The 144,179-nt window shown below is 41.2% G+C and overlaps 1 protein-coding gene across 2 annotated transcripts; it reads right to left on the reverse strand.

Moving 5' to 3' along the window:
• Nucleotides 1-11,463: 11,463 nt before the first annotated feature.
• LOC124614128 (RING finger protein 10) lies at nucleotides 11,464-112,831 on the reverse strand. 2 transcript variants are annotated; one of them, XM_047142919.1, is made up of 13 exons: nucleotides 112,462-112,831; nucleotides 91,371-91,470; nucleotides 82,914-83,086; nucleotides 69,018-69,317; nucleotides 55,513-55,697; nucleotides 44,041-44,236; nucleotides 37,392-37,637; nucleotides 34,643-34,823; nucleotides 26,818-27,069; nucleotides 20,167-20,341; nucleotides 15,673-15,808; nucleotides 15,277-15,502; nucleotides 11,464-12,413 (listed from the first exon to the last, which is right to left on the reverse strand). In XM_047142919.1, the coding sequence occupies exons 1-13, from the start codon at nucleotides 112,486-112,488 to the stop codon at nucleotides 12,325-12,327; spliced, it is 2,286 nt and encodes a 761-aa protein (XP_046998875.1). In that variant the 5' UTR covers nucleotides 112,489-112,831; the 3' UTR covers nucleotides 11,464-12,324. The 2 variants fall into 2 exon arrangements, with proteins under 2 accessions (XP_046998875.1, XP_046998876.1); XM_047142920.1 differs by lacking the exon at nucleotides 91,371-91,470 and having other exon boundaries at nucleotides 112,462-112,830.
• Between the last annotated feature and the right edge of the window lie 31,348 nt (nucleotides 112,832-144,179).

A 144,179-nucleotide genomic window follows, 5' to 3' on the forward strand; every position in this document is an offset into this window, starting at 1 on the left:
AGCTGCTCGCATGTCTTGTTGAGTGGTTGGTGGATGCTGATGTGATGCAACCCCTCTGCATAGTGCAGCCCATAAGTGCTCTATGGGATTCAGATCGGGAGAGCGAGCAGTCCACACCATGAGTACAGTATCTTCCCTTTCCGAGAAAACATCAAGCACTCCTGCTCTATGAGGTCGAGCATTATCATCCAGTAATAAGAAGTCTAGATGCATAGCACCTTGCAACAACTGTACAAGAGGTCCCAAGACCTTGTCACAATACCTGACAGCAGTTAAACCTTGCCGATTCACCTGTACAGTTTCATGAAGAGGAGTTCTAGTGATCAACGTAATCCGTGCCCACACCATTAGCGATCCTCCTCGATATCGGTCTCTTTCCATAATGTTCAGGTCTCGAAATCATGTTCCACATTCCCTTCAGATGTGAATCCACTGAGAATCACTTTCTAGACCAATTCAGGACTCATCTACGAAAATAACATTGGCCCGTTGTTTGGTTGTGCAGGTGGCGTGTTGATGATTCCACTCTAGAGGTTCCCTTCTTTGAAGACACATCTGAGGCACTCTACAGCAGGTGTCCGACAAAGGCCACTGTGTCGAAGTCTCCTCTACACCATTTACCTTGATACAACATGTTCAATGGGTGCTCCAAGGTCAGATGCCAGTTGCTGTGCAGTACTGAGGTGGTACCATCGTGTCCTTACAGTCATATGACAGTCCTCTCTTTCTTATACCACACATGGTTGGCCCTCCCCTGCTCTTTGTGATACAGTTTCGGTCTCTGTAAACTGTTGCCACATCTGAGAAACAACAGAACAATTCACGTTAAGCCATCGGGCCACATGAATTTGTGACTGTCCTGCTTCCATTTCTCCTATGGCTCTCTGCCACAGAGTGTCTGGTAGGTGTCTTCTTTATGCCATACTGCACTGTCTGTGACTTTGTACATAGTGAGTGTGGGTGTTGGACTACCCGGCAAATGCTACTCCGTTTGATAGGTGCCCTGATGTCACCATTGACGTGGTTTTACTTTGCCCAAAATGCCATCTTCTGGGCAGAACATGATCGTATAGACATATGTTGACAGTTTGCATGATTATATCATGAATTAAGACACAGTATGGAGAAATAAGTGGTTTGTTGTTTTAATTTTGGACACCAGTGTACATAAGGAACAGCAGAGAGCCTATAATACTACCTTAGGGGACACCAGAAATCACTTCTGTTTTACTCAATGACTTTCCATCAATTACTGTGAAACATGACCTCTTTGACAAGAAATAATAAATCCAGTTACAGAATTGAGATGATATTCCATAAGCACACAATTTCACTACAAGCCGCATGTGCGGTACAGTGTCAAAAGCTTTCTGGAAATCTAGAAATACGGAATCAATTTGAAATCCCTTGTCAATAGCACTCAACACTTCATGTGAGTAAAGTGCTAGCTGTGTTTCACAAGAGCGATGTTTTATAAATCTGTGTAGACCGCGCGCCAATAGACTGTTCTCTTCGAGGTAATTCATAATGTTCGGACACAAAATATGTTCCAAAATCCCACTGCATATCGACGTTAATGATATGGGCCTGTAATGTAGAGGATTACTCCTACTACTTTTCTTGAATATCGGTATGACCTGTGCAACTCTGAAGTCTTTGGGTACGGATCACTGAGTGAGCAATTGTATATGATTATTAAGTATGGAGCTATTGCATCAGCATATTCTGAACTGAATCTAATTGGTATAGAATCTGAACCAGAAGACTTGCTTTTATTAAGTGCTTTAAGTTGTTCCACTCCTTCGAGGATATGCATTTCTAAGTTATACATGTTGGCAGCTGTTCTTGATTCGAATTCTGGAATATTTACTTTCTCTTCTTTGATGAAGGCATTTCGGAGGGCTGTGTTTAGTAACTCTGATTTCGCAGCATTGTCATTGATAGTATTTCCATTGCTATTTCGCAGAGAAGGCATCGACTGTGTCTTGCCTCTAGCATACTTTACATACTACCAGAATCTCTCTTGATTTTTTTGCCAGGATTGATTGTGGGAACTATAAGCCTCTTGCATTGAAGTTCACGCTAAATTTCAAGCTTCTATAAAAGATCGCCAATCTTTGAGATTTTGTGTTCATTTAAATTTGACATGCTTTTTTTGTTGTTTCTGTAACAGTGCTCTGATCCGTTTTGTGTACCAAGGGGGATCAGCTCCATCATTTGTTAATTTATTTGGTATAAATCTCTCAATTGTTGTCAATACTGTTTCTTTGAATTCAAGCCACTTCTGATCTACACTTACATTGTTAATTTCGAGGCTGTGGAGGTTGTCTCCCAGGAAGGTGTCAAGTGAATGTTTATCTGCGTCTTTGAATGGTATAGCTTTTGTTTATTTTTGAAGTTACAATATTCAATGTCACTACGACAACCCTGTGTTTACTGACCCCTTTATCCATTTTGATGCTCGTTATTAGATCAGGATTATTTGCTGCTAAGAGGTCAAGTGTGTTTTCACAACCATTTACAATTTGCTTGGGCTCGTGAACAAACTGCTCAAAATAATTTTCAGAGATTGTGTTTAGCACAATTTCAGATGATGTTTAATGCATACCTCTGGATTTAAACAAGTACTTTTGCCAAAATATCGAGAGTAAATTTAAGTCACCACCAACTATGAGTGTATGAGTCAGCTATATGCTTGAAATTAAACTCAAGTTTTCTTTGAACCTTTCAGCAAATTGTGTCATCTTGAGTTGGGAAGTTGGTAAAAATATCCAATTATTACGAGGGCAGTTCAATAAGTAATGCAACACATTTTTTTTCTCGGCCAGTTTTGGTTGAAAAAACCGGAAATTTCTTGTGGAATATTTTCAAACATTCCCGCTTCGTCTCGTATAGTTTCATTGACTTCCGACAGGTGGCAGCGCTGTACGGAGGTGTTAAAATGGCGTCTGTAACGGATGTGCGTTGCAAACAACGGACAGTGATCGAGTTTCTTTTGGCGGAAAACCAGGGCATCTCAGATATTAATAGGCGCTTGCAGAATGTCTACGGTGATCTGGCAGTGGACAAAAGCACGGTGAGTCGTTGGGCAAAGCGTGTGTCATCATCACCGCAAGGTCAAGCAAGACTGTCTGATCTTCCGCGTGCGGGCCGGCCGTGCACAGCTGTGACTCCTGCAATGGCGGAGCGTGCGAACACACTCGTTCGAGATGATCGACGGATCACCATCAAACAACTCAGTGCTCAACTTGACATCTCTGTTGGTAGTGCTGTCACAATTGTTCACCAGTTGGGATATTCAAAAGTTTGTTCCCTCTGGGTCCCTTGTTGTCTAACCGAACACCATAAAGAGCAAAGGAGAACCATCTGTGCGGAATTGCTTGCTCGTCATGTGGCTGAGGGTGACAATTTCTTGTCAAAGATTGTTACAGGCGATGAAACATGGGTTCATCACTTCGAACCTGAAACAAAACGGCAATCAATGGAGTGGCGCCACACCCACTCCCCTACCAAGAAAAAGTTTAAAGCCATACCCTCAGCCGGTAAAGTCATGGTTACAGTCTTCTGGGACGCTGAAGGGGTTATTCTGTTCGATGTCCTTCCCCGTGGTCAAACGATCAACTCTGAAGTGTACTGTGCTACTCTTCAGAAATTGAAGAAACGACTTCAGTGTGTTCGTAGGCACAAAAATCTGAACGAACTTCTCCTTCTTCATGACAACGCAAGACCTCACACAAGTCTTCGCACCCCAGAGGAGCTCACAGAACTTCAGTGGACTGTTCTTCCTCATGTGCCCTACAGCCCCGATCTCGCACCGTCGGATTTCCATATGTTTGGCCCAATGAAGGACGCAATCCGTGGGAGGCACTACGCGGATGATGAAGAAGTTATTGATGCAGTACGACGTTGGCTCCGACATCGACCAGTGGAATGGTACCGTGCAGGCATACAGGCCCTCATTTCAAGGTGGCGTAAGGCCGTAGCATTGAATGGAGATTACGCTGAAAAGTAGTGTTGTGTAGCTAAAAGATTGGGGAATAACCTGGTGTATTTCAATGCTGAATAAAACAACCCCTGTTTCAGAAAAAAAAAATGTGTTGCATTACTTATTGAACTGCCCTCGTATTTTATTTCAGTTGCCAAGAGTGACCTTTGTCCACACCAACTCATAGAAACTATCTATTTCAACAGCGACAAACACACCACTGCCTACTTTGTTTAGCCTATCCTTTCTGAACACTGTTAGGTTCTTCACAAAAATTTCAGCTGAACTTATCTCCAGCTTTCAGTGCCTTTAATGATTTGAGAGTCAGTGCTTCCTATTAGTGATTGGAGCTCTGGTACTTCCCCAAAACTGCTATGACAATTTACAACTGTTATACTGATGGTGGTTCTATGTTCTTTCTGTGTTCAACCTGCACCCTTTGAGACTGAAGCCCTTTCTATATTTCCCCAAGACCCCCTACAACCTGTCCCATCCATATCCACACAGCCCCTGCTACCTGTGTAGCTTGTAGTGGGCTCCTGAACAATTCAGCGAACCCTAAACCTAGCCTGCAAACAGACTTGCCATTCCTTATCCCTTATCCTTCCACCATCCCTGAGAATCAGTTAAAAAGGAATCCCCACCCCCCTCTTCACCCAGTATCATTCTGAAATGGAACAAGTGAACCATATCCTTTGCCAGGGATTTGATTATCTGTCTGTCATGATGTCCAGAAATGAGGGACATCCTAGCAAATATCCTTCCTGTCCCTCCTGAAGGGTAGGGTGATTCACGTAAGTTAAAACAGCGTGTTTGCACATATTTGCCTCAGAACATTGACTGACTTCCTTATAGCAGCAGTAATTTTATTTTTTAAATCCTCCAGCACTTTTAAGATTATAGCAGTACACCTTTCCCTTAAGACAGCTCCACAAAAAGAAATCTGGGGAAGCCAATTCTGGTGAGTGTAGGAGTCAAAGATTTTTAGAGGTTAATCAAGCATTGAATAACATGTTGAAGTATCGTCATTATTTCATAGGAGATGTGACATGTTGCACAGACTTGCTGAAACCAGCAATAACTTTCTTTCTTTTCAAACATGGTTACAAGTTGATTTATGATGCCTGTATAAACAACCATAGTAGCAGTTGTGTTAAAAAAATATTGGTCCGACAGTTCACTGTCTAGATACGGCACACCACACTCCAATTTTTTTGTGGGTGACGTTGAGTCTCGTGCAGTGTGTGAGAAATTTTAGCAACCCACACGCAAGTGTTCTGGCTGTTAAAGTATTCATTTAAATGGGACCATGCTTCATCACTGAAAAACATATTGTTCAGTGTATTATTCACATTATTAAGAGTGAATCTCTCAGACCACTGACATCAGGTGACACACTTTTGTGAATCCAAAGGATGCAGTTCTTGTACGACTCAAACTCCATATGCCTGCAACCTCAGATGTTTAGTGGCCCTGTGGCAGGTTGAATAAGATGCTCCAAGCTGTTGAGACAACACATGAAGTGATTTAGCAGGAGATCAAAGCAGAAATTGCTGAACATTCTCTGTAAATTATGGTGTAATGTTTCAGGCCAATGGCTTTGAGACCTTTCAGTAACATTTCCTGTTGCAAAAAAATGTTTCACAATGTCATACTGCTGGCCGGAGGGTCCGAGTGGTTCTAGGCGCTACAGTCTGGAACCGCACGACCGCTACGGTCGCAGGTGCGAATCCTGCCTCGGGCATGGATGTTTGTGATGTCCTTAGGTTAGTTAGGTTTAAGTAGTTCTAAGTTCTAGGGGACTGATGACCTCAGCAGTTGAGTCCCATAGTGCTCACAGCCATTTTTTGTCATACTGATGTTTCCCCTGGAATAGGAACATCAGGGAAATCCTCGTAGGAAAACTCAACAGACTGCTTGCAAGATTTTACCACGAAGCTAGCTTCCAATAATGCAACCCTCTGCTCTTGCTTAAGCATCGTGGGGGACTGAGTAGCCACCAGCACCTGGTGCATTACTATACCTGGATATGAATAACAGTGTGATTGACACCTACCATAGAACAACCAGTCAGAGAATGAGCTTGATCACGCCTTCTGCTCTGTTCAGCCTTGTCATATTGCTCCTAGCCCATGCACCAGTTGTCACAGTTGCAGACAATGCTTGCAACTAGTAACGTAACAATCATGATCTGATTTCATTGTCTCTCTGTGTGGCGTGTATATTATATGCAGCAGAATGTCTTAAAACTAGAAGCGAAAATGTGCAGGAGAGTGATAATCCTATTCTCCCCATACCATCTTTCCAACAGTTTTCCCTTCCTCTGTTTCATCACCCCTCCCAATCCTTGCCTTCACATCACCATCATGCTGTTATGCATCATCACCAGCTCTGATTCCTGTATATCATATGCATTGTCCGTGCATCTGCCCCCTCCCACATTCCTAGCAAGTAAGTCTGCTGCCTCACTCCCGAGCTGCTAGATACCCATCCCCAATGCCTCTTTCTGCCTCATGCCCTCTTCACCCCTCAACCCACCCCACACAACACAATCACTACCTATCCTAGTTCAACTGCCGAAATGCAATCGTGGCATTGTGTGTCCACCTGGCACAGCATAGGGCCAAAGGATTGCGCGCGCATGCCTGCCCTTGTGCATGCATGTGCGCTCTCGGGTGGAAGGGGTTTGTGCACATTTGCTTGGGTGTGCATTTGTACCCTAGCTAGATCAAAGAATTTATTCCAAAAGCTAGCAAGTTTTCTCTCTCTCTTGTGTGTGCCTGTTGACAACTCAACGGTTCTGCTATTTGGCAAGAGGCCTCCTTTACTCCTAAATCATTCAATAAATAGTTCTCTTTAGACTGATGCAGTGGTCTGCCTGCCTGTGTTAGCAAGAACTTACTGTGACACAAAGTTCTGCATTTACAGTAAATATTTTTCATGCTCTAAACTAGCACTTTGGTAAAGAGATGTCAATTTGTCCTGGTTCAAGCTGCTCCAAGTGTAGCATGCAGTAGTCTTATGACAAATATATTTGTTGCTTTATTTGACAATAGGACAAGTTCCAGAATAGGTCTGAACCAAAACGAACCTTCGCGGTACATTGCAACTTTGCCATATGAGTATTCTGATGATATACAGGGTGATTCAAAAAGAATACCACAACTTTAAAAATGTGTATTTAATGAAAGAAACATAATATAACCTTCTGTTATACATCATTACAAAGCGTATTTAAAAAGGTTTTTTTCACTCAAAAACAAGTTCAGAGATGTTCAATATGGCCCCCTCCAGACACTCGAGCAATATCAACCCGATACTCCAACTCGTTCCACACTCTCTGTAGCATATCAGGCGTAACAGTTTGGATAGCTGCTGTTATTTCTCATTTCAGATCATCAATGGTGGCTGGGAGATGTGGCCGAAACACCATATCCTTAACATACCCCCATAAGAAAAAATCGCAGGGGGTAAGATCAGGGCTTCTTGGAGGCCAGTGATGAAGTGCTCTGTCACAGGCTGCGAACAAATGCTTGCTGGATGCGTGCATTTCGAACGAAGTATGGTGTTAAACCTCCTGATAGGTGGTGTATTAAACGTTGGTACAAACACGCTGAACAACTGTCGTCGATTCACTTCTGCCGTACTCAATAACACAAAAAGCTTTCTGTTGAGCGGTCGCCATCTTAGCACCAACTGACGCTGACGCCTAGTCAACAGCGCTTCAAGCGAACAAATGTACAACTAAATGAAACTTTATAGCTCCCTTAATTCGCCGACAGATAGTGCTTAGCTCTGCCTTTTGTCGTTGCAGAGTTTTAAATTCCTAAAGTTGTGGTATTCTTTTTGAATCACCCTGTATAGTTAAATGGGAAAGTACTGATCCAGGGCCATGTTTCATTTTAGCATCCAGTTTCTACCTATCGGGAAGATTTAAAAGTTGACCATATTTATCTCATAACAAGTATCATTCACCACTACTCAAACCATTTATACTATTAATAAAATTCCTTCACACTGTCTGTCTCTTTGAAGAGTTCTCTAGTGCATTCTTCGCAGGATTTCTGTATACTGATCACAGTGATCTATGCAAATATTGTTATTTTCGTTTTACACAAAATCTTTTTAACAGTGCAGTAATTTAACAATGTAAAATCCAGGACTTATTTCACTGCTTACTGAACCTACAGAATGTCCTCGTCCATCCCTACTCAACCCCTGCTTGTAACACCTTGCCTCCTGGCCCATATCCCTGTAACAGACCCAGACGCTAGATGCAAGACCTGTCCCATACATCCCCCTCCTACCACCAGCTACTCCAGTCCAATCGCAAGCATCACCTATCCTATCAAAGGCAGGCTATCTGTGAAAGCAAGTCATGTGATCTACAAGCTAAGTTGCAACCACCGTGCCATGTTCTAGTGGGCACGACAACCAACAAGCTTTCTATCCACATGAGTGGCCACTGACAATCTCTGGCCAAGAAACAGCTGAACCACCCTTGTTGCTGACACTGAGCACACTGCCCAACACAACATCCTTCATTTCAATGTCTGCTCCACTGCCTATGCCATCTGGATCTTTCCTGCAAACACCATCCATCCTGAATTGCACAGATGAGAACTCACAGCAAAAGTGAGTGACTGTGTCTGTGTGTGTGTGTGTGTGTGTGTGTGTGTGTGTGTGTGTGTGTGTGTTCGTTTTTTTTTTTTCCCCGAATTTTGAAGACCTTTTGGCCAAAAGCTTACTTGTTTAGCAGTCTTTTATTGTGCCTATCTGCGACTCAACATCTCCATTATATGCTTAATTCAGCAATTTGATTCTTTCACACAACAATGTTCTTTAATTCTGAGAATGTGAAATAGTTCTCATTTCAAATCTCCATCTAATTCCACGAGTAGCAGCGCAGACTCCTGTAATAATGGTATATCTGATATTATGACAATTTATGCCAGACTGGAACTTGAACCTGAATTTCCTGCTCTTTTTGGGCAGTAATCTTCAATTAAGCTATCTGAGCACATCTACAAGCCAGATGCTTAGTTTCATTGTTACTTATCTTTCCATCTGTCCACTTCTGAACACAACCACCACACTTTTGGCTACAGGGTATGTGGGAACCAGGGTATGTATAACACCTGTTAACAGCTCCCTGTCAAATGTGCTCAAGTAGCCAATTTTTCCGATTTATTTTAAAACCAATGAGCAACTGGATTTCCCTTTTCAAGCAATCTCTCCAAGCTGAACCTTCATGAGCTTTAGTAAGCCTAAAGCTGTCCTCTCATGGGATGTGAAAAAGCACTTGGATGAGGGGCTGGTGACACTGAAGTGTGGAATTCCACCTTACACTGAACTGCTGAGTGTGCAACGGAGTATTTTGCATTTTTGGGAGGAATATGACCAATAAGATGTGGCATTTTACATCATAGGCAGAACTTATAAGCGGCCATATTTCATTGAGTGAAACTAAGTATCTGGCGGGTTTTCTTTATAGTACACTACGTGGTACGAATGTGAACTGTTTCAAAACACCAGCAAACTGATGATCTCTAAAAAATGCATAATTTTACCTATGATTTGTTGTTATAAAATGACAGGAAACGACATTGGTAGATGAAGGCTTCCTGTATTTGAAGTTTTTAAGTGTTATATCTTGTGTGCTATGAAAGTATACCATTTCAATGCTACGGCACAATGATGATCAATAGTGTATCATTTGGATAAAATTCCTCATTGTTAAATATCACTGACTTTGTGGATACAGTGAATACCTTACAATGGAGACCTGGCTGCCATGTTGAAGCCATTACTCAATTGATAAGAGTTGTGATTTGTAGGTTTTGCATCACTACTTGCAATTTTCTTTCATATTTTGTTTTCTGAAAGAGTCTGGATCTTCCTTATTAATTTATAGCATTATTACCTGCAATAGTGGATGTTATTTATTATCATTTACACATTTGCCGCAGTTTTTGTTGCCAAGACCGACAATTGGAACGTTTCTCCCATTGCCAGAATCTTATGTAGCCACCAGTCTGTCAGAAAGTAAACAAAAGTAACAGACTGGAAGTTTTTGCTCGTATGAAACTTTATGTAAAATTTACACACACACACACACACACACACACACACACACACACACACACACACACACCAATCTCTTGGTTCATGGACTGCCTCATGTTTATATTTTGTTGATAAATATTTTCTTCTGTGAAAGTTAGCAGCTTTGGAAAATCTCCTCTTCCATTCAAATGAAATTACAAAATGAATATCTTGAAATCTATGTGATGAAGTTTGGGACGCCGAAGAGATGGTAGCCAACGAACTATCCAGAGTATGGATATTATGCTTGCAGAAACTGACAATTGACACTAACTATATTCAACTTAAATCTGAAAAATAGGGTGAAGATTCAGTTTGAGTTAATGTATAATTTTTACTAGTATGTGCACGAGATCATTGTACGATGCTGTTGATTGTCCACAAGCCATTGACAAGTTCAGAATACTTTTCACGATTTCCTCCTCTTTTCTTCGACAATTGCTAACACCGTGATGCATGTCCATTTTCATAAAGAAACTGTGATTTATGTGCCAGGTGCCACAGAGTGCTGCTGGAGAGCACCGAGGTCACAAATACTGATGAGCAGAATGTCCGGCGTATTTCGCAATGAAAAATACGTCCCTTGTGAGGACAGCTTGAATTTTGGAGTATTTTCACTACAGTCTGGCATAGCCTGACATTGCCAGTAACAGGATAATAATGTTGCCATGAAACTTCAGTCAACTTCCATTTTATATTAGGTATATTGTATGGAAAATTTCAGTTGCAGTGCTTATGGTGTTGATGAATTTTGTGCATTGCACATTTCAATGTGGAGAGAAGACAAAGAATCTTATACTTAGGCACAATGTCAATGTTCCTGTAATTTTCAGTCGTCTGTCACCTATGCTGGTAAAATCATGGGCGTAAAATTTGTGAGGAAAATTGTCATTATATAACATGGGTACATCTGTTAAAAGAGTCTTCATACTGCACTCAGAGTAATTGCTGTGCTGATATTACTGATAGCTAAAGTCATGTTTGTTTCCCTCTTGGGGAGGGGGAACATGGATTAAGACTGTCCACACAGTGACTTTTACACAGATTTTGTGCATTTCATTGGGCACTGTATAACTTTATATTCACTCAAAACTGGGAATTATTCTGCAGTTGCTATGAGGTAGACTACCGTAAATTATGAATAACAATCTGTATGAGACTGTTGAAATTAATTTACAAAATACCAAGACCTTAACATTTTTTTAAGTTCCTCACAAATCAGTAGTCCTACCATATGTGAATTGTGTGGGGTTTCAGGATACTGTAATTTGTATTAGTGGGTGCCATTGACATATTATTATATTGGAATTTAAAATACTCTACTGACCTACAGTACCATACTGCAACTTCTTTCGAAAATAAGGTACAAACAGTCAGTTTTATCAAATTTTATTCAAATTAAATTTATAATATTTTAAACATAATAAACCTTGAAAACATGGCAATTTCAACAAATATCTGATTCATGTGCCTTGTCACAAAATTGAACACTGAACTGTAGGAACAAATATCACAGAAGCCAGGCCCGAGGCCACCCAGCCAAAGATCCCACACAGCAGTGCCAAGACATTGGCAAAGGCATTATAGCACATAATATTTAGGAAAAATTATAGAATAACCTTTTATGTTTGTCAAATAGTACATTCTGCCATACTGATTTAAAAGTACACAGCTATATTCAAACAGGAGTCTTATCAATCTTTATCACAACCAGTGTTGCCTCCCTTACTGTTTGGTGGTCTACCAAACAATGATAATTTAAGAAAATTAACAAAAAATCTACTGCTTGTGCGGTATCAACAGTATAGCATCCAAACATTACATAAACCATATTTATACAAGTACTTCAGCAAAGGATATACCTTTTCATTAACTTTGTGAGTACTATACATTTTTGTGTTGTACCTTCCACAGCATTACACAAATTTTGTAACCTGAATGTTACTTTAACTGATAAATAACCTATAGAAACAAATACCCAGTAACTAAAACCTGACTTAAGACAAATGCCACAAAACCATCAGAAAACAAGGATTCTTCAAGGGGCTACAGTGCAGTAACTATTCTTTATTGAAAATGTAAAATAAGATTAATTACAATGTTAAAATGAAGCTAAATTATTTATATTAAATTTAAGAGTTTGTGAAATTTTCTTCATTGCAAAAAACTATTAGAATTTAAAGACACAGTATTTCAAAGCAGAATGAGACAAAAATTGAAACTGCAATGTGAAGCTACTTGCTAGAACATGCCATGCCAGTAGCAAAAAGAACTTTTTGTTTCATCTTTTTCTTCTTTTTGCCTGAAGAAGGTTGAATGTTGCCTGGAAAAGTACAATTTAGAATTAAAACCCATCATCAGAAATGTGAAATACAGCAATGACTCATACCTGCCTCTGAATTTTTGACATGAAAAGTAAATGATTTTAGAGGGATAAGGAACCAATGGACTGAGTAGTGTGGAGGAAAAAGATGGGTGGAGATGTGTGTGACCAAATAAATGTTATTTTCACAAAATTTGGTAATTGCCTCGAGTGAATTTTTCTCTTGATACAACTTATCCTTGAACATACATGTATGTCCCAATGACATGATCCCCCCCCCCCTTCCCACCCACCATTGTATGAAATCAGTCCCGGTTCTGAAAATGTATTTCTGTCTTCTGTGACATATGTAGCCAATCTGCTGTGGCATAGCAAGAAACATTTACTTTAAATTAGTTTAAGTTTTTACGTTCTGTCCTTTAAAGGTGTGCCAATATTTCCAATCTTGTCTTGATTATGCTTGTGTTCTGATCATTGGCTAAATAGTGGAAACATTTTCTATACAAAATTCAAATGGAGACACACAGCAGTTTGATCTCTGAATAGCTCATTCTCCCACTGAACCTTACTTTCTACTGTTCACTATATTTATTCAGTGAGATTCAGTTTTAAAGATTTAACTCACCCTATGGAATACAAGTCTATGAAGTCTACTTAGGAAGAATTTTGGAGTACTTGGATAGTAGATTATTTTACTGCATAATTGATCATTATGTTGAAAGAAATGGATCATTAATAAATATGATAAGAGCAGTGGTTTGACAGATTCTAGACTCAGTAGCTTACACGACACCAACAAATTGGGCAAGCCTTCAGAAAAAATAGTGACCGAAAAAAGAACTGACAAATCAAGCACTTCATATTAGGATCATATGGAAAGACCTCCTGCATTTGCACACACCCCTCATCTCTGTCTACTGTGACGGGGGAATATTTTTTAAGCACTCAGCACTATGAATAACGCTGCAAGCTTAGTGGTATGTTTTCAGGTGTACAGCCAAGACATTGAATCCAGTTTACTGCACAATACTCTGATAACTGACACAGTCACCATCTTCATGTTCAGTGAGCTATAGTTGTGTGAACTTGCTGCCTGGACCCCAGACTAAGTATTGTTAGTAATTCACATAAACTGTTTGGAGTACCCAAAGATGACTGGGCTGGTCGTGGAAATATCACACAGAAAAATAAAAAAAACAACAGAACACCAGAAAGCACACCATAATCAATGTTGCTGAGAAAACCCACGCAATCCCATCACAGGAAGATCACTACTTGTCTGTGGCTGCAAAATTGTATAAAATACTGGACCTGACAGGATGAAAGGTATTCCACTGTCTTGTTTCTGTAGATGATCATGTCTGTTGTTGCACTGTCTTACATATATTGGTAGTCGCCAAGTGAGATTCATCAGAATTTAAACCTTGCCTTTACACAATTGTTACATTTTGGAAATGTCTGGGCCAGTTTTCATGTATATTGAGGACCATTCTGGAAAGACGTTTCCTGAACAACAACAGCTACTGCTTCTTGGGTGGTCTACTTACTCACCTGATCTTTTGCCTATCAAGAAAGTGTGGTTCATAATCAGTAACTGGAATGCGGAAATACACTCATGGCCACAATGATTTGATTTGGGCATGCACTCAATCAGAAAGGTGTAGAGTCAATGGTGGGGCTGCAAACTACTACATTATGTCGTCAATGTATTAATGAACCTAAGTGCAATCCTGTTACCTCTTATGTTTAACATTCTGCCAAACAAATCTGTACTGGATTACTTCTATTCACCTCCGAGTCTAATTTTAAATGCCCGGGATCATTACAAGATGATAAAAAGTAAAGCTGCCATTAACCAAACGACGGTGCTTTATTACAGTCCGATCCGATCCAAGAATGAAGGCAGTTCGCACATGTTGACACACGGATGAAGCTTGCATTGTTGAAGATCCCAAGCAACAGTTATGGTACGCATATGCGCCTGCTTTCCACTTTAAGAAAGTGTATATCTTGAAAATTATGTCTCGGAATGTGTCACTTATCCACCACGTTCAGTGATGACAACTTCAAACAAATGGAATAAAAATTCACTAAACAATGCACTACAATCATGTTTAATACTTACACTAGCTACAGCATTCAGAGCAGAGCACTCAGAACACTACTGAACACTCATTGGCTGTCTGAGACATTGTTCGTGATTCTAACTACAGGGGTCGTCCTATTGGAGGTGGTAGGCCACTGCCTTCTTCTGATCAAACTTACTGACCAGTCAGTTACAAGGGGACTTCCAGTTAAACGTGCATTCCGAACCATGGTGCAATTCAGCTTTTTTCACATTCACAAACATTTCCAGAGACAAATGGAGTGATAAGTGACATAACAACCTCAGGACTGATGGGTTCAAGTCAAAGATCTTTGGATCTGTAGCCTGGCACTTTACAAATGAGATAGAGCTAGCACAAAATGAGAAGAGGGATAACTGTGTAAACTGAAGACAGTTATTGTTTTTAAATTTAACTGATAACAGCACTGTTCTCAATCACTTGACATGCAATCAGCACATAAATGGATTTAACCTTCACACTTGAATAAACCACTCAATTTGGTGCTTCAACCCTACTGCAGTTTATCCTTTAAGCATATCTGTGCTATACATTACAGTGATATACACTTAAGTTTCTAGACAGTCAGGTGAAATATAAATAAAATGACTTCAAAGTTTCATTTTCATAATAAGGTAACTGCAAACACAGAGTTTCTGTACCACCAAAAGCATATGACTGATATTAAAAGTGTACGGACAAAGCAATTTTTTAACAATTCATAGAAACGGTCCATTTTAAGCACATTAAACTATTACCTTCATTGTTCTGATGTGCAGTAGCTGCTTTCTCTAAAGCCAATGCAATGGCATCACTGAAGCTCTGCTGAAATGTAGGTACAGGCACATAACCTTCAAGCTCTGTCTCACTGTCAGAAGAATGACGAGCACCAGTGTGCTGGGTGGGTGCTCTTGGGGAAACTGAGGATGCTACACTGACCCTAGGCCATACTGATGGTGGTCGGCTCTTACCCTCACGAAGCATCTATACAAAAATAGTACAAAATGTTTAATTACAACAGAAGTATCAACAAGTTTTACCTACACTGCAATACTTTTGCGAGGTTAATGATGTTAGTAAACAAACTAGGACTAACTCTGCTGGTGATAAAATTACCAACATTCAATTAAAACCATTTATAATGTGTTACCCACCTGGGCAAATGATGGGCCTGTACTGTCTACATTTTCAAGGCTCAAAGTCTCAACTACAGATGGTAAGTTATCTTCTTGGGATAAAGAAGGACTACTGGCCAAGCTCGACTCTGCAGGTGATATAGGGCTGTCTACTCTGGAACAAAAGACAGCTCATGAATTTAACAAATAAGTGAATTCAAAAGACAGACACTAAATACATCGCAAGTTCTCAATGCTTTTCAACAGTGTGGAGGCATGTCCATAAAGCAACCTACCTTATACAATGGGAAAATATTCTAGCAAAGCTGTGATTTGACCCTCAACCATTTCAGAATTGTTTACATTCTCCATACCATGTTTGAAATGCAGGGTAAAATGCAACTGAGCTAGAAACTACAGACTGCATGGAATACGAAAAAATGTGATATGTTTGTTTCCTTTTGTCATATGTAATGAATGTGGTGGGACTAGACTATCATTACGTCCACAATGTAAAAAGCTTTGTGGGGCAAACAATAGTAGGTATTGGATTGACAGTGCAGTATGAGAGAATTAAGCATGTGGCTTGTGACGGTGAATCAACATCGGAGTACTGAAAGCAGATAGGTTACAGTGCAGCAAATTACAGTTGTGTTTCTGGCATTACTGATTGTTTACTCTTGCTTTTGGGTTTTTATGAATGTAAATTCTTTGATTCAATATTCTTGTTATCAGTGAATTTATGAACACTAACAATTAATGAAGTAATTTAGTACTCTACAAGGTTTTTTAAATGGGAATTAACTGCAGTAGAGGAATAGTAACTTCAAATAACATTACAAACCAACACTGGCAGAATGTTAGCAGCATGCAAGCCACCAAAAACATTGCAACTTAAATACATCAGGTTCAAGGAATAATATATTTTTTAAACATACATTTTTTGAAGGTTCTTTTCATGATTGTGTTCAAAAACTCCTGAGAAACCAACAATGTCTAAATATCTGTAGTCCTGTGCACATTCATTGTGTAGTTTCCTTAAGAACACTGCATTTGAGCTTAACACATTCACTGTTTACAGCTTTTATTTGATAGAAACAAAATGTAACCAGTCAATAAACCTTGGTAGTCAAATGTGGAGCTCTTGAAAAAAAAAAAGTACGTAAACAAAGAAATGCAGTATTGCAGGGATTTCAACATTACTGGTTTACCAGGAGAAATGCACCTGACCCCAACAACAGAAATGTCACCTGATAATGGAGCAAAGCCTCCAAACTGCACTGTACATAAAGAACTTAAGCTGAATGTCTGGCTTCAAGTAGTCTGGGATCCGGATGGCCACATGCACTACCAAGAGGGAAAACTGTCATTCACCCAATGGCTGTAGCACACTGTACTGCATACGCATCAGCAATATGAACAGTAGCTGGCACCACAGTGACATAATTCCCAGTTGCAGCTTAGTTACTTCAATGACTGCTCCAACCGAGATGCCCTTTATTTATTTATTTACATGTCAAGTCCCACAGGACTAAACTGAGGAGCAAATCTCCAAGGTCATGGAACGTGTCAGTACATGAAATTACAACAGAAAAGTAATAACAGATAGAAATAGAATATTTATGAGCCTAAAAAAGTCAAACCATTAAGTTTAAGTACACACAATCGACAATACAATAAGAATTAGCTTAATTTTTCAAGGAACTCGTCAACACAATAGAAAGAGTGACCCATGAGGAAACTTCAGTTTCGATTTGAAAGTGTGTGGAGTACTGCTAAGATTTTTTAATTCTTGTGGTAGCTTACTGAAAATGGATGCAGCAGTATACTGCACACCTTTCTGCACAAGAGTTAAGGAAGTCCGACTCAACTGCAGGTTTGATTTCTGCCGAGTATTAACTGAGTGAAAGCTGCTTATTCTTGGGAATAAGCTAATATTGTGAACAAGAAATGACAGTAAGGTGTGTGTGTGTGTGTGTGTGTGTGTGTGTGTGTGTGTGTGTGTGTGTGTGAGAGAGAGAGAGAGAGAGAGAGAGAGAGAGAGAGAGAGAGAGAGAGAGAGAGAGAAGAGAAAGGGGGGGGAGCAATGTCAAAATACCCATCGCTGTTTGCCACTTCAGTGGTGTCAAGCAAGAGGGCGGAGTGGAGGTCTGTTGCGTTTTCTGATGAAAGCCAGTTCTGATTACGTGCCAACGGCCATGCGTTGGTTATGAGAAGGCCAGGTAAGCGCCTGCAACCAACCTGTTGGCAACCTGGACACACTGGACCTACACCTGGAGTCATGGTCGGGGTGCGAGTTCGTTACAACAGCAGGAGTACTCTCATGATTATCCCGCACACCCCGACTCCAAATTTGTTCATCAGTCTGGTGATTTGACCCGTTGTGCTGTCATTCATGTAAAGCATTCTAGGAATGTTTTCCAACAGGATAAAACTCTCCTACATACCACTGTTGTAACCCAACATGCTCGATGGAGTGTCGACATGTTGCCTTGGCCTGCTCGATCACCAGATCTGTCTCCAATCAAGCACGTATAGAAAAACGTCACGTGCCAACTCCTGTGTCATCCTAACTCCACATTAACCGTTCTGACCAAGTGAAACAGGCGTGGAATTACATCCCACACACTGACACCCAGTACCTGTACGACACAATGCTTGCTTGCGTTCAACATTCTGGTAGTTACACCAGTTGTTTGTACCAGCATTCCACATTCGCAATGGCTCTTCTTACACTTACATTAGCCTGTGAACCTGCAATGTTAATCGTTTAAATATGTTACCTAGACAAATGTATTTCCAAAATTTCATTACTCTACATTAATTACTACTTCTTGTTGGGATTTTTTTTTCCTGTCAGTGTATATAGCTAGTTCGTCTACAGATTTTGATAAATGAGTTTAAGAGTATCGAAATACGTAACATGTATGACAGTATCATTTGACTGCATGGACTTGGAAACTTAAATTAATTAAACTGCCAGGTGACGATGGACCTTAGCATATTACATAAATTTCAACTTGATGCCACTTTTTCCTGGGAAAAGTTACCTTAACAGACATACAACAAATGGAATAAAAAAAATAGATAAAGTTAAGAAATAAAACTTGTTATAAAATACCAACAAACAATCGTTGGATTTTTTCCTTTACTTGTACTGTGAAATCTTGCTTCTTGCTCTAGCTCAACAGAAAGTTCCCATAGGTTCTGATGAGTCAGTCTACGAATATAAAAATATGTGACGTAAATGGTCCTATCTTTTGATTGCACTGATTTAGGACCTTAAATTTTTCATGCCACCCAGGGACTGTAAACCTTCATATGTAACAAATTTCACAATTATACTTATTTCCTTTTCTTAGAAAAAGGGGCATTAACATTCAGGCAGATAGATGGATAGTGAAGCAATCCTATAATAAGATGAAATTTTCACTCTGCAGCAGAGTGTGCACTGTTACGAATCTTCCTGGAAGACTGAAACTGTGTGGACCGAGACCTGAACTCGGGACCTTTGCCTTTCACGAGCAAGTGCTCTACCATCTGAGCTTACCAAGCATGACTCACAACCCGTCCTCACAGCCTTAATTGTGCCAGTACCTTGTCTCCTACCTTCCAAACTTCACAGAAGCTCTCCTGTGAAGGTAAGAGACGAGGTATTGGCAGAATCAAGGCTGTGAGGAAGGGTCATGAGTCGTGTTTGGGTAGCTCAGATGGTAGAGCGCTTGCCCGCAAAAGGCCAAGGTCCTGAGTTCGAGTCTCAGGCCCACACACAGTTTTAATCTGCCAGGAAGTTTTGATCCTATAATAGTTCAGTTTTTCACTAATTGAGGTATGGAATCCTAAAAAATAAATAAAAAATTATGTTTAAAATTGTTGGCAACTATGGTTCATAGAAAGTGCTGCAACTGGAATCATCATCATTTGTTCATTTGTTGCCTTATTTGAAATCTACAACCCCCCCCCCCCCCCCTCTCTCTCTCTCTGCTGGAGACATCCCATTGCAAGAAAAATACAAATGAGTACTTTAAGCTTCTTGTCTGCGTTATACGAAACGCACGGTTACTGGGTACAGGAATATTTTAAATTGCAGCAGCTTGTCTGACAATATTATTTAATATCTAATTGTGAACAGGAGTTTCATTTAGTAGTGTTTTCTCTGTCTGCCTCCTACTCTTTCCACTGAAGTTGTCATTGCGCATGATGTACACCAACCACATTGTTTTTGTACTTTTCTGTTCCTTACTGCCTTGAGGACACATTTAAGACTATTAAATCCATATCACCGTTTGCAAGTTATTCCGTCAACTCCTCTGATGCAGTTGAAATGGTATAATAAGGCACACATACATACTGTACAAATGTTGTACTATACAAACATACAAACGCACGCACGCACACACACTGCATCTCAAATGCTGAAGGAAAATACTAGGTACTAAAGCACTGTTGACAGTTTCATATTTTCGGATTTCACTGTGGCTAGTAACAGTTCCAACTAAGCTATACGTGTGACGGTACACAAATTTCACATACCTAATACCATCAACATCGGTGCCACATTGAGGAAATTGATGCTGGGACTCTATACGAATATTTGGAGTAGGATACCTGCCCCAGCGTTTGTTCTCTTCCTCTGTAATACGTTTTTCACGTTTACGCTCATCTTGTGCTTTACGCCGACGCCTTTTACGCCTCACCTCCAACTGATCTGTAACGTACAATTTCCAGTTCAAGATATCTGAATAACAAAAGGCAATACTAAAATAATCAAACATGGAAAATGTTTACACAAGGCCTAAAAAAATCTAACAGATATACTTTTCCATTGTGACCAGGAGAGCACTGAAAATGGTATTTATATTGTGTAAATGAACTCAGATAATCAACAAACATGAAATTAAATCAATACATGTAATGAGAAACTTTCTACAATGTTGTCACCACAGTGAAGTCCACTTTGGAAGACAGGGCTGTCAATGGAGTTCAACCCTTAATATTTCAGCACTTTTATTACTGACACCAACATATAGCCAGAAAGAAGGGATCTCCTGGACAGTGTGTTCAGTTATTTAGAGAAACACTGAACATCCCACAACATGACTACTTACATCAATCGAACATTCCAACCTGTGGCAGAACACACACGTATAAGACTGTTGTAAATGGCAAGCTTTCGGAGCCAGTGGCAACTTCTTCAGGAAGAAGGGTTGAAGGGGGTAGGAAGAATGGTGAAGGGTGAAGAAAAAGGACTGGAGAGTTCTACGAAAAGGGAAAGTCACCCAGAACTGCGGGTCAGGGGAGACTTACCATACAAGATGAGAAGGAAAGAATATCTATCCAATTAAATATTTTGGCAATAATTAATGGTGCTGCCTACTGAGCTATTCCTTACTGCTGTATCTATAGCCTTTGAGAACTTTAAATGTATCTCGCCATTCTTTAGTACTTCTGTATCTCAATTCTTTGCATATCGATCTTCCTGACTAATCTCAAACTTCAGCCTACTCTTCATCACAACTACTTTGTTATCTGAGTCTATATCTGCTCCTGGGTATGCTTTACAATCCAGTATACGATTTTGGAATCTCTTGTCTGACCATGATGTAATCTAACTGAAATCTTCCCATATCACCCAGCCTTTTCCAACTATACCTTCTGCTCTTTTGATTCTTGAACAGAGTATTCACTATTACTAACTAAATTTATTGCAGAACTCAATTAGTCTTTCCCCCCTCTCATTCCCTGTCCCAAGCCCATATTCTGTAACCTTTTCTTCCATTCCTTCTCCTACAACGCATTCCAGTCCCCCATCACTATTAGAGTTTTATCTCCCTTTTAGTATTGTACAGCTCTTTCAATATCCTTGTACTCTACTCCTCTCCTCTCCCCCCCCCCCCCCCCCTTCCCTCTTCAGCTTGTGACATCGGCAGGCATACCTGGACTATCGTTGTCCGTGTTGGTATGCTGTTTATTCTGGTAAGAACAATCCTATCACTGAACTGTTCACAGTAAGACACACATTACCCTACCCTCCTACTCATAACAGATCTTACACCCATTATACCATTTTCTGCTGCTGGTGATATTATACTATACTCATCTGGCCTGGAATCCTTGTCTTCTTTCCATTTCGTTTCACTGATTCCTACTACATCTAGATTGAGTCTTTGCGTTTCCCTTTTACATTTTCTAGCTTTTCTACCACATTCAAGCTTCTGACATTCCACACCTTGACTCTTAGAATGTTATCCTTTTCTTGGTTATTGAATCTTTTTCTCATGGTCACTTCCCCTCCAGCATTCCCCTCCCGGAGATCCGAATGGGGGATTATCCTGGAATCTTTTGCCAATGGAGAGATCACGATGACAATTTTCAGTTACAGACCACATGTCCTGTGGATACACGTCATGCGTTTCTGATTTAGTGGTTTCCACTGCCTTCTGCATCCTCATGCCATTGATCACTGCTGATTCTTCCGCCTTTAGGGCAGTTTCCTACCCCAAGGACAAGAAAGAAACCTGAACCTCTGTCCGCCCCTCTGCAAGACTGTTGGCAGTACGAGGGTGGCTTCTTATGCCGGAAGTCTTTGGCCACCAATGCTGACTATTAATCAAAATTTAAGCAGAGGTGAGCTTCGAGCCTGGGACACCTTTATTACTAATCAAAGACGCTACCCTTAGAACAGGGAGGCAGGATTGTTTCTATGGAGGTTTTATTCATTGGACATTGATTATATTTTCAGTTCAGTGTTGTTCCATGTTTTTCAATTTGTTGTGTTAAAGTTATAGTTGATCAAGCAAGTGTTTCAATCTGACCAGTCATTGGTATTTATATGCAAATAAATGATAGGCGACACACATTAATTGCTTTTTGTTTGTTACTAGTATCAATGTTAACTGGCTTGCAGCAGAGTCTGAAAACCAGTGCTAATGATTTGAGCTGCATTCTTTTAACTAGCTCAAGCAAAGCCTAGCGACAGAAAATGATCTTTTTGTTTTACAGGCATATTCAGTGTTAACTTTCATAGATTTCTGTGCTGTTTTTTGCCAATCTTAGTGCTATTTCATTACTGGACTTATTTTTGGCCAGTTTCACAATTTTCTAGCAGACTCTACATTCTTCTTTGCCAGACAATGTCTAACTTTTTTTTTTACTACATTCATTTTATTTTGCCAAGTTAGGTGCGATATTTTTGCCAATTTAGGTATTTTTATTGGCAAATTTGGTATTTGTTACTAATATCTCCTTTTGATATCACATCTTTGTTCATTATGCAGGAAATGAACTATCATTGTGAGGTTATAGACAAAACTCAACCTTGAAGGGGGGTGGGGAACACAGCAAAGTGCACTTTCACTATTCGACAATAATCAGTTGCAAAAATTGGTAAACTGTCGTCCTCTTAGATTTATAACATTTTTTATACAGACAAAGTGGACATATAATACACAAAATAAGAGACATTAGGTTAGAGTCATTATTAGATTAATTTTTGTTGTTTATGTTTTTGTTTATAGAAGCATACTTACTTTTTGGTGTACACACTCAAATGTTTAAATATGCTCGAGTGTAGTGGCCAGCGTGGGAAACATGCTATCGCATAAGGTAACAGGGCTACACCCTGACAAGTTTTGTAAATTTTTATATATTGTGATTCGCTGGTAGATGGCAGCATGTTTGAGTCATTCAGCCCAGCACACAACAGACTTAAACCTCCTAACTGAAAGATGCTGCAGTATAATAAATACTACGGCTGCAGAGTGCAGCAGGTAAACGGTATGTCTTTTACATGATCTGGATAAACAACACTTGGCTGTTGGAGAAAAATACAGAGGGGCTGGTTACCACAGCAGAAACAAGAAGATACCGTACCCACAAAGTCCTCCATAATTCTGTAAAACCTGATCCACAGGACAGCTACAAAATAATCACATACGCCTTGAAAAAGAGAAAAATGATTGTGGACATGAAAACGCATGCTCATTCAAACCATTTCTTATTAGCTACTCATTATTGGAGGTTTTGCAACTAAATGAACTTCAAAAATTAATGTGTTAATGCCCTCGGTGACTTTCACAAACTGTGTGTCCACAGAACGCAGTTTGGGGAGTTCTATCAGAATATAACATTGAAAGCTTTGATATATGTATTTCAAGCTAAAAAACAAGAATTTCTCACAGTACAAATAAGTTGTGGCAGCACAGTAAATTACACTAAGGTATCTATCCATAAATGTATATATTTCTATATGTAAACAAATTTAAAACAACTAACACTGACAAAACATAATTACTGAGAAGACTAATAGACTCCACAAAAAACTAAAGACAGCATCAGAAAGCTGACAAAATTTTGATCCAATCTGATGTGTTGTACCTATGTTTAATGTAAGACTAACAGTCATTTCAACATATGGACAACACGTATTTGCGAATTTTGTGCAACAGCAGGGAAATGCTTAAACAAGTCGTGACCATCTTGTCTAGGGTCAGTCGTCCCAGATAGCTAGTAGGGGGCAGACACACATGAGAGCGATGCAAGAATTTTGTGTTTCAGAATTTTAAAGTTTTCTAAATACAAATTCATATACTTTAAACATCTGCATGCATTGACTACGAGAACTTAGGATAATTTCACAGAAGTTATCACGCATGAATTTTTTTACTAATTTACACTTAATGCACACTAATTTTCAGTAATTTACCAGAAACGCTCATTAGTTGGTGGTGCTTACTGCTCTGGTCTAAATTTAACGAGCTTTAGTTCTGTTGTGATCTATATTAAATCAAAACCTGGGTGTGTGGTGAACATTATTTTATCACCACAAGCATTTTATTAAATTACTGGACAATAGTGTGAATAATTATCAGGGTAATGTGACAAATGCGTTGGCTATCTCCTAGACAGTAAACATAGCCAAGTAACTTAAAAACAAGCACATAATATTAGTATAGGAACAGTTTAACCAGTATTTATTCATTCATTTTATTATTACAAATTATTATTTCACACTGGATGGCCACCAACTTCCTTCAGCCTTCTTCTTAAAATTTACATTCAGAACACTAGCCAACATTTCAGCACAGATAACGAGCTACAGGCCAGTGTAGAGAATTGGCAGGCAACTGTCTTCTACAATGAGGATATTGGAAAGTTCGGACAATGCTTTGACAAATGCCTTTAAAGTCGGAGCGGTGGCTGTGCAGATAAGTAACTGGAAGTTGTAACTAACTGTTGCAAATAAAACATTTTTGTTTTTCACAGTGGTTTCCATTTTTCAGCCGATCAGAACTTTTTTTTTTTCCAAATACCCCTTTTATCTTTAGTTCATAACACATATGCATTATAAAGTTCCAAAGCGTGAAATGCCATCAATAATAAACTTCTGCATTAACAACAAAAAGGTAACCAGATGAACGATTAGCATTATAATGCCTGTGTGCAAGGCAAAACAACCTTAATGAAAGGCGGTAAACAACAATTAAATTTGAACATATATAAATGCGTGCACTGGTTGTGACAATGACAGACCATATATTAATGGATTACTTATGAAAGCCTTTACAAATTACAAAATATCACCATAAGCTGTAGTTCATGAAATCAGCCAATGTTGAATTTCAAAAACCAATTCTGTCATTTGACAACAATCCAGACAAACTTTATGTGAAAACCTGCCCCACACTGTGTGCACAACCCACACATTAATTCCAATTAATCTGACAAGTAATTATTAGTGCCTTTTGGAAAGGGAAGGAAATTATCTGCTTTTTCTTAATGGTATCTATGAGAAAGTACATATACTTCCTTTCATTCTGGTCATTTTAAATACTCTACCCACAAAAGGTCTTGTATTGGTATATATGAGCCACAAAAGGTCAACGGAAACTGGTGGCTGAGGATACAGATTTGTCACTTCCAGAGTCTTAATTGGCATATTAAATTTTCATACTACACTTCTGATCACTACTGAAAATCTACTTAATGATACAAGGGCAGGATATTATAACCATCCAAATCCAAATTTATGTTAAAAACTAACTGGACAGATTGGTCTGCGTGTTTTTCCCAGTACTTTTACTTTAAGAAACAGTAAGATTGTAGCACGTATATCCTAGTGACTACAACACCTCATTGTTCACTTATTTCCTTCTTAAAGCAGCAATGTACTTGTACTCAATGAAGCTGACAAACTCAGTAGTATGGCTGTCATAAATACACCGTTACTTTAAGCTGCTCGTATAAGAAAGTAAAAAACCCACTTATGTCTCAGTGTCATACTGGTAATTAGGTAGTTTAAGACTGAACTCAAAGTCTGACTAAAGATGTAACCATTCAGATATTTAATGAAATGACAACTTCACTTTACTGGCATCATACATGTGTGTGTCTATATGTGTGTGAAAATTTGTACTAAGTCCGGAAATCAAACCCGCGTCTTCTCCTTACTAGACAAGTGCGTTAGCCACTAAGCCACCTTGGCATAGCATGTCATAAAACTGTACAGATTACCCTGGGAAGCCTCCCTCCTCGATCCAAATTCTCACTGGCGCCCCAGTCTACTTTATATTCCCCCTAACACATGAACAGAATTGCCACGGCTCTCCATGTTCTGGAATAGCACCTAAGCATCATTTCATTTGTACAAGTACCTGCACCTGAGTTTCAGGCTAGAACTCCCATTTACACTGGATTCTGAGGTGCTATTCCAGAACACAGAGCTTCGGAAATTCTGTTTGTGGGAATTTAAAGTAGACTGGGGTGGCAGCGAGAATTCAGGTCGAAGAGGGAGGTGTGCCAGGGCAATCCATGCAGTTGTGTAAACTACTGTGCTGAGGTGGCTTAGTGGCTAACTAACGCACCTGCCTAATAAGCAGGCAACCTGGGCTTGATTACTGGCCTTGGCACAGATTTTCACTCACGACTTTAGTCTATAAATTCTGTTATTTGTCTAATGTAATTTATGAGAGTCAAAACAAACTCAAATCTTGGTTATGTTCACAGTATGTCACTACTTTACACAGAGAGAAAATTTTGTCAGAGAGAGAGAGAGAGAGAGAGAGAGAGAGAGAGAGAGAGAGATTGAATTTTAAGATAAAAAAGTCAGAAGAATGGAAGAAAAAGATTACTTCATATAAATATCATTATCAGTATTATTGTGCTAAGCACCAATACATCACTTACCATGGAAGAATTCCAAGGTGCGCCTTGGTATGGTAGGAGCCAAGATGTGGAGTTCTACAACATCAAACTGTGATGTGATTGGAAGATGCTGCAGGTAGCGAAGTCGGTGACGTAATTCTTCAGTTACCGATCCAGGTTCTTTCTCAATTATGCGACCGCGCACTGTTGGAGGGCAGTTCTCTAGCGAACCAAATATATGTTCCAGCATTCGCACATTCAATGCATGCATGTAGATGTGCTGTCCATCTGCAGCTGTAACATGAAATATTAAAATGCTGTTACCATAATTATGCTCACAGGAACTGAAGATAATTGATCAATACATCACAATGAAGTTATAATAACAGTAAAATACTTTGTTTTATCTTTCATCTCAACCCAAACAATTGCTGACTGTCAACAAAGGAAACAAACATCTGCTAAAACACAAGACTTTTTGCTATCCACAAGAACCTGCACAATTGTGGATAACTGACGACAGCAACAGAAGCCACAGTCCTAGACAGCGATCTGTTTTCTTGTCAAACCTCGCGGACCAAACATACCCTCTGCAGTTAACAACCGTAATTGTAAATCGCAGCTTGTTCCAACTAAGGCTGACAACCTTCGAAAGTCAAAAATGGAAAGGTCTTTTAGGAAAAAAATTCCACCATCCTGCTCAAAAAGGCAGGAAAAGGCTACATCGGATTCGGTGGGTAGTCAACTAGAAGACAGCAACGAATCGGAGCGTTTGCAACCATCAAAATGCACACTAAAACGCAAAAAGAAGATTAAACATGAGCGGATAAATTAGTTAGCAACACACAACATAAACTCACTACTTCAGACCCGACAACTCAAGGAGCTCATAGATGAGCTAACTAAACAAAAAATTTTAATAACAGGGATCCAAGAAATGAGAAACACCACAGAGGACCCATTCGAATCACAAGGATACAAAATTTATAATGGGAAACCAGGACCGAGGGCAATGAAACAAGGTCCCCAGCTTGGAACAGGGTTTTTAGTAAACATAAAAATAATCGATTCAGTAATGGATTTCCAAGCAGTATCACCAAGAATTGTGACTAAGCTTTAAAACAACGAATAAAACCTATACAATAATAAATGCTCATGCCCCAACAAATGAAAAACAAAGGAAGATGTAGATAAATTTTGGGACCTTCTAGAACAAACTGTGAACAGAGTAAATAAAAAGTATGTAAAAAATCTTATTGGGAGATTTCAATGCTCAGTTGGGAAAAGAAAGGAAATATAAAGATATAATTGGAAAATGGAGTCCACATAAATTTACGAACAAAAATGGTCAGAGACTTTTAGAACTCTGCAGAGAACACAACCTTATATCTAAATCAACATACTTTAAGAGGAAGCCAAGTAAACTTAAAACATGGAAACATCCAGACTGGAGGAAGGGGGAGTGGCAGCTAGACCGTGTCTGTATGGACAAAAATTTTCATAAGGAGATCCACAATGTTAAAGTACTGAGAGGAGTAGACACAGGCTCAGACCATTACATAGTTAAAATTAAAATCAAATTCACTCCGTTAAAGAAGAGGACCGGAAAAACTAATAAAATAAAAAGGTGGTTTGACCCACATCAGCTAATTGAAAGTAATAAATACCAAAAAATAACGCAAACCATCAAATTAACAGATGATCTACAACAACTAGTGCCTAATCTTAAAAAAGAAGCAGAGAATCTAGCTCCCTTGAACCCACGAAGGAAACATGCATGGTGGACATCAGAATGTGACAAATTCCATGAAAATAGACACCAAGCATGGTTAAAGTTTCAAACAAACAAAACTGAAGAAAATACCATCAACCTAAAAAATGAAAGAAAAAAATTCACACAAAATATTAGAAGAATCAAGAGAGGATTTCACAAAGATATTATAACTCTATAGAAGGTAATTATCATAAAACCAACTCCAGGAACTACTATAAAATCTTTGGGAAACAACTGCAATAATATGAGGCCCCTACACTAATACTGAAAGATGAAAATGGAAAAAATGACACACAGTAACAAGGAAAATGCAGAAATCATGGCAAAAGCATTTAACAAACTTCTGAATTGCGAGGAACTCAAAGAACCCTCACAAATCAATATAAATACCCCAATAAAAACCAAACCTAACAAACTACAACCTCCAGCTTTCCAAGATGTAGAAAAAATTCTTAAAGAACAAAAAAAATATAAGGCACGTGGAGAAGATCAGGTTTTTGTTGAAATGTAGAAATATGCAAGTGACACAGTCAAGATCTCCTTACACATGGCTCTAACAAAAATTTGGGTAACAGAACGATTCCCCGAACGTTGGACCACAGCTATCATTCACCCACTACACAAAAAGGGAGATAAGAGCAACTACAGAGGAATCTCTCTCCTAGATTGCACATACAAAATTCTATCCAAGATCCTATATGAAAGAACCAAGGAGCAATTAGAACAGGAGTTAGGGGAATATCAGGGAGGTTTCAGACCATGGAGAAGCTGTGCAGAGCAGATAATTAGTTTAAAATTGATTATGGCATAGTACAAGAAATGCAACAAACATCTGGCAATAACATTTGTAGATTTTAAGAAGGCATATGACTGTCTCCACAGACCTTCAGTATTAAAAATTTTAAGAAATCTAGGACTCCATCCAAACCTAATTAAAATAATAAAACTCACTCTAAACAACGCCAAATCAAAAGAAGTTTAGAGGAGAAATTTTGGAACCATTCCTCATAAAAACAGGCTTAAGACAAGGTGACTACCTATCACCATTACTGTCCAACTGTGCACTGGAATACATAATGAGAGAATGGTACAAGGACAATCCAAGGACGATAAGAATTGGAAGTGCAAAAGACGATATTAGCTCAAACTGCTCGGGATTCGCTGATGATTTTGCTCTCCTACCTAACACCGTTCAAGAAGCCAGGCAACAAGTGAAATCACTACAAGAAATAGCGGAGAAAGTAGGCCTTAGAATATCATTTGAAAAAACGGAGATAATGCTAACTGATCCACCACGTGCAAACAAAATTACAATAGGAGAACAGGAAATCAAAATTGTTGATAAATTTAAATATTTAGGCGAACTAATAACATACAATATAAATGAGAAGCCATCATGTCAGAATAGAATAAAAAACTGAACTACGCAAATTACATTACCAAAACTACATATAACAAAAAAGGCCTATCTACAGATGCAAAATTAAAACACTATAAAACAGTTACACAACCAGAAATAATGTGTTGTTGTTGTTGTGGTCTTCATTCCTGAAACTGGTTTGATGCAGCTCTCCATGCTACTCTATCCTGTGCAAGCTTCTTCATCTCCCAGTACCTACTGCAACCTACATCCTTCTGAATCTGCTTAGTGTATTCATCTCTTGGTCTCCCTCTACGATTTTTACCCTCCACGCTGCCCTCCAATGCTAAATTTGTGATCCCTTGATGCCTCAAAACATGTCCTACCAACCGATCCCTTCTTCTAGTCAAGTTGTGCCACAAACTTCTCTTCTCCCCAATCCTATTCAATACCTCCTCATTAGTTATGTGATCTACCCACCTAATCTTCAGCATTCTTCTGTAGCACCACATTTCGAAAGCTTCTATTCTCTTCTTGTCTAAACTATTTATCGTCCACGTTTCACTTCCATACATGGCTACACTCCATACAAATACTTTCAGAAACGACTTCCTGACACTTAAATCATTAATCGATGTTAACAAATTTCTCTTCTTCAGAAACGATTTCCTTGCCATTGCCAGTCTACATTTTATATCCTCTCTACTTCGACCATCATCAGTTATTTTACTCCCTAAATAGCAAAACTCCTTTACTACTTTAAGTGTCTCATTTCCTAATCTAACTCCCTCAGCATCACCCGATTTAATTTGACTACATTCCATTATCCTCGTTTTGCTTTTGTTGATGTTCATCTTATATCCTCCTTTCAAGACACTGTCCATTCCGTTCAACTGCTCTTCCCAGTCCTTTGCTGTCTCTGACAGAATTACAATGTCATCGGCGAACCTCAACGTTTTTACTTCTCCATGAATTTTAATACCTACTCCGAATTTTTCTTTTGTTTCCTTTACTGCTTGGTCAATATACAGATTGAATAACATCGGGGAGAGGCTACAACCCTGTCTCACTCCTTTCCCAACCACTGCTTCCCTTTCATGCCCCTCGACTCTTATAACTGCCATCTGGTTTCTGTACAAATTGTAAATAGCCTTTCGCTCCCTGTATTTTACCCCTGCCACCTTCAGAATTTGAAAGAGAGTATTCCAGTCAACATTGTCAAAAGCTTTCTCTAAGTCTACAAATGCTAGAAACATAGGTTTGCCTTTTCTTAATCTTTCTTCTAAGATAAGTCTTAAGGTCAGTATTGCCTCACATGTTCCAACATTTCTACGGAATCCAAACTGATCTTCCCCGAGGTCCGCTTCTACCAGTTTTTCCATTTGTCTGTAAAGAATTCGCGTTAGTATTTTGCAGCTGTGACTTATTAAACTGATAGTTCGGTAATTTTCACATCTGTCAACACCTGCTTTCTTTGGGATTGGAATTATTATATTCTTCTTGAAGTCTGAGGGTATTTCGCCTGTCTCATACATCTTGCTCACCAGATGGTAGAGTTTTGTCAGGACTGGCTCTCCCAAGGCCATCAGTAGTTCTAATGGAATGTTGTCTACTCCCGGGGCCTTGTTTCGACTTAGGTCTTTCAGTGCTCTGTCAAACTTTTCACGCAGTATCATATCTCCCATTTCATCTTCATCTACATCCTCTTCCATTTCCATAATATTGTCCTCAAGTACATCGCCCTTGTATAGACCCTCTACATACTCCTTCCACCTTTCTGCCTTCCCTTCTTTGCTTAGAACTGGGTTTCCATCTGAGTTCTTGATATTCATACAAGTGGTTCTCTTCTCTCCAAAGGTCTCTTTAATTTTCCTGTAGGCAGTATCTATCTTACCCCCAGTGAGACAAGCCTCTACATCCTTACATTTGTCCTCTAGCCATCCCTGCTTAGCCATTTTGTACTTCCTGTCGATCTCATTTTTGAGACGTTTGTATTCCTTTTTGCCTGCTTCATTTACTGCATTTTTATATTTTCTCCTTTCATCAATTAAATTCAATATTTCTTCTGTTACCCAAGGATTTCTATTAGCCCTCATCTTTTTACCTACTTGATCGTCTGCTGCTTTCACTACTTCATCCCTCAGAGCTACCCATTCTTCTTCTACTGTATTTCTTTCCCCCATTCCTGTCAATTGTTCCCTTATGCTCTCCCTGAAACACTCTACAACCTCTCGTTCTTTCAGTTTATCCAGGTCCCATTTCCTTAAATTCCCACCTTTTTGCAGTTTCTTCAGCTTCAATCTGCAGTTCATAACCAAGAGATTGTGGTCAGAATCCATATCTGCCCCTGGAAATGTCTTACAATTTAAAACCTGGTTCCTAAATCTCTGTCTTACCATTATATAATCTATCTCATACCTTTTAGTATCTCCAGGATTCTTCCAGGTATACAACCTTCTTTTATGATTCTTGAACCAAGTGTTAGCTATGATTAAGTTATGTTCTGTGCAAAATTCTACAAGGCGGCTTCCTCTTTCATTTCTTCCCCCCAATCCATATTCATCTACTATGTTTCTTTCTCTCCCTTTTCCTACTGACGAATTCCAGTCACCCATGACTATTAAATTTTCGTCTCCCTTCACTACCTGAATAATTTCTTTTATCTCGTCATACATTTCATCAATTTCTTCATCATCTGCAGATCTAGTTGGCATATAAACTTGTGCTACTGTAGTAGGCATGGGCTTAGTGTCTATCTTACCCACAATAATGCGTTCACTATGCTGTTTGTAGTAGCCTACCTGCATTCCTATTTTCTTATTCATTATTAAACCTACTCCTGCATTACCCCTATTTGATTTTGTATTTATAACCCTGTATTCACCTGACCAAAAGTCTCGTTCCTCCTGCCACCGAACTTCACTAATTCCCACTATATCTAACTTTAACCTATCCATTTCCCTTTTTCAATTTTCTAACCTACCTGCCCGATTAAGGGATCTGACATTCCACACTCCGATCCGTAGAACGCCAGTTTTCTTTCTCCTGATAACGACGTCCTCTTGAGTAGTCCCCGCCCGGAGATCCGAATGGGGGACTATTTTACCTCCGGAATATTTTACCCAAGAGGACGCCATCATCATTTAATCATACAGTAAAGCTGCATGTCCTCGGGAAAAATTACGGCTGTAGTTTCCCCTTGCTTTCAGCCGTTCGCAGTACCAGCACAGCAAGGCCGTTTTGGTTAATGTTACAAGGCCAAATCAGTCAATCATCCAGACTGTTGCCCCTGCAACTACTGAAAAGGCTGCTGCCCTTCAGGAACCACATGTTTGTCTGGCCTCTCAACAGATACCCCTCCGTTGTGGTTGCACCTATGGTACGGCCATCTGTGTCGCTGAGGCACGCAAGCCTCCCCACCAACGGCAAGGTCCATGGTTCATGGGGGGGGGGGGGGGGGGGAGAAATAATGTATGCAGCTGAAACTATCTTCAAAACAACTAATACAGCATAAATTGACAGAATACTACAAATAGAAAGAAGAATAATTAGGACATGTATAAATAAACAGTATAAAATAAATGGACATTGGAGAATAGCATCAAATGAAACAGTAAATAAGGAAATAGAACCAGTCATGAGCACAATCAGGAAGAAACACATCTTATTCTTTGGACATCTGATGAGAACTCCAGAAAACAGAATTAGTAAAAAAATAACACAAAAATTGTGGAATAGCAAGAGCGACATTAAATGGATCACAGAAATTAAGGAAGATATAAAAGAACTCCAAATTACAGTAGATGACCTAAAAAACAAGACAGGGAAAACCATAATACTGCAAGACCTGCAAACCAGACTACAAATGAAAATCAATAAAAGACGTACAGGAAGAGCGGTCTCAGATGAAGAAAAAAAAGAAAATATCTGAAAGAATGAAGAAATATTGGGCAGACAGAAGAGCAAAACACCTTTCATATAAGAATAGACTAATAATTATATTACCTGAATATCATATTAAGTTATTGTTGAGCCAAATTGTATCCCTGTGTAACAACTTGTTTACAACTTTGTATTTTTGACTAGAGTGGTCCAATGAAGGCCATAAAATAAATAATAATAAAAGTTATCATTACAACAATGTACATATTTTATTTTGGCATGCAACACCAGGGGATTATTATTTTACAAACAGTAGATCATACGCAAATAAAGAATATGCTGACTGAACTTATTGTGGCATGGCTCTTTGTCCAATAAAATTGGTACACATCACCTTGTGTAGCTACTTAGAACAGCAATGCTGTAAGACAAACTAAATTAAATGTAGTGAAGACAGCAATAAAGCTATAGTTTTTTTCCTTGAATGGAAAGGGCACTTAAACACAAGATATAGAACATTTGCAATTGACAATGATAATATGAGAAACAGACACAATGGAATAAAAGACTGTTAGCCAGAGGCACCAAAGACAAAAATGCATCAAATGCATCAACACATTCTATATTTGCATACAGGTATTCAAAGATAATCTGCCCAAGAAACTACACTACACAACACTTAATACCATGATTTTTATAATAATCAGTAGCTTTAACAGTTTAGTTCTGTTTTGAAATGCAAATTACTGATGGTTTTTGACTGCATGCTAATGCATCGTCATCAATTAACTACGCAAGAAAATTCTGTGTGTGCACCACTGAGTATAAAGAATAATTCTAAATTGACTAACCTTGATAGAAATAAAAGTATTTTTGTGACGCCTGTGTTGATGGGCTCTCAAGATTTTCAACTGTAATATTTGCGGACTCACTCTCTTCACTGCAGAAACTTTCACAGCGTTTTCGAGCAGCAATTTCTTCCACTGCTTCAACTGCTGTTGCTGCCGCTGCCGCTGCCACTGCCACTGGAAGCTACAGGGGGGAAATTAACATGTAAACATGAGTTCAAAGTAGTTGCCAGTAAAAGTCTCCCAATTCCTTGTTTAATTATTTCATCAACATTTGATAATGTTTCCCCATTCACACTCCACAGTCAGAAAGTAATTCTTTACGCAAATTCATACTATTTCTATGTTAAACCCTAGCAAAGTTACATTTGAAAGATTTTATTGAAATTTATTATATTATTGTCAACAGGTTTAGTAACTATTCAAATAGTAAATAATACAAAGAATGTAGCAGTTGAATTTACAATGAAATGAGGCTATACAGTGATCAGGCAGAACATTATGCCCCCTACCTAATAGCCGATATGCCCACCTTTAGCACATATAACAATGGTGACACGCCGTGGCACGGGCGCAATGAGACAATGGTAGGTCGCTGGATGAATTTGACAAATCTGCGCACACAGGTCAGCTAATACCCATAAATTTCAGGGTAGAGGGTGGTTAGCTCTGACGCCACATTTAATCACATCCCAGATGTGTGTGCATGGGTTCAGATCTGGCAAGTCAGTGGGGGGTGGAGTGGAGTGGGAGGCGGCCAACAGAAAAAATTCCTGACAAACGGAATTACTTTTTGATGTGGAAGACTAGACATCAATAAGAACAAATCTATCTTATTGTGCTCCAACCTCACATCCAAGGTAACGAAGTATCTAAGTATGATGGGTGAGGCACCTTTCTTGATATTCTTACAACAACTGGTTTTAAACTTTCTATTTACTGCAAGCCTCTAAATTTTCATGGTATGCTGTGTATTTCAATTGACAATGGAATTCTTTCCTCAATATTCAGGCTGACAACTATACTACGATTAAAATTACTTTGTGATCGGTAGTTCAGTGAGTTTAGTGGTACGAGCCAGCCACCATCCAATCTTAATTCTTTCTCAAGTGCCAAGTGGTTGCTGAAATACCTGTTTTGTATGTATGTGTTGTCTCTTGTGAAGTGTTGCCGGCTGCACAAAGGCAACACTGCCCCCCTCCCCGCTGCACTCTGTCAATTGCACAGTAATTTTAATTGGAGTATAGGCAGTGATTTTCCAGCAAATTTTAAAACTGGAGATTTCTAGGGCACATTGCTACATTTATTTTGGAAACTGGCTTGGTGGGACATGGACATAGGTCTCTGCTGGAGGACTGTCTTCTGTCAAACGGAACCCCTCTAGAGTTAATACTCAGAAGTATAAAATTAATCTTTGCTGGACAAGACAAGGTGTACATTTTGTCCATATAAACCAATCAAAGTAATGATGAGTCCCATGACTTATCTGATTGAAGGCTGCAGTACGGATTAATAAGGTCCTGTGCCAAACTTATTCAACAGACTCCTCAGTAATTAAGAACCAAAAGGATACTGTTGAAGGCACGATTTTTATGTCAGACTAACTCATGGAATGCAATGCAATATGGTAAGACTCGATACTGCAATGCTTGTGTTATGAAATATCCAGTGGATATGTAGTACTCAACTAGAACTCACTACTGGACTGTGAAAGATCAGTGTGACCTGATCATGTTCAATGCATCTTTCATGCATGGTGTGCGTGTTCTGGAAAATGTTGGCTTTGTCACATTGATACAGGATTTCTATAAATGCCAGCTTTCTGCCAACCCAGGCCATTGTTTGTCAAGTCAACAAGGGTGCCACTGTAAGGTGGCTGAAAAACTGCTTTAACATAATGCTTTTTTTTAAGGCTACGCGTGATTTTGATTAAGTATGTTTACAATATTTAAAAAACTATGAATGTGTGCTGTCATTCAATACCATTCTCACGGTGGTTTCACGGGGATTACTGAAATATTCATTAAATGTGGGAATGTCTTGAAAAAGGATTTTTAAATATAGGGTTTTACTGTATATTTAAGATGGCCAATGGAGTTTATGACCTTCCAGATTCCATGAACTATTGATCCAGGGAAACTGGTAATTTCAATGCTGTGATGAAAGTGATTGCAAGCAGTGAAGACAGAATTCAAGCTGAAACGATTATTAAGTAAGCAAAAAATTGGAGACTACTTAATGTATACAACATTATAACAGCGAAGAGCATATCTGACTCCAGCTTCACCAGAAGCATTTATTAAATATCTGTGACAGTTTCTACATTTTGCTTTTATGTTGTTGCAATCTTTCAATTGAAAATAAATAAATACCATTTCAAAGTATTGCAAGAAATTCCTGAAGGGCTGAGATTCTCAAGAGCCTACATATGAGCCAAAATGAGAAATGTAAGTTATAAAAATAGAAGCAAAGTGTGTTCACTTAAAATTTCCAGCTACTGAAGTAATTTGTCAACTCTTTATTCCTTTAGAAGTCGACTGAAACTATCTTGAACATTTTCAATTGTGGAGGGGGGAGAACTCAAGATAGGTGGTGGCATCTGGACGGCCAATCAAGTAGCACTGCTTTTCACATGCATGACATTAAAAGAAAATAGCCCTTGTTTAACGCAAATTTGAGAAATTGTCTGTACCACTAGTGACACAAATTAATTTTCAACATATTTAATATCTATGTAGGATTAAACTGATACCTTCATTTCCACATCTGCTGTGTGCACTTGCAAATCAGGATGCGCAGGTTCCACAGTCGACAGTGTTTCGGGCAGTAGAGCTGCTGCTCCCAATTCCAGTAATTTGTTATCTTCACAAATGGTTGGTATTTTTCTCTGGCTCAATAAATCAATAGCTTGCTGGATGAAACAAGTTTCCGGCTGGGACTCGTCATCTGCTAGTTGTACCTCTAACTCACAGCGTTCACGTTCTATTATTGACAGTACCTGGATGAAAACAATAGCACAATTTTCTGCATACTGGTTTATATCTGAAGCAGTGCTTTTGTTACAGTGTTTTAACTGCATTTAATACATTCAAATTAACAACTGATTGATGCATGAAAGTCTACAGTGATTTGTTTCCATGGTTACGGTGATTACTGATGGACGAGCTAAAACAGAACTTTATTTGTGCAAACATACAAAAAGGTTTACATTCATTATCTAGACCTTACAGAATTAGACAACTTTGGTACATTACTTTTGTAAACAAAAGCCAAACTCCCTATATGAAGGATTAAAAAAATATATATCTTTGTATAACTATTAACAATATAAGGAAAAAGACAGACTGCTAAAGAGTATAAGGAAAAGGATAAACTGCTAGTAAATGTAAAGATGACGTGAAGTTGTGGAGAGGCACAAAACAACAGACATTTAGTTTTTGGCCAAAGCCTTCGTCGTCACAGAAAACACCAGCACACTTACTCACACAACCCAGCACACCTCACACATACTTAACTGCCCCACCTCCGGCAGCACGTAAGGGAATGCAAATGTCACGTTAAACAAAAGCAGCAATCTAGAGAGAGCAGGAAAGGGATAGCAGGACACACGTGGAGGGAGGACTCAATGGAGCATGACAAGACTGCCACCAAGTGCAGCATCGGGAGGTGGTGATTCAGAGGAGCAGGAGACCTCAGATAGTGGAAAACAAGAAAGGGGAAGAATGGGGAAGGAAAGATGGGCATTGGAAGGGGGCACCACACAGCTAGGGTGAGGGGATGTAAATGAGAAGGTGATGGGACATAGAGGGGCAGAAACAGTTGGGCAGGGGCTGTGAGGACAGTAGGTTACCGTATGTTGGGGTTGGGATAATTTCGGGAGCAGAGAATGTGTTGTGGGGATAACTCCCATTTGTGCAGTTCTGAGAAGCTGGTGGTGGAGGAGAGAATCCAGATGAACCAGGCTGTGCAGCCATTGAAATCATGCATGTTATTTTCTGCTGCATATGTGCCACAAAGTGGTCTACTTTGCTTTTGGTCACAGTTTGGCAGCAGCCATTCGCCCCAGTAGACAGCTGTTTGGTACGCATACAAATATAAAAAGTTGTGTATTGATAGCAGCAGAGCTGGTATATGACATGATTGCTTTCACAGATGGCCCCATCTCTGATGGGCCAGGATAAGCCGGTGACAGGACTGGAATAGCAAGTGTTAGGTGAGTGTATTGGGCTGGTCTTACACTTGTGTCTTCCATAGGGACTAGGAGTGGCATAGGAATAGAGGTTGGATGGGTGACAGAATACCACTTTAGGAGTGGTGGGGGAATGATCTTGGGTAGGATGTCCTGAATCAATGATAATCAAAGCTCTGATGAAAGATGCGGTTCAGTTGTTCCAGTCCGGCATGGTACTGGGTGACGAAGTGGACACTACTTTGTTGCTGGTTTTTCAGGATGATGGGAGGATTGTGGGTACGTGAGAAAATGGCACAGGAGCTCTTTTTGTACACTAAGTTTGAGGAATAGTGCCTGCCTGTGAAGATCTTGGTGAGAACTTCAGTACACTTGGCAAGGATGTTCTTGTCACTGAGAGACCATGGTTCCCCACACAATAACATCTGCATCACCAAAATGATCCTGTTCGATAATACTGGACATACCCTCATATGGTGATGTTGAGATGTGGTATCCATAATGCATGCAGGACCATTGTCAAACGTGATCGTTCCAGTGATCCAGTTGTTGAGGTGTGGGGAGGCATGATGTGTCATGGGTGTACGAATCTCAAAATTATGGAACACAGTACACGTATCAGTCAATGTTATTGTGACACTGTACTCCCTCCCCACGTGCATGTTTTCAGGGGTGCATCTGACCCTGCCATCATTTTTGTGGGTGACAGTGCACGACCATATTTAACAACATAGGTGAAGCAGCTCTTGGAAAAGAGGTTATTTGGTAAGTGGACTGGCTTACGATCTCACTGATTGCATGTGAGAGGCATTCTGGGGACATATTGCAGCATGTCCACATGCACCAACGACAATCCGGTAATTTGTCAACGGCACTGCTAGAGGAATGAAATTCCCTATCACAAGAACTCTTACTGACCTTTAGGTCAGTGTGGGAGCAAATTGCAGAGCATGCATTGTAATTAGTGGTGATCACACACACTATTAATAACCATCCCCTGCCTTTTGTAAGGTCCAGGGGACCATTCTCAATGGATTGCCATGGTCATTAAAGAAAACAGTCTTTCTAATGAAACACAAATGAAGGAAACGGCAGGTGATAATTTTTAGCACTATGGCATCAAAGTATGCAAAACTTTTGTGCGGAAATTTTGAATTGTATGTTTAGATATTAATAATTTCCTACTTGCATATAGATGTTGGAGATTGGTAGATTTTATAAGTAGTAACTTACCTGTTGAGTTACTAATGAAGTGCTGAATATACCTCAAAGAATTATTGCAGTTACAAAATGGTTGAAAAATTATGTTCCTCAACTTTGACATCAAAGAAAATGGAAATAATGAATGATATCACTAAAAGTTTAGTGCTGGATTGAGCACAAAAAGTTTTGCACCTGATACAGATATCTCCTTTGGGCCCTACTTGTTCCAATTTTAAGCCATCTTTGATGCAGTTGGCATAAAAAACTGCTTAAAATTTAAACAGGAGTCTCACTTTAATAGATCTCTCTTATGCTTATAATACTGTCAGCCACCAGTCACTGTTCATTAAATTTTGTAACATGACTAACGACTTTTGAATGACAAAATTAGCAGAATGTCTCCTTCAAAACAGACAATTTTGTGTGACAATAAAAATGAGCAGTAGCCACTGAAGAAGGCAAAGGAATGGCCCACCCTACGGCAGTGTCCTGGCACCAATTTTATATCACATCCATACAAACAACCAGCCTATAAAAGCTGAGGCGAGACAGTTTATTATGTGCCAACAGTACTCTCGTGGCCACCCAAGGAAGTGGAAGGGAAACTGACGTTGACTCTCAAAGAGTTAGGGGTGTACTAGGGCGAGAATTCCCTCAAGCCAGATTCCCACAAAAAAATGTGTGCCTTTCATGATAGAAACAATGCACAAAAACAGTGAGTGGATGTGGTAAGGGCAGTAGTTGAAACCACGATTGATCACTCACTGAAATATTCGGGTATCCAACTTGACCAATCTGACATTTGACAATATCTGTCAAAACATTACGGGAAAAGCATGTACGACAAATGATGATATCTGAAAACTGAACACCATGAACTGGATAGCTAAAATTTTCAGAACATATGCTCTTGTGGAGATTGGAAAAGGGAATTGCAGAGGAGCAGGGAAGGGGAAAGACTGGCAGTTTTGTTGGCAGACGCCAACATGCAATGCGGGTGAGGGGACATGAACAGGGAGGAGGATATAAGGCAAAGGTGTCAAAAATTGTTTTTGCAGGGTGTGGGTACAGTAGGTTGCCATCACACAAGGCTGAGATAGTTTTGGGAGTGGAGAATGTGGTGTAAGGATAACTCGCATCCGCGGAGTTCTGGAAAGCCTGTGGTGGAGGTGAAAACCTAGATGGGCCCAAGTTCTGAAGTACCCATTGATATCAAGCATATTACGTTCAGCTCCATGTTGTGTCACAGGGTGGTCTACCACGCTCTTGGCCACAGTTCGGCAGTGGCGGTAGCCATTCATCCTTGTTGACAGCTGGTTGGTAGTCACACCAACATGAAAAGCTGTACAATGATCGCAGGAGAGCTGGTATATGATTTTGTTGCTTTAACAGTTGGTCTGGCCTCTGATCTGGTAGGATTCCTATGGCAGATGCTTGGGATTGGAAGTGGCATACGAATGAAATAGGATGTTGGGGTGGTTGGGTAGGCAGCAAACACCTCTTTAGGATGGGTGAAAACACTCTTGGGTAATCAAAGCCCTGATGAAGAATGTGGTTTATTCGTTTCAGTAGGGTGTGGTATTGAGAGGTGAAGAGGGCTCTCCTTTGTATCTGGTTTTTGGGGTTGGTGATAGGATTGGGGGCATGTGGGGAAATGGCCCAGAAGATCTGTTCATGGACAAGGTCTGGGAGGTAGTGTCTGTGAAAACCTTAGTGAGGCCTTCAGCATTCTGGGCAAGGAAGTTGTTCTCACTGCAGATACGTCATCCCTGGTTGTGCAGGCTGTATGGTACAGGTTTTTAGGTGTGGAATGGATGACAGCTGTAAAAATGCAGGTACTATTGATGGTTTGTACGTTTATGTGGACGGAGGTTTAGATGGAGTCATCAGAGAGGAGGTGCTGACTGTCCAGGAAAGTTGCATACAAGGTGGAGGAGGACCAGGTGAAGCAGAAGGAAGAAGAGGTGTTGAAGTTCTGGAGGAATGAGGATTGTGTGTCTTCGCCCTGGGTCCAGATCATGTAGATATCATCAGTGTATACCTGATCAAGACGAGGGATTTAGTGGTTTGGGAGGCTAGAAACGTCTCTTCTAGATACAAAATTGTCAAGGATTTTGGGCCACTTGTTGACAAACTGCCTGTTTGCTTCTGTCTCAGGTTCTTAGGCTGACAGTTGTTTGGCGATTCTGCTGAACTTTTGACAGCACAAGTGGCTGGCATTGTCAGTGCTTCACCCTCCATTGCTGGAAGCCATAAGCAGTTTCTCCTCTAGACAGCCCATAAACAGGTTGACATACGAAGGTGCCATGTGGGTGTCCACAGCTGTGTTCTGGATTTGTGTGTGTATCTTTCCTTCAAAGGAGGAGAACTTTTGTGTGAGGTTGAAGTTAGTCAGGTGTATGTGGAATGAGGTAGTAGGTTTGGAGTCTGAAAGGCATCGGGAAAGGTAGTGTTCAGTAGCAGCAAGACTATGGACATGAGAGATGTTGGTGTATAGGGAAGTGGCGTGAACAGTGACAAGTAGGTATCCAAGAGGTAAAGGGGTGGGGATGGTGGAGAGCCAGTGAAGGAAACTGTTGGTAATTTTGATGTGGGAGGCTAGGTTGTGGGCACTTGGTAAGAGGTGTTTGTAAATGAGGGGCGAAAATCTTTCAGTGAGGGTACTGTAATCAGCTACAAAGGGTCGTCCAGGATTGTTGGGTTTGTTGATTTTGGGGAGCATGTAGAAGGTGAATATGCAGGCTACCATAAGGATGACGAGGGAAATAGATTCAGGGGAGAAACTCTGAGAAGGGCCTAAGGCTTTAATCAAGTATTGGAGGTTATGTTGGACTTCTAGGAAAGCATCACTCTGGCAGAGTTACGTTAACAAGCAACAGCTACATCTTTCGGAGTAAATATGGTACAATGAAAGATAGCGCAGTGCCAATGTCGGCCAGTATTCTCCGTCTCTGCACAGAACACATAATCACGCAGCCAGCTTCTCACTTGCATGTGAATGACCAATTCAGCCAAACTCAAAATATTTTACGTAGATTGTTGTGTGCATAAACAACTAAATTCATGGCAAAAGTTTGACTGGTTAGTTAAACAAATAGATAAATATAGAATTACAGTAAAACTGTTTTGTATTGCTTTATACAAAATGAAGTTTTTAAAACGGTGGTTGGTGAGGTTTTAGTATATTTCCAAACTTGCCTTCTTTATCTTACCGAGAAGGCCTACAGAACCAACCAAATCATTTTTGTACCAGAAAAGCTGCTCTTTTCAATAAAACAAAAATTAAGAAAATAGATCATATTTAGAAATACAAGATCAAAGCTTACACAAAATTTAAGTGAAACTTATATAACCCCCCCCCCCCCCCCCCCCTCCCAACGTTGACAGCACGTAGCACAGAACCTTGGAATTTTAACAGTGTGTTGAAGAGAAAAAGCTTTTCATCTGATCCAAACATCTCCCCTATATTACTAGTAGTTTCAATTTTAAACCATCTTAAATTTGGCCAAGGCTTTCGAAGAACTATCTCAACATTTTACTGGTCCCCACAGAAAACCTTTAATTTTTGTATTTTTCAGTTAAAATGTAACCCAATTTTGTTTCATTTTATAAGGAATATCTGTGAAAAATTACTGTAATTGGAGACGATTCCCTATTACTTTCTCCCCTCTACAGTAGTCCATTTGAATGAATTTACTACGAGAGTCAAACCGTCAGTATAAATCACCACAGAAATATAAATTTGATGAAGAATTAGCAGACTATATTTCTGTATTTACTTCGGTGGGATGCAGCCAAACTGATATTTCAACAGTACGCTTATTGTGAACACCACGTCGCAAAATGAGTTTCCCTTTCAATCTGATACTAACATGAAATACCACAATGCATACCTATATGCTGAATGGCAGAAGAAAAGTCAGTTCATTTAATACAGAAGTGAACATGCATCCGTTAGCTAAATGTGAGAAATAGGAGAAAATGCCTGTGCTTCATAGAATATACAAACCTCCGCTGGTGTTGCTAGTAGCAGCTTTGAGTAAGTTGTGTCTAGTTCTTTCTCAGAAACAGAAAGCAGCTTCTTCATAGGGAGGTCCTTGCACTGGTCAACTGGCACAGGCAGAAGTGAGCCCTTCTCTCTCTTCATAAGGCGTAATGTTATTTCTTCACCTACTGAAAATTGCGTGTGTGGAATAGCAATGACGCTGAAATTTAAATATCACCATGAAAATTAAAATTGTTTTGCAAAATATGTTCAGACAAATTAATGATTTATGGCACTCTTAACTACGAATTAAAAAGTTACCAATACATTAACTTTATCCATTATGTACTTGGTAGTTACCAATTTCAGTTAACTGTACATATATTTTCATACTTCTACTGCTCCTGCCCGACTGTCTTCACCTCCATACCAGAGAACTTTCTTCAGAGACAGATTTCCACAGCAGATATAATATCAGTTTGTCAGTCTAGTCAAAATGTTCATGATCTCAAGTTATCCCATATAAATTATTGTTAGATTCCTCTATACACCACTTCTTCCTCCCCAAATTTATAAGTTCTTGCATGAATGCAACAGCTTTATTTATTTCATACAAGCTAAACTGCTGTGTAATTTCCACAGTTACTAAGTGAGAATTAAATTCTCCCTGAACTGCCTCTCATAAATACTGCTGCAAATCACTTTTTCTGCAATGTGAACATCTTGACCAACCACGACATCGTGTAGCATTATTTATAGTTCCAAGAAGAATACAGCTCAGCATGGGCTTCCCATGAATTGTGTAGAATTTAATTTTAAATAATACTCTATTCAATTCTGAGTATTTTTGCTGCCACTTCTCAATAAATTTAAGACCAATGCCAGAAATCACTTTACATTTTTAAGAGCCTTACCCAACAAACTTTGGGCACTGACATGTGCCAACCCCTATAGTTTTGTTTGTTCTCCACTTGAATATGGTTGAACACGCAGGTGTATTTCACGATAATTGATGTTTTCACACTAATCTGCTACTCAGTACTCTCACTGAAGTATGTTTTTTTTTTTTTTTTAAGGCTAGCCGTGCTCTGTGGGCCTTGTCATATCCATAATTACTGAGAAACAGTGTGTCGACCTACCTAATTAGCAGTGAATTAGAAACATGTAACAAAATCAAACAAATCCATGACAGAATAACAGTAATATTATGAAAAGGATAGGTTGCTATTCACTGTGTAGAAGAGGCATTAAGTCGCAGACACGTGCAATGAAAAGACTGCTTACCAGTTAAGCCCTTTTGCCCAAATGTTCTCCTCTGGAAATAGAAACAAATAAAAAACATGCACGCACACGCGCGTGCGCTCGCTCGCTCCCACACACCGGCGCTTGCGCGCACATGGATATTGTCTATGGCAGCTGTTTTGCAACAGCAGGGGCAGTCCGCAACTGAATCTGATATAAGCAGCAATCCTGTGTTTGTAGTGGGAGTGGGTGGCATAGGGTGGGGAACGGGAGGGATAGGACATTAGGGATTGGGAAGATGACGTGCTGCCTGCGAGAGAGTGCGGGGACGTGGTGCGGTTGCTAAGTGCAGAGTCAGGAGGCTGTGAAGGGGGAATGGAAAATGCTAGAGGGGAGGGGAGAGGAGAGGAGAGCAGCAGAAAGGGAAAAGACTAGGTGCGTTGGCAGTATAGAAGGAATATGTAGTGCTGAAGTGGGACCAGGGAAGGTGCTAGGTTAGTGGAGGATAGGGACTAGTGAAGTTTGAGGCCAGGGGGGTACAGGAACAAAGGATGTTGTTGGGTATGTTGTAGATAGAGTTCACACCTGTACAATTCTAAAAAGCTGGTGGTGTTAGGATGGATCCAGATGGTGCAGGCTGTGAAGCAGTCAAAGTGAAGCACATTGTGTTGGACAGTTTGTTCAGCAATTGGATAGTATAATTATCTCAGGCCAATTACCTCTTGCTGGCAACAGTTTGGCAGTGGTTATTCCAGCTCAAAGACAGCTTGTTAGCTGTCACGGCCACATAGAAATCACGAAAATAGCGGCAGTTTAGACTGCAGATTACAGTCTCCATTCACTTACCACCTCCCACATATTCATTGTTGATGACACGGAAGCAATCCTCCCATGACTCAGTACTTCCCAGGACTGAATCACTTTCTCCACCATTATTACAACTATCTCTTGCCTTGTCCTGACATGAGGAATATCCTCCACAGCCCTCCAACAGTGGTATTCCGCTACCCACCAAACCTACACAATATCCTTGTCCATCCCTACTCTAGTGCTACTCCCAACCAACTGCCTCATGACTCATATCCCTGCAACAGACAAAGACGCATTACTTGTCTCATACATGTTCCTCTTACCATTTGCTCCAGTGCTAATATGTACATCTCCAACCCCATCAAAGGCATGGCTACCAGTGGAAGCAGCTATGTGTACAAACTAAACTGCAATCACTGTGCAGCTTTCTACATGGACATGACCACTAACAAGCTAGCTGTCTGCATGAATGGTCACCATCAAACTGTGATCATGAGACAGCTGGACCACCCGGTCGGTGATGTCCCATAACACAATGTGCTGCGCTTCAATGACTGCTTCAGAACCTGCACCATCTAGATCATTCCTGCCAACACCAGTTTTTCTGAATTGCGCAGGTGAGAACTCTTCCTTCGACATATCTTTTGTTGCTGTAACCCTCCTGGCCTCAACCTTCAGTACTCCCGTCACCCACCACCTACCTATCTCCTCCCCTTCCCTGTTGCTGCTCCAACATTACACATGCCTTCTATTCCACCAATGTGACTACAGTCTTTTCCCCTTCTCTGCTCCCCCACCCCCCGCGCCCAACTCCCTCCATGCAGCCTCCCAGACTACACTATCTAGCCCCCAAGACGTCCCTTCACACTCATACAGACAGCACATCTTGTGCCCATCCCAACCCTGCTATCCCTCCCCTTCCCCACCCCATGCCACTGTCTTACCCCTATCAGCCACCCCAGATTATTGCTCACATCAGACACAGTCCAGTCCAGCCCAGTCCAGTCAGCCTACAGCGGCTGGAGACAGAGACCATGTATGCAAGAGTTGTAAATGTGTGTATTTTCTATTTATGAAGAAGGGCTTTTTTGTCCAAAAGCTTAAATGTCTAGCAGTCATTTTGCTGTGCCTGTCTGTGACTTAATGCTTCCTCTATGCAGTGAGTAGCAATCGACACTTTATGAAAAATGTAACAAAGACAAAACAATTTCAAAACCAAGTTGTTTCTGTTGCGCATGAAGCCACATGCAAAACAGATAGAAATGATACAATGAAGGAAGGAAGGAAGGAAGATAAAGGTTTAATATCCCATCAGCAAAGAGGGATATAAGATAGCAGATGCATTAGCCAGAGGTACCTGTAGGTATACAATTCCCTGTTGGAGTCAATGTAGCCATACAAGACAACTGGTCACCAGGCGGAAGAAACTCCAGTTCAAGCAACTTGAAAAGCTAGTAAGTTAGGAGGGGTACACCTTTTAAAATAAATGAATAAATAAATAAATAAATAAATAAATGTTTCACTTCTTTTAACAAATACAGGCATGTATGTTTCTGTAAGTCAGTAAAAATGCTGGCTTACGTATGTGTGTTAAACTGCTGCCACATAACAAGCAATCGTATTGCTGTTATTTGATTGTAGTTACATTTTAAAATATTAATTTATTTAGAGTGAGAATTCTTCTTACACAACCATAGTACTGTGTCACGAACTATGCAGTGCTTGCAAACCTCAATTTATCAGTCAAAGGGAAGCGTTTTTATCCAATAATGAAGCAAATATTTTACACAAATAGATAAAAAACAGAAATATCATTCAATCATTCTTTTCAAATTATTTGTGGAAACTTAACAATTCATACTTCTATTGCTGACTTGCCAACTAGTCACAGGATGGAAACAGAAAGACTGCATAACAAGCACAGTCATAGTTTCCACCACTAAAAGTAGTAGTTTATCACTAGTGGGCCTCTCAGCTGCTCCATCATAAATTAGAGCAGAAACTAGAACTATTCGCCCATTTTGGCTCAGACAGACGTAACTACATTTTTGCCACTTTTGAGTTGTTAGTACCATAAGGTACACGGAATCAAGACCTATGTCACGGTCAAACAAGCGTAACTCTGTCTTATGTGGTTTCCGTTTTAGTTGTCACGTATCTACATTTGACGAAAAATAGCAAGGATCAAACAGACGGAAGAGCTGATCCATTTTTAGACCAAAGGACGCAGCATTAATTTGTGAAATGCAACAGCTCTTACACTTCTCTGATTGTAACAGAACTTTTAGAAGTTACTTTTCCCACTGCTTCTCTTTAGACGCATTGTCACTGTTGTATTTACAAGCAAGTAGAAGTATTATGGAGTCCAGGGGAAGAAGGATGGTGAAAATGTGCCTGGAGAAGGAACAGAATGTAATGGAATCTTTGAAGTATTAGAACCTGCTTCTTAGTGTATGTATTTTGGTGGTAAGTACTATTATAATAATGATAATGATAATAATAATAATAATAATTATTATTATTATTGCATTAACTGCTATTATTATTATTGTTTATACCAATAGCTGAGGAAGACCATGATGTAGAGATGCTCAGGACATTCATTCACTGGTTCAGGTAGAGGTGGTGATCCTTCCTATGGACTGGACAACACGACAGATTCTGGTGAGTAGCCAAGCATTTACTAAACACTATAGTAGTTCCAGTTAATTTTCTCTTCCTTCCTCTAAATACCTGTCATGTTATTGTTACAGACAGTGGTTTGGACATGGAACGTCCCTTGTAAAGAATGGCACAAAAACTGCTGAGGATGCAACTATTGCACAAGTAAATCATCACAATCAGGATGGGGAAATTGCAGATGACAATTCTGGTATTGAGAATAGTAACTAAACAAGAAAACTAAAAAGGGCAGCGATTAAAGAGGGATGGAAAAGAAATCAAAGAAAAATCAATCAACAGCATGGTAGGGTACATATTTCTACGAAGAAATCTGAAGTTCCTGCAAGAAATATGAAGCCAAAAGATTACTCTATTAAATGTCCACGAGACTGCAGCAGTAAGTTTACTGAGCAAGACAGGCAAAATATCCATACAGCCTACTGGGATCTTGAATCAATTTAACTACAAATGCAGTAACTAAATAAGTTAGTGGAAGAAGAAGAAGAAGAAGAAGAAGAAGAAGAAGAAGAAGAAGAGAAACAAAGTGTGAGGACAAAATCGGATAACTCACAAAGGAAGAGGACCAAGAAAGTCTATCTAATAAAGGGATCCGATAAGATTCATGTGTGTATGCAGTTTTCTCTCGAGACATTTGACATTTCCGAAACCTCTGTAAGATGGAGTATATATACATAAAAACAAAGATGATGTGACTTACCATACGAAAGCGCTGGCAGGTCGATAGAAACACAAACAGACACATACATCCACATAAAATTCAAGCTTTCGCAACAAACTGTTGCCTCATCAGGAAAGAGGGAAGGAGAGGGAAAGACGAAAGGAAGTGGGTTTTAAGGGAGAGGGTAAGGAGTCATTCCAATCCCGGGAGCAGAAAGACTTACCTTAGGGGGAAAAAAAGGACGGGTACACACACACACACACACACACACACACACACACACACACACACATATATATATATACAGACACAAGCAGACATTGAAATATGTCTGTCTGTGTGTGTGTGTGTGTGTGTGTGTGTGTGTGTGTGTGTGTGTGCGCGCGCGCGCATACCCGTCCTTTTTTCCCCCCTAAGGTAGGTCTTTCCGCTCCCGGGATTGGAATGACTCCTTACCCTCTCCCTTAAAACCCACTTCCTTTCGTCTTTCCCTGTCCTTCCCTCTTTCCTGATGAGGCAACAGTTTGTTGCGAAAGCTTGAATTTTGTGTGTATGTATGTGGTGTGTGTGTTTCTATCGACCTGCCAGCACTTTCGTATGGTAAGTCACGTCATCTTTGTTTTTAAATATATTTTTCCCGCGTGGAGTGTTTCCCTATATATATATATATATGGTTATAATAGAGGGAAACATTCCACGTAGGAAAAATATATCTAAAAACAAAGATTATGTGACTTACCAAATGAAAGTGCTGGCAGGTCGACAGACACACAAACACAAACACAAACATACACACAAAATTCAAGCTTTCGCAACGAACTGTTGCCTCATCAGGAAAGAAGGAAGGAGAGAGAAAGACGAAAGGATGTGGGTTTTAAGGGAGAGGGTAAGGAGTCATTCCAATCCCGGGAGCGGAAAGACTTACCTTAGGGGGAAAAAAGGACGGGTGTACACACACACACACACACACACACACACACACACACACACGCACACACGCACACACACACACACACACGCACACACGCACACATCCATCCACAAAGAGTTTGGGCAGAGATGTCAGTCGAGGCAGAAGTGCAGGGGCAAAGATGTTGTTGAATGACAGGCGAGGTATGAGTGGCGGCAACTTGAAATTAGCGGAGATTGAGGCTTGGTGGATAACGGGAAGAGAGGATATATTGAAGAGAAAGTTCCCATCTCCGGAGTTCGGATAGGTTGGTGTTAGTGGGAAGTATCCAGATAACCCGGACGGTGTAACACTGTGGTTTGGGGATTTCATAGGGATGAACTAAGAGGTTACGAAGGTTAGGTGGACGGCGGAAAGACACTCTTGGTGGAGTGGGGAGGATTTCATGAAGGATGGATCTCATTTCAGGGCAGGATTTGAGGAAGTCGTATCCCTGCTGGAGAGCCACATTCAGAATCTGATCCAGTCAAGATATGAGTGATAAATCGGTTAAAGTTTTCACTCCCTTCGGCCAAGGAAAAGGAAGACAGAGATTTTAAAAGGGAACTGGAAGAGCATTTGGAATGGAAAGAAATTGTAAGGGAATCTAAGAACATTAAGAAAGAAAGTGCAAGAATAAGTGAATCTTTGCTAGCTGAATTTAACTTACAATCTGTGCTTTACTGCCCTAAAGTGAATGCAAAGGCAGTATTCTATAAAATAAGCACTCCATGTACAATATAACAGTTCTTAATGTAGGAGAAAGCAAAACATGGGACGAGGCAACAGCAAAAAGGAGATCCATAGAGCTGGTTTCATGTCTGTGGGATTTTTTGAAAAATCATGCAATAAGAAAACCAAAAACCTTGTTTTCTGATACAATTGGGGGCCAGAACATTGTGCACTATGTGTTTGGATGCAGTGAATACACTGGACATTCCAACTACCGACCAATGCTTTTTTGAGCCTGGACATTCACAAATGGAAGTACACTCAGTGCATGCAAACACCGAAAGAAAAAGTAAACATGTGAATGTTTTTTTTTTATCCCATTGGCTGGTATACAATTGTAATAATGACCTCCAACAAGTACAGAGTGACAAATGGATAACACTCAAATTTTAGATTTCAACCAGCTACAGAAGAAAATAATTGGGAAGAGGAAAACTGCTGAGAATGGAGAAACTGTGAAATGGCTTAAGACTGATTGGATGTAATACAGGAAAGATCAGCCTGACATCATGTTTTTCAAGTATTCCTACGATAATCGTGACTGTCAAGTTCTGTACACCAAGAAAGATCTGGAGTATGAAATTCTTCAAATTCAGGACCTGAAGACAATACTCTGTGCCCAGCATGACAGTCCTGTTTGCGTAAGTAAAGGAGGAGGAGGAGGAGGAGGAGGAGGAGGAGGAGGAGGAGATTAGTGTTTAACGTCCCATCGGCAATGAGGTCATTAGAGACGGAGTGCAAGCTCGGGTGAGGGAAGGATGGGGAAGGAAACCGGCCGTGCCCTTTCAAAGGAACCATCCCGGCATTTGCCTGAAGCTATTTAGGGAAATCACGGAAAACCTAAATCAGGATGGCCGGAGACGGGATTGAACTGTCGTCCTCCCGAATGCGAATGCGAAAGTAAGGAAAAGAAAAATTATCTTATAGTTTTATATAATAAGGGTATCATACCTCCTAGGTGTAACATATTATATAGAAGGCTCAATGCTGCTAACGATTCAGAAAATGAGGTAAACGTGGAAAAATCACAGGAATAGACTTCATGTTTATTTGTCTCCTTTATTATTGTAGCTAGTTCATCACCTTAGCTATTTTGCGTAAACCATTAATCTTGGCTCTTAAATGTGTGTGTTGTATTATTTTTGAAACAGTAATCCACAATCAGAAAAACAGGTGTGGGGGAGCACTGTGTTTCATTAAAATGATTTTTGCTATGTGTGTTATGTGAAGATTAAAAAAAAGTTTATTATTATTATTATTATTATTTTTTTCAAGTTCAATGTTATTGCAGACAAATAATGCAAAGTGAAAATAATAATGGCTTTTATGTATTCTCCATAGCAGACTGATGATAAACTTCCCGATAAATAGTTCTCTTGTTTGTAGTACTCACTGAATAGCACTGACACACATTCCCATAGCTTATTCTGTTAATCTGTATTTACAAAGACATTATTAACACAACTGAAGCAATATTTAATATGATAATATTGGTTAAAGCTGCATATTATTTGTCTGACGTTCATATATTATACAGCAGCAGCCATTAAGTTAAAGATCGGACAAACGTAACTATGTGCATAATTTCATAAAATATCTCATTAGCGTCCAACGAGTGACTAGAATATGTAACAACTAGTAGAAAACAACAGTCAATGAAGTATACTCTATTTACCATAGAAAGGTTTGTAAAAAACTATTAATATACCGAGCGAGGTGGCGCAGTGGTTAGACACTGGACTCGCATTCGGGAGGACGACGGTTCAATCCCGCGTCCGGCCATCCTGATTTAGGTTTTCCGTGATTTCCCTAAATCACTCCAGGCAAATGCCGGGATGGTTCCTCTGAAAGGGCACGGCTGACTTCCTTCCCTAATCCGACGAGACTGATGACCACGCTGTCTGGTCTCCTTCCTCAAACCAACCAACCAAACTATTAATAAGTACTCAGTTTTTTGGACAAAACCTTTAAATCGAATTATCTCAAAACACTGTTTTTGGAGTTACGTTTCTTTGATCCTAAATGGGCGTATTGTTATCTGCAACTAAAGTCAACAGTGCTAATATGGGAGAAACCAAGAGGCAGACCCAGAAGTACAAACTGATACTAGTTAATGAAACAGCAGAAACAAACATTCTTTCTGTGCACCTCAAAGTATAAACTCAATGGTGAAACTGGCACCTGAGACAAGGCCATAGCCACTGAAGACAATTGTCACCTTAAATGATGGACATCTGCTGGTATATCAAGGTTTTTAGCGACACAGGTGCTCCAGGTCTACTTTAAGTAGGAGGTTACTAGCTTCTACTCATGTGAACTCTTATTTCAGTGATCCTCTAGACTTGGGAACACTGAGCGAAGACATTCAAGGAGATGCTCCCCACTCCAAAGGGGGAGAAATTTTAACAGTCAGGTCTGTCCCCACCAGATGGCACACAGGCAACAATTGTTAATATTAGTTTTGAACAGTTTTGTGATGCCTTCAGAAATCCATCATGTGTAACTGGCTGTCAACACTCACCTCAGAGGAAGGTGGAGAAGGGAGACACTAGCCTATAAAACAGGCATTTTTAAATAGACAGTTCTCTTGGCATCATTCGTAGGTGTACTGAACCTGTGGTGGCCAATTTCTAACCACTGATCACATGCTTTGCATCTCGCCTCTCCAAATTTACACCACATTTCTCATAGGACTTTAATTTTTTCCACCCTCCCTCTGCATCTCCCACACACTCCTGGTGTACTTGCTTATGCTCAAAACAAAAACTGCATAACTAATGAGTTTCAGTGTTGTTTGCTTGGGATTTTCATTTTTCTGAAGGTTTCTCAATTAGACATCTAAAAATGCTGTACAGAACCTTCAGTCACAACAGAACACAGAGTTAATTTAAAAGCGAACATATTACTCGTCTTAACATTCCCGAAGTTCCCAGTTAAATTTTATCCTTATGGATATTAACATCCATCATTTAATATGTGCCTTGATGTTAAATGGTTACTTTATCTCTGCAAAGTATTTTTACAGCCTTAGCAACTGGTATCCTTGCAGCCCAAACAAGTATCCTTTCAATGCCTGAGAATTTATCAGTTACAGCAACTTTTACTTGGATCTGTGTTAAGTTGGAACAGTGTTCCAGAAAGACATTTACAAGCTTTGGTGTCTATTTAATTTTTGTAAGACAATACCCACAGTGACTCATGTGAGAAGTAATATCTAAGAAAACAGAATATAAAATTCAAGTCATTGTGCTATAACCAATTCAAGACTAATGGCTATGAAATCAACATGCAACAAATATATAAGCAGTCCTAAAATTCACCCTGCACTATCACAAATTGTCTGCCTTATCCAATGAGACATCAAAATCCTATACTGAGGATCTAACAGTGTGGCTGATATAAGAATGCTTAATAAATGAAAGAAACAGTAAAAGAATGGACACAAGAACAAGGAAGCACAAGATCGTTCTCTCAGACACATTGGAAGTCTGATTATTGCCTTTGTGTGTGCATAAAAATATGTACGAGTGCAGCAGAAGGCCTTCTAAGAAGACACAAAGATAAGGTTTTTATTATTTTGTGACTCAATAACAGTGAAGATCAGCCAGCTGCTCAGGCATAAAATTGATAGTCTCTATGCCCCCAGCAAAATTCTGGCAAGTAATAAAGCCTTTGAAAGATGATTTAGGTCTCAGAACACCTGGAATATACAAAATACAGAGTGGGTGTGGGCAGTTTTATGTCTACTAGACTGCCCAACATCAAACTGCATTTGACAAGACTTCTATTTTTAAATGGACCAACAGGTTCCGGCACAGCATAATAAATGAAGCAATAGAGATAAAATATCAGACAATACCCTCAATGAGGACAGCAGATTGCAGCTGAGTATGGCCTGGGATTCTGTTATTGAGGAGTTGTAGAGAGAGAGAGAGAGAGAGAGAGAGAGAGAGAGAGAGAGAGAGAGTGTGAGTGTGTGTGTGTGTGTGTGTGTGTGTGTGTGTGTGTGTGTGTGTAAGTAACCAAAACATTACCATATATGGTGAAGGACTGAACACCAGTGACAATGACGACGGCGCAGCTATATAAGCACAGCCAGTGGCAGTCACATGACAATGAACCACTTTAAAACGGCAGAGGAGATCTCTGCCAAAGCTCATAGGCAGTTAACCACTTGACACAGCTCAAGATCCAAGAATATTTTATTAATCCATAAAAATAATTAACTATTACCAATGAACAAGGGACCAGGCCAAACTTAACAAGTAAGTAAGAAGTAAAAACAAATAAATACAAAAATAAATATAGAACATATGCCAACTAGTAAGTGTGATGCAGTTTCTGCAAGTAAAGAATTAATTAACTGAACTGAGACTAGAAAACACTCCTTTGAACACCCATCAACAAGTAATTAATGTATTACCTCTTCAGGTCTTGCCTATGTACTGATTCATAACAGATTGGGCATTTGCTCCATGATTTATCTGATAATGCCAGATAGTGTAAGATGCAAGGCCAACAATAAACATGTCCACATCGAGTCATCTTGGCAGCTACAGGCGGATACAGGCATATTGGGCAGGAAACCATTTCACAACTCTGAAGACGCTGTAACAAGTAACTACCATCAAAACTGTCTTCCACACTACCAATTGTATTTTATATTTTCATAACATTATACTTATGTTTCAGAACACAATAACATTATCAATTTTCCTAATATTACATTTAAATATAACATGTTTTCCATAGCAAATACTTTATTATTTCATTTGCCTGGGATAGTGGTGACTATACAGTTTCAATCTTCGTTTTCTTCCCTTTCTTAGGCAACTTACACTGTCTATGGTTGAATTATTTCAGTTTTTGTAATGTGGACAATATACAAAAACAGGGTTGCCACAAGTTTCCCCAAGTGAAATTCCCTGATTTCCAGACAAGTTTTAGCAATTTTCCCTGACAAATTTTGAGATCTAAAGGGTAAGTTAAGACCTAAGTTGACAATCTGTCTTTGCAGCTATGGTACAAGAAACAAGAATGAAAATATATACTGTTTTTAGATGGAGAAAGCAAGCCAAATGGTATGTTTTATTAAGACCACCGATTTTATTTTACTGCAATACAACAAGACACATTTGGTGACAAAAACACATTTCCTTGAAGTCGCAAGACCAATTTAGAATACCATCACTGATTTCAGAAATAACCTCAGAAAAAAGTAGGCCGCTTGAAAGACGTGTATAACGCGGGGAAGAATGGGGTAAACCAACACTGTAGGAGGCCACCAATAAAATGTTGGTTATACGATGTTCATTACTGTCGGTTATTACCCACTGTGTTATATCTATTATTTTACAGGTATTGTGCGTTTTTCCTTTCAAGAATTATATGAGTAGCGACTGACAATTTTCTTCTCCTTATCATCCATACTTTCCAACATATAACTTGCTTTTGAAGTGCCAAAATGGACTAGAACAAATAAAATTTCTATAGAACGCCAGACTGTACAAAATATTTGCGGAGAGACAGTCGCAGTTCCTGAAATCCATCGGTCATTGCATCTGGCCAGCTGAGGAGGACCAGTTCTAGGTCCATGGATAAGCCATGAAAATCTGCTGCATTATGCCACACACAAACAGACCCTGCCCGCAGGCAGATCAGCAAGACTAGATCCAATGGGCAGTCTCTGCACATTAGTTGAAATGTATGGCTTCAGATCGACAGGCCTAATCCATTACAGATACCCAAAGAAACGGCCTGCCGTTTCAGCCCGTTGTGGAAACCCACTCATGTGGCCAACTATTCACGAGCCACAGACAGCGTGTTGATGAAGTGAGACCACTGTGATCAATCCAGGCAACAGATAACTTGTTCAAATACTCTGAGAATCAATCATAATGAGGATAGGTAGCAAATCACCGTGAAGATGATTGCTAAGCCATAGACAGACACGTAGAATCACACTCTCACAACTAAACTTTAAGCCATAGCTTTTGTCAGAAAATGAGAGCGCGCACACACACACAAAATCACTGACACAACTCGTGCACACACAGATGCCGTCTCCAGCTGCTGCGTCTAAAGTCTCTGAGAATCAAAACCACTCCTCACTGCCTCTCATTGGCAGCTGCTAGGCTAGTGGCAGGAAGTGCTTGTTTCATTCAATGAACTATTCAAAATTTTCTAAAACAATACTAATTCTGGTATTTTTCACAAAATGTGTATTTCTGAAGTCCTATATCTCCAGATCCCACCGAGATCCCATGATAGAATTTTGCTATATGTATTAAAACATTACAAACTATATTTGATAATTTTTTTGTATTTTTAGAACTGCCATTTTTTGAGAAATTTAAATTTTAAAATTTTTAATTTTTAAAAAATTTTAACCCTTATCTCGTGGCATATCATACTAAAGCCCCCTTCAACAGCTTTAAAATGAAACCACTCCCAGGTTTATATCATCACTGGTTTATATCATCACTGGTTGCCAGCCTATAGGCATGCAAAGGCACCAAATGATGAAATTTCTTCATAAAAATTTAAATCTTTAAAAATTAATAACTTCAAAAATAATTGTGCTTCATTACAGAAATTTGGTATTTTTCCGTAAGTCCATGATATATTGCTGCATACCACAAATAATGGAAATCTGAGATACCAAGTCGGGATCAGTGTGTTGATTTGACATGAAACGACCCTCAGACGAAGCATACGGGCTCAGTTATTTATACCACATATTATTTTAATTAGATCTTGGTATGTTTCTTTAATAGAAATGGAATTTAGAAGCAATTTAACGTTTTTGAGAATCCTACTTTGTCTTCAGGATACTTTTTTTTTTTTTTTTTTTTATAGAGACAATACAGTTCAGTTGCATTACTTAAAACAAGACTTTTCGTTCATAGATATTTTGCTGGTGCTCACTTTGTCTTTTTTCCCAGGCATTATTCTCATATTTTCGTCATCTAAATAAAAACACACTACTTTTTGCACTGTACCATGTGACAATGTCTTTCCTCTTTTCTGCCCAGCCATCGATAAATTAACCTTCTCCATTAAAAGAGCTCTTGCTTGTCGTACCAAATATTCAGAAACCTGAAATTTGGAACTGACTTTCTGTCGAGATCAAGTTGACAGCACAAGAGTAAGTAACTGAATTTTTTCACGATTATTTCCATATTCAATTTTCTGTTTGATTTTGTCCACGAGTTCATCATGATGTTTTGCCTTTTCTTCCAGTTCTGTTAAATCACTATCTGGGATAGTGCTTGCATTTGCTGCAGCCAGCTCAACTTGATATGTACGTGAAATTTTAGTTTTGAGAGCCCCAGTTGCTGATTTCAATTTTCGTTTGGCTGTTGCATACCGACTATTCCAAGCAACTTAATGCAGCTTTGCAGGAAATACTGCTAAGCTAGTTAAGCACAGATTTTTCAGGAGTCCGCACCTTCACATTATTGCCATTTATATAGTCTGGTGATGAGTCGTCACTTGCTTGCTTTTCACTGATAATTTTGATACAGGTTGGGCACATTTTCTCCCCAGGAATAAAGCTAAAGCCTCTCATTTTGAAGGTCTTTGCTTTTCTAAACTAATTCCACACAATCCAGATGAAACAGATCATTTACTCGTCAGTTCATTCACACAAGTCAGGGCATTATCACATATATCTTGCAGATACTGTCCAAGAAAACACTGCTTACTTGTACTTCCCATACTGCTTCAGTCATAAAACCAATATTTGTTGTAAAAAATTCAAAAGATGATTGGTGTAACCTAAAAGGTAATTAAATAATGAAAAAGCAGTCCACCCCACCGTTTCATTACAAAAGTGTTTCACATTATTACTGTAACATTAGGGGACTTACTTTTGTTGTGGAATTAATAGTTTAAAAACTGCAACAATTGAATTTTTAATCAATAACTGACTCTTGGTACAACTCAGTACAAGAGCTCAAAACTACATGCTCGGTGAACACATGACTCAAAACAAAGGTACTGGGTGATGCAATACGTGTAGTGGCAATAAAACTGAGTTGTCAGATATTTGTTCCTAGGGTAAACCAGTGTAGCCAACTTCAGCAATTTGGTGGTGACATAGTAGTCATGACTTAGCAGTAGTCTACTGACTGGTTTGATGCGGCCCGCCACGAATTCCTTTCCTGTGCTAACCTCTTCATCTCAGAGTAGCACTTGCAACCTACGTCCTCAATTATTTGCTTGACGCATTCCAGTCTCTGTCTTCCTCTACAGTTTTTGCGACATAATGGAATATTTATAATAATATTGTAAATTTTTCCAAGGTATCAATGAGGGAGCAATACCTTTAAAAAATTATAATGTCAGTGCGTGGATTTTGTTTAAAAGAAATTATTTACAATTTTTTCTGAGATGTACGCGATGGATATTTCACTACAAGAAGCATGACTATAAAAATATAAACCTTCCTCTTCAACTAAAAAAAATTCAAGCTTCCACTGCAAAAACTGCAGGAACTATTGCATTTTTAAATCATAAAGGAGCTCGCGTCTATGAAAGCCTCCTGAATCTATACGACTTCTTTTTATCATAAGTGAAAAAGTAATGGACCTGAAACATTCACTTCTTGGAAATGTGAATGTATCTAGGTAAGCTTCCACTACCCAAAATGTCAAGGATATGCGTGACAATGGATGTCACTTCCTAAAATTTCTGGATAATTTGACACAGAACGATCTGGTAGACAAGACAAAAGACAAGACAGAAAAAAGGTAAGTAAACTGTTCCTTAATTCAAAAGTAAATGCCATAATGGTTAATACATTTATCTCACTGAGAGACAAGATGGTCTATACCTTCATGCAAAAATTTCTGCAACTGGTCAGGGAATGATGATTATACAGAGGCTCTTTGCCATAAGCAGATCATAGGCGACAAATATCTTTCTTCAAGGTTTCAAAAATTTGGAAACATGGCAAAAGATAAGAACGGGTTGCTGTTGTTGTTGTTTTGGGTAGGAGACTCGACAGCAAGGTCATCGGTTTCATCGGATCAGGAAAGGACGGGGAAGGAAGTCGTCCGTACCCTTTTCGAAGGAACCATCCCAGCATTTGCCTGGTGCGATGCAGGGAAATCACGGAAAACCTAAATCAGGATGGCCGGACATGGGTTTGAACCATTGTCCTCCCGAATGCGAGACAGGAACGGGAAACGGGGTGGTTTTTTTTTTTTTTGTTTTGTGGTTTTAGGGCACACAACTTCAATGGTCATTAGCGTCCTGACTACGTTAAGAATGCACCGCGAGGTACAAGTTTAAAACAACAACTAAAAGGGAAAACACGATAAAAGACAGACTGACAGGCATAGGATTAAAAAACAGCATCATCAAATGTCCTTAGAGAGGTTTGTCAAATTGATAAAACGAAGAAAACGAGCAGCTGCTCATGGGTCATCCGCTAAAATGGCATCTAAAGTACATGGCAGGTGAAGATCTAGACGCAGTGTGTTAAAATCCGGACAGGACATTAAAATGTGGCGGACCATCAGCAATTGCCCACACGGGCAGAACGGCGCTGGCGCAGCCGTCAGCAGATGGCGATGGCTGAACCAGCAGTGTCCAATGCGTAACCGGGCCAAAACGACCTCCTCCCGCCGAGAAGGGCGGGAGGAGGACGTCCAAGCCACGGGAAGAGGTTTCAAGCCCCGAAGCTTGTTGTCTGTAAGTGCAGCCCAATCGGCATGCCACAGCGATAAAATGCGCCAACAAATAACCCTGCTACAATCTGATGAAGGGACACAACAAGAAGCTGTCCGAGGCTGGAGGACCGCAGCTTTGGCCGCGGCATCTGCAGCTTCGTTCCCAGGGATACCGACATGGCCAGGGACCCACATAAAGCTAACCGGAGAACCGACGTCCACCAGCTGCTGAAGAGAGCGTTGGATCCGGTGCACGAAAGGGTGAACCGGATACGGATCACTGAGGCTCTGGATGGCACTCAGGGAATCGGAGCAGATGACATAAGCAGAATGTCGGTGGCGGCAGCTGTAAAGAACAGCCTGGTAGAGGGCAAAGAGCTCAGCTGTGAAGACCGAACAATGGCCATGGAGCCGGTATTTGAAACTTTGTGCCCCGACAATAAAAGAACACCCGACCCCGTCATTGGTCTTGGGGCCATCTGTATAAATGAAGGTCATATTGATGAACTTCGAACGAAGTTCAACAAAACGGGAGTGGTAGACCGAACTGGGGGTAACCTCTTTTGGGAGCGAGCTGAGGTCAAGGTGAACGCGGACCTGAGCCTGGAGCCAAGGTGGCGTGCGGCTCTCGCCCACTCGAAAGGTTGCAGGGAGTGAAAAATTAAGGTGTTGAAGGAGGCGACGAAAGCGAACTCCAGGGGGTAGCAGGGCAGAGACATACAACCCGTATTGACGGTCGAGAGAGTCGTCAAAAAAGGAACGATAAGACGGGTGGTCGGGCATTGACAGTAGCCGACAGGCATACCGACAAAGCAGTATATCGCACCGGTAGGTGAGTGGCAATTCGCCAGCGTCAGCATGAAGACTCTCTACGGGACTAGTATAAAACGCTCCTATCGCAAGTTGTAAACCCCGATGTTGTATGGAGTTGAGGCGGCGTAAGATGGATGGCTGTGCAGAGGAGTATACGAAGCTCCCATAATCCAGCTTGGAGCGGACGATCGACCGATATAGACGAAGTAGGACGGTTCGATCCGCTCCCCACGACATACCACTGAGAACACGGAGGACATTTAAAGAACGGGTACAACGGGCAGCCAAATATGACACATGTGGAGACCAGCTAAGTTTCCTGTCAAATGTAAGACCTAAAAATGTTGTTGTCTCCACGATTGGGAGAGCAACGGGACCGAGTCGTAAGGACAGTGGGAGAAACACTTTGTAGCGCCAGAAGTTAATACAGACCGTCTTCTCGGCAGAAAAACGGAAGCCATTGGCGACACTCCAGGAGTAAAGACGGTCAAGAGAACGCTGAAGACAGCGCTCCAGGACACGTGTACACTGCGCGCTGCAATAGATGGTAAAATCGTCCACGAAAAGGGAGCCTGATACATCAGCTGGGAGGCAATCCATTATTGGATTGATCACGATGGCGAAGAGAGCGACGCTCAAAACTGAGCCCTGTGGCACCCCATTCTCCTGGCGAAAGGTGTGACAGGACAGAACCCACACGTACCCTGAACTGTCGATCCATTAAAAAGGAACGAATAAAAAGAGGGAGGCGACCGCGAAGGCCCCATGTACGCATGGTGCGGAGAATGCCCGCCCTCCAATAGGTGTCGTAAGCCTTCTCCAAATCAAAGAACACAGCCGCGGTCGGGCGCTTCCGCAAGAAGTTATTCATAATGAAGGTCGACAAGGTAACCAGATGGTCAACAGCAGAGTGGCGCCTACGAAAACCACATTGTACATTGGTAAGTAGGCGTCGAGACTCGAGCAGCCAAACCAATCGAGAGTTAACCATTCGCTCCATCACTTTACAGACACAGCTGGTAAGCGAGATGGGGCGATAACTGGAAGGCAAGTGCTTGTCCTTCCCCGGCTTAGGAATCGGAACAACAATAGACTCGCGCCAGCATGCGGGAACATGACCCTCAATCCAGATGCGATTGTAAGTACGAAGAAGAAAACCTTTACCCACAGGAGAAAGGTTCTTCAGCATCTGAATATGAATAGAATCAGGCCCTGGAGCGGAGGACCGTGATCGGCCAAGTGCGTTTTTGAGTTCCCGCATGGTGAATGGGGCATTATAACTTTCATGATTTGAGGAGCGGAAGTTAGGTGGCCTAGCCTCCTCTGCCTGTTTGCGGGGGAGGAAGGAAGGGTGGTAATGAGCGGAGCTTGAAACCTCGGCGAAAAAGCGGCCGAAGGCATTGGAGACATCCTCAGGGGCCACAAGGACGTCATTCGCGACCGTCAAGCCAGAAACTGGTGAGTGGACCTTAGTGCCAGATAGCCGGCACAGGCTACCCCAGACAACAGAAGAAGGAGTAAAACTGTTGAAGGTGCTTGTGAAAGCAGCCCAGCTGGCTTTCTTGCTTTCTTTAATAATACGACGACACTGAGCACGTAATCGTTTATAATTGATACAATTCGTCACTGTAGGGTGGCGTTTAAAGGTGCGTAAAGCACGTCGACGAGCACGTAAAGCGTCTCTACATGCTGCGGTCCACCAGGGGACCAGTACGCGACGTGGAGAAGAAGTAGGGTGAGGGATGGAATATTCAGCAGCAGCGAGAATGACTTCCGTGAGGTGTGCGACCTGACGATCGCAGCTTGTGAAGGTTTGATCCTGAAAGGTCGCCCTGGAAGAGAAGAGCCCCAGTCTGCCTTGGAGATGGTCCAACTAGAGGAGCACGGAGAGGGGGTACGCTGCAGGAGATGGATAAGACACGGGAAGTGGTCGCTCGAATATGTATCAGAAAGTGCATACCACTCAAACCGGCGTGCAAGTTGGGGAGTACATATAGAGAGGTCTAAATGGGAATAGGTGTGAGATGTGTCCGAAAGGAAAGTAGGGGCGCCAGTATTGAGGCAGACAAGATTGAGCTGGTTGAAAAGGTCTGCTAACAGGGAGCCCCTTGGGCAGGATGCTGGAGAGCCCCAAAGGGGATGGTGGGCATTGAAGTCTCCAGTTAACAAAAATGGTGCAGGTAGCTGAGCAATAAGTTGCATCATGTCTGCCCCGGTAACGGCAAATGACGACGGAGTGTAAACGGTACAAATGGAAAATGTAAAAGTGGGGAGAGTAATGCGGATGGCAACTGCCTGCAGGCCGGTGTGCAACGTGATGGGATCGTAGTAAATATCATCCCGGACCAGCAACATAACCCCTCCATGAGCCGGGATACCTACCACAGGGGGTAGGTCAAAACGCACAGAGGTGTAGTGTGCCAAGGCAATTTGATCGCATGGGCGTAGCTTCGTTTCCTGGAGGGCTATGACGAGCGGACGGTGCAAACGGAGCAGCAACTTCAAGTCCTCTCGGTTGGAGCGAATGCTGCGAATATTCCAGTGAATAAGTGCCATCGTAAGAAGAAAAGGAAGATGAAAGAAGGGGTCACCTCGAAGGCCGCTGAGGGCCTGGCTTCGAGCGAGAACTGCCGCCGCTATCAGTAGGCGGACAGTCATCGTCCATTGGGTCTATAGGTTCATCGGCCATCTTGGGAAGATGGCCGGGAGGGGGAGTTTCCTCCGCTGGTGAACGCCCAGATGTTCGGCTACCAGCAGTGCGGCCAGGCGAAACGGATGACGGCCTGGGGCGGCAACCGCTGGGTGGCGCAGGAGAAGAAATGCGCCGTGGCGGAGAAGGAGAACTGTGCTTCCTATGAGCCTTCTTGGAAGGTCGTTTGGTGGAAGTACCGATCGAAGGCTGGGAGGTCGAGGTACGTAGGAAGTCTGCACGGGACGGTTCCTTCTTTAAGGACCGTGCATCTGACTTCTGGGTCTTCGTCTTAGCAGAAGCTGATGAAGGGGCTGGTGTCTGTGGGGTGATGGGAGGAAGACGAAACGTCGACCGCGCGATCTTAGCACTGGCCGAACGGACGACTGTGGTGCTGAAGGTCAGATCGCATGTCTGGGTTGCCACCTCCCTGGTAGTCCGAGGAGAGGCGAGGTGAGGACAGTACTGTATTTCCCCGCTGGGAGCAGCGTGGGCTTCCTACTAGCCAATAGCTTGCGAGCAGCCGAGGTGGACACTTTCTCTTTGACCCGAATTTCTTGGATACAGCGTTCTTCCTTATAGACAGGACAGTCGCGGGAGGATGCGGCATGGTCACCCTGACAGTTCACACAACGAGGAGACGGAGGTGGACAGTCACCCTCATGGGCATCCCTGCCACAAGTGACACATTTAGCCGCATTGGAACAAGACTGTCGAGTGTGATTGAAACGCTGACACTGGTAGCAGCGCGTAGGTGTCGGGACATAGGGGCGAACAGAAATAACCTCGTAGCCCGCCTTGATGCGCGATGGCAGCTTAACACTATCGAAGGTCAAGAAAAGTGTCCGGGTCGGTACAAGGTCATGGTTGACCTTTTTCATGACCCTATGGACAGCCGTCACGCCCTGCTCAGCGAGGAAAGATTGAAACTCCTCGTCAGTCAATCCGTCAAGGGAGCTAGTATAGACTACACCACAAGACGAATTCAAAGTTCGGTGAGCCTCCACCCAGACAGGGAACGTGTGCAGGAGTGTGGCCCGAAGCAGTTTCTGTGCCTGAAAGGCGCTCTCAGTTTCTAGTAATAAGGTACCGTTACGCAACCTGGTACAAGATTTGACAGATCCGGCTATGGCATCTACACCCTTCTGGATAACGAAAGGGTTGACAGAGGAAAAATCCTTTCCGTCCTCAGATCGAGAAACGACGAGGAACTGTGGGGCAGGCGGTAGTACTTTTGTCACTGGTGGCTGGTCATGTTTCCGTTTTTGGGCAGAAGTCGAGAGAGATGGAGTGAAATCCATTGCGGAGGAATCCCCCATGATTGCCAGCGTCTCCGATGGCGCGCTCCTTCCTTGTGGGGACCCTCTCAAAGGGCACTCCCGCCTTAGGTGAATGTTTACACCTCAGGTCACACCTCCCGAGAAACAGACGGAGGGACCAATCGGCATGGTCAGAAGGTATCAACTCAGGCAATCACCCCTCCCCGGGCCTGGTCTTTACCAGGGGGTATGCGCGTGCCTTACATGTCTACCCAGGGTGGGGAATTACGCGTTACCCTGTCACCGGCTACGCGTGCGAACGCGTGGGTCGGCCTTCAGGCGCGCACAGGGAGGAAGGATGAAGAGGAAAAAGGAGAGAGAGAGAGAGAGAGAGAGAGAGAGAGAGAGAGAGGACAGACTGTCTCAAACGCCGAGGCGGAGATCAGAGAAGGCAAGGAGAAGAGGGCAATGAGAAGGCAAGGAGAAGAGGGCAATGAGAAGGCAAGGAGAAGAGGGCAATGAGAAGGCAAGGAGAAGAGGGCAATGAGAAGGCAAGGAGAAGAGGGCAATGAGAAGGCAAGGAGAAGAGGGCAATGAGAAGGCAAGGAGAAGAGGGCAATGAGAAGGCAAGGAGAAGAAGGCATTGAGAAGGCAAGGAGAAGAAGGCAATAAGAAGGCAAGGAGATTTTGCAGGGGAAAGAGTAAGGAAGACAGTGAGGTGGAAAAGAGCAAAGAAAGGAACCAACCAAAGGTAGGAAGAAACGAGAAGTGAAAAAAGCAAAATGACTGCAAATAGAGGTCGTGGAACCGTCCGTCTCCGGACGCAGGCGCTAACAGGCAGGAATACCGCGGGCCTATTCTAATCCCCGGACCCGCAGGGGGGGGGGGGGGGGGGGGGGGGGGGGGTAAGCATTCTAGGCAAAAAACCTCTGTCTTGATTTATGAAGATGCTCGCCATTTCAATCTCGGCAGTTTCCTTAATAACAGGATGGGATTCTGGATACGGGTGTAATATACGTAATAAACAGTTCCCAAGTTTTCTATATACACATATATTTTATATGTGACCTATCTATGCCACACAGCGCCTAATGTGATGTATACACCGAACTACTAGCAGCTCAATAAAGCAACAAGCTATTTTGTGACATGGTTTGTCCAAGGACCTATATTACTGACAATACACCATCTTACAAATCTCTGGAGTGCCGTATTACAAGCTGTTCTACAATTGTCCTATTTGGTGCAGACACTCCTCAGCTCCCCTGAGATTAGGTGCAGCTAGTATATAGGCTACCTGCCAGACAGCACAACTGTATGCGTTCTGCACATGTGCAAGGCATATGGCCACATCTCTCCCCATGTTCTCCTGGTGCAGTAGTACAGTGTAGGCTACGAAGTGACTGCTTGACAGCTGGCTAATCAGCTGCTTGCCCATCCCTGCCCATGTCTGGCCGGCTACCCTCTAAATCATATTTGTCGAGTTAGCACTAAGGCAACAATGCAATGGATCACAAAATAAACATAGCACCTTCTGAATATAATGATCAGACCATGAAGACCATAGAGGACCAATGTGTAGATTGTGGCTGCAGAACACTGTCTTGGTACCAGTAATGTGACGGAATATAGCAACACAGAGATTCTGGCATGCACTTCCAGTTACTGGAACAGCGTATTTATGGGAACTGTTTTTGATTAAATTCTGCCTGGAATCCTGCTCCCTCCCTGGTCAAATAAAAGGACAAAATTAGCACTACTTGGTCATTATCTGTTAATAAATATTTCACTTTGCAAAATGCCTGGCATTGGTTATCTTTGGTTGTGTTGTGGCACTAATTGTATATGATGTGTTATCTTTCCGCATATATATAGTCTTGTTTCCTACACGATGTAGCCCTACCCACCAAAGATTTTAGTTGGTATACGCAGTGATCTCTCATGTTATTTTCAGATGAGATAACAGAGGCATGCACTTGCCAATATGTTGCTGTTGTCATGTACATTACTTGGCTGCATTTCTGTAGTTATTTAAAAACTCTATATGTTGCGAGTAAACGAAGTGTCATCTTGTCAGTCAGTTTAAAAAAAATTAATGAAATGATTTGCAATTGGCAGTGGGATTTCTCTCTCTGAGTTGTTTGGATATCCACTGCCCAAGTGATTAGAGGGAATCTCACGTAAGAAATATCCTTATGATAGTTAGCCGAGCAATGGAAGGTTCTGTGAAAGCTTTGTCCTTGCATACGATCTTTCAATGCATCGTATACCTGCTCTATTACCAAGTACCATACACAAGTTGACTTGATCCCTTAGGAATGGATCCATCTGCACCAAGTTCTCCACAGTCTTTGTTTTTTAAAATATCTTTTCTGCATTGTAGGCTCTACTTATAAATGAACAACAATTCTGTTGACCAATTTAGATCACTTTATGCAGTTACAATAATCGAAATTTCACAAGCAACAAACAATAGCAGATACATATATTACCCTGCATGAATGTGCGCAAGTCAGAGCATGTAGTTACACCACAAAAATAATGGTAGCTTGACAATATATGTACCATTACAAGCCATACAAAAGCAGTAGTCTTTCTTCACTTTTACTTTCACTTCATGTTTCTTCTGTCTTGATCAGACAGTGTAGTAAATTACACCAGCAACACAACATTAAACCAAAACTTTTGTTTCTTACGGACACGGATCAATTCTGATGAACTCTTCGTGTCCAAACAACATCTAGTAATTATGGGAAGCATTGACAATTAAGGTATAAAATCTATTTTTTCACTGAAACCCATTGCTTTCCTCAAAAATACAATGAGTGTATTTATGAAAAAAGAAAATACCATGTGATTTTCACTATACCCTCAGGGAAATAGTTTCCCTGTTCGCTGAAATGAACATTTCAAGTTTTTAAAAGTACAGTAACCAACTGAAATCTTGCTTCTATGGAGATTTGTAATATATTAAAAACTTTCAGGGATAGCTGTATCATCCAGAAATCTCTTGAAATTAGACATCTGATGTGCATCTTATATCACTAAGTGACTATCCTGGAACTCAGTACCTGTTGCCTTCTAGAGGTAACAAAAATTTAAAAATTGTAAATGCTATTGTAATCTACTCTAACAGGTAAAATCTTATGTTAAAAATTTGACACAATAAGACAAGTACTACAGTTAGAAATTGTGTGTATCTTGAGGCAGCGTAACTGATGGTGCCAACAGTCAAACGTTACTCATCCAGTATTTGAGTACGAGGGCACTTAGCAACTTCCAACAAACTTTAAGCATAATTTCACATATCTTACAGTGTGTTTCTTTTTTTTTTTTTTTATTTAGAGAAAAGGGGGTTTTACAAGTAATATTCTAAAATCAGACCTATCTCTAACAATTATCACAATATACACGATTTCTAACACTAATGTAACATTGTTCTTGATTATAAGTGTCTTATCTATAAAATTTGTAAATTGTTATTACTCACAATTTGTTCAATAAGATCCCAACTAACAAGTGCATCAGGGTCAGAGATGTATGCTGAATAATCTGCATCAGCACGGACCACAAACTGACAGTTTGCTTGTAAAAACTGCTCCTTGTTGTATTTGTGGCGAAGTGAAACATGGTGGTGACGACCACTGCCACTGCTACCCCAACCAGAACGCCAACTTGTTGTACCTTCTCTTGGTGCGTAATGAAAGTTTAATAAGTGGTTCAAGTTTTGCTTTTTGCTGCTGGGTAGTACAACTGACCCATACTCAGCAATGCTCTCATCCCCTGCTACCTGTATAGAAAAAATGTTTTATTAAAAAGGTAGTAATTAAGTTAGCAGTATATGCAAGAAATCAAAGCAGATCAAATTCCTCCAGCACTATGCCGAAGAGAAAGCGTTTAAATTCCCAGCGATAATTTAAATATTTATAAATAGCAGGATATGCAATACGTTACGAATATTGTCGCAGAAGAAGCTGAGTAGTGCCGTGGTGTAGTGGTTATGATACTAAGCTGTTACATGGAAGATCGCGAGTTCAAAACTAACGTGGACTGTACAATTTTAATTTCTATATACCGTTCGAGTACAGTCTAGAAGTATCCACAAATGTCAACAATCATAGTACTGGAATGCTCTGTAGCTGTATATATACCGTATGTGTTCTGGTTGGAGGCAGTTTGCTCCGTGCTCTTCGACATCTACATCCATACTCTGCACTTGACAGTGTGTGGCGGAGGGTACCTTGAGTACCTCTATTGGTTCTCCCTTCTATTCCAGTCTCGTATTGTTCGTGGAAAGAAGGATTGTCGGTATGCCACTGTGTGGGCTCTAATCTCTCTGATTTTATCCTCATGGTCTATTCGCGAGATTATGTAGGAGGGAGCAATATACTGCTTGACTCCTTGGTGAAGGTATGTTCCCGAAACTTCAACAAAAGCCTGTACCGAGCTACTGAGCGTCTCTCTTACAGAGTCTTTCGCTGGAGTTTAGCTATCATCTCGGCAACGCTTTCGCGATTACTAAATGATCCTGTAATGAAGCGCACTGCTCCCCGTTGGATCTTCTCTCTCTTCTATCAACCCTATCTGGTACAGGTCCCACACCGGTGAGCAGTATTCAAGCAGTTGGCGAACAAGTGTACTTTAACCTAATTTCTTTGTTTTCTGACTGCATTTCCTTAGGATTCTTCCAATGAATCTCAGTCTGGCATCTGCTTTACCGACGATCAACTTTATATGATCATTCCATTTTGAATCACTCCTAATGCCTACTCCGACATAATTTATGGAATTAACTACTTCCAGTTGCCGACCTGCTATATTGTAGCTAAATTATAAAGGATCTTTCTTTCTATGTATTCACAGCACATTACACTTGTCTACATTGAGGTTCAATTGCCATTCCCTGCACCATGCGTCGATTCGTTGCAGATCCTCCTGCATTTCAGTACAATTTTCCATTGTTACAAGCTCTCGATATGCCACAGCATCATCCCCAAAAAGCCTCAGTGAACTTACAATGTTATCCACAAGGTCATTTATATATATTATGAATAGCAACGGTCCTACGACACTCCCCTGCGCCACACACCTGAAATCACTCTTTCTTCAGAAGACCTCTCTCCACTGAGAATGACATGCTGCATTCTGTTATCTAGGAACTCTTCAATCCAATCACACAATTGGTCTGATAGCCCATATGCTCTTACTTTGTTCATTAAACGACTGTGGGGAACTGTATCAAACGCCTTGTGGAAGTTAGAAACACGGCATCTACCTGGGAACCCGTGTCTATGGCCCTCCGAGTCTTGTGGACGAATAGCACGAGCTGGGTTTCACACAATCTTCTTTTTTGAAACCCATGCTGATTCCTACAGAGTAGATTTCTAATCTCCAGAAAAGTAATTACATTCGAATATAGTACATGTTCCAAAATTCTACAACTGATCGACGTTAGAGATATGGGTCTATAGTTCTGCACATCTGACATCCCTTCTTGGAAACGGGTATGACCTGTGCCCTTTTCCAATCTTTTGGAACGCTACGCTCTTCTAGAGACCTACGGTACACCGCTGCAAGAAGGGGGCTAAGTTCCTTCGTGTACTCTGTGTAAAATCGAACTGGTATCCCATCAGGTCTAGCGGCCTTTCCTCTTTTGAGCAATTTTAATTGTTTTTCTATCCCCCTATCATCTATTTCGATACCTACCATTTTGTCATCTGTGTGATAATCTAGAGAAGGAACCACAGTGCAGTCTTCATCTGTGAAACAGCTATGGCAAAAGACATTTTGTATTTCGGCCTTTAGTCTGTCATCCTCTGTTTCACTAGCATTTTGGTCACAGAGTGTCTGGACATTTTGTTTTGGTCCACCTACCGCTTTGACATAAGACCAAAATTTCTTAGGATTTTCTGCCAAGTCAGTATATAGAACTTTACTTTCGAATTCATTGAACGCCTCTTGCGTAGCCCTTCTCACACTACATTTCGTTTCATGTAATTTTTGTTTGTCTGCAAGGCTTTGGCTATGTGTATGTTTGCTGTGAAGTTCCCTTTGCTTCCATAGCAGTTTTCTAACTCTGTTGTTGTACCACGGTGGCTCTCTTCCATCTCTTACGATCTTGGTTGGCACATACACATCTAATGCATACTGTATGATGGTTTTGAACTTGTCCACTGATCCTCAACACTATCTGTACTTGAGACAAAACTTTTGTGTTGAGCTGTCAAGTACTCTGAAATCTGCTTTCTGTCACTTTTGCTAAACAGAAAAATCTTTCTACCTTCTTTAATATTTCTATTTACGGCTGAAATTATCGATGCTGTAACCACTTTATGATTGCCGATTCCTTGTTCTGCGTTAACTGTTTCAAATAGTTCGGGACTGTTTGTCACCAGAAGGACCAATATGTTATCGCCACGAGTCGGCTCTCTGTTTAACTGCTCAAGGTAGTTTTCAGATAATACACTTAAAAAAATTTCACTGGGTTCTTTGCTCCTGCCACCCGTTATAAACGTTTGAGTCTCCCAGTCTATATCTGGTAAATTAAAATCTCTACCCAGAACTACAACATGGTCAGCAAATTTTCATTAAGGTGCTCTGCCACAACAGCTGCTGAGCCAGAGGGCCTATAGATACATCCAATTACCATGTTTGAGCCTGCTTTAACTGTGACCTTCACCCAAATTATTTCACATTTCGGATCTCTGTCAATTTCCTTCGATACTATTGAACTTTTTATTGCTATAAACACACCTCCCCCTTCACTGTAAAGACTGTCTCTGTGGTATACATTCCAATCTGAGTTTAGAATTTCATTACTGTTTACATGTGGTTTCAGCCAACTTTCCGTCCCTAGTACTATGTGGGTATTGTGACAGTTTATTAATGAGAGCAGTTCTGGGACCTTTCTGTAGACACTCCTGCAGTTTACTACTACCACATTAATATTGTCATTCCCTGTTGTGTTATGCCTACTGTTACCTTGTCGTGTCTCTCAAGGCGTCTTGTCGGGCCAAGGGAGGGAATTCTCTACTCTAAAAAACCCACATGTGCACTCCACACGTACTCCGCTTCCCTTGTAGCCGCTTCCTGCGTGTAGTGCATGCCTGACCTATTCAGGGGGACCCTACATTTCTCCACCCGATAGCGGAGATCGAGAAATTTGCACCCCAGTTTTCCGCGGAATCGTCTGAGCTTCTGGTTTAAGCCTTCCACCCAGTTCCAAACCAGAGGACCGCGATCGGTTCTGGGAATGACACTACAAATAGTTGGCTCAGATTCCACCCCGCGAGCGAGGCTTTCCACCTTCACCAACTCCGACAGCCGCCTGTGTGAACTGAGGATGACCTCTGAACTCGGACAGCACGAGTCATTGGTGCCGACATGAGCAACAATCTGCAGTCAGGTGCACCCAGTGTTCTCCATTGCCCACGGCAGGGCCTCCTCCACATCTCGGACGAGATGGAAGATATTGTATTAAAACACAATGCCCCAAGGTCGGTAATTACAGATCAAGGGAAAGTTTTTCAAGCGAATCTTGTGACAGAGATAAACAGTCAGTGCGACATTACTCATCACATGACAACTGCCTACCAACTGCAAACTAACGAGCTTACTGAACGCCTTAATAAGAGCTTGGACAACGTGCTATCAATGTTCGTCAATGTTGAGCAGAGCAATTGGGATGAGTTGCTACCTTCCGTGACCTTTGCCTACAACACTGCCACACAAGACACCACAGGATTTATGCCATTTTTCCTGGTGCATGGGCGTGAGGCGACAACGATGATGGACACTGTGTTTCTGTTACATCCTGATGATGTGGACGACGAATACATCAGCCAGGTGTTAACCAGAGCTGAGGAAGCCCGGCAGTTAGTTCGACTCCGCATGCTGCAGGCTCAAGAAAACAATCGCCGAAGGCATGACACGAGCCACTGCCCTGTTGTCTACCAGCCTGGCGACTGTCTGGATCTTCACTCCTGTTCAGAAGGTTGGTCTCCCTGAGAAGCTCTTTAGGCACTACTTTGGACCTAATAAGGTTGTAAAACAGTTGTCTGATGTTACTTATGAAGTTGAAGATTTCGACTCTGACAAGACGACAAAAGATCAGAGATACGGTCCATGTCCCTCGAATGAAGCCCTACATGGATCCTGCAACCCACGGTAAATTCAAAGCTCCAGCGACAGGCAACAAGTGGAAAGGTAACGAAGAGTGTAGCGGCAAAAGAAGTTCTAAGAAGATTACTGCCAGGGAGAGCATCAGTCATCATGAGTCTGAGTATGCAGGACCAATGACTCATTCCGAGGCTAGGACGACTAAACGAGACGCTGTTCTCTTAAGAAGGGAGCAATGTCGCAGAAGCAGCGGGGTAGCGCAGTGGTGTAGTGGTTATGAAACTAAACTGTTGCATGGAAGTTCATGAGTTCAAAACTCACCTGGACTGTACAATTTAATTTCTATATACAGTTCGAGGACATTCTAGAAGTATCTACAAACGTCAAGAATCATTGTACTGGAATGTTCTGTAGCTGTATATATACTGTATGTGTTCTGGCAGGAGGCAGTTCGCTCTGTGCTCTTGTATGTGCAAGTGCTGAATAAACCTTCGTTAAGTGAAGTTAGCGTTCGTCATTAAGCTAATTACACCTTTTTTTATGTGACAATATTATACAGTGAATAATGACGAATCTCGGAATGAGTAAAACAATTATCACAAGGTAAGGTGTGTGGAGTACCTAAACAAGAAGTTGATACATATATGCACAATTTGTTCATCCTCTCTCCCTCCACACTTGTACTAACATCAAAAAAACTGGCAAACAATGCAAGCGACAAGTGGCTGTGGAAGTAACTTCTTTAACTACACATCATCCTAACTTCAATAATACACAACAGTCCTCGATGAGACAATTTTAAGCAAAAAATAGGTAATGTCCAATGAGTTGTCTACAACTATCGCATGCTAGTCTCAGCCACTTGCTTCTTGCAATTCACAGAGACTACCATTCTTACCTTCAAACAGTTATGGAGCTCCTTAGGGAAACAACATCCAGGGTTGGAAAGAAATCCAATGTGCACTCAAGTATGTCTACCAGGAATGGGGTAGGAGAGATGAGTGGGAGTGAGAGTGGGAGTTGGAGGAGGAGGAGGAGGAGGAGGGGCACAAAAACTAGTGTCATATACGCCCCCGTCAGAACTGTAGAACATGAAGACAAAGAGAGGAATTAAAAATGAATACCCAGTAATCCCAATCGATGGAAGAGAAGACAGCTAAAAACAGGGATGTGGAGAAAGGTCTGTAAAATGCACCATAACAGAAAGAGAGGTCCAAATCTAGAAATTAAACGACCTTCACCATAGAAATACAATGGCTAAAAAATAAAATGCGGTCGACAGACTGCACATCATTTTCTAAAATGGCCGATAATTCAGATGGCAAACACAAATGAGAACATAAGTGGTTAAAAAAAGGATTCCGTCAGGAAATGGCAGACTGTCTAAGGTTGAGCACAATGAATACTATGTGATTGGGGAGCACCACTTGACAATTGGCGATGGTTAAAAAGACCACCCGATACGCAACCTAGCTAAAATGATCTCCTCACCACGACTGAACTGAGAGGAGGTTGTCCAAGCTGCTGGGAGAAGCTTAATAACCCAGAGCTTGTTCCCATGAAGGGAGGACCAGTGGTGGTGGCGGCAAAGTAACACCACCTGCTGACACATGGCAACACAGAGATCAGAGGGAATGTAAGAACTAGTGGGCTGAGGTGCAAAGACTGCAGCCTTCGCAGCAGCATCGGTGACCTCATTTTCTGTCAGACCGACGTGACCAGGAACCCACAAACATCACACTGGCTTCATCAAAAATGAGCAAGTGACAACTTTCCTGAACCTGTCGCACTAAGGGATGGATGGTGTTCAGCACACAGAGGCTTTGAAGGCGATTGAGAAAGTCTGAACAAGTGACTCAACTGAAAGCCAGTGTCGCCGGATGTACTGCATGACCTGATAAAGGGTGAAGAGCTCTGCTGTAAATACTGAGCAGTGTTCCGGAAGCAGATACCAAAAAATGTCTGTGCCAATGATGAATACACACCTGACACCACAGTCAGTCAGTCAGTCAGTCAAAGTCATCAATGCACACAAAATTACTATCGTGAAGTTCCATGTGAAGATCATGAAACTGAAGGTGATAGAGAAAGGCTGGAGTAGTGTCCGTAGGAAGCGAATGAAGAAGGTGAACACGGCCCATCAGACGAAGCAAGATGACGAAGGATTCCCACCAGCTGGAAAAGTTGCAGGTGGCATGAAGTTAAGCTGCCAGAGCAAGAGCTGAAAGCAAACTCCAGGACGTAACAGAGAAGAGGGTTGCACCCCATACTGGCACTCAAAGGAGTCATTCAAGGAGGCGGCATAGGATACGTGGCCACACATGGCAGACAAACGGCATGCTTATCTGCTGAGGAGAAAGTCACAGCAGTAGTTCGACAGCTTCTGTGTTCCAACTCTCAAACGTAGGTGCCATTGGCCAAACAGATGCCATGATGGTGGATAGTATTTAGACAGCGTAAGAGGGATGTGCAGATGCATAAACGAAGCACCCATAGTCTACTTTCGAATGGACAAGGTATCAGTACAAACAGAAGAGGGTGGTTCAATCTGCTCCCCAGAAAGTATCATTGAAGACACCTAGGGCATTGAGGGACCGTATACAGCAGGCTGCCATCTAAGACATGGGGGAGGACCAAGGAAGTTTACTATTGGGAATGAATGCCAAGAATTTCATGGTTTCAAGGAACAGAAGAGCAACAGGCCCTAGATGTAGAAAGGGTGGAAGAAATCAACTGCACCACCAGAAATTCATACAAACGATTTTGAAAAATGAAAGCTATAGTCGATGCTCCGTGAGTGAAGACTATTGAGACATTGCTGAAGATGCTGCTCAATGAGACAAGCCCATAGAGAACTGCAGTAGATGCCACAATCATCAATGAAAAGGGAGCTGGAGATGCCTGGCAGGAGATAGGACATTACAGGGTTAATGGCGATAGCAAAGAGGATGACGCTCAGGACAGAACCCTGAGGCACACCGTTTTCCTGGATAGAGGTGTCTAAGTCAGAACTCGCACAAACCTTGAAAACTTGGTCTTTCTAAAATTCCCACAGGAAACGGGGAATGCGGCAACAGAAGCCCCACGTTTAGGGAGTAAAGAGGATACCAGTCCTCCAGCAGATGTCTTATGCTTTCTCCAAATCGAAAAACATGGCCACAGTTTAGTATTTTTGCAGAAAATCATACATGACATGGGTGGACAAAGTGATAGGATGGTCAACTGCAGAATGGCACACACTAAATCGACACTGTGCAGTGGTTAATCAACTGCAAGACTCAAGCCAGGCATGAATCATATGTTCCATCACCTTGCAAAAACACATTTGGCGAGACAAGAAAAGGAAGGGAAGTTTTTTGTCTTAACAGGCTTAGGTATGGGTATGACAAGAGGCTTCATGACAGCTTCTGGGAAATGTGCCCTCTGCCCAGATACGGTTCTACGATGAAGTAGGAAGTGCCTGCCCGCAAGAGAAAGATGCTGCGACATCTGAATGTGAACATCGTCTGGCCCAAGAGGGGAGGATCAAGATGAAGTGAGAGCATGATCTAGCTCCCTCATAGTAAAGGCAGCATTGTAGCACTCACTATTCTGAGACGAGAAGAGTAGCGCCCGAGCCGCCTCCACTAGTTTCAGATGGAGGAATGCAGGGTGACAATGAAAGGAGCTCGAAATCTCTGCAAAATGGTGTACAAAGGTGTTAGAGATAACTATAGGGCCTTAGTAAGCTGCCATTTGGGTGTGCACATAGGTGGGGTAGGTATCAGCAAACAACAACACACGAGAAATGGTCACTTGAAAACGTGTCAGAGAGAATGGACCACTCAAGACGATGGGCGAACTGGGCAGAGCAGGAGAGGTTCAAATCTGAATAGGTGTATGTGGAGTCTGAAAGGAATGTGGGTGTTCCCGTGTTAAGGCAGAAGAGGTTATGTTGATTGAGGTCAGCCAAGAGGTCACTATGACACATTCTGGAAGATCCCCAAATTGGATGGTGTGCATTAAAGTCACCAAGCAGCGGAAAGGAGTGAGCTGCCCAAAAAGATGGACGAAGTCTGCCCTGGTGACATCAAATGACGGAGGGGTCTAAATGGTACTAAGAGAAAAGGTCAAGTAAGGAAGGAAAAGACAAACTGTAACAGGTTGAAGGCGACTACGAACATCATCCCGTATGAGCAGCAAGACTCCCCCATGAGATGGACTGCTGTCTTCAGGGAGGAGGGCCAAGGTCAAAATGTACCAGGAAGACATTTGAGATCTCTAAGCAGTCACAAGGTGTTCTCATGACCTCTAACAATTTTGTTTCCTGGAGGCAGAGAACAAATGGACATTGCAATTCAGAGAGCAACCGTAAATCCTCTTTGCTTGATCAAAGGCCACGAACATTCAATTGAAGGAGAGGCATTACGAGGAAAAAGGAGGAGGGAAAAAATGAAAGGAGTGGAACCTAGGTGGCTGCTCAGTGCCAGCCTTCAAAGACTCACCGCTACAAGGCGCAAAGGCTGGAGGATCCAGCTCCATGATATCCACAGGCATTCTCCCTCTTTTGATCTGCAGAGTTCAGGGCAGAAAAACGCCTGGCAGTGCGCACCGGTGACCTGGAGGAAGGCCGGACGAGGGTATCACATGGCAACACCATCAAAGAGAATCCCGAAGTCGGCGAAGGAGAAGACCGTTTGCCTTTATTTGACTTCTTGAGCCTTTCCGGTTGGCAGAGGAAGGTTCAGATGCTGGTTGGCTGAAGGGACGTAGGGAGTCTTCAGAGAATATTCATTCCGTCCTTTCCAACCTGTCAGTTGTGTAGCAGGTGATCTCGCCCCGTGAGGCAGAAGTTTGGTGGCGTGTATCTCATTAGGCTGAGTGTCAATATGACTCTCGAGTATGGTTGTAATTGTGACACTGGTAGCAGCGCATGGGGTTCGAAATGCATGGCCGGATGGTGATAATTTCATAGCCTGCTTTGAGCTTGGAAAGAAGAACCACTATCAAAGGTGAGAAAAAAGTGCATGTGGGCACTCAGGATGCATCTACCTTTTTTATCACTCGATGGATGGCCAGAGGCCTGAGACCTGATCAGAGGTACGTTTGACTTTCTGCCTCGGTCAGACCATCGAGCAGCCTAGTGTAAATAACACCACGGGAAGAATTTAGAGTTCTATGGGTCTCGACACAAACAGGATAGCTGTAGAGAAGCAAAGCTGCAGACAGTTGTTGTGCTTCAAAATCACAAGTAGTCTTCAAAAGCAAACTGCCATTGCATAAACGAGAGCAGGATTTCATAGGGCCAGCAATTGCATCAACACCTTTCTGTGTAAGATACGGATTTACCGTTGCAAAGGACTGACCTCCTGTACATAAAACCACGAGGAACAGTGGTGCAGCTGGGAGTGTCTTTAAACAAGGAGCTTCATTCCTTTTATGTTTGGTAGACATGGACTGCGAAGATAATGGAGGCTCATTACAAGAAAATCCCCCATGGTTGCCAGCATCTCTGATGACGCACTCATTCCTCTTTAGGTGACTGTTCACACCTTAGGTCACACCTCCTGAATACCTGACAGAGGGACCAATCAGCAATTTGGGAAGGTAATAGCTCAGGCAATCAGCCCTCCTTGGGCCTGGCCTGTATCAGGGGTATGTGCTAACCACACCTTTTGTCCCAGGGCTGAAAATTACACATTACCCAGTCACCTGTTACATGGGCCGACCTTCAGGAGTGCACAGGGAAGGAGGAGACGGAGGCGGAGGCGGAGACGGAGGCGGAGGCGGAGAAGGAGACGGAGGCGGAGACGGAGGCGGAGAAGGAGGCGGAGAAGGAGGCGGAGGCGGAGAAGGAGGCGGAGAAGGAGGCGGAGGCGGAGGCGGAGAAGGAGGCGGAGAAGGAGGCGGAGGCGGAGAAGGAGGCGGAGAAGGAGGCGGAGGCGGAGAAGGAGGCGGAGGCGGAGAAGGAGGCGGAGGCGGAGAAGGAGGCGGAGGCGGAGGCGGAGGCGGAGGCGGAGAGGAGGCGGAGGAGAGGAGGCGGAGAAGGAGGCGGAGAAGGAGGCGGAGAGAGGAGAAGGAGCGGAGAAGGAGACGGAGAAGGAGAAGGAGACGGAGAAGGAGACGGAGAAGGAGACGGAGAAGGAGACGGAGAAGGAGACGGAGAAGGAGACGGAGAAGGAGACGGAGAAGGAGACGGAGAAGGAGACGGAGAAGGAGACGGAGAAGGAGACGGAGAAGGAGACGGAGAAGGAGACGGAGAAGGAGACGGAGAAGGAGACGGAGAAGGAGACGGAGAAGGAGACGGAGAAGGAGACGGAGAAGGAGACGGAGAAGGAGACGGAGAAGGAGACGGAGAAGGAGACGGAGAAGGAGACGGAGAAGGAGACGGAGAAGGAGACGGAGAAGGAGACGGAGAAGGAGACGGAGAAGGAGACGGAGAAGGAGACGGAGAAGGAGACGGAGAAGGAGACGGAGAAGGAGACGGAGAAGGAGACGGAGAAGGAGACGGAGAAGGAGACGGAGAAGGAGACGGAGAAGGAGACGGAGAAGGAGACGGAGAAGGAGACGGAGAAGGAGACGGAGAAGGAGACGGAGAAGGAGACGGAGAAGGAGACGGAGAAGGAGACGGAGAAGGAGACGGAGAAGGAGACGGAGAAGGAGACGGAGAAGGAGACGGAGAAGGAGACGGAGAAGGAGACGGAGAAGGAGACGGAGAAGGAGACGGAGAAGGAGACGGAGAAGGAGACGGAGAAGGAGACGGAGAAGGAGACGGAGAAGGAGACGGAGAAGGAGACGGAGAAGGAGACGGAGAAGGAGACGGAGAAGGAGACGGAGAAGGAGACGGAGAAGGAGACGGAGAAGGAGACGGAGAAGGAGACGGAGAAGGAGACGGAGAAGGAGACGGAGAAGGAGACGGAGAAGGAGACGGAGAAGGAGACGGAGAAGGAGACGGAGAAGGAGACGGAGAAGGAGACGGAGAAGGAGACGGAGAAGGAGACGGAGAAGGAGACGGAGAAGGAGACGGAGACGGAGAAGGAGACGGAGAAGGAGACGGAGACGGAGAAGGAGACGGAGAAGGAGACGGAGAAGGAGACGGAGAAGGAGACGGAGAAGGAGACGGAGAAGGAGACGGAGAAGGAGACGGAGAAGGAGACGGAGAAGGAGACGGAGAAGGAGACGGAGAAGGAGACGGAGAAGGAGACGGAGAAGGAGACGGAGAAGGAGACGGAGAAGGAGACGGAGAAGGAGACGGAGAAGGAGACGGAGAAGGAGACGGAGAAGGAGACGGAGAAGGAGACGGAGAAGGAGACGGAGAAGGAGACGGAGAAGGAGACGGAGAAGGAGACGGAGAAGGAGACGGAGAAGGAGACGAGAAGGAGACGGAGAAGGAGACGGAGAAGGAGACGGAGAAGGAGACGGAGAAGGAGACGGAGAAGGAGACGGAGAAGGAGACGGAGAAGGAGACGGAGAAGGAGACGGAGAAGGAGACGGAGAAGGAGACGGAGAAGAAGGAGACGGAGAAGGAGACGGAGAAGGAGACGGAGAAGGAGACGGAGAAGGAGACGGAGAAGGAGACGGAGAAGGAGACGGAGAAGGAGACGGAGAAGGAGACGGAGAAGGAGACGGAGAAGGAGACGGAGAAGGAGACGGAGAAGGAGACGGAGAAGGAGACGGAGAAGGAGACGGAGAAGGAGACGGAGAAGGAGACGGAGAAGGAGACGGAGAAGGAGACGGAGAAGGAGACGGAGAAGGAGACGGAGAAGGAGACGGAGAAGGAGACGGAGAAGGAGACGGAGAAGGAGACGGAGAAGGAGACGGAGAAGGAGACGGAGAAGGAGACGGAGAAGGAGACGGAGAAGGAGACGGAGAAGGAGACGGAGAAGGAGACGGAGAAGGAGACGGAGAAGGAGACGGAGAAGGAGACGGAGAAGGAGACGGAGAAGGAGACGGAGAAGGAGACGGAGAAGGAGACGGAGAAGGAGACGGAGAAGGAGACGGAGAAGGAGACGGAGAGGAGACGGAGAAGGAGACGGAGAAGGAGACGGAGAAGGAGAAAAAGAAAAGAGGAGCTTCAAATGCCAAAGCAGGGGAAGGATAGAATATGAACAAAGAAAGGAAAAAAGGAATGAAAACCAGTGGTGAGACTGCTCTTACGTCATCTACTGAAAATGCGGAACACCACCTTCCCAAAAACACCCCAGACATGTTTCCCAAGATACAGAAACAGGAATAGCAAGAGAAGAGACATGAAGCATGGAAGGAAAAAGATGCTGCAAAGGCTGTGGCCTCGTGGTGGCCAAGAACAAACCTGCCAAATCGCAGCGAGCCTCCTCTGAGGACTGACATGTGTCGGACACCCTGCCTGCCATTACTGAGCCATCTGCAGGTTGCTGTTCATGTCAGCACCTATGATGTCTGTTGCTTAGGTTCTGAGCCATCCTCAGTTCTCATGGCAGTTGGCAGAATTGATGATGACTTCTGGCCTTACTCACAGGGTGTGAATGAGCAGTGAAGAATGGAATGAATGAATGTTTGGTGGAAAATTCTGTGATCAAAAGAGGCTGACGTGCATCTGAATTTGGTGGAGATGGATGTTACAGTAAATCTGATGAGATAGTCACTATCAACAATTTTAGTAATATAGTGACAGTAACGCAGATAATTTTGTTTCAGTAGAAGTAGGTGGAGCTATCTGTGAAGGCGGTGTAGCAGCTGTCTTGTTAGCTGGAAATGAATTTATCGGTGTATCAGTGGAATATGTGAAGATATCTTAAGTGGCATAGCAGTAGTCTCATCAACTGGAGATGAATTTAACGATGCTTTGGCAGAAATGTGCGATTTATTGTTAAACTGCTAAGTAAAGTTGCCAGGAGGAGAACTACTTGAAAGAATTCCCTAAATATGTGGTAATTCAGAAAAAAAAAAATCCTGTCTTGAATGTGTTAAAACACTTTGTAATCTTAGAGAATTTCAATTTTTTAAATTTTGGCGTAGCCTTTGTTGAATTTAAGTAGACTGTTGTATTGCTTAATGGCATCAGGAAATTAACTGCTAGGGGCGACACACTGTGTATGCAATTCAGTTTAGTTGGAACCCGAACAGCACACAATAAAATCTGTGCTTTACAACTGACATCAAAATATTGTGTAAAAAAATAAAATATAATAAAATAAAGAATGACAAATTGGCTCCAAACCCGGAAACTTTGAAACCAACAGTTACTGTCTTGGAAATTATAAACAAATTTCGCCAAATAAGAGAAAATTCAAGACACAGAAAAACAAACCTTGGTATCCTCCTTTCCACCACTGTAATACTGACCCCGTGGTTTTGGTCTTTTGTCAATAGATTTACATTTTTGTGGGGCAGGTTTCCGACTTGTTTCATATCTGGTATTACTTGAGGTTGCCTGCTCTCGTCGCCGAACTGTTTTTTGAAACTGTTTGTTGCTGCTGACATCTGGAGAAATAAAAATACATTTTTAGATCAAAAATAATTTTACAAATGGAAAGGCAAAACTGCTCTAACTACCGTAGAGTTTTTACATAGCTTTAGTGTAGTGTGTAGCAAGAAAGTGACAGTATAGTGTCCTAAAAATATTTCTTAATTTTTACTTTCAATAATAAACAAATACTGTAGAAAATGTATTAACAGTTGAAACTTATCTGGTGGAGCAGTGATTTTGGGAACTTTTCCTTTATTTATTTTAGTTTCTGAGTGAGTAAAGGACTAGCCAGGCCTACAAAAATCTACACCTTAACTGAGGAATGGAGGCCAACAGGAAAGTAACCTATTACAAACCAATATACAAAAGCATCACGACTCTAATGGTGCAATTAGCACCCTGTAACATACATAGATCACCGATCACATTAGAGGTAACAATGGGTACTGTGGAAACCATCAAATAAGTCACTGATACACAACATCAGGTGTACCTACTGCTTTTACGTGCTAACACTGAATTGTTTTTAATGACGGTTCTGCTCGTTATCTAAATAAAGGCTTTCCTGAATTCAGTTTCACAGCACGTGGTGGGGTGACGCACAATGCTCAGGAACAGTGTGTCATGTTATATTCCAGCCAATAGAGTCATGCCCCTCTTCTGTTGGTAATGTATGCTTCAGGGCACACACACAATATTTAGCATTAATTTTAAGGTAACTTTGGGTAAGTTGAGAGTATTTAGCCACTGTAGTATTAATTATGGGTGAAACAGCAAATGTGACAAGCATTATATTAAGATGCAACAGTTTTAGTGCTTCGAGAATTTCCATGTAAATTATAGAACCACTTGACCTTCCTCCATCTCGAATCCACGATATTTTAAATAGAAGTGTGTGAGAGACGAATCCAACCTATTGTGCATTGCATGTTTGTGTGTGCAGGTCTAAACAGCCATGAGCTAAATGTGGGTGCGGCGGCCGAACGGTGGCCGACGACTAACTGCTGTATGATCCATAGAGTTTCAGTGTATGTGTGGAGAAGAGCCTGTGCTATTCTTTGCTGGTTTAGTAACTGTGATGATTGTTAAGGACAAAAGAAGAAATGAGATTAGACTTAAGTAATTCATGTGTTGGACTTGCTAGAAGCAAGACATGTTCATAAATTACGGGTGGTTCTTAAGTCAATACACTTACGAATGTTAATTTAATGCGTTTGTAAAGCTTGAAATATGAGCGAGATACGAGAAGATGGAGATATTTACATGTGAAATGCAGGAATGTTATTCTGCATAATCCAATACATCGTTAATTGGTGAAAACAAAGTTTGTATATTACTCCATCCACACGTTCTATCATCAAAAAAATGTTAGAGCGTGGCGACCAGTGGGGAAAAAAAAGGAATTTTGAGAAGAACTCTAAGCAGAAGATATGAAGTGTTGCCATAGCAAACAGATATAACAAGATGAGAGAACTGTTTCGTGTAATTGGATCAAGTCCAAAAATCAAATGGAAAAATTTGTGGCTGCAACAAAAGGGAAGACATAAGGAAGTAATAACATTAAAAGAATGGAAAGAAGACCCTGGTGTATTAGACTAAGAAGAGACATGACGAGAATAATTCAACTATAGAAGATCCAGTGGGGGAAGTCTGCAGCTCACACACATCGCGGCAGCGCTGACGCGGAAACAACATCCAATGCCACCGGCACCAGTTGTGGTTCACCGGAGCTGACCTGCTTCCACAGCTGGCTACCGACATCGACGTCAACACCTACGTCTGATGCCACAGGCTTGCTGTTCACTGGAGCTCACTTGGGGTAACACACAAAGCGCAGCTTCAAATGCTCAAATTGCGACTAAGTGAAAAACTAGATGCCCAGGGTGCAGCTTCAACTGGTGCAGGTTTTATTACATTCGACGCCACACTGGGTGACCTGTGCGCCAGATGGGGATGAAACGATGATGAAGACAACACAACAACCAGTCCCTGAGCGGAGAAAATCCCCAACCCAGCCAGGAAGCGAACTCGGGCCCCTTACGACAGCAGTCCGTCCCGCTGACCATTCAGCTATCGGGGCAGACACCTAATGTGGTGTTACCTAGTGAAGTGGTGATTGTTTTGCAATAGGAAAAAATGTCCGAAGAAATGTGAAGAGAAGTATCGGTCTTCACTTGCTCAAGTGAAGTTAATATCAGATCCATGGGATCCGAGCGGGTTCACATCCATCCCCCAAGGACGTTAACGCTCTGTGTTAACTGGTGGAGTGATGACCGTCAGATCCAGAGTTGTTTTCGGGTGTTTCTTCTGTAATAAAATTTTCCTGCACTGAATTCCCTTCAAATCTTAAACTATTCTTTAAGCTATTCCCTAAAATTTTAAACTATCCTATAATGTTAGCATTTAGAAAACTGGATAAGACTATAAGATAAAGATTGGTTTGAAAGAATCACAGATAAACAGTGATGTCTAGATGAAATAAACTGAATAAGAATATTATGTCTGTGTAAAATATAATATAATGTGACGAACTGAACAACTGTTGTACAGCAGTGTACAATTTTTTTATTTTGTATAGAATGTTTTATACCTTTTGTGAGATGTGATGTAGACAGGAGGGTTTGTATCGATTTTGAAAGGGGTGGGTAGTGTAGATAAAAGCACCATTTACACCAACAGATAAATCATGACTAACACAAAACACACATCACACCTTTCAAATGACCCTCGCAAACAAGTGTGCCTGATTATTCACCATTTGCTGTTACCATAGGGTTGCTAAGATTTTCTTCAGGGACCTCAAGGGTGAAGGTGGGAATGTCCATTCTGTAGTAGTCTGTAGTAGACGATTTAACACCATACCTCCTCCGTCTTTCTCACTCTAGTACCAGCGAGGTAGTGATCCTGGGGAAGGGGGATGGGAAGGGTTTCCTGTCTTTGGGGCTGTCTTTTTTCTCTTCTTCGATCTTAGCAACCATTTCTATTTTTTCCTTTCTTACTTCTCTTTTGAGGACTTAACTATTTTTTTCCTCTTTCCACATTCATATACTTCTATCTCAGAAGTCCTTCCTAGTCTCCGTGGTTTCCAATAACTTACAACTTATTTTCACATAAGAAGGCCGAAGAGTCGGAAAACACACACACACACACACACACACACACACACACACACACACTTATGTATACACACAAAGAAATATGAATACACAAACAATGAAGTCACGGATTAGAAGGATATAAGAACCGACAAGGGTTGTACAGGAGAAGATATATGTACATCTAGAAAGATGCACACATTGCTTTTTATTATGACTATTCTACATCACCTCTTTACATGAAAAGCCATTTTATATATAGACACACACACACACACACACACACACACACACACACACACACACACACACACAAAATGAAGATTCCTTATCGCATATGTACATAAGTACAGAAAAACTATGATGATCTTACAACGAGTATACATAAGCAGGAAGCATGAGTAATGAAAGAGAACGCAAGCCAGATTGGAGTTAATTGTGATGCTTATTTAAGAGAAGTCAGTGTAGCGAATACTTAAACTGATGAATAGTAGGATAGTGTGACTTGAACAAATTAGGTAGACGTAGTATCTACTATCAGTTGAATAATATGTGTAAGCATAGTATCCACTAAAATGATACGGGGCGTTCAAAAAGTCTCTCTGCAGTGCCGTATGATTGTTCGCCTGCCTGGATTACTTCCCTTCAAGTGGACTCTCCCAACATTCCACTGTTTCGTTTATCTCAGCCAGAGTCAGTGGTATTGTTTGTGTGTGTCGTTACGTGTTGACGTGAATGTTTAAGTTTAGTTCCTTTGTTCGTCTGTTTCATTTTTGTCACTGTTAAAATTCTAACCACTGAAGAACGTGTGTTTTTGGTCCAACAAGTGTTCAAAGCTGGTGGTAAATACACAGTTTCAGTTCATCAAACATTTAATTCAATTTTCCCGGAGACAACACTCCCACATCACAATACTGTGCGAGATTTGATCAACAAATTTCGAAGTACGGGTTCAGTTGTCGTCCTAGCGTTTTGTTTGAGGATAAACTACTCAATATTTCTGATAAAATGTCCATGAGCCTGAACAAGTCGGTAAGAAAACTCGCCCAGGAAATCAATGTTAGTGTTGGAATGGCCCACACAGCTGTAAGGAAAAAATTAGAACATTTCCCATACAAAGTGACAGCCGTGCAAAAACTGAAAAATACTGATCATGGCAAGAGACCGTATTATTGTCAATGGTTCCAAAATTTTGTTCAACAAAATGGAAAGGACGTTCTTAATGAAATGTTTGTAACTGATGAGTCGTTGGCCTTCCTCCGCCTCAAACAGAAGATATTTTAAATAGAAGTATGTGAGAGACAAATCTGACCTATTGTGCATTGCATGTTTGTGTGTGTGCAGGTCTGAAAACAGTCACAACCTAAATGTGGGTGCAACGGCTGACAAGTACCTGCTGTACGATCCATAGAGCTTCAGTGTATGTGTAGAGAAGAGCCTGTGCTATTCTTTGCTGGTTTAGTGACTGTGATGATTGTTAAGAACAAATGAAGAAGTTGAAATATACCAAGGCTAAACTAAAAGTATTCTGTGAGTATCCACTTATTTCATGAGTGGGGGAGGGGGGGGGGGGGAGAGAGAGAGAGAGAGAGAGAGAGAGAGAGAGAGAGAGAGAGAGAGAGTGTGTGTCAGTCTGATAAATTCCTTAACCAGCTTTATTCTTCGGAGAAGAAGTTTTTGAGATCAACGTGGCTAACTATCCAGAGAAGAAGATCGGCTGTGCATTGCAGTAAGTCAACTAATGTGAGAGAGGTGTGAATTTTGCAATCCAACTTCACATTGATTCTTATCATCTAAAGTGTTAGACAGTGATAGTTTTATCTAGAAGGAGTCAGAAGCAGATATAATGACCCTAAGTGCACTCCTCCAATGCTGCCAGTTACCAGGGTAGGCAACGGCTAGAGCAAGAAGCTTGGGACAGACACCGAAAGCACACTGGAGACACTGAAAAATTCTCTCCTCCTCCTCTGTTCAGAATGCATCATACGGCCACCTTCTTACCTGCTCGCCACTATAATCTGTTACTGACCTTTTGCCTTTACTGATTACTTGTGCAGAGTAAATGTTTTGTATCAATTTTGGTGCACAAGTCATGGACATTGCTCGAAAATCCTCAAATCTTTCAACAACCCAAATGTCTTATCAATTTTACCTGCTGATGAACTGAGAAGTGCTTCAATACACAGCGTTACTTTATTTTTTACAGCTTATGACTATTATAAAATCATCACCGAGCTTCAGAGACTTATCAATGGAGTTCGTTGCTGACCTCTTCAAGTCTTTATTACTTGTGTTGCACAGCACATATGTGTATCTGCGTAACTATGAGAAGAACTGTATGTTGTTTGTTTATTACTGAGTGCTGGAGTGGTTAGCTTTGGGTGTTCTGCAAAATGTGCTCTAAAAATAGCAAATAATTTTGGTATATTGTTTTAAATAGGTCTCGAGGTTGAAAACCAAAACTAATGTACCATATAGGAGAACTGTTTGATTTTGTGTTCAGAACACTTTTCTTCCTGTTATTGTGAAACAGAACTATTCATTTAATGTGGATGGACTTGCACCATATCATCTGATTTTAGTGTAGACCATATTAATGATAAACTTTATGCTGTGGAATGCATAGATTGACCAAAATTTGCACACACTCCATAAAAGTAAACAAGGCTATGAGGTGCAATAAAAAAGTAGGGAATTTCTTTTTTTCTTACAGAATCTTCATTTATTCATTAACATCAACTTTGTCCCTTTCAAAGTAATCCCCCCCTCAGACATACCACATTTGTGCCAGCACTTTTTGTTCAGCTCCTTCAGCTGATTCTGTTTTATCTCATCAATGGTGGCAAAACGACATCCCTTCACGGTTCTCTTCAGCCTCGGCAAGAGAAAGAAGCCACAGGGGACGACGTCCAGTGAATGTGTTGGCTGAGGCAACATAACCGTTTTGTTTTTTACCAAAAAATCAGGAGCACGCATTAAGGTGCGAGCAGAAGCGTTGTTGTGATGCAATTTCCACAAGTGTTTTGACACAATTCTGGTAATTTTATTCAGATGGCTTCACGCAAATGGTACATAACTTCTAGGTAGTATTCCCTATTTATCGTATGACTGTAAGGCAGGAACGCTTGATGGACTATCCCTTTGCAATCAAAGAAAACAGTGAGAAGAACTTCGTATGTGATCAAACTTGTCGAATTTTTTTCAGTCTTGGCTATTCAGGTAGTTTGGGATGACTGGGCCTTGGTTTCAACGTCATACTCCTAAATCCATGTTGCATCACCTATTATAGCCTTCAGAAGTTCTGGGTTGTTGACTTCACTCAGCAATTCCTGAGCTATGTCTATGTGAAGTCATTTTCGGTCGAAATTCAACAATTCTGGAACAAACTTTGGTGTTACACTTTTCATGGCCAAAACATGAAAAATTTGCTTGGCAAGAACTATCTGATATGTCGACATCAGTAACCTTTCTGATCGTGATGTGGTACATTTCCATGACCATTTACTTTACTTCTTCCACAAGGTTGTCAGCAATTTATGTGTTAATTTGGGCATCCAGAGTGGTTGTCACCTTCAATGGCTGCTCTACCCTCTTTGAAACGTAAACTCTTGTCATAACCATAACAGATTTGCCAAAAGGCAGTCAACATTTCAAATGTGGTGCTGCACTTTATTTCATTTTTCAAACAAAATTTAATGTAAATTCTTTGATCCATTTTTGTCGCAAGTTAAAATTCACCAAGCACACAAAAATACGCGTAACCTTTTCAGCTGTGAAAAACAAACAAAATATACAAAAACTGAAAAAGTAAATTTACTTCACAAACTTGGGTAAAAAAAGATAAAAACTGAAAACTGTATGTAAGAAGTCCACAAAATTAAATTTCCATTAATTTTTGATCACACTTTGTATTTATTTGGCTACATGCAAGGCAATTATAGATCTTTAGCTGACGGACTATTTCTAGTCAAGAATTCCTTGGCCATATAGAAGTCATCATGGGGGAAGTAATATTTAAAATATTCATTTAAAAACGATTCAGCTATCTGTCAAATTTCATTTTTGTAAGCAGACTGTCCAAGAGTTTAACAGCAGTGTACTATGGTCTTTTGCACCATGAATACTTTCTGCTGAAATAGAGGTACTCGAAAAAATTGTCCCCTGCTTGAAATATGAAATTATTATGACCCAGTTTCATGTTGAATATTGTGTTGCATTTTAATTTCTTATAAATTTTTAACCCCATGAATTCTAGTGTCTGGTCTTAAGAGTTTTAAGCAGTACTTAGGAAGATTAAAATTCTCTCTGCACTGAGTGTTCTAATGAAAAATGTTACATACTGATAGATATGTCTTCAATGTTAGCAATTCTTGTATCAAAAGTATCTGAAACTGCATATTTTGGCAGCGCTAAGTGGTTACAAAAGTTAACGAACTGCAATGATATTACTTTTACAATGGTTTACAGACAGCTAAAAAAGTTAATTCAAGAAAACCATCATTTACTATTTTATCCTATTGCTGTTTCTTTGCTTGGTGTTGCAACAATTAAATGGTAAATCATTAAAACAGGACATGAACAATGGGTCAATTAACAAACCTTTTGTAATGATCAATTTAGTATTTCTGAATGTAGAGGTGTTAATGCTATAAATTTGTTCCAGCACATAATGTGCATTTCTGCAGCATTTATTACATAGTGATCAAGTCAAACTTGTACTGAATTACAATAGTCCATTGAAACTTCTCACGTACAGAATGCTATAATGACAATTCTTCAATAACTTTCCAGAAATCTTAGCTATTGTTCGACTAAAATTATTTGATAGTTGATGTCTATCACTTTCTGCTAGAGTTGCCACATCAGCTACTGTCAACCGCTCGGTTATTGACATTGGTTACATACAGGTGACACACAAGCATGGCGGGTCAGTTCATTAATGCTGTTAATGTGTAATGCAGAGGAATTTTGGAAGCGTCCGCCACAAAGGATGACAGAAAAATGAGATGCTCTGTCAACAGCTGATTTTACGTGACCAGCCACTGAATTGTGGCAGTAGTAGTCTGTAATGTGTGTGAGAAAATGACAGTCAATAATCTGCGACAGGACTAAAACCATGATTAAACCTTACCTCTACAAGCAAACAGATTCCAATTTCAGTGCTACAAAACAAACTAATTTCTCACCATCAATCATTGGTTACCTGAAACTATCCTCCCACTGGCTACATGAACTGCTGCATTACAAACCGATGAGCAGTTCTGGTTGGCACTTGGTTGTCGGTTATACATGATACAGTCAGGCTACAAATGAAAAAGATTGTTGAGAAGGAAAATATGAGCAAATAAAAACATCAGTACAATAATCAACCTGTTTACATGGGGCTCCCAAAACCGGACTTCGTGAACCAATTTCCCAACACCGCTTCCGAGTGGTCACGTAAACACTTCGAAATCAATTCTGGAAATCTCTTTCTGGTTGCCAGTTTTACAATTCTGCAATCAATTTTTGCTCCCATGTAAATGCAACCTGTTTTGAAACGTACCTGGGCTGTCAGGTTTTGTCTTTTTCTTTAAAATTTTCAGCTAATCTGGACAGGGTGGTTTCCTGTACAGTGAAGTATAAGTATAAATATTAGACTGAAGCTATTTACACCTTGTCTAAGTGAAGAGAAATAGCAATTGTACTGAAAAACTGTAACAGCTGTTTTTCAAGCACCATATTTAAATGGGCTAGCAAATCCACTTCAAACCGTAACATGTAAACATGACAAAAAACAGTTTTCCGAAATTCATCTCTTGTCTTTCAGAAGACATGTCGCATGTAAATGTAGTGAGTGAAAATGACACGGTACAGTATTCAAAACCAAAAAATCACATTTAAATCAGTCAATTGAATAAAAATAATAAGGTGTTTTGATTAGATTTAGAAATAAAAAAATCTCTGTACTTTACGTACTTCATAAAATTCAAACCTATGACCTTCTACACTATATAGGTTAACATGCTAACCACCATGCTAAGACACTGCTGTGTACAGTTCTTACATTCATAACGCATGTATCCCAGTAGCAACCATGAATTACAGCTCTCAAAAATTCGGCTTCACCTAAAGTAGAGCAAAACTTATCTAATGGAAGTCGATCTCTGTGATTATAATAACTGTGTATGTGACATTGTATTGCGGCCTAGTGCGGAAGGGTCTGGTAGTGTTTGGTTAGTGCCGAGTGTGAAATGCGTCAGCTTTTTTCTTTGTGTGTGTGTGTGTGTGTGTGTGTGTGTGTTGGACTATAGTAATATCTTTTAATTTGTGTTATTGCTCTGTGAATGAACAGGGGGAGACAGCGTGTTCTGGTCAGACTCCTGCTCCTTCAGAAATTTAATAAGGCAGCACTTACATTTCATTAGCAATGATTATTTATTGGCTAGAAGATCGTAGATGCTCCCTACGGAAAGTTAAACACAAACCTGAGAGGGGGCAAAAAAAAAAAAAAAAAAAAAAAAAAGGAGAGGCAGCTGTATACATACCAAGAGCTCAGATGGCACGCCACTGCTAAGCAAAGAAGGCCAGCCGTAAAGGTGTAAGGAGAATACAGATGGGATGTATAAAAGAAATGAACTTTAAGGCAATATTACTGAAAGGGATAAGAAAGTAAATTGAGATTAAATGAGGGAGAGGAAACTGCATCTAACAAAGGACTGAAATACCGAAGCCGAACAGGATCCCTGAAGTGGATGGCACTCCCTCGGAATTATCGAGATTCTTAAGAGAACCAACCATGACAGAACTATTCAAAGAACAGTTAACTGGGCATCTGACAATCATCCTTATGTGAGTCACTGAAGATGGACGAACACGTCCTCTGTTCCACAATATGCAGTGCGCTGTGAATATTCCATGCATGTGTCAAAATCATGTTGACATATGGACCACACACTAACCGGCTGCAGCACCCTCGCTTGTGGAACTGCGAAGAGGGCCGTCCTCTGCATTACTGCTCGCCATGGCTGTTGGCACATACTGTTTTGTTCGCTTTGGGCAACTCATGGTGAAGAGAGGATTCCACATATTATGCAGCTGGTAGCAGCTGTCGCGGTTCATCAGATTTTCCACCATGCATATTTGCACAGATTCTTTAATAACGGAGTCCCAAAAAGATGTTGCTGTGGCCAAAATAATTGTTTTATCATACTCCATTATTATCCGATGGAAATGCAACTTTTGACACTAAAAAACTTAGTTGGAGCAAAATGCAGAGCAGCATTGATGTTATCCAGTGTTTTTCCACAGAGCCCATAGTGCACTTGTTCTGCCCTGTGTAAGTCATACCACACTGGCACGGTTTATTAGTATATTCCAGTCTTTGTAATAACAAACTGGCCTTCACTGGTGCAAGTGCTTAGTGTTTCACATCCAGTTGACGATGAGGTTATAGACTGGGTACTAGCTCAGATTAAGGAAGGACGGGGAAGGAAATTGGCTGTGCTCTTTCGAAAGGACCATCGCGACATTTGTCTGAAGTGATATAGGGAAATCACAGAAAACCTAAATCAGGATGGCCGGACCTGTGTTTCAACCATCGTCATCCTGAATGTGACTAGTGCCCTTCACTGAGCCCAATAAATCAATAACCTCAGATCATGAGTAGAAAACCACTTTCACCTGAAAATTTTGGAGGATTCTTGCTATTTTAAATGACATATTACCAACAACAAGAAGAAGAAGAAGAAAAGCTAGAGATTTTGCTGGCTTGCTCTCTTCTTTTTCCACTTCCTGGTTCTTGGCTTTAACTGATCCTGACTGTTAATCTTTCAGGTACAGTATCTATTTTTCTTGAACACTGTCTTTAGGTTGGTGAGCTCTTTAGATAAAATATCTGCACCTGAGACTGTGTGAGCTCTCTGTACAAGATTTTTAAGCACACTTATTGCTTGCAATGACTGATGACCACTATGATTGTAGATGTGTGGACTTACGATAAATTGAATGTCCCCCAGAGCCACCATCCTTCGGTCTAACTGTATCATCCAAGAAAGGCACACAACCTGCTTTCTTTAATTTCACAGTGAACTGAATGTTCTTATGAATGGAGTTTTAGGTGGTGTAAAAATTGCATTAATTTCGTTTCTCCTGGAGCCATGCTATGGAAGTATCATCTACATACCTCAAAAATACAATTGGTTTAGGGGTTGCTGATTCAAGCACATTCTCTACAAAGTTCACCATAAGAAGGTTGATCATCAGGGGAGACCGAAAGCAACCCATGGTGACACCCTCCAGTCTGCTCAAAATATTCATGGTTGAACACAAAATAGGTAGAGGAATATGTGAGCCGAAGTAACGTACAGATGTGCACCTGAAACTTATTACTAGTTAGTACCAAACAATCTTGGAGAGGGACCTTTGTAAAAAGAGATGCTGAATCAAAGCTGACTAAACCGTCTGAACTACCTAAATTGAGAGTTTCCTATATAATTTAAGCATTTACCCACCAGTGGAGGAAGCGAGGCGTTTGGCTACATCATATTTGGCGGCTCTCATGTTGCTTGCTATTGACTGTAAAGGAAGACATGGTGTGCAACCATGTAGCCTTAACCCCTTGATGATCACTGTATGGCTTTCCTAAAGTACATAAATAAAGCCTAGCTTTACAGCCAGTGGTAAGCAAAATTGGTGTCCCCAAACAATTCACCCAAGTACCCTGTTTTCTTCCTAAGGCTGCTGGTGGGCAAATATATCATATACAAAACTCTGCCGATTGTATCGACACACTGAGGCTCTCCATCTAAGCAGCTCTGGCTATTTAGTCAGCTTTGATGTAGCATCTTTTTTTTACGAAGGTCCCTCTTGCAGTTTCTTTTGTGCTAATTGGTAGTAAGTTTGAAGTGGACATCACTACTTCCAATTGGCACGCATTTCCCTCAATCTGTTCTATGTTGAACCGTGAATATTTTGAGCAGACTGATATCACCACCATGTGTGGCCCTCTGTCCCAACTGGTGGACAACCTTTTTATGCAGGACTTCCAAGCAGAGAGCACTTGAGCCAGCAGCTATTAAACCAAGTATATTTTGGAGGTATTAGTCTATTCAACATAGAAAAACTAAGAGAAAAATTTATGTAGTTGCAAACTTTTGTACAGTGGTAGGAGGAAGTGCTACAAACAACATACTAAAAAATCCTGACTGGTAGGGTCTGAACAAATGGGTTGAGGGATTTTGTGTGGTTTTAAAGGCCATTGTTTTCCTTGAATATATTGAAAACCGTGGCTTCTAGCGAAAACATTCCCCAGTACACTATTAAACTACATGAAATTTCATACGAAACTTTCCTTTTTGTTTTTTCTCTAGAACTAACGGTTTCTGTGGTGCAGGGATGGAAAAATTCCAGATTATTAAAAAAATATTGTTTTAATGGTACAAAATTAAAGCTTTTTCTTTAACTGAAGTGGGTGAAAAACAAATATTAGATGTATGTACCACATCCAAGTGCAGTAGAGCCGTATTAATAGATAATCCTGTGCTCCAAGCTGTATCAGGATTTTGTGTGTGTGTGTGTGTGTGTGTGTGTGTGTGTGTGTGTGTGTGGGGGGGGGGGGGGGGGGGGGGGGCATGATGGATGGTGGTATGCTGGATTTGTGTTCATGCTGTAGTGCTCTTCTGCAGAAGGCAATTCCCCATTATAAGTGCTACTTGCTTTTCAGTTTACAGACTGCGTACACCTCCCCAGCATTTCTTGTTCAGTTCTCTTACACGAATACATAAAATACTCTCACTGAGCACTTGTTTAGAATTATTTTCAGGTTATCAAATGAGTACTTATTTGCAGTTGTTAGGTGAGCTATTATGTAAAAAATCTCTACCGCTGAAGCAGTGAACTTTCGACCACAATGAAGAGCCTGCCCCCCAAGTGTTACATGCTATGGATACATATTCGACAATGTCGATTTCATAGTCACCACTATCACAGTCTGGAATACTTTTCACAATAGGGGGCACATACATCAAATGCATCAACCAAGCCTCAGCTCTCCCAGAGACTTATACTGCCTCCCCTCTGAGACAGAAGTAGGTAACCTATTTGCAAAGGAACTTCAGATATTTCACTGTAAGTCACACATCACTTTACAGCAAGTTACTGTTCCAGTCTTTAACACTATCAGTCTCATTCCATGAGACATATTTGCGCCCACCTTAGAAGCTATACTGTAGATGTGTGGCAAGTGGCTCACTCACAAGGGAACCTCCCCATCACACCCCCCCTCAGATTTAGTTATAAGTTGGCACAGTGGATAGGCCTTGAAAAACTGAACACAGATCAATCGAGAAAACAGGAAGAAGTTGTGTGGAACTATGAAAAAATAAGCAAAATATACCAACTGAGTAGTCCATACGTATGATATGCAACATCAAGGCTCACGCGAGCTCAGGAGCGCCGTGGTCCCGTGGTTAGCGTGAGCAGCTGCGGAACGAGAGGTCCTTGGTTCAAACCTACCCTCGGGTGAAAAGTTTAACTTTTTATTTTCAGTTTATGTAACAAATGCTTATATTTTCATCAATTTTTGGGAGTGATTATCACATCCACAATCTAAATCGGGCAAGGTAGAAGAATCTTTTTACCCATTTCCCAAGTGTACAAGTTAGGTGGGTAGACATATTCCTGTCATGTGACACACATGCCATCACCAGTGTTGTATGGAATATATCAGACGTGTTTTCCTGTGGAGGAATCGGTTGACCTATAACCTTGCGATCAAGTGTTTTCGGTTCCCATTGGAGAGGCACGTCCTTTCGTCTACTAACCGCACAGTTTTGCGGTACGGTCGCAAAACACAGACACTAAACGTATTACAGTGAACAGACATCAATGAACGAACGGACAAGATCATAACTTTACGAAAATAAAGATACTAAAATTTTCAGTCGAGGGAAGACTTGAACCTAGGACCTCTCATTTCGCAGCTACTCACGCTAACCCACGGCGCTCCTTGAGTCCTATAGTCATTAATGTTGCATATCCTTCGCATGGACTACTCAGTTTGTATATTTTACTAATTTTTTTCATAGTTCCACACAACTTCTTCCCGTTTTCTCGATTGATCTGTGTTTCGTTTTTCAAGGCCTATCCACTGTACCAACTTATAACTAAATCTGATGGGGGTGCGATGGGGAGGTTCCCTTGTCAGTATAGCCCACTCTACCAATGCTAGCAGTTCTTGAATGGAAGAGATTTATGCAGTCTACCACTAACACAATTAATGGTGAGAGAAGTACCATTAACTTTCTGGTTATTCTTTAAGTCACCACCAAATGACAATACAATTATACGGCTTTACAATATGCAATATGTTGTCAACAATTGACAGTAGCACAGTGCCACACTTCCCAGTCCAATTCCTTTCCCAGCAACACTAGTACACAGATCACTAACATCAAAAATTACACACTTCTCAGCCACTGTTTACAGGAATGTATTTTACATAAAAGCTGACTTAACAACTGCAAATAAACACTCACTCAATACACTGAACATAACCCCAGTCATGAACAAGTGCTCAGTGCAGTTATTTTGTCTATTCACACATGAGAACTGGACATGAAATGCTGGGGATGTGTAGGCTATCTAAACTGAAAAGCAAGCAGCACTTGTGGTAGGGGAAGTTGCCTTTCCCAGAAGAACACTACAGCTGCAGTACACAATGACTAAAATCAATTTCCCCTCTAGCAGTGTAAAGAAGATGTACAGAGATTTTTCTAGATTCTGCACATATGTATTTCTTGCATTAGTTTTATTAGTAACTAATCTCTGCATTCCATGTCTATGAGCTGTGTTGCCACCAATTCATAAGGCACACTGTGGAGAGTCAGTGTAACTATGTGAAACACACTGTAGTTGCTTCTTGTGGCATAGACAGAATGGGAAATCAACTGTTTTATCTTCAGTTTGCAGACCTATTAAGGGGGGAAGTGCATGACCACAATTCAGCAATCTACTGTCCTTGTGTTCTACCTCACATGCGTGCAATCCCCCCCACCATGTTGCACTTCAGAACACAATCCCTTAATATGGCTCTCCTGAACTTACACATTTAATATTTGTTTTTAATCCATTTCATACAACAATAAATATTAACTTTATACTATTTAAACAGTTTTTTAATACTTTGTAATTTGCCATTCCCTGCAAAGTGGAAACTATTAGGAAATTTAATGTAGTTAAATTCTGTACTGGGAATAATTTTTACTAGAAGCAGCAGTTTTAAACATGCCCCCTGCCCCACCCCAATGCTCACACCCCCATCAGCCAGGATTTTTGCGTCAACTGAAGAACGGGATACAACCCGTCAGCTTTGAACAATGATAACATAGTTTACTTATAGATAATGTCCTTATTATCAGGCTATAAGATATTAAATTTGTTATCTACAGTTGCGAGGTGTCATCATCGGAAACTGAAATAAATGGATGTGTTTTTAAAAGACAGAGCTATACATTGTGTACGATTTTTGTCGCTTGTGTTAACTTAAATCACATGCTTGTTCCAATTCATTTGGTACTTATTTTCATTCTAAGTGAGTTTGAGATATTTTGGAAGAATTTTTTTTCATTCTGGACAATTTTTACATTTTGATTTTCATCTGTAGGTATGGATTTATGTATTCCTATGAATATGGAAGACTTAAAGCAGGATTCGTCAACTGCAGTACGGAATACAAATTTTACAATTGTCACTTTTTCGGCTTTGACAGCACTAGTATTACTACGATACTTTTCAGCCAATACTAGTTCTATCGAAGGCGAAAAGACTGACGTGTGAAAAATTTGTATCCTGTGCTTCAGTTGACCTATAAAGGTCACTTGAAAAAAATAGGATACTAGTGCCATTAAAGACGAAAAATGCAACATATGTAACATTGGCATCCTGTACCTCAGTTGAACTACGAACATAGTATCCCGTTCTTCAGTTGACCTATAACCGATTCTCCAGTTGACCTATACTGCATAGGTCAGCTGTCTTTTCACCTTCACTGATACTAATATCAACTGAACAATAAAATGCTAGTAGTAGCAGAGGCAGGGGGAAAAAACCCCAAACCTGTAAAATTTGTATCCCGTATTTCAGTTGACCTAGGATACTAGTGCTAGCGAAGGCGAAAAGGTCGACATACTTTACACTTTTATCCCTTACTGCAGTTAACCTATACAGATCAACTGCAGTTCAGGATACAAGTCATACATGTCAACTGAGGTGTTCCATGCTAATGTTACTTCTGTTCCTTTTTTTCTTCTTTTCTTTTTTTGCAGTAATACCCTATTCTTCAGCTGAGTTATATAGGTCAACTGAAGAATAGGATACTAGGACTCAAAAAAGCAATATATTCAAAATTACAATTGAAATATGAACATACGTGATAAATGTCTACCATCTGTTTTCTCTGTCCTGCATTCATTTGTTTCTCAATGTTTGTCTTTGCTATTAAATCTGTGCAATACATCATTTCTGGTAACTTCTGACATAATTGGTCAAAGCTGACAGGTTATACCCCTTTCTCCAGTAATCCCAGAATTTTACTATGTTGTTTAAAACACTCCAATCTACCACTGTGCTAAAATTTGTGACTTCATGAATCTTTTCTCTTAGTAGACTTTGTTTGGTCTTTGTTGACTGGTTAATATGTGGACAATACTTTCACAGTGTGGTTTCAAGGAGAAGCTAAATTAACAGAGTTTTTATATTACCTCAACTCCATTCATTAGAATGTCTGGTTTCCTATGGAATTAGAGAAAGATAGATGGTTTCCCTTCCTGTGCATTTTGGTTAGACTGAAAAATGATTGCTCTGTGCGGAATTCAGTTTCTAGAAAGCCCACACATTTACAATCATCGAATTGTCATCACCCACCGCAAATTATGAGTGTGCTTTAAAAAACTTGTACAGAGAGCTCATACAGTATGCAGATGGTTTGGTAAGAGTTCACAACCGAAAGACAGTGTTTAAGGAGAATGGCTACTCTGCCCGAAAGATTAACAAGGCTGTGTCTGGTAAAAACCAAAAAGAGGAAAGGATGCCAACAAAATCTCTAGCTTTTCGTCCCTTTGTTGATAATATTTTGTTTAAAACAGCCAGAATCATCTATGATTTTCAGATGAAAGTAGTTTTCCGCCCACCATCTAAGTTTGCCAACTACTGGGGTAAGTAAAGGAAACTACGTTACTGTGGAAGGATGGGATTTAAAAAATACTTTGCCAGTATGTTATGGCTTGTATAGGCCAGACCATATGCACTGTGAAAGAACATTGTACTGCAAATCAATGTAGCAGTCACCTTTTGCAAACCAAACAAGTCTGTTATTGCCAAACGTTGCACCTCCACTGGACAATGGAGCATGGTAAAACAATTTTGGTCACAACAACAGTTTTTTGAAACACCATTATTAAAGAAGAAATATGCATGGTGGAAAATCCGATGAACCACTACAGCATCTACCAACTGGATTATACAAGAAATCCTGTCACCTCCACGATTTCCGCTAACCAAAGACAACAGAGTGCACCGACAGCCATGGCAAGCAGTAATGCGGAGGACGGCTGAGTACGTAGTTCTATCGCTGGGTAGTGTTATCTGCCTGTCAACATGATTGTGATGCATGCCAGAATACTCACAGTGCACTGTATATTGCAGAACAGAGGATGTCTTCACAAGTATTTGAAAGCTCACCTGAGGGTGACTGGCAGGTGCACAGTCGTAATACCGATGTAGTTGCTGACGCATGGAAGCAAGCCTGAAATTTCTTCACAGAATCAATTCGCTGAAAAATTTTAAAATTCACTTCGTGACAGTACTAGTCCACCTGCTGTGCAACACATACAAAACACGCAAAATATCTCAAGACTTAAAGAAGAATGTAGTAACTTCAATTCTAAAGATGATAGCTAAAGGTTGAGATAGGCGAACCTACATTTATAGCATTTGCGGATTTAGAAAAATCTTTTGGCAATGCTGAGTGGAACACACACTTTTAAATTCTGAAGGTAGCAGGAATAAAATACAATGAGAGAGATTTAACCCCAACATGCACAAAAACTGGACTGCAGTTACTCGAGTTTAAGGATATGAAACTAAGGTGGTAGTTGAGAAGGGAATGTGGCAAGGTTTGTTGCCTATCTCCAATGTTACTCAATATGTTGTGCCTTTCCACTATACGGTGGGTAGGGCAAATATCTTTTCACTAATTTGTAATATGTTTGTTTTTTCATCATGCTCTGCAACCATCTGAGAGTCTGCTGTGACACCTGTCATCTAAAGGCTGTGTGCTCGCAGCCACATCCACTGTGCGATCTCTAATGGCAAATGCCATGTGGCTATAAGATTGCCGATGACAATTGTGTGTCCAATGGGCTAAACTACTGGGTCACAATCCCTCCAATTCATGAGAGAAACACATACAAAAAGGAAAAATCAATCAAAAACGTGGGGATTTGCCTCCTATATAAGCAAGTCAACGAGTTTAGAAAAGGGCGGACAGTAGTAGTAACACGATAGGTTGCCTTGAGCCAGCAGACATGCGGCAGCCAAGATAGCTTGTGGCCAAATAAAATAAGAATTTGAAGTATCAACGACTTCAGGAACCTTGTCACCGAGATAAATTTCTGGGTGCAGGCGCAAAGTCTAGAGTCAACAAAAATACATAACTCATGATTTTGCAGGGGAAAATTGACAGTCGTGGTTCAGCGCCCAGTCGTGGACTCTCCACACAGTCCCCTGAAGTTGGCACTCAGCAATGCGCAGTGAAGCAAAGGCATAATACAGGCAAACACATTTGTACTGTGACGGAGAGACTGTTGCGCCCACTGCATTTACGACGCCACTGATGGCGATAGCAAACAGCGTTACACTCAGGACCGATTCCTGAGGGACTCCAGTTTCCTGTATACATTGGTTGCTGAGAGTAAACTATCTGGACCTGAAGTAGTCTGAGAGACAGGAAATTCTGGATAAAAATGAGTGAACTGCCCCAGAAACACAATCATGCAGTGTAGATAGTATGTGATGTTGCCAGGTGGTATCTTATGCATTCTGCAGGTCAAAGAACACAGCAATCAGATGTTGGTATGCGCACTGGCACATTCCAGTTGAACCAGATGATCTGTGGTGGAACGGAAAGACTTAAAGCCAACAAAGACAGCAGTTGACCATAAGTTTGGATAGCTTACACAACTGATTTTACATAACCCATTTATCAGAGGGATTGGCTGGTAGGCCCAGTTCTTTAAAATATGTGGGTCCTTACCCAGTTTCAGGACAGGAATAATAATACCTTCCTGCCAAATATGAAAAAGCCCAAGAACATGTTTCATGCTGTTGGCACGAAGATATTTCAGCATTTGGTTGTGAATTTTGTTGGTCCTGGGAACCATATCCTGACATATGCCAAAGTGCTGCAAAACTCTCATTTGCCAAAATGGACATTGTATGACAGAACCGTGTGCATGGTAGGATAATGGGCTGCACTCAGTGAGGTGATTCTGGGTCAGGAAATGAGGATGGTAACTACTGTAAGTGGACACACTAGTGAAGTGTGCCGCAAAACATCCAGCAAGTAAAACAGGATCAGTGCACATGTTACCATTGACAAGCATGCCAGGAACCGCCGTGGGTGGTTTGTAGTTGATGGCTGCTGGCTGTATATGCAGCAGAGTTTAGTTCATATTTGGAACAATGGGGTACAGGATCGCACTGATGATACATGTTGCTCCCAACACTCCTGCTCCCTATTCTTTATTAAAAATTGTAATTTCGTCCAAAGTCTCTGGAATGTTATTAAATTATCCTTAGAGGAATGGTGCTCATGCCACTGAAGCCCCTGCAGCCCTCCCCGATCGCCACTGCTGTATCTGAAGACCATCATGGCACCGACAGCCATTGGAATGAGCCAGAGAACATCATTGCTGTGGCAGCAGGAATAACAGTATCAATAGTATTCTGTACCACTCCGTTGATATTCGACGCATGACTGACTGCAAAAGTGGCTTTGGAGGAGAGAGCCTGTCAGTCAACTTTCCGAGGAGCCCAAAGTGGAATATGTCCCATATGTCTGAGTGGACAGCGAGAGAATAATAGGAAAATGGTCGCTGTCATAAAGATCAACATGGACTGAATCAGGAGTAAGATAGGCTGCAAACTGTGAGATCAACACTTGAGTACGTTTTGCGGGCCACACTGAAATGCGTTGCAGCTCCAGTGTTGAGTATGCAGACATCCAACTCTGGAAGGAGGTTTTAGCACCCGGCCTCCGCGAGACACTGTCGCCACCCCGCACTCAACTGTGGGCATTAAAGTCCCCAGTAAGAGGAAGGGAAGAGGTGCAACTATTCCATTAACTTTTAACAGCTTGTGCTAATGGGAAACATACATTTGGATTGTCATTAAAACTGACAGGTAGACGCTAATGGCCATGGTCTCTAGTTCAGTGGTAAGGGGCATCTGAAAAAGAGCTTATGAGGGAATGAACAAAACTGGACACACACTTGACACTAACACAATAGGTACAGTAAGGTTTGTAGGTTTTCAGAGCAGGGAGACGTGTCGCCGTAAACCGCGTTTGTTGAAGTGCTATGCCAATTACAAAATAAGTAGCCAGTAAATGACGGAAATCTGTCAGGTGGCGATAGTGGCCGTTACAGTTCCATTGAAGGAGCAATGGAGTCAGGTCCGAGAAAATGGTGAATGGAAAGATGGGTGTGATTACTTTGCTACCAGCTTGCAGGCTGCCTGATTGTGCAAGACATCGTCAAGGTGCACAGGCTCAACCTTTGCAGGGGCAGGGAGCAGAACATCTGAAGCCTCAGGAAGAAGTTTATCTTTCTGCTTATCCTTCCTATCTCTGAGAGACTTAGATTTCTGTTAATATTTTCCAATTTTATGTTCATAGAGTGAAGAAGACCATACTTTTCTTCAGCCCCCAGCCTATGGCAGCTGGTCCCTGTCTTTGAGAGGGGGCACCTTGACAGGTGTCCTCATCACTGACGACAACAGATGATGACTAGGCATCTCTGGTTGCACAGATAGTGTGCAACCACTGCTGCTACAGGGGTGGGGGTGGGGGTTGTCATTCCCTCCTCCAACCGTGGGGCAGGCCCTGGAATACGACAAAGTCTAGGTGCGAGACCATATCGCATGATGTATAAGCTCACTCAAGTCACAAAATTTAAGACCATATAAATCAGATTAAGTCTTTCAAACTTTTTCTTCGCATCTTGATTAGACAAGCGGTCAAGTCTTATTCTCTTTTTTTATTCTTCCTCTTGAACACTAAGCATTGTGGTGACCAATGAGGGTATAGTTCCAGATAACACATTGAGGGCGTTGGTCACAAGGACTGCCTTCATGGGATGTGCCCGACAGCCTCATTAGAACAGAGGGAGCATGTGTCCGAACCTCTGGCACCTAAAATATCTCATCGGAGGAGGAAAATTAGACCTGACATCACATCTAAAAACCATAACCTCGAACTTCCAGGCAAAATTTTGCCGTTGGAAGGCCAGGATAAAAGCTCCACTGTCCATTCTATTATCTTTGGGTCTCTTCTCGATGCGGTAAACAAACTGGACACCACGCCAGCCACACCAGATTAGTATGCAGCTCTTCATCACCCTGAATTCCATCGAACTTGTTATGGAAACGGTTACTGGTATATCTCCTATCTTTACACAGCCCTGAAGTGCCCACGATTGATTGGCACGCGACTGGTCAACAAAGAGCCATTCCTCATCCCCCCCCCCCCCAAACCGATCTTCAATATTTTCAATGAAAAACAGTGGCTGTCAATTCGGGAACAAACCAAGAACTTGGGCAAATTGTACATTTCTATTTCTCGTTGAATGGCTCTCATCTTGAGACATGGTCATAGACTGAAATGCCACACGACTGTAAACCTCTGCATTAAAATCACTGTTCCTGACTGATGAGATGGCCGTGCTGATATTGCCACTGTTAAGTTTGATCCGTTTCACTGCAGATCACCCGCCGTTCACTCTGATCACGGGCCCTTCCTGTGGGCGACACACCGCCAAGCCAAAGGCTATCTGGCACACCCACCGTTGCACGGAGTGCCGATACCCAGAAGCTGACAGGCACCTACTCCTTGACTGACACTGGAAGGTTACAGCCCAGATACCGGCAGTGCGATCCCTGTGTTGTCAGGGGGCTGCCACTGAGAGGGCATGTGGCAACCCCACAATAACAAACCTGCTGCTACGCTGAATTCTGGGTGCAGAGGTAGATCCATTTGATTGTTAGGTGTAAAAGATAACAGTGCACAGTTTATGGCCTGCACTTCTGTAAAATTTGGAAAGTGAAGGTCAAACCCAATTTTTTTTAAGAAACACTAATTTTGAATTGAGAAATAAAAACATTTTATTCAAAGTACTGACCATTGCTTTCTATACATTTTGACTACCTTTTTGGCAATCTGTGGACACCACGCCAATAGAAATGTTCGTCTTTTGAAGCAAATCTATCGGACACCCAATTTTCGACTTCTTCGTAGGAATCTAAGTGTTCCTCAGCCAATGCTTGTCCCATTGATGAAAACAAATGGTAGTCGGAAGGAGCCGAGTCTGGTGAATACAGCTCCCAGCCAAGTGTTTTGATTGTATCCTGAACCAGTTTTGCTTTGTGTACAGGTGCATTGTCGTGTAAAAAAATTACTTTGCCATGTCTTCTGGCCCATTCTGGTCTTTTTTTGATCAATGCATAGTTCAAATTGATCATTTGTTGTCTGTAGCATTTAGTATTCACAGTTTCACTGGGTTTTAGAAGTTCATGATACACCACACATTTCTGATCCCATCAAACACAGAGCATTGTCTTCTTGCCGAATCGATCTGGTTTTGCAGTCTATGTTTATGGTTGTCCCGGATTAACCCGATTTTTCCCGTTTAGGATTCTTAAAATAAATCCAATTTTCATCGCCAGTAACAATTCGATGCAAAATTGATTCCCTTTCATGTCTGAAGCAAAATTGAACAAATGGTTTTTCGGTTTTCCATCTGTCTTTCAGTCAATTCACGTGGCACCCATTTTCCACACTTTTGGATCTTCCCATGGTCAGAAATTGTTTGTTGTGCAACATTTAGCATTGCTGCCATTTGCTTCTGGCTCAAAGTATCATCTTCATCCAACATTGCTTGCAATTCGGCGTCCTAGAACTTTTTTGGTGGTCTTCCACGTTCTTAATTTCTTACATCAAAATCATTATTTCTGAACCGTTGAAACCATCTTTTGCATGTTGCTTCTGATAGAGCATGATCACCATATGCCTTAACAAGCATTTGATGCGACTCTGCAGCACTTTTTTTCAAATGAAAACATAAAATTAATGCTTTCCGCAAATCATCACTTTCTGGTACAAAATTCGACATTGTTAACACGATTAAAACATATGATGATGTTTGTTTCATGACTTTATGTATACTAAATATCTTTGACAGATGTCATACCAATCGAACAAAAAAAAAAAAAAATTAAGGCTCGTTGACAACAAATGTTCCCTATCGACACATTTGTATTTTAACACTCATTTCATACCGGTACATCTGGTAAAGGTAATAACATGACTAAATAAAAATACTCCTATCAGTTGTCTTTTAAGACAGGCAAGGAAGTGCTGCGGGTCTATTTTGGTGTCCAACACTGCAGGGGAGTGAGAGGCTATAAATTATCTGTAATAAAGATAATTACAACAACATTAGATTTTGAAACCACACCACTTTAATACGCTATATTATGTTTCCTTGCATTTTGGACCACTGTGCTACATCCCACGTGTCTCTCACTTTCCTTAGCTCTGTCAGCTCACCACCAAATTGTCACCTTTCAACCTAACCTAGACCTCGCACTGCACTACAGGACACGATATCTTAGGTTCTGGACACGATATCTTAGGTTCTGGACACCACATCTTAGGTTTAATAATCACATTTGTTAGCTTCGCCAACTAACAAGATGTTACCTTCCAATCCAACCTGAACGTCAGGATATGCTATGTATCAGTCTTACCACACCATAAATTCCATCCGAGACAAAAATCATTGAAAATATTTTTATGCCCATACTGAAAAAGTGCTGTATGAAACAGTTGGAAGTGGTTAGAGCACAAAATGACAGGAGGGCCATTAGCACTACACAAGTGATTCCTATTGCATCATCAAAACCAAGAGGTGTATTTCAGACTAAATGTTTGATAAATTTTTCAACATAAAAGGTGCAAATGTGCTACATATATGCCAAGGCATCTAGAGGTTCCCACATGACCATCACAGACTTCGATGAAATTATGTATGAACATCTGCACATGTTCCAAATGAACATTGGTAAAGTTTTACAATCACTAATTTAATACTTCCATAGATGTAGGCTAATCATTTGTTTAACCACAAAGTGCAGCTGTCAACAAAGCACCCATGACTTTTCAGCAACTCAGAGTAACATCTCCAGCAATATTTTCTTGAAGCAAACAAAACTAGGCCGTCTTTTACATTTTGCGCTATTTTAAAAAAAAAAAAAAAAAAAAAAAAAAAAAAAAAAAAAAAAAAAAAACCACAGCAATTTTTGCATGGATAACATGAAAGGGGGGGGGGGGGGAGGGGGGGCAGGGCAGGGAGGGGGAATTTGTGGAGTTTAGTAATTTATATCTCCAGAAGTAATTGCTGGATAAACTTGTAACATTGCATGTAGTGCCTAACACCACAAGGTCTTGGAACATAAAAATTCATTCTCCTATCACTGCTTTCCAATAGTTTACAAACAAAGTGCAAAGAATTTTTAAGCTATTTTTGGACAACTTTTACAAAAAAGGAGTTTTCCGCAATCTCTTTTAAACTATAATCATTAGAAAGAACGTTCTATACAAACTAAAAATATATGGTTTTGTAATATGAGTGTATAAGCTCTAGAAACAACAATAAGGTAGAGGTGTGTTAAAAATGGGTCCATATTCCACTGGAACTCAAATTAAAACTGGCATCTTTTATTATGTTCTACAACTCTGTGGGGAAGGTAATGTCAAACTTCAGAAAGGACACCTCTTATCACAATGCAGCGTGTCAAATTTCAGTGTTCCTATGTTATAACTAGAGAATAAACCTAGTTATAAATTCCACAACTTAACTGTGCATTACCGAGGCAATGGAGATCATGGCACACAGTGTATAAATTTTGGTGAACTTTAGAGCAACATTTCTGACTGTTTTTGAAATGAATTCACGCAACATAATTATTAATTTGTCATTTTATTGTGTAATGCTGTTGGTGTGCTAGTTTAATTCCAGTTTAAGGTATAGTGTACTTTTTGTTAGCATAATCTGCCTTTTATGTGGAACATTACTGTACTGATAAATATGTTGCTATGGTCCATGGTGATTTAAAAACCGCTGGTTTCTTTTGAAGTGAGAAAACCAGCATCTCCATCATCAGATAGGCCTCACATGATAGCTGTGCAACAGCAGCCAAGATGTGTTTCTTTATCAAGTTCCCAAACCTGGTATTTTCATTACACACTATCTCAAGGCCAATGATACACTTTCATAAGTGTCTGAGGTCAAAATAAGAAGAGGTCTCCTTCCACCAAGACCATGTTCAGTTCAAGATCTTTTAATTTTTACAGGTTTCAGTAATTTGCTGTAAAATGTCTTGAGGCAAACAATACTGCTGGCCAGATGCTGTAACCGATGGGATTGTTAGGGAAGAAATTTTGGTGAGACAGAACCCAAAAAATTACACTTTTCAAACATGATTACTTCAAATTATTAGATTGTCAAGAAAGAGAGAACTATTCTTTTTATTAGATTACTTATTCCATTTCATTTTATATCAATTTTTTTTTTTGGTAGAGCTGAATCATAAAAAAAACCCACAAATTTAAGTGTTACAAAGTCTTTTCAGAAAAAGTATATTTAAAGTGTAGCCTTGTACACAAGTGAAATATGGACAATAAGAAAGTGAAATATGGACAATAAGACGACAAGAAGAGACTAAGCTTTTAAAATGTGATGCTACAGAAGAATGCTTAAGAATAACTGGGTAGAGCAAATAACTAATGAAGAGTCACTGAATCAAATTACAGAAGAAACTAATTTATGACACAGGTTATCTGAAGAAAGGTTGGCTTAGGAGCAAGGTTGATGCACACAATACATCTAAGCCAAAGCCTTTACGAGACTGGGTAATCTAAAAATGTCGATGAGCAGGGGACAGTATATTTTTAAAACACAAGATAGACTCAAAGAAAGTAAATAATTGCTAACACACACACACACACACACACACACACACACACACACACACACACATACTAATAGAACTCAAGAACAATCAATACTAAAAGAAGATTTACTATTCAGACCAAATGGAAGAAGATGCACTAGAAAACAAGGAAACATCGGTAACAGTTTTCTTGTGATCATAACAGGTGAACACAGACTCCTGCGGGGGGGGGGGGGGGGGGGGGGGGGGGGGGCAGCACAATGATGAGGAGAATACATTTGTGGATTTGGGTGAACAAAAGCCGACAAATTCAAAATTATGCTAAATACATCACCAGTCGCAATCTGTACTTACACTTTAAAAACAATGAGAGGAAGTTCGGCTTTTCATCTGGTGTGTTATAAAAGAATACCATTCATTATATTAAGGGACAAGAGTGAGTTGCAACTCCCAGAAGTGTAAAATCCTGATAACAGGAGGAGGATTGGAATGAAGTTCAACCCTTGATCACTTTAACCAGTGAAGTTTTCTTTTGAGTGTGCCTATCAACAACTCAACACTTCTGCTTTTTGGTGAGTGGTCTGCTTTAACCAGTAAAGGAATTTTCATAAATATAACCTTTCCAATAAAAAGTGTGTTATCTCTTTAAAACATCTATCACTGGTTGCTATGTAATCCCACCATGAACTGGAAAAGTTCTAAAACTGAGTATATTCACCAAAAGGTGATGTGACAGAAGCCATTAACATTACGTATCTAGCCAAAGACTTATATTTAACACACCTGTTGACCCATCATCCTTACAAATATTCAACTGAGGAAATAAACTAAAAGAGCAGGAGTGAAGAAAGGACTCCCATTACATTTTTTGTAACTAATTTATATCTTTTCTGTAGCAGTGAGAGTAGTAGATCCGACTGTCAGTTACTACTGGCACAGGATATTTCACTAGAATGAGATTACTTTTACACTTAACTAAGTAATAATAGCCTATACAGAAAATGTGTTATCTTTGACTTTACAGGTGGTGAACAATTAACAGTAATACTATAACTTCACTCTGGCTACAATTTTTAATTTTAATTTGGAATACTTCCTGTCATTTCAATTTTTTAAGCACACACACCCTCTTCTGATATGTTTTTTTAATTGCACTGTACATTCTTGCGTATAATTAATTAGGCTAGTTACTTTTATGATACAAGTATAGCTATCACACCAAACAGACAAGAATTAACTGGTGAAATTGTAAACGATGTTTTTCAGAAAATCATTAAATGGTTCTCTGCAAATGGGCTCTCATTAAACTTTGACAAAACAATATATACAGTTCCACACACTAAATGGAATGACGCCATTGATAAATATAGACTTCGATCAGAAATCGGTAGCTATGGTAGAATATTCAAAATTTCTAGGTGTATGCATTGATGAGGGATTGAACTGGAAAAAACACACCAAGGATCTGCTGAAGCATTAGAGTTCAGCTACTTATGCTATTAGAGTCATTGCAAATTTTGGCGATATACATCTGAGTAAATTAGCTTACCATGCCTATGTTCATTCTCTGCTTTCCTATGGCATCATATTCTGGGGTAACTCATCATTGAGTAAAAGAGTGTTCATAGCACAAAAGCATGTAATCAGAATAATTGCTGGAGGTCATCCAAGATCATCCTGCAGACAGTTATTTAAAGCGCTACAGATCTTCACTGTAGCCTCACAATATATATATTCACTTATGAAATTTGTTATTAACTATCCGAACGAATTCAAAAGTAATAGCAGTGTACACGGCTACAACACTAGGAGAAAGGATGATCTTCACTACTCAAGGTTAAATCTAACTTTGGCTCAGAAGGAGGTAAATTATGCTGCCACGAAAGTCTTTGGTCACTTACTTAATAGCATCAAAAGTCTGACAGATAGCCACATAGCATTTAAAGGAAATTAAAAGAATTTCTTAATGACAACTCCTTCTACTCATTAGATGAATTTTTGGATATAATAAGTGGGTAATTTCCGGGGAGGGAGGGGGGGAGGGGGAACCACGTACTAATCTAATCTAATCTAATGGTCCATAGGCTATAATTGGTATGACATGGAATGTGTCACTTCACAAAAAAGTACAGTTTCTCTTTGAAAAACATGGCATCATACGGAGCCTTTACACAATTAAAAATCAACTTTATTCCCATTCATACGGTGACTGTAAATAATTGACAGAAGCTGATATTGCATCAACATACATCTACTTTATACAACTGCGTTTTACATTATTTTATCTTTTTTTTCCGTCTTTCAGTAGTATTTCACAGACAAGGGCACTTCCACGCGAGTTACGTGAAAAGCTGCAACTTGTCAAATATTCTTCACACTGTCATTTACACTGTGACAACAGCAATTAGGGTAACAGATTCATTATCAGTCTCCATAGGACAATTAGATGGTCAAGCAGGCCTATTTCGTTAATATTACGGAACGTTTACTTCTATTGTTGATGTTTCCTTTCAGGTAATATTTTTTATTCCATATTTACAAGCAAAACTGTCTACATATTTTTAAGCTACGGGCTACGATGATTCAAGTTCTACACTTAACTTTATTCCTCCTTTCTCGCTTCTGTGAGTTTCTGCGACTAGATAAAATAAGCACTTGTACCAAAGTTAATTTTTGTTCTCTCTGTTCTGGTCACATCGTAAACCATGACCATAGGCATTATATTCTTTCAATTGCAAATTTACTACGACTTCGCAATATGAATTATTATATGAAGAAAGAAAAATGAGGAGCTTGTCCGAAACCATTGCGCAATCGTTAAATTAAAAGGAAAAAAAAAAAAAAAAAACACCAACAACACGGCATCTGTTGTGCTAAAAGGCGAGTCACAAATTCATTCTGTTAAAACTCACAACTTATTTTGCTATGCTAATGAAAAACCAGTATCAAAACAATCGTTCATAATAACACGAACAACAAATAACAGTTTGCCAAGGTCATTAAAATGATCAGGTTAAGTCAATATTCACCTTGATTCTTCTTAGCCTCAGTACCATTCCCCTTTACTGGGGGTTGTACTGAACGAGTTGATTTTTTGTCCATAGTAAAGTCCTCTAGCATCTACGATGGTGGAGAAATAATCTCCGCATGGAGAAACAGCAAACAATTTCAGGCCCGACATTTTTTCAGCAAGCCATGATTAAAATTACACAAATAATAAAACCTTTTGCCAGTGCCACAAAACTGGTTCAAAAGATGCTAAAAGTTTATACACGAAGGAAACGAAACCCTTTCGGGAGCAGGGATAAACCCTGTCGCCGAAAACGACGATGAACGAAAGCGCTTTTGACGAACACTGTCGTCGCTGTAATGGCGACGGCCAACACTGAAAGTCACGGATGAAGGGAAAGGTGGTATTGATTTCAGCACTGACGACAAACATTTTGCATCGTTAATCGTAGAATATTCCAATTGGTGACGTTTAGACGAGACCAATCTATACACATGCGTTATCCTTACTCTTTTTTCTTACGTTTTCCGGTTTGAATCGCAAAGTGACGATAAACATAGTTGGTAAGCATAAATGAGTTTGAAAGTTTGGTACGTATTAATCCTTTGTTTATATTTTTTCATATTACGAGCGGCCAAATGTTTTATTGCATTCATAACAGTTTGTAATATAATAAATTTGGATATAGTTCGTATTTTTAATAAGCCAAACATGTTAAAAAGGAGAAAGAAAAAAATCCTTTCTGTTTCAGTGCACTTCACGCATGATTTTGCCCAGCCCTAACAGTTCAATATTATTGTCAAACCGCGACATATTGACCGTCTGAGGGCGCACATTGAAGTATTGTCAATATTATAAATATTGACGAGCAGTACTGACGGATCCCAAAACATTTTCGGTATCGTTAATGTGTATCGAGTATGTGGGGTCGAGAACTGACGGTCTATTCGCCATTCAGATGTTGCAAACATTCATGATATTCACGAATCAACCATACAACATGCTCACTGTTTATGCTTCAGTTCGTCTTTTAACATGCCATCCCACAGATTGAGTTTTCAAGTATTCTTTTAAGGAGCCTGCACACGTTCAGTACTTTTTGACAATACTAGTTTGTCAAACGTGCCATGTATTGAAACGACTTCACACTATAACATCGACAAAAATTTGTGGTTGACAGCGCGATTTTAGAAGGTTAAGGTATCGAACAGCCAAAGGAAAGCGTGTGTTGCAATTATAAAATCTGCAGCTTCCAGGTAATAGAAAACAACGAAAAACAGGAAATGGGTCCGAGACTGGTTGAAAAAAGGAGCGAAGGATCGCATGTTAATTTACTGACTGAAGTTAGAATCACGGACCCGAAAAGTTTCGTAAGTTTTTTTCCGAAGATTTCTGCATCATACGGCAAATTATTAGTGTTGATTCGAGATAAAACTGAGAAGTAAAATGTATTAATGAGAGAGCATGTCGCGTTCGTCAAGAGATTAGGAGTAACTTTGAGATGTCTAAGACTGACAGATCACTCTAATTCTGGAAGTTTAGCTGTGTAATATCACCAAGACCAATTAGTGAAATTCTATGGAAACCTGTGAACCAATTGTATCTGCCTGGCTAAGACCTGTTCAGGCAATTAACGTAAAACTTGTTTCTCACTCTTTGTGGTAATTCGATGAAACTGACATGCATTTAGCAGGCCTCTTAGGTCATTGTAGATATACGACACCTTTTTCGAAACGGGAGTGCTTTCTAAAACTGCTGTGTAACAAGAATCTGCACTATATTCTCAAATTAATAAAGTAAACAATGCATAGAGAATCCTCTGTTAATCATCCTAAAGTGGCATTTACAATGACTACCCTTGCATAGGCTTATTAAAATTCTTTTATGTTAAAGACTCTTTAAAAATTGAATCTGAGATGTGACGTACGCAATGGTGAATTTAAAATATAAACACTGCGCACTCACGCTGCATGGCTGTTTACTGAAGCTCTGTCACCATTATCAGACCTTCAATATTTGGTCTCATACGTTCAGTATGTATTGACAATACTGGGAATATTCTGAAGTCCATCAATACTGATCATCAATATTTCTAGTATTGGCAATGTGTCAATAAGCACCCTCAGATGATCAATATATTGACAGTTTTACAATATTATTGAATGTGTGTAGTTTCAACATAAAACAGTATTAATAGGATTATGCAGTGGTAGCCATATTGCCCACTTCAGGTGGTCAATCGAGGTGGAACGGACTTGGTAGTGTCAGAATGTTACGTCTTAGTGTCAGAGTGTTTTTTATACTCCTACCTCTGGCGCAGTTATTGGCAGTGTGCCATGTGGGTAACTCACCAATAATCCAGTTAACGATAGCTGTAGGAAACCCAGAAGTATCAGTGAAAGATCCAAAGAAATGCCTCCACATGTGTGAGTATTAACATCCTAGTGTTTAACTGCTCAAGCATTCACAACAAAGTGCATTGAAGCACACATAATACTAGTTACAGAAAGCAGGTTGAAACCTGAAATTGATAACAGTGAGATTTTTGGCGAAAATTTAAGTGTGTATCGAAAGATTAGGTTAATGGGAAATAGAGGTGCTGTATTTGTCGTAGTAGTCAAGTAACTTAAATCCACCAAGATAGAAATTGAAGCTGCATGTAAGATTGTGTGGGCAAGACTCGTTATCAGGGATGAGCACAAATTGGTAACTGGATGCTTCTATCGTCCATTAGACTGATGAGTGTCAAACTTTAAACAAAACTCCAGTGTCCTTGTACAGCATGTACAACTTGTACAGCATCATCATCCAACTATCAACTGGGAAAATTACAGTTTTATTAGTAGTGGGCGTGATAAGACGTCCTGTGAAACATTACTAAATGCCTTCTCTCAAAACTACTTAGAACAGATAGTTTCAGAATCCCACTGATGATGGAAGTATATTGTATCGAATGGCAACGAATTGACCTTACCTCTCTCAGGATATTCACATGGAAAATGGTATCAGTGAACATGATGCGACTATGGCAACAATGATGACCGAAATACAAAGGACAACTAAAACAAGTAGAAAGATATAGATGATCAGCAAAGTAAATAAAAAGCGATAGTGTCATATCACAATGCGGAACTTGAAATTTTCAGCACAGTGCAGGGACATGCAGAGTAATTATGGCTCAAATTTAAAAGAATAGCTGACCATGCACTGGATAGGTATGTACCCAGTAGAAAGTTCAGAATGGAAGGGACCTCCGTGGTAAAAGAAACCTCTAAAGAAACACAGACTTCTACATAATATGTGTAAAACTAGCCATGGGACTACAGATAGAAAGATCCTGAATAAAATGCGTTTGACTGTCAAGAGGGCAATGCGTGAAGCCTTGAGTGACTATCATAGCAGAATATTGTCACATGACCATTTACAAAACCAAAAGAAATTCTGGCTATATGTAAAGGCTGTTAGTGGCATCAAAGTAAGTGTCCAGTCGCTCGCAATTTGGACAGGAACTGAAATTGAGGGTAGCAAAGCAAAAGCTGAAATATTTAACTCTGTTTTCAAATGTTTCTGTACAAAAGAAAATCTGGGAGAAGTGTCCCAATTTAATCCTCGTACCACTGAAAATATGAGTGAAATCAGTATTAGCGACAGTGGTGTTGAGCAACTTCTGAAGTCGTCAAAACTAAACAAAGCGCTGGGCCCAATGGAATACCTATGAGATTTTTTTTTGAATTTGTGGCTGAGTCAGCTCCTCTTTTAAGTGCTCCACAAAACTATTGTCAAATATCGTTGACATTGATTTGTTGTAGAATCTTACAACATATTTGAAACTCAAATAGAATGAGGTCTCTCAGACACAATGCAATCCTTCATGCCATCCAGCATATATCCCGAAAACATCGATCATGTAAAACCAAATCACATTTTTCTCACGTGACGTACTGAAAACTTGGGATCGAGATGGTCAGGTAGATGCAGTATTTCTTGATATCCTAAAAGCATTTGACTCAGTGCTATATCGAAGCTTATTGAAAAAGATATGATCATATGAGATATCAAGTGAACTTCTTGACTTGATTTAGAAATTTTTGGTAGGAAGGATGCAGCGGCGCTGATGACCATAGAAGTTTTGCGCCCTAAAACCACAAACAAAAAAAAAAAAAAAACAAGGATGCAGCATGTGATCTTGGATGGAGAGTCATTGACAGATGTAGAAGTAATTTTGAGTGTGTCCAGGGAAGTGTGTGGGAACCTTTCTTTTCATGTTGTATATTAGTGACAGTGTGGACAATATTAATGGTGCCATCAGACTTTTTGAAGATGGTGCAGTCATTTACAATGAATTACAGTCTGAAAGAAGCTGCATAAATATTCAGTCAGATCTTGTTAGGACTTCAAAATGGTGCAAACATTGGGCACTTGCTTCAGATGTTCACTACTCAAAACGAAAAACCATAGTATTCTATAACTACAGCAAACGAGTAACAGCTGGAATTGGCCAACCTGAGTGTAACACTTTGTGAGCATATGAAATGGAATGGCGATACAGGCTCAGTTGTGGGTGAGGAAGATGGTAGACTTAAGTTTATTGGTAAGGTACTCAAATCACTCGTGTGACTGGTTTTAGAATATTGCTCAAGTCTGCAGGATGTGTACCAAATAGGTTTAATAAGGGATATTGAACATATAAAGAGAAAGGTAGCACAAATGGTCGCAGATTTGTTTGACTTATGGCAGAATGTCATAGAGATGAAGAGACTAAACAAGCAGACTTTGAAGATAGATATAAACTAGCCCAAAAAAGCCTACTTAGAGACTTTCAAGAATCGTCTTTAAATTATGACTCTAGGAATATACTACAATTCCCTACATATAGCTCACATTGTGATCTTGAGAACATGATTATATTAATTACAGCACACACAGAGACATTCAAACAATCACTCTTCCTATACTCCATACGTGATTGGAATGGGAAGAAACTCTAATAACAGGTAAAATGGGCCTTTCCTTTGCCATGCACTTCACAGTGATTTGCAGTCTAGATGTAGATGTAGTAGTAGATTTAGCTTAAAGTTACCAGATGTTCCGAAATTCCTAGGCATGTCCTACATTTTAAACATTTGTCCAGCATCCAGAGGGATCTTTTGAAAGTCCTAATACCCCACATTTTCAGAAACAAGCAGCGACTGTTAGAAAATGAACTGACAATTACGAGAACATGAATGAATATTTGGTTATGAGCCACAGTTGCAGCTCACTATGCCGACATAGCTACACAAGCTACAGTGAGAGAGCATAGTCATACATTATTAACATAGAACAAGAGATGTGGCAATGCAGCGTTTGCTCTCAGAGCCAAAGCAAAGTAACGTCAATCTCCTCCAGCCAATTTACATGTTGACACACCCAACTTGCACACTGTTGTGCCAACTAATGTGTAAGCTACGAAAGTTAAGAGGCATCCTAGTTTCTTGCACGATGTTGCTTCCCCCACTGTTGCCTACGAGCTTGAGCATCTGCTGCTAGGTGGGTCTGCTTCCATTCTGCTCTTATTCGTTTGGCGGCACCAATCTAGGATCGTTTGATTATGTATACAAAAAATTAGCATCATGCCAAAGTAATGGGCTTACTTTCTCAAGTGTCCAAAGTTCTTAAAATGTGCGACAGGAATATCATTTTAGCATTCAGCAACTGCTTATAATCACGTATTTGTAACAGAGTAACACAATCGTCTGAAGTGACAAAATTGATTAAAAAGTGTTAAGACTGAGAGTATGAACTTGCATAGGTCCGTATTGCTGATGAGCAACCAATACCTTAAAGGTATTTTTTTATTTTAGCATAATGATCATAATTTTTTGCTTTAGTAGTCGAGTGTAAATATTGCAGTGAAATGGAAATTTATTTATGTCTTAAGAGATTTAAAACTATTCTTGACAATAATTAAAATCTCATGTAAATGTATCAGTGTTCGAATTAGCGCTGTTATTGAGTAATGACCTTTCTGTGTAAAGTTTTCATACAAAATTATCATACAGGTAAAACAAACATATAAGTCCAGCGTCTGTAGTGTATCAGAACCTTGCTTAACTCTGATAATAAAAACGAAACTGAACTGTTGAGATAAAAACATTACCTTCCACTGTATCCCCAGTGTATTGGAGACAAAATAAAAATTTAGAAATCTGGTAGTGTTGTTTGAAATGCAATACTTGTATTGTAGTTTTCCAGTTGTCAGTTGCCTGTTACATGTAATTTAATGCAATCTAGCGCACCATCCCACATACATGTATTAAACATTTATACAGAGCCAGAATTATGGCTCAAGAAGATTTCAAAACTGATTTTACTCATTCGAAAATAATTTTCGAACGAAACATCGTCTTCCATCATGTAAGTCCCTTATTAGCATATTTGTCGTTTCCAATCGTTTCCTACAATATGCCCATTGCCACATCCAATATTGTGGCTCCATTTTGAATTCGTCAATGTCACTAAAAGCTTTTATGTTAAAAGCTGCACAACTCCTGTACGAATAATTTCAGTTGTATCTTTCTTGAAAGTCGTGTAACTAGGTTTTACGACTCAGGTGTATGGAAACTTTAATGCACATGCAATGGTAGTGATTGAGAGACACATATATAAGAAATTCATGTCTGTGCAAACCTGACTTTAAGGCCAATTCACACTGATTGTTATGTCACATCACATCGCATCCCTTCTGCAATGCATTTAAAATGGCGGCATTCATGCAATGGAGACATCCACAATGGCCGTCATGTCATGTCACATCGCGTCGTGACACTGTCAGAGTTTCTTGTGAAAAAAGTTTTGATGGTTGACGGCATTGTCCGTTGTTGATCACAAGACCCTCAAGCTCATTTCCTCCTGAAACACAGCTGTGCACACGCTCCCCTTACTTAATTTTGTCATGATTGATATGAATTGTTATTCTAAGCCTTCATTATGGGTTATTTATGTTATATGTTGTAAATTGTTCCGTTTCGTCATTTATTTTGTTAAAATTTATAATTTTATAAAAAAAATTAATTGAAGCAATGAAGCAACAGTCTGAACTGTATGTCATGAGCGAAAAAAGTTGCTCAAACTAAGTTACAAAAGAAGCATTGTGGAACAGATAAACAATGTGTGAAGTCTGATTCTTAAACATCTTAAACCTTCTCACATCTGTTTTGTCAATATCCCATGGCAGATATGGAATTTCAATAGAACTTTGATATTACATGCCCATTAATAAAATGGTTTTTTATACACACCTTTATTTAATATTTTGCATTGAAATGGATTGAAGTTTGGCTGTAACTTGAAACGAAAAAGGGACTGTATGTAGAATTAACTTGATTAGTAAGTGGAATTTATTTGCATGTTCCCAAGCATTTATAATATTTGATAATGAAATTGACTGAAACCTTCAGACACTGTGAGTGGCGAATTTCCTTTCTTGTAAAGGACACGTCACGGAATATTAGAGTTGTTTGTTTAAATATATATTTGTAGCAGACTTATATGTTGTTATTGGCTCTGTGGTTTCTGTGTGAAACAGTTTTGCAAGCATTGGTGGTCAATATATATGTGGTTTCACTAGCTAACTTCCAGTGAAAATAAGGCACTTGAACTATTAAAAGCCAAATACAAAATTCAAAGGAAATATATAAATCTTTAAGGGAAAGGTATTGAGGGTTGCCTGTTGCGCTAAAAATTTCACTGATTTGGGAGTGAAACTTAACCTTAATAAAATTAATTTTTTACGAGGTGTGATGGCAGCTCATAATATGGTGTTCCTTTTAGTAATTCTGGATGCAATTTGAAATAAAAAAATGAGAAAATTGACGTTTTTATAAATTGCTGATTTCTCTTCCATGAGTTCCTTCTAGTGAGTGCGTGAAATATCCCTTCTGCACCATGTAAAGCCATCTTTTTTTGGAGCCACACTGTCTTTTTTTAGTTGTTTCACACTTCTATCTTCCTTGTTCAATATAAAAGCCATCCCTGCAAGCTGCAAACCATAGGAGTCTGATGAACGTCATTTTTCACAAATGTGGATTACAGGATAAGCTACCGAACTGTACAGGTTCACCTCCCATGTAAAAACATCTGAGAATCATGAGAAAACAATGGAGGACAGCCATGCAAGTTGAGTTCACGTGACATGAATTGATTTGACTTCATGTACAATGTGAATACATGCTAACATGACGATGCTGTGACATGACAGCACCATGACGACTAGTGTGAATTGGGCTTTACTCTCACTCTTCTATTAGCCTGTTGTAAGGGTTGTTGTGAAGGGATGCATATTTAAGAAATTCATGCCTATGTTATTGATTAATTCATGGTGCTTTTGTTACGAAATGCCAAAACGGAAATGCAAATTCAATGATGCATTGTCATTAAAGTATAAGTGTTTAAAGGCAGGAAGAAGTGAACAAGAAACACAATGCCTTATTTGACTTCCAGCAACATACATTTCTTTTGCACACAAATGCAAGGTTATAAAATAGGTTTTTTTCCTTTTTAATCTTTTGTGTGTTGACTTAGACCAACACATTGCTATGGCAATTATTTAAAGAGGTTAAGTTATATTTACCAATTTTGGTCGATTGTCATTACTTTAATAAAATGAAGTTTCCTCCTGTAGGTGTGCAACATTTGGAGACACTCCTATCTGCTTAGAAACATAAAAGTTCACAAAATTCTGCTGATACTTGTGATATTAAAGGTTTCTTTGTTCAGCTGTAATAGCACACTGCATTAGTACTGCAGAGGAAACTCTAGTATTTCATGTTGTTGATCACTTTGAATCATATATACCCACGGGTTACATGTGTGAACTAAATGCGAAACTATACAGCAATTCTAATATTTTGAAGGAGGTTTTGTGCACAAGAACAATGACCTAGATGATCATTAACAAAGTACTTGAACCACATTCTGTTGACGTTATGATACAATGACTTGAAGAAATTCCTTGTTTTGGATTTCATGCTAAGAGCAGTAATCATGGTTTCCAGAAAATATTTCCTATTTTAATACAATATTTTGATCTTAAAGCTGGAGGTATGGAGACAAAGTAGTCAGAATTGAAATAACTCCAAATAAAAGTGCAGAAACAGTGTCATTATATGTCCGAGATACTTTAGTAGGATTAGAAATAGAAAGCAAGCTATGTAGCTTCTGGAGCTGATAATACGAACACAAATTTTGGTTACATAAGTCAGCCAGAGGGCAAAAACATATTCACCAAACTTCAGTCATATATTAATGAAAATATGATTGGTGTGGGTTGCCTATCTCACATTTTTAACAGTGCCAGTCAGCATGAGTTACACAATTTACATATAGATTTAGAGTGCAGTGTTTTGAAGCTGTACAATTACTTTTCCATATATGCATTGAGAACTGAGGAACTAAAGCATTATTGTGAATTTGTAGACTTTACTTACCAGCAGCTTCTTAGTCACAGTAAAATCAGATTTTCGCTGCATGTGACAGAATAATTGAAATGTATAAGGCTTTAAAATCGTACTTTTTGCCTATATCCAATGCTCCTGAAGTTCTAAAGATGTTCTTTGGAAACAGTTTGAGTAAGCCTTACTTATATCATTTATAGTCATTGATGTTTGTGTTTCATCATGGGATAAAACAGTTTGATAATGAACAAATGTCCATTGTTGAGAGGACTGCAGTATTAGATAAACATGTGTTCTCTTCTTTAGAACAGACTGGAGAGAAATTTCAGAACACAAAAGATAATTGCTAGGGCGGAGGGCCTTTTAAGAAATTCTGGCAGTTTTGAACATGAGGGTGTTTCACAGTACAGATTAGATTAGATTAGATTAGATTAGTTTTTCATTCCATAGACCCATGCTGAGGAGATCCTTGTGGATGTGGAATATGTCAACTTTTTTTTTATAGGTGAAATAACAATACTAATAGTTTGAATATGTACAATACATCATTCATTTCTATTAAAAAATTCGTCAATGGAGTAGAAGGAGTTGGCCACTAGTAAGTCTTTCAGGCTCCTTTCAAACTGATCTTTCTTTGTAACTAAATTTTTTATGTTTGCTGGAAAACTATTGAAGATGAGTGTTCCTGAGTAGTGGACCCCTTTTTGAACTAAAGTAAGTGCTTTTAAGTCTTTGTGCAGATCATTTTTATTCCTGGTATTGTATGTATGAACTGAGCTGTTTGTTGGAAAAAGAGAAATATTATTTAAGACAAATTTCATTAAGGAGTAAATATACTGAGAGGCAGTGGTTAGTATACCCAGTTCTTTGAAGAGGTTTCTACATAACCTCCATGAATTTACGCCACAAATAATACGTATTACACGCTTTTGGACTCTGAAAACTTTTGTTTGACTTGAAGAGTTACCCCAAAATATTATACCATATGACATTATGGAATGAAAGTAGGCAAAGTATGCAAGCTTTTTCATTTTTATGTCGCCTATGTCTGCTAACACTCGAATTGCAAATACAGATTTGTTAAGGCATTTCTGCAGTTCTGTGGTGTGCTCCTCCCAACTGAATTTATTATCAAGTTGTAATCCCAGGAATCTAAGACTGTCAACCTCTTCTATCTGCTCTTCTTCATACTTTATGCACATGCTGGGTGGAAACCTCTTACAGGTTCTGAATTGCATGTAGTGAGTCTTTTCAAAGTTTAATGTCAATGAGTTGGCTTTAAACCATTTATTAATATCCATGAAAATATCATTAGCAGATCTTTCTAGAACTACACTCGACATACTATTTATTGCAATACTTGTGTCATCTGCAAACAAAACGAACTCTGCTTCTGGCAGTGTAACTGATGAGAGATCATTAATGTACACAAGAAAAAGCAATGGCCCTAAGATGGATCCTTGTGGGACACCACGTGCCTTGTACTGACACCCTTTGTTTCCTGTTAGCTAGGTATGACTTGAACTATTTTGCAGCACTGCCCATGACACCATAGAATTCTAATTTATTTAAAAGGATGTTGTGGTTCACACAATCAAATGCCTTTGACAAATCACAGGAAATACCTGCTGCTTGTAATTTGTTATTTAATGAATTAAGTACATTTTCACTGTAGGTGTAAATAGCCTTCTCGATATCAGAACCCTTCAGAAATCCAAACTGTGTTCTTGATAATACACTCCTGGAAATGGAAAAAAGAACACATTGACACCGGTGTGTCAGACCCACCATACTTGCTCCGGACACAGCGAGAGGGCTGTACAAGCAATGATCACACGCACGGCACAGTGGACACACCAGGAACCGCGGTGTTGGCTGTCGAATGGCGCTAGCTGCGCAGCATTTGTGCACCGCCGCCGTCAGTGTCAGCCAGTTTGCCGTGGCATACGGAGCTCCATCGCAGTCTTTAACACTGGTAGCATGCCGCGACAGCGTGGACGTGAACCGTATGTGCAGTTGACGGACTTTGAGCGAGGGCGTATAGTGGGCATGCGGGAGGCCGGGTGGACATACCGCCGAATTGCTCAACATGTGGGGCGTGAGGTCTCCACAGTACATCGATGTTGTCGCCAGTGGTCGGCGGAAGGTGCACGTGCCCGTCGACCTGGGACCGGACCGCAGCGATGCACGGATGCACGCCAAGACCGTAGGATCCTACGCAGTGCCGTAGGGGACCGCACCGCCACTTCCCAGCAAATTAGGGACACTGTTGCTCCTGGGGTATCGGCGAGGACCATTCGCAACCGTCTCCATGAAGCTGGGCTACGGTCCCGCACACTGTTAGGCCGTCTTCCGCTCACGCCCCAACATCGTGCAGCCCGCCTCCAGTGGTGTCGCGACAGGCGTGAATGGAGGGACGAATGGAGACGTGTCGTCTTCAGCGATGAGAGTCGCTTCTGCCTTGGTGCCAATGATGGTCGTATTCGTGTTTGGCGCCGTGCAGGTGAGCGCCACAATCAGGACTGCATACGACCGAGGCACACAGGGCCAACACCCGGCATCATGGTGTGGGGAGCGATCTCCTACACTGGCCGTACACCACTGGTGATCGTCGAGGGGACACTGAATAGTGCACGGTACATCCAAACCGTCATCGAACCCATCGTTCTACCATTCCTAGACCGGCAAGGGAACTTGCTGTTCCAACAGGACAATGCACGTCCGCATGTATCCCATGCCACCCAACGTGCTCTAGAAGGTGTAAGTCAACTACCCTGCCCAGCAAGATCTCCGGATCTGTCCCCAATTGAGCATGTTTGGGACTGGATGAAGCGTCGTCTCACGCGGTCTGCACGTCCAGCACGAACGCTGGTCCAACTGAGGCGCCAGGTGGAAATGACATGGCAAGCCGTTCCACAGGACTACATCCAGCATCTCTACGATCGTCTCCATGGGAGAATAGCAGCCTGCATTGCTGCGAAAGGTGGATATACACTGTACTAGTGCCGACATTGTGCATGCTCTGTTGCCTGTGTCTATGTGCCTGTGGTTCTGTCAGTGTGATCATGTGATGTATCTGACCCCAGGAATGTGTCAATAAAGTTTCCCCTTCCTGGGACAATGAATTCACGGTGTTCTTATTTCAATTTCCAGGAGTGTATTTGCTCCTGTTCCTTTCTGGTTCTACCAGTCTCCTCTTGCACTATATCCCACATTGTTTTTATTTTGTTCCCTGACAGTGCTATCTTCTTCTCGTAGAGCATTTGTTTAGGTGTCTGAATTACTTTTTTTAATATTTTACAGTATTCCTTGTATTTAGCTAAATCATCAGTATTGAAGCTATTCTTGGTCGACAGATACATTTTCCTTTTTGTCTTACAGGAAATCTTTATTCCTTGTTTTATTATAGTTTTATTATAGACTTCTGTTTAATTTGAGTAACTTTTAGAGGAAAACAGTTTTCAAACATGGTACTGGCATTGTTCATGAATGTATTATATTTTTCATTCATGTCATGGGCACTATAAACATCTTTGCAGTTCATATCTTTGAGCAGTTTTCTAAAACACTCAATTTTTCGTTGACTGACTACTCTCCTGTACTCAGACTTAGCAATCTTGATAATCTGCTCAGAATTTACATCTAAAACAAGGAGCTGCATGTCATGATCTGATAGTCCATTTTTACAGGTTTTATGATATGATTTTCTTCCTTTGATTTGTCTATAAAAATGTTATCAATGGCTGTCTTTGAGGATTTAGTGATCCTAGTTGGAAAGTTTACAGTGTGAGTTAGATTGAAAGACAATATTACTAACTGCAGTAAATGTTTACTGGAAGATTGCATTAGAAAATCTGTATTAAAGTCACCAGCAATCAAAATTTCTTTGTTTCTTCCTGTTAAATAATCCAAAAGAGCTTCTAGATGATTTATGAATAGATTATAATTTCCTGCAGGTGCTCAGTAAATAGTTACTATTATAAAGGATCTGTTATGGAACTCTACTTGTGTTGCACATGCTTCTAGATGCTGGTCCAATCAGAATTTATTAATGTCAATGTTCTTGATTTTATGGCAGTTTTTAATAAATGTGGCAACTACTCCTCCATCCATATCTACTCTGCAGAAGTAGGAAGCTAGCTTAAATCCTGAAATGTCTAACATATCTATGCCAGTGGTCACTTGATGTTCAGAGAGGCAGATTATGTGAATTTCGTTAGATGAATTCATTTCATCAATACAAATGAGTAATTCATCCACTTTATTTCTGAGTCCCAGAATGTTCTGGTGTAATAAAGATAACTGATACTGCATGCTAATGGGAGTATAACTGCTTTGGCGAAGATGAACTGGCAGTTTCTGATTACTTTCTGTTAAACATTGTTTAAATGGAATCTGTATGCTAAAATCTGACTCCTGTTGATCTGTTTTCTCAAACTGAGTGTGTCTGCCAATCTCACTTAAAACTCGTTTTCTTTCCCCCTTCCCTATCCTAAAAAAGGCATTCCTCTGACACCTGTGACCACTGGTATTTTACCACTTGTGACAGTGCCCCCCCTTACGTTTTCTGCAATCAACCCAGACAGTTTTCCCTTCCCTTTCCTTTTGAGGTGAAGGCCATGCCTAGTGTAGTCCCCCCTATCGATAGTATTCACAGGAATCAAACCAATATGGGACCCTATATCCGTCCTAAGCAACCACTCCAACTCCAAGTTCACCCTCCTTACGGAAGAGTTCAAATGATGCCGATCGTGGCGTCTCAACACAGACACAAATCCCACACTTGTATGCTTAGTTGCTGATGCTATCTTCACCAGGTCACTCTCTATGGAATATTCAGAGTCTCTGTCAATGCTGTTTCCCGGACCACCCACTATAACCACGGCATCCTCCTTCGTGAAATCTTTGCATAAAGAACCTACATCCTCTGTTACCTGACCCAGATCTGCACTAGGCTTGAAAAAGTTTGTGACCTGGTACTCTGGACCTAGATTTTCCTGCAGTAGTTGGCCAACACCTCTACCATGGGAGCTACCTAACAACAGAACTTTCTTTTTCTTTACAAATTTCCCTACCTTTTTCAAGTCCTTGAAAGCTTGTTGTGCCCTTTCCACAGTTTCAGCTACATGAGGCTCATCCGATTCTGACTGAGGCAACAGGTCAAATCTATTTTCAAGATTTATGACAAAGCTGTCTGATGCTCTCCTTTGTTCCCCCTATTACCTGTTGCCACTTCCCACCTCTGTTCGCCTTTCTCCCTCTTCAACCTGTCCAGTTCCTCCCTTGGCTTGTCTAAGTCAGCTTGAAGAGCTGCAGTTTTCCCTTCCTGTTTCAGTATTTTCCTGTCTCTACTGCAGTTCCTACAATACCACTGGTGAGCCTCATTTATGTCCCCATTTCCCACGCCACTACATTCGCCCCAATGAAAGAAACTACAGCACCCATCACACCACACCCCGGAACTAACGATCCTACGGCATGTCATACACTTCTCACTCATGGTAAAAACAGAAATCGTATAAACTGATTTAAGTACTGACTAAAACGTAAACAAAGGACCCTAGAAACTATTCAAGCAGATATAAATAAATTGAAAGATTACTGAATAAAAAAAACTGGTGATTACTTATAAGTTTAAGTCATTGTTTACTTTCGATACGCGCGCTTGAAATTAAGCCTAAAATCCGTGCTATAGGCGCGAGAAGGAAAATAAACTTCTTACCCGTTTAATCTTCTTTAACACTTCACTAACACTTCCACTAATGTAACAACACTTATATTATATTTATACCCTCAGGAAACGTTTACCTATGAGTTTAATTCACTGCTTACTTACGATTCGCACGCGTGAAATTAGGCCTAGGATTCGTGCTACAGGCGCGAGAAGAAAAATACGCTTCTTACCCCGTTTAATCTTATTTTATACTTCACTAACACTCCTACTACTTTAACAACACTTACATTATATTTATAACAACTGTAAACGTTTAAAAACAGCTCAATAACAACGTTTTTATAACTATGTAATGCAGCGAATACTCGAAGAGTCCGCGTCGGCGCAGTGTTGTCGGATTTCATTGGCCGCCTAAAAGACGTAACACTACAAGAATCCGACATCATGGTCAGCTTTGATGTCGTGTCACTGTTTACAGGAGGCCCCCTGGAAGATCCTGTCAACTTCATCATTGAGAAATTCGGTGCAGAACTGACACAGCTTCTCAGGCATGTGTTGACATCAACCTCCTTGACTTCAACCGCCAATACTACGAGCAGACCGACGGAATGGCCATTGGGAGCCCTCTCTCTCCGTTGGTAGCCAACCTATTCATGGAGGGTTTCGAAGAAGTAGCCCTGGAAACTGAAGAACTGAACTCTGTCTGTTGCTCCCGAAATGTGGACGACACATTTGTAATTTGGTCACGTGAAATGGATCAACTACAAATATTTCTACAACATTTAAATTCCATCCATAATAACATACAATTCACTGTTGGAAATCGAGAAAGATGGACAACTACCGTTTCTTGATGTACTGGTGCAGTGCAGGTCAGAGGGCTCGCTAGTTTACACTGTGTACTGCAAGGCCACATGCACTGACCTGTACCTAGATGGTTGCAGCTGCCACCATCCAACTTATCTAAATGGAGTGCTTAACACCTTGGTACACAGAGCACACATGATCTCAGATGAACAGAACCTATCCAAGGAACTCAAACATCTGGTGACTATGTTCAGCAAGAATGGATACGGAAATCGCCAAATCCCAAGGGGCTTCCAACAACAGAGGCTCAGTAGAGACCAAGATGGAGAACAAACGGAAGAAGAGGATAAAGGCTTGTTGTTTCTAACTTTTGCAGACAACGTGTCGTCCAAAATAGGAGACAATTGAGGCAACACAAGATCCACACAGTCTTCAGATCACCGGCTAAGATACACAGCTTACTAGGAATGGCGGAAGACGATGTTGGTCTCAAGAAAGTGGGCATATACAAAATTCTATGTGGGTGTGGTAAATCCTATACCAGCCAAACAGTTCATATGGTGGAAGATCGATGCAAAGAACATGAACACTACACCTGCCTAGGCCAACCAAGCTACACTGTCCTATAGAACATTGCATAAACACTGGACACACATCGAATTATGGCGAGACAAAAGTACTGGTCTCCACAAATAATTACTGGGACTGCATCTTCAAAGAGGCCATAGGAATTCGCATAACAATAAACCTCATCAACAGGGACACTTGGTACCAACTCAGTAAGGCCTGGGAACCAATACTAAGCTCTATCGAGGAGCAGTGGTACAAGTGGACAGGAGATCATTCCGCCACAGCCGCTGAAGACATACTGCGCCCTCCCGCCCCACCTACTGCAGCCTTTGCTTCCCCCACCACGGACACACAGTGCGCCGTCGGCGCACGGAATCGCACCTGGCCCGCCGGGAATAAATACTAGCAGCTGAGAGCGGACAGACCATTGCATCAGCATCACCTGATGATGGCGGAACGGTTATTCGCCGAAATACCGTGGGCGCTCGACGATCGTATCCGGCTGGACAGCCGAGAACCATTCAAACATCTTCACTAGCCATGCCACTTTTGACGAGAATACTGAGATAGAACTGCACACTATTGGTAGTGCAAATCCAAGCAGCTGTTCGATCAATCATCAACTCCCAACACAAAACTGTGATGTTTGTTTGATAAATTGCTGACAAGGGAAACAACATCAAAACATCGACATTTATTTCATAGAGGAAATATATTCACACAAACAATGCCCAAAAGTTTCTTGGGTATTCAGCCAGATTAATTGTAGAACAGATTTTCGATGCTGTAATGTGCCAAGATCATATAGCTACTCTGGCTGACTGACATCATGGACCAGTGAATGCAATATATACACAAGTCGTCTCCCCCTTCGACTGCTCTATATGCCAGCCACGGTGGTGGGGACTGGGGGAAGCTTGCGCTGGGGAATCGAATGGCAGTCCTCAATCTGCATGCCATACAGTTCGTTTTAGTGCTGGAGTCCACGCTTGACTAAGAGGAAATCCATCGCCCTTGTTTATAAGGTTCTCATGTAGCCGGATTTAGATAGTCTCCTTGTATCCACAGTCCCAATAGAAAGATGTTTTGCAGAATTTTTGTATCTTTGTATTTCATTTTGTGGTTGGTTGTTGTTGTAATGTTCAGCAATTGTAAATTTTGCAGGCTGCTGAAGGTCTAAGTACCTTTTGTGTTCCATGCACCTTTCTTCAACTGCGTGAATGGTCTGTCTGTCTGCACACCAGGTTTCTGGAGTCCCTGGTCGCCTTTTACTATCCTCAAAAGAGATTTGCTCATTGCCAGTGGGCGGTACACACTTCTGATATTTTTTCGACGTAAAATTCTACCGACTTTTCCAGATACGTTGCCCATGTATGGAATGTAGGCTATCTTTTTCGGGTGATCTTCATCAGGTGTTGGTTGTTGTGTGGTATTTTCTTGAAGGTGCACGGAATTTGGTGGCCACTATATAGGTTTTTGTAGAATACATCCTTCAGGTGATCAAGTTCCAGTTTTAGGCTTTCTTCATTGGAGGTCACAGAACTCTGTGGACCAGCGTGCTTAGCAGCGATTCTCTTGGTGATGGGTGATGACAGCTAGAGGCGTGAAGGTACTGGACCGTGTGGGTTTCCTTCCGATAGATGCTGTTTCACAGTGTGCTGAGTCTAGTGTGTTGTCCTCAAAGTCTTCTATGTACATATTGGCCACCACAGGTGATAGAGGACTACACATAGGTTCATTGTCAGTCTGTACCCGCTCCACTTGTGCCCAGGTTGAATGTTCAGCCTACTCCCAGGTAATGCAGGTGAGCAAGGATGCCAGTTCTAAATGTAGGGCAAAGTGTTTGCGTTCTGTGGAGTCACACTGCGGGATGTGCTCTGCTCTGTTGGTTCACTAAAGCCAGGATGGGTCTTCTGGTAAAACAGTCCGCTGCTGGAGTCCCAATATGATCTACCATCTAGGCAAAGGTTGGCACAATACAGACGAGACAGCACGTTTTCAGAAAGGCAAATGCACGCTGGAGATGATGTTCCTTGTTTCGGATTTTATCAAGCTTCTTGACTAGCTGTAGCATTCTCTCTTTGCGGAGAAAACTAATATGTGTCCACAGGTTTTCCCAGCGAATATGCTGCCTGGAAGTCTCTTGGGCATGCGGCCAGATCAATTGATTGTTACAGAACAAATTTTGGATAACAATGAGTCACATCATCGAGTTACTCCTGCTGACTAAGATCCTGGACCAGGGGGTGTGATATTTATACCTACACCTGAGAATCCCTCAAACAACCTATGTACCGGGAAAGCATCAGATCACATATTACTAGTGAAGATGTCTGTGCCTCCTTTAAGATACAGAAAGATTTTTCTTTCATCTCATTTCATGTAAATTTGGCTTCTCCCTGTAGACGTATTAGTAGTGGCTATGTCTTGAAACTTAAATATTTTAAGAAGCATCTTTAGTAGGAGCACATTTCGAGGTAAACCTCTCACATCACAATTTTGTCAAGAAGTAGGAAAATGTCTTGTGGCACCATTTCTTGGGCTATGATAGACTCATTTTTCCTTTATTAGATGTGCAAATATTTTTATTTCTTTGACAACGAAGACCTGCATTATGGACCAATGTGGTAGAGAGGCTTAGATGCTCTTCTGATGTCTTTGAGTGTCATCCAGGCTGCATAGACATGTTGCACATTGAAGATGTCAGAACTGATTTTCCATCACGCATTTAAAGGTGGCTGGAGCATTTCATAACAAATGGCATAACTTTGAACCAATGGCAGTCATCTGGAATTTCAAAAGCAGTTTATTACCTCTGCCTCATCAGTCTCTTTCTTCCAGTAGCAAATCTGTGTATCAATAATGAAGAACTACTGTGCTATTTTCGGACAATTTAGTTGTCAACATATTCATTTTTAGTAATTTTGTTCAGCCAGCGGTAATCGATACAGAAACGATATCTGCCATCTTTATTTTTCACGAGGACCACACAGAAGAAAGAAGGACTTTCAACCAACTCATTAATATCGTCTTGCCGCAACTTTTCCGCTTCTATTCAACTGGAGACACCTTATATGAGCGCTCAGTGATGGAAGAATTATCCGCAGTGTCGATATGATGTTCCACACTGGGTTGTCCTGTGTGACACATCTCCACTCTGTACTTGAATGCATGCAGGAAACTGATGCAGCATACCTCCTGACGTTGTTCCTCACTGTAGCCATGACCTATTATCAGATGGATAGCAGATTCCGCCTGTGGGAGGATGGTAATGTTAGCTTACAATGATTATCCATCAGAGGTACAGAGCTCCCCCTTATGAGCTGCTTTGGCTGCCCCTGTGACCTAACCCAATTCACACTAGGTGTCAATAGGATGACAGGCGATGTCATCATCAAGTCGTTGTATGCTAATGCTAGTCGCCAGCACAACATCAATTCACTTACCCCAGGACTGAAGGGATAACATAAAGTAATGACATACCATCCTTGGTACAAAAAGTCAGAATACAATATCAGAACTCAGGAAATAGCAACGATAAAATTTACTTATGGTCAAAACAAACTTGACAACAAATGTTCTTGAAAAGTTGTGGAGCAACAGAAGAAAGTGTCGTCCAAACGTTTCTAAGTAACGACATTTACTAACAGAGATATATGCACACAAGCACATCAAACAATATTACAGAATTGATGAGGTGATACATTAAAAGTGGGGTCACACTTGTGGGAATGTTACCGTCATGTAACCATCACGTTTTTGAGTGTCGATGGTGAGAGAAATTCCTGAGCAGTCACACTACATGCCACGTCAACGTCCAAAGAACGTCGTGACTTTTCAACTGGTTCTTAAAATACCCTCCATTTCATAGTTCATGACGAAATTTAATTTAAATCAACTTGCAATGATTGCTGTTGCACTTGATGATGAGGAATAGGAACGGCAAGCAAAAAAACGTCTGTGAAGGAGAGTTTCACAATCCTTACAAGGAGATGGAAGAGGAGGAGTCATCATTCTATAAATATTTCAGAATGTCTAAACAACAGTTTTTTACCTGTCAAGCAAGATATAAATAAAAATTATGTAGAGAAATTCAAGGTTTAGGTGTCTAATATCACCATGGTAGAAGCTGATGGTTTGCCTTAGGTTTGCTTACATGAGCTGTTTTTTTAACAAAACAAAACATACATGGGGGTACTACTTGCCGGCAGCAACAGTGAAATATCACGTGACTCTGCCAATGGCCTGTCACAATATTCTTCCCGAGAAACCTTGTTGGCATGACGCTGATGTGGCGGGACATGTCGATGACGTTCCATTGACAGCATGTGTGAGTGCCACTATTTGAATTATATAGGAAAAATATAGGAAAATCTTTTGACATGACAGTCGTGACGGTGGCGTTCCGTCAAGTGCGAATACACCTTAATCCTGTTTGTTTTAACAGAGCACAGTTTTTCAATGTTAAAAATAGGTATCTGACAAAAAATGCTTCATCGCTTTATTTTCTTCTTCATAAACAGAGTAGGCCTTTTCTCTGTCCATTTATTGTAAAACGTAAATAATTTTACGCTTTACTATATCTGACCTAAGCTGACGCAAAAGTACGAACTCTTCTACTGTAACATGAGTAAGAGGCGGCAAAAATAGGTTAACTTTCGATGTTAGCAGACGACGATATCGTCGCCCTTCCTCCCGCTCCCTCCTTACTAACGTCAACGTAAGAACTTTCTTCCCGGCAAAACCTGAATTTGACGTCCCGTACCATTCCTCTCACTGCCTATGTGGATGCTACCCGTTAAAGAGCACTGTGGAATGTTCTGATATTGACGTTCTGTTCCGCCAAGCGTGACTCGACATTTAGGGATGATTTGCAGCTGTTCATGGTAATTGGTGATGCAGAGCTCTACTGGTCCACTTGTGATGGTAATCATAGTGTCTGGCTTACAGATTTCATTTGTGAAGCCGAGTGCATTGCTGCTCTTGACTACAGATTCACTGCATCCAGATTGTGGACTTCAACTCGTCTCGCTAATCATGGTGGGAAAGGGTAATTTCAATGTAGAGCAAGCATTATTAATGGCTTTTTCAGTCTGGAGTTCCAATTTTCCACATTATATATCACCTTGTGATGCCTGCAAAAAGCCCACCCAAGATTAACACTATGGCTCCACTCCAGTAAAACTACAAATTCGAAAGACTACGTTCTGACTTTGATAGTTACTTCTACAATACAGTTTCATGTTGGCTGGATGTAGTTTTCCTCTTGTAATCTTCAGTTAAATATCCTCTGAATCACGGAACATAAATTTCTTCAGCTGGTGGCAATAAGCATTCAATATCAGAAGAAATAACGCCCCAGTATCATTAGTGCATGGCACATTGGTAATTGCTTGTGACATAGATGTGATTTCTCAACACTTGCCAAGCAAGGTGATGCAGTGGTTAGCACACTGGACTCGCATTCAGAAGGATGACGGTTCAAAACCACGCCTGGCAATCCTGATTTAGGTTTTCCGTGATTTCCCTAAATTGTTTCAGGCAAATTCGAGGATGGTTCCTGTGAAAGGCCACAGCCAATATCCTTTCCTAAGCTTCTGCTTCTCCATCTCTAATGACCTTGTTTTTCATGGAAAGTGAAACACTAATCTCTCCTGCTTCTCTCAGCATCTCGGCATCTGTCTCTCATGGAGACTGATTAGTAGGTGGAGTTTATTTATATGTTGCCATGTATTTTTAACGTTACATAAAGAAACGCACTGAAACCTTTAGACAGTGCAAGTTGTTCGTTGAATATGTATTTGTGGCAGACCTATTTATTGTTAAGCAATTCTCTGAATTCTGTGTGAAACAGTTTTCCAAACATCAGTGGTCAATATTTATGCGGTTTCACTAGTTAACCCTGGTACAAAAAAGGCACCTGAACTGCTAAATGTGTGAAGAAAACCTATACATCTTGAAGGGAAAGGCACAAAAATTTGCACTGGACTAGCAATTAAAGTTAACCTGAAATCAAATTTTCACAGAATGTAACAACAGCTCATAACACTGTGTTCTTATTAGTAATTATGGATAAAATTTGATGTATCAGATGAAAAAAACTGATGCTTCCACTTTCCAAAATATGAAGTCCAGATTCCTCTTCCTCAAGCTCCATGTATATGTATTAAAGTCCCCTTCTGTAATACATAATGACATACTTTTGCACTTCTGTCTCTCTTCTCTAATTTACAAACTTTCCCAGCAATTTGCAAACCATTTGAGTCCAACAAATGTCATTTTCGAACAAATGTGGGCTCCAGCATTCATGCATATAAGCTACTGCATTGTGTATGTGCACTTCGTGCATAAAAACGTTGAAAATCGTCTTGCAAAGATGACAACTCCAACGGACAGTGTGAATATACCTTGATGTGACAGTGCCATGACAGATAGTGTGAACTGGCCTATATCTTGCTTCCCAGCGTCAGCTGATGATATCCTGCTGCCATCCGTTATGAATACAGGCGTCAAAGATGTTCTTTGAAAGGTTTGTTGGCGCCGACACCTAAAGGATTAGGAATGGACATTAAACCTCCAGGAATGATGACAGAATGGGACTTCATCCGTTTCATTTTCACCTTTACAGCTTCCACAAGATGACCTCAGAAACTGTCTAGGACAAGAAGGGACTTCTTTTGTAATAATGCCCTTAGTCATCTTTCCCAGACTGTCTCCAGACAATCAGTCATCAAATCTGCCGTCATCCAGCCTTTTCCCTGAATTCATAAGTGAACCCATGTGGGATAGTCTTCTTTGGTAATGTCTTCCTTTTAAATATGGTGTACAATGGAAGTTTATTGAAATCTGCTGTAATGTACATCATTGTGCATCTTAGTTTCTCAGCTTTTGTTGTCTTCACGACGACACTTTTTGAGCCAGTTGGAGCAATTGTGGCGTTATACACCATATCAAAAAACACTGGTGACCAGCCCTAAATCTACGATATTATTGAACAGGGGGAAAAACTTGATAATGGCGCCCCTCCCCCTCTAGGGTCTGAGTTAGGATGACAAAATTAAAAAAAATGATTTTTTATACATCGTTCTGAAGAGTTTGACATATAAAACATATATGTTTGAGGAAATGTAACACATTTTATTCGGTCTTACGTGGGCCAGACTGCAGTGCCACACCTCTTCACACAGATTCTTCTGTCGCATGTCACTGTATTTTGCTCTGTGGAATTCAAACGCGTATATTTTGTAATGGAAGCCATCAAATCTATATCCAGGGCAGTGGAAATTAAAATCTCCTGTTGTGCCTCTCCTGCTCCCACTCAGCCAGTTTGACATGTTACCATCCCCTTAAAAAAAACTCACAATTAGTCCTGGGTAGGATTATTTGTGACTGGGAGAATAAGAACTCTTCACAAAATTTGCACTCTTTATTCCATGTTAGCTAATAAATTTCTCTTTCATGTGACGTAAAACTGAATATAGGAAACATAGAACCAGTAAAGACGAGAGACAAGCAAGGCAGAACACATTTCTTAGGTCCCAGCATTTTTCTCTCTCCAATCTTGCTACTGCTCTACATGGCGTGCTTTCCTTTCTGCGAAAGAATCTGTTACTTCATCAAAGTTCGACAAACGTTTTGCTACATGAGAAATCAAAATGTCGTAGTCTAATACTGGAAAAGCTGTTAATATGATTAGTACCTAAGACTAGTGCGGTTTCTCGATCTAATTACGTCTATTTTGTCACCGTGTCTGCTAGAAATATGAAACAGGCCTTTCTAATATTGCAGCAGTTGTAACACACGTCAAATAAGCGAGACTGTTTTGGTACAGATTTTTATATACTTCATTTACATAAATAACATGACAGAACATAATTCATGAAGTACCAATTGCCTATTAGGTCTACTGTAAACAAAAAGTTTTATGTTAGGAAATAGTTCCACATTTCATTCATACGCTCTACTTTCTCAAGCATGAGATCGAAAAATAACAGTACGAAATTTTTATATAAATTAGGAATAGTCATATTCTTCTATATAATTTGTGTGATGTCTGCTTATCTTCTCCTTCCTCATTCTAACAAACAATCTTGTCATCACTTATTCTGTAATATTCCTGCTAGGGTCAAAACTTATTCTCCGGTTAGCTTCACCCTACCAGAATCATCGGTTCAGCAATCCCGCGTTTATTCCCCGGTTAGGCGTTATTACATGTTCGTACAATGCGTTTTCCGCGCTATCCCGAGAACAGAACTTAAAGTGGCTGCTAAGTACAACTGATAGTGTAACGATCTTGCAAAAATATTTGCTGTCAAAACTTCAGTTTCTTAGATACACTGGGAATATGTAATCTTTCTTATCTGTTATTCCTGTTAGTCGTTTATTTCCGCTCTGGTAGCCTCAATCTATAGATTTCGCTAATAATTATAACATAGCTGATCACTTGCACACCCAATCAACCACATAAACGAACAGAAATTGGCATTCACACGTTCTGGTTTATTCGGCTCAGTTCGTATAGCCCCATCGCCTTTTGTCTGCAGGATAGTTTTTTATTTCTAGATGCTACGGGGATTCCCCTGGCAGAGACACATAAAATATACACTCATTCAAAAATCAACCTATGATTCGTTCAGAAAGCAACTTAGAATGTGTTCAAAAACCAACTGGGATGCCTTTCAAAATAATATGAATAATCGATAGATCAACGTGTGCTGGATGCTAGGCGCTTTGTGAAACAAGGGGACTTTTTTAATCAAGAATTTGAATTTGGCGCCCCCTGAAATTGATTCCCGGGGCAGATACCCCAGTTTCCTACCAGGCCTGCTGGTGACTGATCAGTGTTAACAATCTGGGAGAGCAAATAGTCGTATTGCATTAAATAAAATGGAATTAATTTACCTGATTAAGTGTAGTCTCGAGGTAAACGCTGGCACAAAGATGTTCTCCTTTATGGATTGAGATTTTGCCATCACATAAAACGAATCACCCAACCGATGCTTGCTTTAAAATCCTCTTGTCAATGTTGAGCATGGCAACTATCTCGTGAGCTTTGTTCTGAATCATTTCATAGCAAACAGCACAACCATCATTTCGAAGTAAAAAAAGAAAATAGCAATTGCACCATTATCAATTTCGGGATATTCCCCTGTTCTGGGCCCATGGAAAGATTTGGAGTTTGCCTTTGCAGCCATGAGTTTATCTTTTCGTCTCCACCAATACCTTATTGAATTAGGAGTTGGTTATCAAGTTATGCTGGTTTGTAATAACACACTTTAAATATCGTAAATGTTTTTACTAGACATGAAGCAAGAAGAACAAAGCATGGCAGTAGACAAGTTTTGCGCCGAGAGTGACATAGAACAAAGCAGTTCAAAGAGGTCAGAGTCAAAGATAGGGCGCTGCACGCCAGAGACGCCACAGAGTCCCACCCAGCAGTGCAGAGCACGGCGGAGGAAAACTTCATCACTCGAAATTGTGAGCCTTGCATCAGCGCAGCACTTGTAGGTGGCGGCCGTCGCGAGAAGTAGGTGTGTCGGAATCTGTGCTGCAAGAGTCCCATGTGGCCAACTACCGCGTATGCGGAGAGGCATCGGTCGAGGGCAGGTCAGTGTCGTCGGGAGGCAGGGCGGCAGCCACGGAAGGCAGATTGGAAGCGTTGGAAGGCAGGTCGGAGAGTGACCACGCCGGTTTCATGTGATTAACACACACTGTCTGTGTTCGTCCGTGTAGATGAATTACGAACGTGTTCACACCTCAACGTAACACTCGGTAAGGCCATGAATAAAATGGTTGTAAGGCTGCTCGCATAGAATCATTGCACAGCATCACAAATTCACAAGATGCAAGGTCCTTGTGGATGAACACAGGGGTGGTGGAATGAGGACAAGGCAAGGGGGTGTGGAGGCATGTGACATGTGTACAAACCCGTTCAACCAGAGCTGGAAGCTTCATAGTATTGGCCGATGGTGAGCCCTCCACGAACTCTGCTGGGAGGAGGAGGGGCTCACTGTATAGAATCTCAATGAGCGATGCATTCTAGTCTTCTATATGTGCCGAGTGGATGCCCAACAGGAACCAAAGGAGGGCCTCAGACCATAAGATGCCGTGGCACAAAAGTGCGGACTTGAGGGTGCGGTGCCACCGTTCGACCAGGCTGTTTGCCTGTGGGTGGTAGGCCGTGGTGTGGAATTTAGCAACACCGCACAGTTCACACAGCCGTGCAAAGAGGACGGACTCGAATTGTCATCCCCAGTCAGTTGTGAGGGAAAGAGGACAACTGAATAGCACAACCCATATGGATACGAAAGAATGAACGATGGTCTCGGCCATGATGTCAACAAGAGGTACCACTTTGACCCAGCGGGTTATGCGGTCGACAATCGATAAGATGTATCTGTACTCCTCGGAAGGGGGGAGGGGGCCAACGACGTCAGTGTGGATATGCTGAAGGCGTTGGAACATCAAACTTGCCTAATGGAGGTTGAGTGTGCCTGCCAACCTTGCAACATTGGCAAGTTACACATGCGCGGGTCCAAGTGCGGCAGTCGTGCTTCACACCAGGCCAGATGAAGCATTCGGTAACCAGCCTCATCGTGGCCTGCATCCAAAGGTGGGCCAAGCCGTGCAAAGCAGTAAAGACCTCGTGTCGAAGAGCAGTAGGGACCAAGAGGCAGGAGGCAGGGAGTGCCCATAGCGATGTTGCAAAGGACTGGGGTCGTCGACCCATGTAGGTTGTGGGGAGATGACTCGTCTGAAATTAATTTCCGTATATTATCATCTTCAGCCTGAAGTCAGGCGAGCTCTTCCAAGTTCAGCAGTGTGGTTAGCAAGCAGATGTGGGATAGGTAGTCTCCCACAACATTCTCCGCAGTACGGATATAGCGCGAGTTGGAAGAGCGCTGACAGATGTAGTCCATATGGTGGAAACGCCAGGTTACGAATAGCGTCCACGAGTGGCTTGTGATTTGTGTAGATCGTGAAAGGTCGCCACTCGAGGTCACTACGAAAATGTTTAATCGCCTCGTACACAGCAAGGAGCCCATGATCGAAAGCCGACCACTTGCACTGGCTCTTAGTCACTTTCTTGGAAAAGAAGAGGAGGGGCTGGGTGGAGTCAGTGGTGTGCTGTTGTAAGACAGCGCCCACAGCTGAGTCACTGGCATCAGTCGTGATCGAAACACGGGCCTCAGGGTCAGGGAGCGCGAGTCGAGTGTGACGGCTTTGGTGAGGGCAGATTTAAGGTTGCCAAAGATGTCTAGCATGGGTTTCGACCACTTCAACTTCCGTTTCCCTGTGGTGTTTCTGCTGGAGAGGGCGTCAGTGAGGGCCCTATGGACAGAAGCAGCCTGAGGAATGTGGTGGCGGTAAAAGTTTACCGTACCCAGAAAACGACTGAGCTGAGCTGAGCATAATCCTCAGGAAGAGGAAGATCAAGTATGGGTTTGACACATGAACTCGTTGGTCGGAGGCCATCGGCAGAGACAGTATTGCCTAGGAAGGTAACTGATGTGGAACACAGTTGAGATTTATCATGGTTGATCACAACACCATTTGCAGCGAGGGGCGAACAGACTGTATTGAGGTGAGCTTGATGCTCGTCAGCAGAGGAGGAAAAGATCAGTATATCATTTAAGTAAGCATAAGCAAATGGCAGTGGGAGCAAAATGGAATCAATGAACTTTTGCCACGTCTGCGCAGCATTTTTCAATCCATAAGGCAAGTAACAGTATTCAACTAGGCCAAAGGGTGTGATGATGGCTGTCTTCGGAATATCCGGTGGATGCACAGGAATTTGAAGGCACGCCTTGGAACAATCAAGAACAGAGAAAAACTTAGAACCATGTAGTAATTGCTTGAAATCCTGGATATGGGGAATGGGATAGTTATCAATAATGGTGCGAGCCTTAAGGGACCTGTAGTCCCCACACATGCATAAGTTGGCATCATTTTAGGAAAAAGGTGAATAGGTGAAGACCAGTCGCTATAGGAAGGGCAGAGGACGCCCAAAGCCAACAGATCCTGAACAATCTCATTCGTGCGCCGAAGTTTGGAAGTCTTAAGGTGCCTGGCCTTATAACGAACAGGTGGGCCGTCGATGGTGCGAATCCTACGACAAGTGCCATTAATGATGGCTGATAGTTACATAGGAGGGTGGCCAGTAGGGGTCAAGAAGCTATAGGCAGGCAATATTGGTTCGCTGACCTTGGTGAACTGGGCCAGTGTAGGTGGTGCATCAGCTGAAGTCATCGATGGGAGATGTGGTGCAGGAGCGGAGCATGCAGATCCATCTTGTAGATTCGTCTATGGCAGTAGGAAAACAAGAGCAGGCGGTGGAATTCTTGACACAGGAGCAGATTGGTGAGAAGACGCTGTAGTGGTGTGTGATGGACTGCCTCGTTGCAGGTCTGCAGACAGCCGATGTATGGTACGCCATGCACGTGACAATTCAGTGGAGGCAGGGGCGATGCAGGTGCGTAAGGCATTGTTCTGGGTGCGGATTTCGTCAATTTGTGAGTGTATGTCTGACAGGTCAGAGAGCCATGTAGTAATGCGCTCGACCAGGGACACACACATGGAAAGCGTAACCAAGGAGGCAGAGAGTGGAGTCATGTTGAACTCATGTGAGCATGAAACAGTAGAGTCAGACGCTTGTTGGAAAGCTGTGGCCTGCAGGTCTGTTGAAAGTTCATAGTGGTGTAGAAAATCCAACCCGATCACAGGTTTATCTATGTCAGCAACGTGGAAGGTCTAAAGGTAGGTGTGAACCGGTGATAGGTGAAGTGACATCTTAATGAAGCCATGGACTGCAATAGGAGAACGGTTGGCGGCAATCAAGGTGAGGTAGAAGGTGATAATGCGTCAGCAGTGTGCTTGGCTGGGATTACAAGAAAGCGGTTGCCTGTTGATATATCTGTGGCATAGAGGCATCGCAGTGCTAAACGAGTGGTGCAGCATTGGGCGAGAGGCACTGTGAAAGAATGTGGCGGGACATGGTGCCTAAACATCACCTGCTGGTCTTGTTTGGGTAGGTGCTAGGCACGCGGAGTTGCAGGCAGCGTCCCTGTAGTTAGCATGGAACTAGCACAGCGGGTAGGCCGGTTGGCGGGGCAGTGTGGTAAGGAAGGGGGCCGCAGCTGACTGTGTCGGGGCAGGTAGCCAATCAGGTTGCTGCTTGGGCGACGTCAGTGGCTGTCGGAAGCCTGCTGGCAGTACCTCTTGCAGGCCGCTAGGTGGCAGCTCCTGACTAGCAGCTGAGATGTTTACGTGAACGCACTGGCCTCTGCCAGTAACTTGAGGAACCGAAGGTGCAGGCGTGGCAGTTGAGGGTGATGTAGATGTCGTTCATGACAGGCAGTGTCGGTGACGAATGATAGCGTTAGCCTGATCCGCCATGCGTAAACGTACCACTAGTGGGTCGGCGACATGGACAGTAGATGAAGTTGCAGATCCAAAGGCGTTTTGACCACTCACAACATCCAAAGCGTGGCATCAGGTAATGCTTGATTGTCGATTAATGCACGTAGGTGCTGCCAAAGTTGCAAAAGGGTGCTGTCATCAAGATGCTCCTCGTGAATAATTTGATGGATAGCCTCCACTGGAGAGTGGCAAAGGCTCTCGATAAGCAGTGATTTGGCAGTCGAATCTTTGTACAAGGCAGGTGGTGAGAGGAGCAAGTAGCTGATGAGGTCCGTATGTGTGTGAAGATGGCTTATCAGGCAGACAAAACGAACGCCATCGTCGGAAATGCCGTGGATGTCCAGGAGGTGATCCACTAAGGTGAACCAAGTCTTTGGGTTATCTTTTTGCAAATCAGGTAACTTAGGAAACCTGCCAGGTAACACATGTTGAGGCAGTACCGACAGACGGAGATTGGTATGAGCAGAGCAGGACACCTCTGATACCGAAAGTGCAGTAGTGGTGAATGGTGCATCGTCGAAGGTCTGCGAGGCGTGGCGGCCGCTTGCAGCACACGGTGTAGAGTGTGTGGGTGCAAAAGTTGGCACGTTGTGTCCAAACTACATGACCGATGAAGAACACGGCGCAGGTGTAATGGCTGGTGCCATTGCAACATCGGGCAGAAGGCGGTCGTGGCGCAGCCACAGGGGGCTGGCCAGGTAACTGGCGCAGGTGGAACGGCTGGTGCCATTATGAAATGGAGTGGAAGGCGGCTGTGTGGAAACTGGCGCAGTCGAGGCAACTGGCGGCGTCGAAATGGGGTGTGGGGGGAGGGGGGAGGGGGCAGGGTGCTGCAATAGTGTGGTGGAGCCACATGGCGGCGGACCCAGTAACTGGCGCGGGTGGAACGGCTGATGCCATTACGAAAGCAGTGGAAGACGGTCATGGTGCACCCATGATGCGACGGTTGCAGAAACCGGCGCAGTCTACGTGACCGGTGTCATCGAAACGGCATGTGGGGAAGGTGTTGCAACATCATGTAAATTAGAATATGCTACCCTGTGCATATAAATGTTTGATTTGCAGTTCTGGAACCTCCCGAAGGTAACGACGTACGTGAAGGATAAACCACAAAGTCTTTAACAGGAAGGTTGTCCACATTGTCGTTAGGTGGTGTGCACTGTTCGTGTTGTGGCTATTGTGCTACTACACTAGACAGTGGCCATGTTGTGCTGGATAAGTTTAGGTGGCCGCCGGAAGGGTCAGGTGTAAATAATTGTCCACTTTTAACCAACTTTGGAATAGATACACTTGTCCACTCATGATCACAAGCAAAGGCAAAGTTAATGAGGTCCATTACACTTGCACCGAAAGACACTGGTAGATCCATTGTGGCGGAAACAATGTGGGCTGGCACACGAAGTTCGTAAAGGACGAAGACAAGCAGAAAATAACTCGCGATCACTCAATGATGATGTTGGGGTCACCACTGTGGTTATGACATTAGGCTGGTTGGTAATAACACACTTTAAATATCGTAAATGTGTTTATTAGACACGAAGCAAGAAGAACAAAGCATGGCTGTACACAAGTTTTGTGCCAAGAGTGACACAGAAAAAACCAGTTCAAAGAAGTCAGAGTAAAAAATAGGGCGCTCTGTGCCAGAGACACCACAGGATCAATGAAGAAATGTCTTCCTGCAGTTTTCACTCCGTTTGTATTGGTGTAAGATAATACATTTAGTTTAAATTTGGCCATATAGTTTGAATATTTCAAAATTATGACAGCTTGTAATAAACTGACTTAGAAGTAGGTCTGTAACTTCACTTTTCAATGTACGATATGTTGTGAGAA

The sequence above is a fragment of the Schistocerca americana genome, chromosome 1 (assembly GCF_021461395.2).
Source record: "Schistocerca americana isolate TAMUIC-IGC-003095 chromosome 1, iqSchAmer2.1, whole genome shotgun sequence".
Classification (NCBI taxonomy): Eukaryota; Metazoa; Arthropoda; class Insecta; order Orthoptera; family Acrididae; genus Schistocerca; species Schistocerca americana.

Bases quoted from the DNA above. Each gene is read 5' to 3' on its own strand.
- LOC124614128 (XM_047142919.1), bottom strand. From the start codon at position 112,488: ATGGTACTGAGGCTAAGAAGAATCAAG. The intron at 91,471-112,461 runs GTGAATATTGAC...TTTCATTTGTAG, and splicing joins TGAGGCTAAGAAGAATCAAG to CCTGACTGTATCATGTATAA. The intron at 15,503-15,672 runs GTGGGTAACACA...ATTTTTGTATAG, and splicing joins CAGGCCCATCATTTGCCCAG to ATGCTTCGTGAGGGTAAGAG.